The 110,220-nt window shown below is 47.4% G+C and overlaps 9 protein-coding genes across 21 annotated transcripts; 4 read left to right on the forward strand and 5 right to left on the reverse strand.

Annotated features, from left to right (window-relative positions):
• The first annotated feature begins 18,502 nt into the window (after positions 1-18,502).
• On the forward strand, positions 18,503-20,542 carry Gp1ba (glycoprotein Ib platelet subunit alpha). The gene has a single exon (XM_026380744.2). It carries the CDS (start codon positions 18,503-18,505, stop codon positions 20,540-20,542), a length of 2,040 nt encoding a protein of 679 aa, XP_026236529.2.
• A 1,689-nt stretch (positions 20,543-22,231) lies between these two features.
• Positions 22,232-25,142, reverse strand: Slc25a11 (solute carrier family 25 member 11). The gene is made up of 8 exons (XM_026380712.2): positions 24,878-25,142; positions 24,129-24,281; positions 23,840-24,046; positions 23,575-23,665; positions 23,401-23,491; positions 23,219-23,318; positions 22,972-23,023; positions 22,232-22,836 (listed from the first exon to the last, which is right to left on the reverse strand). The coding sequence occupies exons 1-8, from the start codon at positions 24,970-24,972 to the stop codon at positions 22,681-22,683; spliced, it is 945 nt and encodes a 314-aa protein (XP_026236497.2). The 5' UTR covers positions 24,973-25,142; the 3' UTR covers positions 22,232-22,680.
• A 199-nt stretch (positions 25,143-25,341) lies between these two features.
• On the forward strand, positions 25,342-29,426 carry Rnf167 (ring finger protein 167). Its single transcript, XM_026380713.2, has 10 exons — positions 25,342-25,423; positions 25,562-26,055; positions 26,137-26,217; positions 26,988-27,113; positions 27,222-27,309; positions 27,495-27,585; positions 27,790-27,895; positions 28,060-28,153; positions 28,768-28,848; positions 28,935-29,426. Exons 2-10 carry the CDS (start codon positions 25,972-25,974, stop codon positions 29,237-29,239), a joined length of 1,056 nt encoding a protein of 351 aa, XP_026236498.2. The 5' UTR covers positions 25,342-25,423; positions 25,562-25,971; the 3' UTR covers positions 29,240-29,426.
• A 621-nt stretch (positions 29,427-30,047) lies between these two features.
• Pfn1 (profilin 1) lies at positions 30,048-34,567 on the reverse strand. Its single transcript, XM_026380697.2, has 3 exons — positions 32,769-34,567; positions 31,172-31,364; positions 30,048-30,392 (listed from the first exon to the last, which is right to left on the reverse strand). Exons 1-3 carry the CDS (start codon positions 32,898-32,900, stop codon positions 30,295-30,297), a joined length of 423 nt encoding a protein of 140 aa, XP_026236482.2. The 5' UTR covers positions 32,901-34,567; the 3' UTR covers positions 30,048-30,294.
• A 1,087-nt stretch (positions 34,568-35,654) lies between these two features.
• On the forward strand, positions 35,655-41,804 carry Eno3 (enolase 3). The gene is made up of 12 exons (XM_026380694.2): positions 35,655-35,763; positions 36,382-36,468; positions 36,744-36,839; positions 36,995-37,053; positions 37,219-37,288; positions 37,686-37,819; positions 39,359-39,581; positions 39,695-39,892; positions 40,318-40,519; positions 41,265-41,373; positions 41,511-41,569; positions 41,653-41,804. Exons 2-12 carry the CDS (start codon positions 36,384-36,386, stop codon positions 41,720-41,722), a joined length of 1,305 nt encoding a protein of 434 aa, XP_026236479.1. The 5' UTR covers positions 35,655-35,763; positions 36,382-36,383; the 3' UTR covers positions 41,723-41,804.
• Positions 41,805-42,742: 938 nt separating this feature from the next.
• Spag7 (sperm associated antigen 7) lies at positions 42,743-48,409 on the reverse strand. Its single transcript, XM_026380727.2, has 7 exons — positions 48,212-48,409; positions 44,411-44,478; positions 43,994-44,082; positions 43,783-43,867; positions 43,566-43,655; positions 43,266-43,422; positions 42,743-43,166 (listed from the first exon to the last, which is right to left on the reverse strand). The coding sequence occupies exons 1-7, from the start codon at positions 48,294-48,296 to the stop codon at positions 43,057-43,059; spliced, it is 684 nt and encodes a 227-aa protein (XP_026236512.1). The 5' UTR covers positions 48,297-48,409; the 3' UTR covers positions 42,743-43,056.
• A 617-nt stretch (positions 48,410-49,026) lies between these two features.
• On the reverse strand, positions 49,027-65,085 carry Camta2 (calmodulin binding transcription activator 2). Of its 5 annotated transcripts, none has more exons than XM_026380725.2 (22): positions 64,999-65,085; positions 63,598-63,692; positions 63,287-63,390; positions 62,169-62,236; positions 61,951-62,086; positions 61,291-61,377; positions 60,892-61,045; positions 60,232-60,366; positions 58,618-59,558; positions 57,691-57,817; positions 56,010-56,144; positions 54,142-54,257; positions 53,267-53,451; positions 52,864-52,942; positions 52,479-52,701; positions 51,970-52,274; positions 50,736-50,923; positions 50,301-50,484; positions 50,049-50,120; positions 49,595-49,764; positions 49,370-49,444; positions 49,027-49,282 (listed from the first exon to the last, which is right to left on the reverse strand). In XM_026380725.2, the coding sequence occupies exons 2-22, from the start codon at positions 63,626-63,628 to the stop codon at positions 49,219-49,221; spliced, it is 3,579 nt and encodes a 1,192-aa protein (XP_026236510.1). In that variant the 5' UTR covers positions 63,629-63,692; positions 64,999-65,085; the 3' UTR covers positions 49,027-49,218. The 5 variants fall into 5 exon arrangements, with proteins under 5 accessions (XP_026236510.1, XP_026236508.1, XP_026236507.1 ...); XM_026380723.2 differs by having other exon boundaries at positions 61,291-61,362; positions 63,598-63,687; positions 64,999-65,048; XM_026380722.2 differs by having other exon boundaries at positions 49,370-49,441; positions 63,598-63,687; positions 64,999-65,048.
• Positions 65,086-65,510: 425 nt separating this feature from the next.
• On the reverse strand, positions 65,511-76,242 carry Inca1 (inhibitor of CDK, cyclin A1 interacting protein 1). 9 transcript variants are annotated; one of them, XM_077800791.1, is made up of 9 exons: positions 76,039-76,053; positions 74,003-74,085; positions 73,309-73,378; positions 72,494-72,577; positions 67,597-67,710; positions 67,337-67,376; positions 66,887-67,080; positions 66,273-66,438; positions 65,511-65,943 (listed from the first exon to the last, which is right to left on the reverse strand). In XM_077800791.1, exons 3-9 carry the CDS (start codon positions 73,317-73,319, stop codon positions 65,800-65,802), a joined length of 753 nt encoding a protein of 250 aa, XP_077656917.1. In that variant the 5' UTR covers positions 73,320-73,378; positions 74,003-74,085; positions 76,039-76,053; the 3' UTR covers positions 65,511-65,799. The 9 variants fall into 9 exon arrangements, with proteins under 9 accessions (XP_077656917.1, XP_077656916.1, XP_077656918.1 ...); XM_077800790.1 differs by lacking the exon at positions 76,039-76,053 and adding an exon at positions 74,670-75,101; XM_077800792.1 differs by lacking the exons at positions 74,003-74,085; positions 76,039-76,053 and adding an exon at positions 75,735-75,880.
• Positions 75,165-99,476, forward strand: Kif1c (kinesin family member 1C). The gene is made up of 23 exons (XM_026380730.2): positions 75,165-75,343; positions 77,054-77,173; positions 77,409-77,541; positions 77,962-78,038; positions 78,410-78,589; positions 79,226-79,291; positions 79,654-79,832; positions 79,921-80,032; positions 80,441-80,518; positions 80,676-80,741; positions 80,828-80,903; positions 81,360-81,438; positions 81,638-81,783; positions 83,110-83,279; positions 83,431-83,510; positions 83,636-83,711; positions 89,663-89,742; positions 90,980-91,074; positions 93,830-93,913; positions 94,321-94,507; positions 94,635-94,707; positions 95,831-96,445; positions 98,260-99,476. Exons 3-23 carry the CDS (start codon positions 77,436-77,438, stop codon positions 98,944-98,946), a joined length of 3,312 nt encoding a protein of 1,103 aa, XP_026236515.1. The 5' UTR covers positions 75,165-75,343; positions 77,054-77,173; positions 77,409-77,435; the 3' UTR covers positions 98,947-99,476.
• The last annotated feature ends 10,744 nt before the right edge of the window (positions 99,477-110,220 follow it).

Genomic DNA, 110,220 nt, shown 5'->3' on the forward strand with positions numbered 1-110,220 from the left:
ATCATAGATGTGACAGTCCTAAATGAAATACATATCAGCCAAATCCCAAACTTTATTGAGAAATTATCTAATTTGACTTAGTTGAGTTTCTATAAATGGAGAGATACTCATTAGATGGGTGAATTTAATAATATAAAGATGTCTGTCTCCCTAAAATAATTCATAAGTTAAAATTTTCATGACTTGACAAACTTATTTTAAAATATATCTGGATATGGAGGTACATGCCTATAACCCCAATGAGTCAGGAGGCTGAGACAGGAGGATAACAAGTTTGAGGGCAGCCTCAGCAATTTAGTAAGACCCTGTCTCAAATAAAAATAAAAAGGTTGGGGGTATAGGTCAGTGGTAGAGCACCCCTGAGTCCAATCCTCAGAACCAATAGAAAAAGATAGTGGGTGGTGGGTGGGGCGTCATCTTTTTAGATATATATATTTGTTTGTTTGTTTTTGGTCCTGGGGATTGAATCCATGGGTGCGTAACCACTGAGCCACATCCCTAGTCCTTTTTATATTTTATTTAGAGACAGGGTCTCATTAAGTTGCTGAGGCTAATTTTGAACCAGCCTCCTTCCTCAGTCTCCCAAACCACTGGGATTACAGGAATATGCCACCACACCTGGCCATCTTTCTAGATATTAAAATATACCCCAAAATACCAAAAAAATCCATGTCAAACAAACAACAACAAAAATAAGCCAACAAAATAATGTTTAGTAAGGGACAAAATCAGGAAACTGAACAAAGAACATAGCAATAACCCACCCACAAACGGAAGGTGCACATAGCATAAGGCAGCAAGCCATCAATGGGGAAATGTCAGATTAGCAGGTAGAGTGAGCATCTGCCTCACTCTACGGAGAAAAAGGCAATAAAGCTGCATCCCTACCTCACACTATATACAAAAGTAAACTCCCGATGAATTTAACATGAAAGACTTTAACATGAAAGGTAAAACTTAAATCTAACAGATGAGAATGTAGAGTCTTTTGTGAGTTTGGATAGGGTTTTCTTAAACTGTCAAAACCATAATCCATAAAAGAAAACATTGATCAGTTTGAATACATTTCAATTAAGAATTTCTACTAAACCAAGGACAGAACCTTTCCCAATACTTAGAGACAGGGTCTCATTAAGTTGCTGAGGCTAACTTTGAACCATCCTCCTGACTCAGTCTCCCAAGCCACTGGGATTACAGGAGTGTGAGACGGCACCCGGCCACACCTGTTGTCTGCCTACTCTGCTCACATTTATTCATTGATTCAAGGAATACTTATTAAGCTCCATGCCAGGTACTGGAGCATTGCACAAGGCACACAACCATCAGCACAATTCTTGCAGAAGCACGTGGGCACTGTTGAGCAAGGGAGCAGGGGAGCTCATTCTCCAAGAGGCATCTTTTTGGGGCTCGGGCTATGGCTCAGTGGTAGAGTCCTTACCCAGTATGGGTGATGCCCTGGGTTTGATCCCCAGCCCTGCAGAAAAGGGGAAAAAATAGTGTCATCTTTTTAACAAATGTAGAGGTGGTATTTTGGCAGACTCATTGTAAAGAGTATAATAAAGACTTTAGAGGAAGCATATAAAAATGAGACATGAGGCACAAAGAAAGAAGCACAAGGAGGCACTTATTTTATGTTTTCAATCCTTCCTCAATTCAAGGAGGAGCTTCTCCCCCTTAGAGCATGGACTGGACTTTTTTTTCTTTTTTCTCTTTTATACCTCCCAACCCCCACCTTCCCCCCCCCCCACCCTCACTCTCCACCTTGGGAAAAAGGAAAAAAGGTTTTTTTGCTTTGTTAGCAAATAAGAAACACAGGGGACTCCTGTACCAGAGCCTGGATTTTTTTGAAGTATTTTTTTTTAGTTGTTAATGGATCTTTATTTCACTTATTGATATGAATCAGTGCCTCACACACTCTAGGCAAGTGCTCTGCCACTGAGTCACAATCCCAGCCCATGGACTGGAGTTTTGAGAGCCTACTGTCCCAGAAACAGACTTTAAAACAAAGTTTCTTAACAGCTTTGGCAGGATGTTGTAGGAGCTTATAATACAGTGACTAATCTGGTCCACAGAGATCAAAGTGCAATTGACCCAGAGCTAGATCCACCAATGCACAGAAAGCCCTGTTGACAGAATATCCATGTTGAGAGTTCAAGAGACCCCAGGTGGGGGCTGGGGTTGTGGCTAAGTGGCAGAGTGCTTGCCTAGCATGTGTGAGGCACTAGGTTCTGTTCTCAGCACTGCATATAAATAAATAAAATAAAGATCCACAACAACTAAAAAAATATTTTTTTTAAAAAAAGAGACCCAAGGTAGATTCCAGGTCACAGGCTTTTCCAGGCAAACACAGGATAAAAACCTTCCATTCCACCTACAGATACTCCTTATTCTGACTCAGGATTAGTTCCACAAAACCTGCTTATTTTTTTTTTTTTAAACACGGGGACTCTTTTAAAGAAAGGAGGTCTCTCACTATGTTACCCAAACTGACCTCAAACTCCTGGGCTCAAGTGATTCTCCTTCCCCAGCCTACTGAATGCTGGGTCTCTAGGTGGATGTTACTGCATCCAACTGAACCTGAACTTCACCTCTGTCTGGCCAAAAAAAAAAAAAAAAGAGGCAGCACCGTCCCCTTTCCCTATCAGAGCAGTGCCAGAAAAAGCTATAAGAAAGGCTTAAATAAAATCCAGAATCTCATAATATAAGACATCCAGGCTTCCAACGGAGAATCTTTTGTCATACCAAGAATCAGAAAGATTTAGATTGAATAAAAATATCAATAGATGCTAATACCCAGAGGACAGAATTTAGAATTATCTGAAAAATAGCTTAGCTGGGTGTGGTAGCACACACCTATAATCCCAGAAATTCAGGAGACTGAGGCAGGAGCATCAAAAGTTCAAAGTCAGCCTCAGCAACCCTAAGCAACTCAGCAAGACCCTGTCTCTAGATAAAATATAAAAAAGGACTGGGGATGTGGCTCAGTGGTTAAGGCCCCTGAGTTCAATACCCCTCTACCCCTGCTTTTAAAAAAGTTTAAAGCAGCATGATAACAATGCTTTAACAAGAAATTATGGGGAAAAAAAAAGAAATTATGGGGGCTGAGGATGTAATATACTGGGTTCTATTCCCAGCATCCAAACAAACAACAACAACAACAACAAAAAAAAAAAAAAAACAGAAAAAGAAAATTATTAGCATACTTAAAACAAATGAAAAACATATATAAAACCACAGCAAAGAAACAGAAGATATAAAGAAGAACTAAATGGAAAATTCAGAGCTGAAAAATATAATAACTGAGATTAATGCTCAGTGACTGGGCTCAGCCACAGAAGAGAGGCAACAGACAAAAAGAATCAATGAACTGCAAGATACAACAATAGACATCACCCAGTCTGAACATCAGAGAGAAAACAGACTTAAAAACAAAAAAATCCTCAGGGACTGTGGGATGATAACAAAAGATCTGCCATTTGGGGTAGATTGGAAACAGAGAATCAAGGGTGGGAGCTGAAAAAGTAATCCAGGGAATAATAGCTAAAACTCTATACATGCAAATAACTGTGCAAACTCAAACAGGATGAACCCAAAGAAACCTAGGCCAAGACATACCATAGTTATATTTTTTAAAATTAAAAAAATCTTAAAAGTGGCCAGAATTTTTTTTAAAAAGCACCCACCTATAAGGGGAAAACCATTTCTTTCTTTCTTTTTTTTTTTTTTTTGTTCTGGGGATTGAACCCAGAGGCACTTTACCCTTTACTACTGAGCTCACCCCCAGCTCTTTTAATTCCTTGAAACAGGATCTAAGTTGCTCAGGGTCTCACTAAATTGTTGAGGCTGGCCTGGAACTTGGGATCCCCCTGCCTCAGGCTCCTGAGTCACTGGGACTACTGGTGTGAGCCACCACACCCAACTAAGACATATTAAAGTTATATATTTTTTAAAGCTAAAAATCTTAAAAGCATGCAAGAGGAAGAAAAAAGGCATCTTGGGCTGGGGTTGTGGCTCAGTAGTAGAGCACTTACCTCACATGTGTGAGGTACTGCATTCCATCCTCAGTACTACATAAATATAAATAAAGATATTGTTTCCATCTACAACTAAAAACATCTTTTTAAAAAAAGATGAGAAAACCAATTTGAGTGACAGTGAATTTCTCACTAGAGAAACCATGGAGGCCAAAGGGAGTGGCACAATATTTTTCACATACTGCAAGAAAAGAACTATAAACGCAGAATCCTATACCCAACAAAAATACTCTCAAGAAATGAACAAAAATATCAAGACAGCTTCAAATGAATGAAAACTAAGAGACCAACAGACCTAACCTTGAAAGAAAGAAAGAAAGAAAGAAAGAAAGAAAGAAAGAAAGAAAGAAAGAAAGAAAGAAAGAAAGAAAGAAAGAAAGGAAGGAAGGAAGGAAATGGTAAAAGAAGGAATATTAGAACATCAGTAAGAGCTGGGCATAGTGGCATATGGCCTAAAATCCCAGCTACTCTGAAGGCTGAGGCAGGGGACACAAGTTCCATGCCAGCCTTGACAATAGCAAGACCCTATCTCAAAATAAAATTTTTTAAAAGGCTGGGTATTTTTTTAAAAAAACAGGAAGAAATGGGCTTGGGGAAGTAACTCAGTGGTAAAGTACTTGGTTAGCACATATGAGGCCATAGGTATAATCCCTACTACTGAAGAGAAAAAACAATCAGGAAGGAAGAACAAATTAAACAGAAATATGATAAATACAATAAGCTTTTCGTCAGTTTTTGAAATCATGTTTGATGGTAGAAATAAAACTGATAAAGTTTTCTGATGTACCTAAAGGATACATTTAAGACAATTATAAATGGAAAAGGATAAAGGAATATAAAGGGAGTAAAGTTTTTTTTTTTTTATTTTTTTTTAATTGTAGATGGGTATAACTTGTTTTGTTTATTTATTTTTTTATATGATGCTGAGGATCAAACCCAATGCTTCATATGCCAGGTAAGCGCTCTACCACTGAGCCACAACCCCAACCCGTGGGAATAAAGTTTCTCAACATCAATTGAACTAGTAATATGGCAACTCAGAGGGGCTGTGATAAGTTATTTATGTATAATATAATATCCAGAGCAGCCACTAAACATGTTATACAAATGGATACATTTTTTAAAATGGCGTAAAGACCATTGGGGACATTGCTCAGTGGTAGATTGTCTAGCACATAGGAAGCTCTGGGTTCCCTCCCCAGCACTGGAGAAAAAAGAAAAGAAACAATGAACAAATAAAACTGAATTCTAAGAAATGTTTGCATAACCCACAAGAAAGCAGGAAAAAGAAAAGAGAGGGCCAGTGGGTGGGGCTCAGTGGTATAGCACTCTCCTAGCATTTGTGAAGCCCTGTTTTGTTTTGTTTTTTCCCAGCAGTGGAAAAAAAAGCTAGAAGAAGGCAGAGAAGTAGAAAACAAAGATAACAAACAGAAAACAAAGAAAAGAAATCAAAACCTATCAATAATTGGATTAAGTATAAATGTGTCTAACCCATCAATGAAAAAACAGATATTGACACAATGAATTAAGACTCGTGACCCTGGGTTGGAGCTATATCTCAGTGGCAGAGTGTATGCCTTGCACAAGTAAGGCCCTAGGTTCAATCCTCAGTACCCACCCCCTCCTAAAAAAGTCTATGACCCAATATATGGTGTTTTCAAGAAAAATCACTTCAAAAATAACAAAATAGGCAGGTTGAAAGTAAGAGGATTGAAAAAAGACATAGCTGAGCAGAGTGGCACACACCTGTAATCCTAAAGGCTCGAGAGGCTGAGGCAAGTAAATCGTGAGTTCAAAGCCAGCCTCAGCAACTGAGCAAGGCCCTGAGCAACTCAGCAAGACCCTGTCTCTAGATAAAATATTTTTTAAAAGGGTTGGGGATGTGGCTCAGTGGTTAGGGGCTCCTGGGTTCAATTCCTGATGGAAGGAAGGAAGGAAGGAAGGAAGGAAGGAAGGAAGGAAGGAAGGAAGGAAGGAAGGAAGAAAGGGAGGGAAGAAAGTAAGGAAGGAAGGCATCTGGGTTGGTTCCATAATTTAACTATTGTGAATTGTGCTGCTATAAACATTGATGTGGTTGTGTCCCTGTAGTATGCTGTTTTTAAGTCCTTTGGGTATAAACCGAGGAGTGGGATAGCTGGGTCAACCACCCTCATACTGGTGGTTCCATTCCCAGTTTTCCAAGGAATCTCCTTACTGCTTTGCGTATTGGCTGCACCAATTTGCAGTCCCACCAGCAATGTATGAGTGTACCTTTTCCCCCACATCCTCACCAACACTTATTGTTGTTTGTCTTCATAATAGCTGCCATTCTGACTGGAGTGAGATGAAATCTTAGAGTAGTTTTTTTTTTTTTTTTTTTAATAATAATGTTTCGTTTCTTTAATTTACAAAGTTGTAAACCTAAAGTTCTTGCACAGTTTTTAAGAACAATTTGCAAAATATCATTTCTATCTAGCAGCCTGGCAACCTGACAACGTTAAGTGTCTGACAGTCACTTTCACAGACCTTTGTTCGGCGCTGGCTGTGTTCTGAAGCAGCTGACAAGCTCGCGGTAGAGGGGGGATCTGTTGGAAGCCCTGGGACCGAAGGGGCACTTGGGAAGACCAAGTCCAGCGCAGGTGAAATCAACTCTGACTCCTGTTTCTCAGCTCGGTTTAAACTGGAGTCACGAGTCTGCACTCCTAGGAGCCAAATCCTCCGCAGCATTCAAATATGCCAAATGGTTTTTGTTCCTGTTGTTGTTTGTTAGTTTTTATGCTAGAGGCTGAGCCCAGGGGTGCTTCTACCACTGAGCCACACCCACAGTCCTTTTATTTTATTTAGAGACAGGGCCCCACTAAGTTGGTCTTAAACTTGTGATCCTCCTGCCTCAGCCTGAGTCCTGGGTACAGGAGTGTGCCACTGCATCTGCATACAGAGCCTTTTAAAAGACTCCATTCATGGGCTGGGGATGTGGCTCAAGCAGTAGCGCGCTCGCCAGGCATGGGTCAGGCCCAGGTTCGATCCTCAGCACCATATATAAACAAAGATGTTGTGTCTACCGAAAACTAAAGAATAAAATAAATATTAAAAATTCTCTCTCTCAAAAAAAAATAAAAAGAAGACTCCATTCACAACTGAAATCTTAAGAGTAGTTTTGATTTGCATTTCTCTGATTACTAGAAATGTTGAACATTTTTTCATATGTTTATTGAGTGATTATATATCCTCTTCTGATAAGTGTCTGTTCAGGTCCTTGGCCCATTTGTTGATTGGGTTATTTGGGGTTTTTTGGTGTTAAGACTTTTGAGTGCTTTATATATCCTAGAGATTAGTGCTCTATCTGATGTGCTTGTGAAAAAGATTTGCTCCAATTCTATAGTCTCTCTATTCACCTCACTGATTGTTTCTTTTACTGAGAAGAAGCTTTTTAGTCTGAATCCATTCATTTATTGATTCTTGGTTTTAATTCTTGCGCTATAGGAGTCTTATTAAGGAAGTTGGGGCCTAATCCAACATGATGGAGATTTGGGCCTACTTTTTCTTCCATTAGGCACAAGGTCTCTGGTTTAATTCCTAGGTCATTGATCCACTTTGAGTTAAGTTTTGTGCATGATGAGAGAGACACACAATGGAACATTACTCAGCATTAAAAGAGAATAAAATCATGGCATTTGCAGGTAAATGGATGGAGTTGGAGAATTTACTTAATGCTAAGTAAAGTAAGCTAATCCCAAAAAAACAAAGGCCAAATGTTTTCTTTGATATGAGGATGCTGACTCATAATGGTGATGGGGGCGGGGGAGCATGGGAGGAATGGAGGAACTTTAGATAGGGAAAGAGGAGGGAGGGTAAGGAAGAGGGCAAGGGGGTAGGAATGATGGTGGAATGAGTGAGACATCATTACCCTAAGTACATGTATGAAAACACGAATGGTGTGAAAATACTGTGTGAACAATCAGTGACTTGAAAATTGTGCTCTATATATGTAATATGAAATGAATTGCATTCTGCCATCATGTATAAAAATTAGAATAAATAAGTGATTTAAGAAAAATTAAAAAAGAAATAAAGACACAATAAGGGGCTAAGGGTGTGGCTTGGTGCTAGAGCACTTGCTCAGCATGTGCAAGGCCCTGGGTTTGAACCACAGCACCAAAAATAGAAGTAAGATATAGCCAGCAACTATTAATCAAAGGGAAGGAGAAGGAGCTAGGCTAATATCACATTAAGTGAACTTCAAAGAAAATTACCAAATTATCAGAGAGAGACATTATATAATAAAAGGGTCAATCTGCTAAGAAGATAATAATCCTAAATATGTAAGCACCAGACAGAGATGTAAACATGCAAAGGTCAAATTCATAGAACTGAAACACACAAGTATAGTTGGAAACTTCAACACCATTCCAACAAAAATTGGTAGAAAAATTAGAAGAAAGTCAAGAAGGATATATAAGAACTCAATAATATCATCAACATCAACCAACAGGACCTAAGTGACATATATAGAACACTGCACTCTACAACAGCAGAATGCTCTTTTCATGTGCCTACAGAAAAACAAGAATATAGTGGAACTTGCTCAACTTGATAAAGAATATCTACAAAACTCCTACAAGCTAATATACTTAATGATGAAAGACAGAATGCTTTTCCCATAAGATCAGGAACCAGGCATGAGTGTCTGCTCTCACCATTCTTATGCAGCTTAAAAGTCTTAGCCTGCACAAGAAGCAAGAAAAGTATATGTACATTGGAAGGGAAAAAAGTAAAACAGTTCTTATTTGCAAATTAATAATTATCTACATAATATACCCCAAGGAATCTACAAGAAACTCCTAGAACTAATAAGTGAGTTCAGCAAGGATGCAAGTACAAGGTAAACATATAAAAATCAATTATATTTTTTGTATACCAGCAATGAATATATGGACACCAAAATTTAAAAAAATGTAATATCATTTACAATAGTTAAAAAGACAGAAGGAAAGAGGGGCTAAGGGTGTACTTCTTCTAGAATGCTTGCCAAGCAGGCACAAGGCCTTGGATCTGATCCCCAATACAAAAAAAAGAAAGAGGGGCAGGGGAGGGAGAGAGGAAAAGGAAGGAAGGAAGGAGAGAAGGAGGGAAGGAAGGAAGGAAGGAAGGAAGAAGGAGAAGAAAAAGAAAAATAGGCTTAGGTATAAATTTAAAAATACATGTATAAGGCCTATATGCTGAAAATTATACAATATTAATGAAAGAAATCAAAGAAGACTTTGATGGATAAAACAAACCATGTTCATAAATCATAAAACTCAATAGAAGCTGAGTGCAGTGGCACTTACCTGTAATTACAGCAACTTAGGAGACTGAGACAAAAGGATTGCAAATTTGAGGCCAACTTCTTGCTAAAAATTGGCAAGAGCTTGACTCAAAATAAAAAATAAAAATGGCTTGGGATGTAGCTCAATAGTAAAGTGTCCCTGGGTTCAATCTCCAGTTAAAAAACCAACAAACAAACAATAAAAAGCCAATTCTCTTCAAGTTGACATACTAAGATTTAACACAATTTCTATCAAAATTCTAATAAAATTTTTTTTGGTAGTGTGGATTGAAACTTAGCTACATGCCTCTCCCTTTTTAAAGTTTTATTTTGAGACAAGATCTCACTAAATTGCAAAGGCCTCAACTTGGCCTCAGATTGCAATCTTCCTGCCTTAACTTCCTGAATTGCTAAGATTACAGGAGTGCACCACAGCATTAAGCCCTAAGACTTTTGTAGATTCAGACAAGATTATTTTAATTTTGATATGAAAAAAGCAGACACTAGAATAACTAGAATATTTTTTGTTTTTGTTTTTTTTTTGGGGGGGTACTGGGGATTGAACACAGGGGCACTCGACCACTGTGCCACATCCCCAGCCCTATTTTTTAATATTTTATTTAGAGAAAAGGGTCTACTCTGAGTTGTCGCTTTTTGCTGAGGCTGGCTTTGAACTCACAATCTTCCTGTCTCAGCCTCCCGAGTTGCTGAAATTACAGGCATGAGCCACAGAACCTGGTACTAGAACAGTTTTTTGTTGTTGTTGTTTTGTTTTTTTAAGTTGTATATGTACTCAATGCCTTTATTTGTTTTTATGTGGTGCTAGGATCGAACTCAGTGCCTCACACTTGTGAAGAAAAAGAAGAAAATGGTAGAAATCAGTTGACCCAATTTTAAAACTTTTAATACAGCTAGAGTAATCAAGACTGTGTAGAATTAGAGGAATAGATCAATAGATCATAGATCAATAGAACTAGATGGAAAACCCAGAAATAGACCCAACTGACTTTTTTTTTTTTTCTCTCCAAATACTGGGGAGTGAATACAGTAGCATTTTACTACTGACTCACATCTTCAGCTCTTTTATTTTTTATTTTGACATAGGGTCTAAATTGCCAAGGCTGGCTTTGAACTTGTGATCCATCTGTCTCAACCTCCCAAATAGCTGAAATTATACCTGTACACCACACCTATTTCTTTTCTTTCTTTCTTTCGGTTTGTTTTTTTTTTTTTTTTTTTTTTTTGAGACTGAGTCTCACTATGTCGCCCAGAGCTCGAATGATCCTCTTGCTTCAGCCTCCAGGTGCCTGGGATATGTGTGCCACAACAGCCTGAAATCAACTGACATTATTTTCAGGGAGGTACCAGGGATTGAACCCATACGCACTCTACCACTGAGCTACATCCCCAGTCCTTTTTAAATTTTGAGATAGGTGTTAGGTCGGTGGTGGTGACTTGGTGGCAACTTAGAACAAAGCAGCCCGCTCAGGAAAGGAACATCGATCAGGTGCTGGCGGAAACGCCTGTCAATCAGCGAGATCTCCTGACCAATGCCTGTCAATCAGCAGGACCCCCTGGCCAATCCTGGAGTTCAGCCAATGATAGACCCAACCTGATCTTTTCTTAAAATTGGGAGCCATCTCACCACAAAGCCATGAAAAGATAATTTCGGCTTTACTATAAATTACTGCAAATTCTGAACCTGCTTGGAATGCCTGCCCGTGCCTTGAACTCACTCATGCCTGGCTCTCTGACCAGATAGCAGCCCTCTCTGAAACTTTAGTGACACCTCATAAATATTGGCCTTCCCTGGCCAGACAACGACCCTCTCTGAGGCCCTTATGGTCCTCATAAATTCTGATGTTGGGGACAGCAAAAAATGTAAACTACCATTAGTGTGATGCTTGTCAGAGTTCTGTTCTCTGTAACCCCCCTTTGTGTAACTTTCTGGGCTATAAAACTGGGCTGCAGGAAAGCTGGGGGGCTGTCTTGTTCCTGCAGTTTTGGGAGGGAGAGGCAGCCCGGCCTGTCGAAATAATAAGCTTGCTTTAATTTGATTTTAATTGGAGTCAGTGGTCTTTTCTTGCGTCCTGGTCTAACACCAACTCCCCTGACCAACTCCAATGGGACAAGGGACCCTAAAAAAACCTTTTTCTTTCCCAAGCCCTTCCTTTCCTGCTGTAAGCCCCATAAAAGTCCAGTCAGGTCAAGTTTCTCCTCAGATCCTTCTCCTGTCTACTCTGTCTGTCTGATCAAGTTCCACCTGGGAGTGACATCTCAATAAAGCTCCGTTGGCAGCATTTTAAAATCCGCCTCCTTTGATCGCTGCCTGCCTCGCCTGATCTGACAATTAAATTGCTTATTCTGGCCCCAAACTTAAGATCCTCCTGTCTCAGTCTCCGGAGTCACTGGGATTATAGGAATGCACCACTGTGCCCAGCATTTTTTGTTTGTTTTCACAGTTCTGATGATTGAACTCAGGGCCTACCACATTCTAGGCAAATGCTGTACCCCTGAGCTAAATCCCCAACCGTTTTCATTTATTTTGAGAAAGGAACTTGCTAAATTGCTCTGACTGGCCTCAAATTTGTGATCCTCCTGCCTTAGCCTCCCAAGTAACTGGTATTCCAAGTTGTGTAACACCAGGCCAAGCTCAAGTCAACTGTTTATTGATGAAGGTACAGAAGCAATTCAACGGGGAAAAGGTAGTCTTTGTAACAAGTGATATACCAATTGAACAAAATTTTAAAAAAGCAAAATTAGGGGCTGGGGATGTGGCTCAAGCGGTAGCGCGCTCGCCTGGCATGTGTGCAGCCCAGGTTCGATCCTCAGCACCACTTACCAACAAAGATGTTGTGTCCACCAAGAACTAAAAAAAAATAAATATTAAAAATTCTCTCTCTCTCTCTCTCTCTCTCTCTCTCTCTCTCTCTCTCTCCCCTCTCACTCTCTCTTTAAAAAAAATAAAAATAAAAAAATTTAAAAAAAAAATTGGGGGGTACCAGGGATTGAACTCAATGCTGCTTAACCATTGAGCCATATTCCTACCCCCACCTTTTTAAAAAATTTTTTACTCGTTAATGGACACAATACCTTTATTTATTTGTTTTTATTTTTATGTGGTGCTGGGGATCGAACCCAGTTCCTCATGTACATTAGGCAAGCGCTCTACCACTGAGCCACAACCCTGGTCCCCCACCCCTCTTTTTTATGTTTTATTTTGAGACAGGATCTCACTAGGTTGCTTAGGGCCCTGCTAAGTTTCTGAGACTGGCCTTGAACTTGCAATCTTGCTCCCTCAGCCTCCTGAGCCACTGGGATTACAGGTATATGCCATCACACCCAGCAAAAATTTTTTTAAAAAAACTTGATTTTAAAAGTAATATATAAAATGATAAAATTAAGAGCTGGGCTCACTAGCACATGCTATAATCCAAGCAGCTTGGGAGGCTGAGACAGAAGGATTGAAGTTTGAGGCCAGCCTCAGCAACTCAGCAAGGCCTAAGCAAATCAGTGAGACCCTGTCTCAAAAAAAAAAAAAAAATGGCTGGAGATGTGGTTCAGTGGTAAAGCCACTGTTAAATCAGGGGCACTTTACTACTGAGTCACATCTGCAGCCCTTTTTATTTTATTTTATTTTATTTTATTTTATTTTATTTATAGACAGGGTCTAACTGAGTTGTTTAGGACCTTGCTGAGTTGCTGAAGCTGGTTTTGAACTTGCGCGCTCGCGCGCACGCACACACACACACACACACACACACCCCTAAAGAAAAACAGTGAAGAAAATTTAGGTAGAGTTCTTAGAGTTTACACCAAAAACAAACCCAATACATAAAAGAAAAATTGATAAATTTGATTCAGTCAAAATGTAAGACTTTTGCTCTACAAAAAAATGGTAAGAAGATGAAAAGATAAATTACAGGACTGGGAGAAAATAATTCACAAAACCACACACCCAGTAAAGAAATAGTATCTAGAGTATATAAAGAATACCCAGGATGTGAGGACCACCTGGCTGCAACATCTATCACTCCATTGATAGCCAGGGTTGATTCAACTGATCTGCCTGGCAAGGTGAGTGTCACTTTCCTCCTTCACCACTCAACATATGTCCCTCCCGACATTTCATCCTTCCTCAAAGAGGACAACCTTCCCCAATAGAGGAGGACCATTTGGTCAAGAGTATATAAGTAGCTGCACTCCCCTGCTAGAACCTCCAAACAAGCTTTCAAGAATGTCCAAAATGCTGAGCACAGTGGTGCATGCATGTAATCCCAGTAACTCAGGAGGCTGAGGCAGAAGTAGTACAAGTTCAAAGCCAGCCTCAGCAACTTACCAAGGCCCTAAGAAACTTAGTGAGACCCTATCTCTATAAATAAAATATTTTAAAAAGGGTTGGGGATGTGGTTCAGTGGTTAGGCACCCCTAGGTTCAATCTCCAGTACCCCCCCCCCAAAAAAATGTTCAAAGTAACAGTAAAAATAACAAGCCAACCAGAACATGGGCAAAAGACATGAAGACACACTGTACTGATGAAAATATACAGAGAACAATATGTAGGTGAAAAATATTCAACATCATTATCCATTAAATGTAGACAATTCCAAAGGCCGGCAAGGATACAGAGAAACTGGATCACCCATATGTTGCTATGAGATTGTAAAATGTTACATCCACTCTGGGAAACAGTTGGCCAGTTTCTTAAAGTGAACATGCAATGAACATGACCCAGCAATTGTGGCCAGCCAGGTAGAAGTGAGCTGTGATAACTGGAATCTGACAGTGCTGCTGGCAGTCCTGCCAGCAGACGTGGCCTACCCTCGCCTGACAAGAAGAAAAGATGAAAATTTTGAAAACATGTAATGTAATTTAGGACATTGACATCTGAAGAAAGTAAAACATAGGATCAGTGTAGTAGGTGTCAAAGCATTTGAATCTCCCTTTGATGTTTGAAAAATTCTTCAACTTTAGAATCTTTGGAAATTAGAACATGTTTCCTATTTCAGAAACTAAAAATGCCAGATATTTGCCTTCCCAGACTCCCTTGCAACATGGAGTCTGCAAAGTCACATGGAATGCAACATGGAGTTAACAGGCACATGACCAATCAAATTCACACCCAGACTTGAATTAGAAGCTATTGTCACAAAGAAATAGGGATTGTGTGCGACTCTCTCTCTGCAGCAGGGGAGGTAGTGATGACTGAGTTTCTGGCTCAGCAGCTGGGGGCAACACAAACTTCAGTGGCCTGGTCTTGCAGCAGAAGCAGAGTTATGCTCACCAGACTGGTTCTGCAGCCTGATTCTGGGCACTATTCTTGGCGGCATAGCTTCATGTCTGGTCTCCAGCTCAGAAGTCTGTGAATGTTTTTTGTTGTTGATTATTTTTGTTTTTGAGACAGGGTCTCACTATATTGCCCAAGCTAACCTAGAACTCCTTGGCTCAAGCAATTCTGCAGCCTCAGTCACCCAAGTAGCTGGGTTACAGGTGTGTGCCACCATATCTGGATTAACCAATGTATTTTTTGTTCTTATTTACATGTCTGTTTGTTTGTTTACTTATTTCCTATTTCAGAAGCTAAAAATGCCAGATATTTGCCTTCCCAGACTCCCTTGCAACATGGAGTCTTCAAAGTCACATGGAGTACAACATGGAGTTAACAGGCACATGACTGTGTGTGTGCTTTACTACCAGGAGTGTTTTATCACCAAGCCACATACCCAGCCCTTTTTTATTTTGAAATAGAGTCTCGCTAAGTTGCTTAGGACCTCACTGAATTGCTCAGGCTGACTTCTAACTTATGATCCTTCTGCCTCAGCCTCCTGAGTCACTGGGATTACAGGCATGTGCCTCGGTGCTCCAGTTCTAATGTATGTGTGTGTGGGTTTTATTTTTTTGTTTTTTGTGGTGCTAGGGATTGAACCCAGGGCCTTGTGCATGCAAGGCAAGCACTCTACCAACTGAGCTATATCCCCAGCCTCCAATGTGTTTTTAACTCCAATTCATTTTCAGTCTAAATTAGCTAGAATGTTTTCTGTTGCTTACAATGGAAAATTCTGATACCAACGCAGTAAAAATCACCAGCCTCAGGGTTCTTAGTCAAGTTTCTTTCTATATGATCTTCCACTTCACTTCCTGATACTAATCTGATATTAACTGCATCATTTTCTCCACATTTCCAAACCTTTTTTGGCAGGGTACCAGGGACTGAACCCACGGGCACTTAACCACTGAGCTATATTCTTAGCACTTTTTATATTTTGAGACAGGGTCTTGCTAAGTTGTTTAGGGCATCACTAAGTTGCTGAGGCTGGCCTCGAACTTGTGATCCTCCTGCTCAGCCTCCCGAGTCGCTGTACTACCACAACCAGCTTCCCAATAATTTTTGCAGTTGAAAAACTATAAAAATAGTAAATCTATGAATGAATTGAATCTTGCTTAAGTGTCTATTCCTTGTCCAGTAACCAGTGGTAAGCAAATAGGGGGCAAATTCATGTGAGTTTTGCATGGAATTCCTTCTGGGAATCAGTCAATAAGGTATTTCTTAGAAGTGTCAGTGGCTCAGCAGACTTGGTACTGGCTCTTTGAAACAGACACCTAACCTGGTCTTGGAAATCAGAGAAGACTTTCCAAAGGAAAAAATTCTAAGTTGAAACTTTTGAAAAAGTAAGACTTAGGCAGAAGGGGGTAAAGAGTAAGGGGAAATTCAGGCCCACAGGAAAGAGAATAATCAAGAGAGTGTACAGGGGCCTGGGTTGTGGCTCAGTGGTAGAGTACTTGCCTAGCATGTGTAGAGCACTTCCCAAAATTATTGGGAAGCTGGGCATGGTGGTGCAGCAACTCAGAAGGCTGAGCAAGAGGATCACACTGGGTTTGATTCTCAGCACCACATATAAATAAATAAATGAAATAAAGGTCCATCAACAACTAAAAAAACGATATTAAAAGAAAGAGAGCATACAGCCAGGTGCAGTGGTACATGCCTGTAATCCCAGCAATTCAGGAGGCTGAGGCAGGAGGATTGCAAGTTTGAGGCCATCTTCAGTAACTTAGTAAGGCCCTAAGCAATTTAGCAAGACCCTGTCTCTAAATCACAAATAAAAAGGGTTGGGGGATGTGGTACAGTGGTTAAGCACCAGTAGGGTCAATCCCCAGTACAGAGAGAGAGAGAGAGAGAGAGAGAGAGAGAGAGAGAGAGAGAGAGAAGTAGTAAAAGATGAGTCCAGACAGGTAGGCAAAGTACAGATCTTGCAGGATTCTGAAGGCCATGTAAGGGGCTTTAGATTTCTCCTAAAAGCAATAAGGAGCCATTGGTGAGTTTAAGCAATGGGAAGAGATGAGTAGACTGCAGTTCAGAAAGACCACTCTGGTGGAGAATGGAGAGAAGGGAAATTAAAAAATTGGGAGACCAAGTAGGAGGCTACTGCAGGGAAGCAATTAGAGAGAAGACAGTGCTTTGGAGTTGAGGGGATAGAGAGTAGATTTGAAAGAGACTAGAGATAGATCAGAAGGAATTGGTGATAGGTTGGACATAAGGATTAAGGAAGGAAATAAGTAGGGATGGGCATCAGGGATTTTGTTTTTCAAAACTGATTGAATGGCTAGGTGAATGAATGGATGTTGGTATGGTTTGCCAGGTTGAACAACATAGAAGAAGCTTTTTGAATGATATGAGCTCAATTTAGAACATATTATTTTTGTGCTTGTGGTACACCCAAGGAGAGAAGTCCAAAAGGCATTGGGAAACTGGGCACAGTGGCACACACCTGTTATCCCAGCAACTCAGGAAGGTGAGACAGGAGGATTGCAAGTTCAACTATAGCCTCAGCAATTTAACAAGGCCCTCAGCATCTTAGTGAGACCCTGTCTCAAAAATTTAAAAGGGAAGTGGATGTAGCTCAGTGGCAAAGCACCCTGGTATTACATTCCCAGTATATTAATGAAAGCCCCAAAGGCATTAAGATATATATGTTTGGATCTCAGATGAGGGGTCTGGACTAGAGATATAGATTTGAGAGTCACTGAAGGTAGAGGTGGTGGTTGCAGGTAAGGAAATTAATGAAGATGACCCCAGTTACTTATGGAGTGTAAGAAATGAAAAGAACCTAAGAAAAAATTCTGGGGATAGGTTCACTGTTCAGGAAAGGCAGAAGAGGAGGAATCCACAAAAGAGAACAAAAAGGACCAACCAGGTAGGTAAGAGGAAAACCAAGAAAATTGGTATCACTTGCATGTAGGCCAATGGAGAGTCCTAAGCATGGAGTAGCCATGGGCAGATAGGCTACAAAAATCAAATAAGATCATAATGAAGCCAGGAACAGTAGTTCACACCTGTAATCCCAGCAATCTGGGAGGTTGAGGCAGGAGGATCACAAGTTTGAGGTCATCCTGGACAACATTGAGATTCTGTCTCAAAAAAAATTATAATGGAGAAGTTTCCAATGAATGTAGAGGAAGGAGGGCACTAGTGACCTTGGCAAGAACCAAGTCAATGGAATAAGTTGGGGGAGAAGTAGTTTGGGGAGAGAGAAGGCAGAGGGAGGTGAGGAAGGAAAAAATTAAAATTAGGCAACTCTAAAAAAAGTCACACAACTCTAATCATGTAGCTGTGAACGGAAGGAAAGAGTGGTATCTGGAGAGGTTTTTAAAAGCTGGACAAGGATAGTGGTTAGAAGAGTCCACCCCGGATCTTCCCAGTGTGGAATGAAAGAAGGAGAGAGTAGATCCTAAAGAAGGGCTTGGGGAGTTGTGGAGGGAGGCGATAAGGACTTGTGTTCAGAAGGGAGATTGTTCCCTGGGTCACAGGAGACCCTATCAGTCTGGCATTTCCTCCCCATCCTCATCCCTTTCCTGCCCCTGGCCTGACTCTCACTGGAGCTGGAAGACAGAAGGACGGAGTCACACCCTGGAAGAAGCTCTGTGTCTTTGGAGGTGTTTCTGTATGACTGTAAGTTGGGGTTTGGGGAGAAGGAGGGTCTATCAAATGGGTAAGAACCAAGGACATGAAGCTAGTAGTTTAGGCTTTAGGGGCAAGATTAGGAGAAGGGAGTGGAAGGTATGGAAACTGGGTTTCAGGGAGGGATTCTGGGAGCTACAAGTGTGAAGGTCCAGGACCTGAGTATATGATGCCAGAGGCTGGTGAGATGTTCACTCAAACTCCCATTGTCTACAGGTCCCCATGTCTCTCCTCCTCTTGTTGCTCCTGCTGCCAAGCCCCTTATACTCCCATTCCATCTGTGACATCTCCAAACCGGCCAGCCAACTGGAAGTGAACTGTGAAAAACGGAACCTGACAGTGCTGCCTGCAGACTTGCCAGCAGACACAGCCATCCTTCACCTGAGTGAGAACCTCCTGGTTACCTTCTCCACTGCATCCCTGGTGCCTCTCACTCACCTTACTCAGCTGTATCTGGATACAAATCAGCTGAGCAGCCTGCAGACAGATGGAATATTGCCACTTCTGGAGACACTGGATATATCTCACAATAAATTGAAAAGCCTGCCATTCCTAGGGCAGGCATTGCCTGCACTCACTACCCTGGACGTTTCCTTCAACCAGTTGGCCTCATTGTCTCCTGGTGCACTGAATAGCCTAAGCAAACTTCAGGAACTCTACCTGCAACACAACAAGCTGAAGACTCTGCCCCCTGGGCTCCTGGAAACCACCACCCAGCTACAGAAGCTCAATCTTGCCAACAATATGCTCAATGAACTACCCCCTGGCCTCCTGAATGGGTTGGAGGAGCTTGACACCCTCTACCTCCAAGCAAACTGGCTATCCACGATACCAAAGGGCTTCTTTGGGAAACTCCTCCTTTCTTTTGTTTTTCTCCATAGCAATATCTGGCATTGTGACTGTGAGATTCTCTATTTCCGTCACTGGCTGGAGAAAAACCCCAACAACGTCTACGTATGGAAGGAGGGTATGGATGTCAAAGCCATGACCTCCAATGTGACCAGTGTGCAATGTAGCAATTTGAACAAAATACCTATCTATAACTATGCAGGGGAAAATTGCCCCTCTATTGGTGATGTGGATGACTATGATGACTATGATGAGACTGACATGATAGAAACCACAAGGACTATGGCCAAATTCTCTACCAACACCAAAGCCCATACAACCCACTGGGACCTACTCTACTCCAAATCTACCGCTTCTCTGACTCAAATGCCCTCTTTGCCTCCAACTGAAGAATTCACCAAGAGACAGACCATATTCCTACATAGACAGATCCCAGATTCCTCCACATTCCCAACAGCCATAGAATCTACCACATTATCCAAAAGTCTAAAACCTACTAGTGAACCCATCACAACCCTGACCACACCAAACTCAATCAAGCCAGAACCCCCAACTACCCCAGAGCCCACCACAACCCAGACCTCCCTGGAGGTCACCACAATCCTGACCTCCACAGAGCCCACCACAGCCCTGACCTCCCCACAGCCTACCACAGCCTTGACCTCCCCGGAGACCACCACAACCCTAATTATGTCAATACCCCCAATCTCAATCACCCCAGAGCCTATCACAGCCCTGACCTCCCTGGAGGCCACCACAACCCTGACTTCCCCAGTGGCCACTACAGCCCTGACCTCTCCAGAGCTTACCACAGCCTTGACCTCCCCAGAGGCTACCATAACCCTAACCATGTCAGTACCCCCAACCTCAATCACTGCAGAGCCCACCACAATCTTGACCACCACAGAATACACCTCATTCCCTACTAATTCAGGCTCCCTCACAATCTTTCGTGAATCTGAAATGGTCTCAGCAGCTCCAGGGAATTTTGATAGCGCCAGGAATTACCCTTTTCTCAGCCCTGACATTTGCTGCTTTCTCCCCTTGGGCTTCTACATCTTGGGTCTCCTCTGGCTCCTGATTGCCTCTGTGGTCCTTATCCTACTGCTGACCTGGGTCTGGCATATGAAACCACATGCCCTGGACTCTGACCAGTCTGCTGCCCTGGCCACAGCCATAGAAACCACATATCTGGAGGTGCAGAGGGGAAGGCAAGTGACTGTGCCTCGGGCCTGGCTGCTCTTCCTTCAAGGATCACTCCCCACTTTCCGTTCTAGCCTCTTTCTGTGGGTACGGGCTAACGGTCGCATAGGGCCTCTGATATCAGGACGGCGGCCCTCAGCCTTGAGTCAGGGTCGTGGTCAGGACTTGCTGGGAACAGTGAGCATTAGGTATGCTGGCCACAGCCTCTGAAGGTGGGTGGTTCAGGGGACCTTGAGTGTCTGATGGTCTCTCCTATTGGAATTTGGCTGAGGGTAAGGCCCACAGCATCACAGGGAGGACTTAATTACTGTTCCTTTATTTGAAGCCTCCTCTTCATATCCAGACATTCAACTCCAGACTGTACAAATCAAGAGGGGTAGTGAGATGATGAAGTTGTGAGGGTCACAGAACCAAGCTCCCTGGGTTAATGGGGTGTTGTCAGGCCACATGGTTAGCTTGGGGAAATGTAAGGAAAAGCAGATAAACAGAATACTGCATGGCTCCTACAGGCATCCTTACATAGAAGAAAATTTGTGAAGATTTATCAAGATGAGAGCACTGATTATCTCTGAGTATCATAAATATGGATCCCCCCTCTGCTTAGTGTTTTATACTTCTCAACCATCATTGTACGTTATTTGTAGAATAAAAAAATAAAATAAAAAAAGAAAATGTAGTTTCTTTTGGAACCAAAGTGGTTGAGGGGCTTGTTAAAATAATTCCCAAGGTCTCAACTTCCCCCACCCTGGTCCCAACTACTTATCCAACAAACCTTCAGTCACAGCTGGCACTTTCTCTACTGCAGGAGTGGCCACCCACCAGCCACCTCAAGCAGAAACTCCAGAACAGAATAGTCAAGTCGCCCTGGAGTTGAGGGACACTGCTGAAGCCTAGCCACTGGTAGCCTGCAACCCTCGGGGCAAAAGGGGTTATCTGCTTACTACTGCAGCCTCAGAAATAGTTGGTAGGGAGGGTGCTTAACCATCGGGCCACATCCCCAGCTTTATTTATTTATTTATTTATTGAGACAGGACCTCGCTAAGTTGCAAACTTGGCAATCCTTCATCAGCCCCTGGAACTGCTGGGATAACAGATGCAGCAGCACACTACTGTACCCGGTTCCTGTCATTTCCTTGCTGGACTTGAAGTGCCTTAAGGACAAGATCCAGTCTTTAAGTGTCTCAAAGTAGCCACAATGCTCCAGGACACGGTGTGCATGGTGGGTAAGAAGGGAGGCAGCAGCTAAGGTGTCAGGATGCCGAGTTTCATTTCTTGTTCCATTGGCAAGGCTCTGCCAAGGGGACAGCTCTCACCTGCTGTCTGCCCATCCCAAGGCCTGGCACACAGCCTAGCACTTCTCCCAGTATGACCTTCCCATGCCCCTTTATGTTCCAAGAGATTTGTAGGCTCCTTGAAAGCAAGGCCTAGCAACCACAATTCTCAATAAGTGGATGAGGCAGTCACTCTCCTCAACCAGAGCTGGTCTCTGGCCAAAATCCTTTTTAAACTTTGGATCAGCTCTATTGTCCAACCCCACAATCCCTGCCCCCTAGCCCTCACCCCAATTCACAAAAATATGATTTTTTAGCCCCTCCCTCTTAAGGCTACAAAAGCAGTCACCAGATCCCAGAGGCTTTTCCTAGGGATTAATGTGAGATGATTTATGCATCTGCTGCATTCCTGAGCAAGCAGCTGGGAAGCAACATACAAGGCCTGGAGTTTGGGTTTCTGCCCTATGTTACTATACCATAACTGACCTACACAGCATTTGCATAAAACCTGCAGATGCCTTGTCTTTAATAGTTTTTCTTAAAAACTCCAGTTCCTGTTCTCCAGGGGTATCAACTTCTTTGTCCAGACTCCTCCCCTGTTCATCCCCACAACTCTCCAGATTTGGGGGTGGTGTCATCAATCCAATTTATTAAGTCCTCAGTGAGGGGAGGAAGGGCCACAGCCTCCCACTGCAGACCTTTCCACCATCTTGATAGCTTCTTCTTTCTTCTGTCTCCTCTGCTCTGCCTTGGTTTCCCCACAGAAGGGGGATTTTCTACTGTCCTCTGTGTCCTAAAACTAACACCTAAGGGAAATCTAGAAATCTTCGAGTTTCCCAGTTCCCCCAAGGAACAGCCACTGACAGAGTGGTCATAAGAATTAGGCCAGGCAGGGCAAACTGGAGCAGAGGGTAGAACAGATCAAAGTCCTTTAACACAAGGAGGAAACCAAACTGTGGAGGGGAAATAAATAGAGGGGCCCAGAGCAGCAGAGTCCAGGCTCCCTGGGATGCAGTGACTGTAAGAACAATGGATGACTGGGAGCCCCGGCACATTGGCTCCAGGTATCCTGCCCCCTCAGCCACTGAGGAAGAGATGTTTGTAGGCCTTGTTCATCTGCTCCAAGAAGATGAAGGTGAGGACAGTGTGGGGACCCAGGCGGGCATAGTATGGCGTGAAGCCCTTCCATAGGCTGAAGAATCCCTCATAGCGAACAACCTTTATCAGCACATCCTAGACAGAAAGACAGACACGCAGGGTAACAGAGCTAGGACGTGGACTTGGGACCCTGTCCCCTACCCAGCTACTGTCATAACCCTCCCAGGGCATCTGACACTATGACTCAAGCCCCCAGTCCTGCTTTCTCACCAGCCCATTCTTGTATTCTGGCTTCCCATCAATCATTCTCATGTTCTGGATCCTGAAAGAAAGGAAGCAGAGATGGGGGATGTAACTCAGTAGTAGAGCACTTGTCTAGCATGCACAAGGCCCTGGGTTAAAACCCCAGTACTGTGGGGGTGGGGAGAGAGAGAGAGAGACAGAGGAGAGAAGCAAGGGCATAAGAGACAGAAAGGGGGGCCTCCAACACCTATCCAAGCCAGGCCTGCACACTTACCGGGTCTTGACAATGTCCACGGGCATAGAGGCGGCAGTGGTAACAAGGCCACTGATCATACTGGCACAAAAGTGGCATAGGATATTGTCAGAGAAGTAGCCTGGAGAGTAAAGCAGGAGGTGATAGTCAGTTTGGAGCAATCTGGCCAGGCTGGGAGTTAAGGGCCCAGATCTGGTTCTTACCTGAGTCCAGTAAGAACTGCTTAGATTGGGAATAGGAGGCAAGCTGGGCAGCATTGACAACAACAGCCCGAGCCATGGTAGGAATACAGCCCTGAAAGTGGGAGAGTGAAGGAAGAGTCAGAAATACTAGGGACCAGAACCTACAAGCCCTAAGTCTCCAGAGACTTTCCTCACCCGCCACAGAGTGGGGACTCCCTCTTCCCGGGCAATTCGAATCAGGGCATTAAACACGTTTTTATAGCCACGACGTTGATCAGCTGGAAGCCTGGAGAAAGAGTAGGGAGAGCCCAAGATCAGGACAGTCCACACTGCCCACATGAGCAAAAAATGGGAGCAAGAGTACGTAAACATTCTGCTCTAGGTCTGGGTTTAAAAAACTGGTACTTTCATTCCAGATTCCAAGAATGGGACTTGAGTTGGGTTCAGTCCTGTAACTCACCGACCATCAGCAGTCATACGGATAAGAGCCACCTCAGCTGGTGTTCCCACAAAGGCACCAGTTGCACCTGCAGTCATGCCAATCAGGGCCTTCAGCAGAAAACCAGGGGGTGTACCATCAGCCCCAGTCAGGCGCTCAAAAAGCACGGTATAAATGCCAAGGCGAGTAGTGGTGTAGGTGGCCTGTCGCAGGAGACCAGCTGACAGACTGAGGAGCAAAGGGGTCAGCGCATCAGGAAAAGATCTAGACCTGCCAACCCATACCCTTCTCCCCAGTCTGAGGCCAGTACCCAGTGTAAATGCCCTTCAACCCTTCTGCCTTCAGGATGCTGGTGAGAGCATGGAAGCTGGTTTTGTACTCTCTTGTTTTGGCCCCTTCTCCGCTCAGTTGCATCCGGTTCTTCACTAGGTCCAGGGGTTGAACAAAAACTGTAGCTCCCATCCTGGGGGAAGGCAGGAGTGTAATTAAGGGTCAGGAGTTCCAGATCTACTAATGCCTACTGGAGCCTGGTGGCAAGAAGTTACAAAGGTCAGGGCCTGTCATGTGAGTAAGGACTCAGGAGGCTGTTGGACATGTTGGGCATGTAAGAGCAATGTGTCTGGAAATTATAGGTGTCCAGCAGGAGCCATGCAATGAAAGTGGTCCAGGCAGCTCCATGCGAGTCAAGCAATGAGGGGACGAAATGCAGTTCGACCCAGGGAAGGGAGGAGGGGGACATCCATGATCTGGGACTCCAAGCAGTCCTTCAGGGAATCACTTAATGACCTGGAACCCCATTCAGCTAGGCAGAGCCAAGCAGTAAGCTAGGAAACTCAGGTGGCTTGGCAAAGGTCGTGCAATGACCCCGCATGCAGTCCATTAGGGGTCCTGCAATGGGTGAAAAGATCTTGGCAGCCCATAAAAGACCTCACAAACCACTGGTGAGCACGCTGACCCCGTGCTGGCTCAGTTCACTGTAAAAGACCCAGAGAGAAACCGGGCCCAGTCCTTGCGCCCGTCCCTTCCTCCTCCTTTCCCATCCGTGGGGCCTGAGCTTACCCGGCCAGGCCCCCAAACAGGAACTTGACGGACTTAGGGGAGGTACGGGGCTTCCCGTCCATCCCGCCGGCCCCGGGGCTCGCCGTCGCCGCCATCGTCACTGAATGGCCCTCAGCTCCGGGTCCCGTGCGCGCGCGCGGCCCCGCTCGCGCCCAAGGTGACACCGAGCGCGCAACAGGGCGAGGGCGCGCGCACGCCCCTCTGGCTCTCAAGTCCAGCACCAGCACCAGCTGGAAGCCGGCGCTGGCGCAGACGTTCAGCGCAAAGGCGGCCGGGAGTAAGGCGGAGATGAAGGGGGAGCTTGAGGGATGCGTGCGGGAAGGGGTGTGGCTATTTTAGGAAACCAGATTATAGGCGCAGCTTTCACCGAATTAGAATCGCGGGAAACTGGAGAGGAATTTGTTTGGAAGTCTCGCGAGAGCGAGTCAGGCTAGCCAGAGTACGGAGGTCTCTCGCGATAAAGAAAGATTTCAGTGGCGGGGCGGAGGTGGGTGGTCACTCTCGCGAGACTTGCAGGTACGTCGGCGGCTGCCCGAGGGATGAGAGGTTTGTAAACAGGGCAACACAAGGGGGGTTTACGGGCACTAAAAGGAACCGATTAGATCGTCTTCTAGGATTTGGTGTTCCCTGTATCTACTCAGGCATTCTTTCCATCCCTAACTTTTCCTTTAACTGGCCTTTTAGGACCGGAAGTCCTTCATCTTGAGCATCCAGTGTTGGAAGCGGCCTTTCTTTACCGGAAGTCCTTTTCCGAGGGACAGGAAGAAGGCCCACCTGGCCGGAAGTCTCACCTCCTTGAGCTCCCCCGCCCTTCTAGAAGTGTTTCTGTCACCTGTGCTTACTTCTGGTCCCTTTATCCGTTTTATCTCTATACCAAAAAAGGATACATTTTGTATCTTCCTTAACTCCACTAAACGAGTTGGATAGCTCACTCCCCGAGTCGGGGTTCTTTCCCCGGCGACCCCATGTAGCTGAGAAGTGGGACCTGGGGGTGGTTGGACCCCTGGGATCCTGAAGGGGTTAGGAGGGCGCAGAAATACGCTCTGCCCCTTCTACAAGGACGCGACTTCCTCAACCTTTCTTCGCCCGCTGCCATGCACTCTGTGGCCTTCCCGCTTCCTGTGGTTGTGGCTACTGTGTTGTGGGGAGCAACCCCCATTCGGGGGCTCATTCGAGCGGTGAGTCCGAGGGTCGGGTGGGGGAAGGGCGCTGAGGGGACAGATTGCAGGCTGAGGAACATGGGCTTTTTTTGTCCACAGACTTCGGAGCACAATGCCAGCATGGACTTTGCAGACCTCCCAGCTCTGTTTGGGGCCACTCTGAGTCAAGAGGGACTCCAGGTGACTTTCTTTCCATTTTTCTATATTCCCATATCTTGTCCTGGGTGGGGGTTGAGGAACCATGCCCTTGGTGAAGCTGGAGGTAGGAAGAGTCAGGAACTAATTTCATGTATGCATCTGGTGTGGAATCCAGAATCTGGAGGTTGAAGGCTGAGTGCCTATCCATGGAACTCGAGCTTATGAGGGAGACTGAAAGTGGACTAAGATGAAAAACAGGAGGAAGTGGCACTTATCAATAGGATCTCTGGAGCCAGCTATTGGTTGTATAGACATGGACAAGCTAATCATCTGAGGCTTAATTTATTTTAAGGTAAAATAGGATAATAGAAGTTACCCTAAGGGTACGGTGAGAAAGCAGTTCTGTGGTACTTCATGGCAAAACTGCAAGAACTTGGGCAATAGATATCAGTAGTTGTGTGAAATGCATAATTGGAAATTTGTAGGCAGGCAAATGTGTTATGTGTACATAAAGTTTAGTTAGTGGGGAACTGGAAAGCAGAATAGAATTAGGTTGCAGAATGGGGTACAGACTAGCCCATCTAAGAAATGAAGAGGGAAAATGAGGTCTTGAAAAGAGATGTGGTTTGTTTTAATTGCATCTTTTGAAGGATAAAAAGATGTAGGCTTCTGGCTTGGGTGGGATGCTCAGACCCCAGGGATGAGAAGGAAGTGAGAGAGAATATGTAGCATGCCAGGGCCAATCTACTTGGGAGCTCTGTGGGAAGCAGAACCTAGGGAGAAGTCCAACTGTTTTTGCTTCTGTGTCCCAGGGGTTCCTTGTGGAGGCTCACCCAGAAAATGCCTGCAGCCCCATTGCCCCACCACCCTCAGCCCCGGTCAACGGGTCAGTCTTTATTGCACTGCTTCGAAGATTCGACTGCAACTTTGACCTCAAGGTTGCTGAATGTGGAGTGGGATCTGGGAAGCTGAGGGTAAAAAACAAGAGAGCCAGGAACAATGGCAAGGTCCATGATGCTTTCTTATCTTCTGCCTTGTCTTTGTAGGTCCTAAATGCTCAGAAGGCTGGGTATGGTGCAGCTGTGGTACACAATGTGAATTCCAATGAACTGTTGAACATGGTGTGGAATAGTGGTAAGTTTGGAGAATGTGGAGAACTAATTTTTCAATAGAACTCAGACTTAAGAGATAGTGGGAGGGCTGAAGGCTTAGGGAAAAGAAGCCAATCCTTTGGGTGGGATGGGGCAAATGCCAAGGCTCCCAAAGTATTTATTAGAGTGGAAGGTCGAGTTCCCAGTGTAACACCCTGATCCCTGCAGAGGAAATCCAGCAGCAGATATGGATCCCATCTGTGTTTATTGGGGAGAGGAGCGCCAAGTACCTGCGTGCCCTCTTTGTCTACGAGAAAGGGTAGGACATGTGCCTCCTTCCTTCAGCAGTTCCATGCCAACCTGGAGCCCAGTCCAGGTCTCACTGCCCCAACCACTCACCCTTAGGTTCTTTCTCCCCTGCCCATTCCTTTCCCCAATTTGGGTATAGTTCAGAGCCAGTTACCCAGTCTATCCTTTGTTCATTTGCTTTTCTTGCTTCTGAGACTGATCTTCCTTTCCTCAGGGCTCAGGTGCTTCTTGTTCCAGATAATAGCTTCCCCTTGGGCTATTACCTTATTCCTTTCACTGGGATTGTAGGACTGCTGGTTTTGGCTATGGGAGCACTAATGGTGAGTACCTCAGAATTTGAAAGGAATAGCTGTTTTGTTTTTTTTTTTTTTTTAGTTGTAGGTGAACATAATACCTACAAGCTCTCTACCACTGAGCTACAACCCCAGCCCCCACTGTTCAGTTTGTTCCATAAGCCTGATCCATCCACTCCCCTTTCCCCCAGATAGTTCGTTGTATCCAGCACCGGAAAAGGCTCCAGCGGAATCGACTTACCAAAGAGCAACTGAAACAGATTCCTACCCATGACTATCAGAAGGGTGAGGATATAGGGGAGGGAAGGGCCTTGCCCATAGCTTACTTGGTTTCTGAAGGAGTTAGATACCAGTAGATAAGGGGTACAAAGATGGCAGTAAGAAGGTGCCAACCTGAGATGTTATCCTCTTTACTGCCAAATATGATGAAGACAGGAGAGGGAAGTAAGAGCATGAAATGGAAACCATAGAGGACTAAAGTGGAATAGGTGGAAACATGGAATGACATACCTTAACAAGTAAGAGGAAGTGAGGGCAGAGAATGTAAAGTGGTGAGGATTCAGTCAGAAGAAACTGGTAGGGTTGAGTATTAAGGCCTTAGAGCCCTCAGTGCCCATATAAGGCTATAGCAGAAGTCCTGCCCGTTTCTACTCCTCCCACTCCATCTCTCCACCCTCATATCACCTCCCCCTAAACCCACTTCCTGTCTCTGTGCTTATCCCCTCCACCCCAAAAGCTTTTGTTCTACCCTGGCCTTTATTCTGCTTAGCTCTTCCACTGTCTGTAGAATTAGGGAACACTTTTTTGAAGAGCTTAGATCTACCACAGGCCTTCAAGAGTTCTTGTGAGCCCAGTTCAGAATGGCTTAGTTAAGGACTAGATTCCTTTTTCTACTTCAGGAGACCAGTATGATGTCTGTGCCATTTGCCTGGATGAATATGAAGATGGGGACAAGCTTCGGGTACTCCCCTGTGCCCATGGTAAGGCCCTCACTGCCTGTGTGCAAAGCCCCCACCACTACTACCAAGGCACCAGGTAGGGTACCTCAACTCATTCCTCTCCATAGCCTATCACAGCCGCTGTGTGGACCCCTGGCTCACTCAGACCCGCAAGACCTGCCCCATCTGCAAGCAGCCTGTTCATCGGGGTCCTGGGGACGAGGAAGAGGAAGAGACTCGGCGGCATGAAGAAGGGGATGAGGAGGGGGAGCCAAGGGACCACCCTGCCTCAGAACGGACCCCACTCCTGGGTTCTAGCCCCACTCTTCCTACTTCTTTTGGCTCCCTAGCTCCAGCCCCCCTTGTTTTTCCTGGACCCTCAACAGATCCCCCACCTTCTCCTTCCTCCTCCTCCTCCGCCATACTTGTCTAATACTTCCCTAACACTTGGCATTTCTGGTGACCTATTTGCACAGGCCCTCTTCCTCCAGTCTTCTAAATTCTGATAAGGGAGAAACCTAGGCTGGAAATGGCCCCATCCTTCTGAGGGGTTGTGTATTGGGGAGGGTCAGAGGGGATTTGGGTCTTCACATGGGTTAATAAAATTGTTTTTGTGGACTAAGAAAGGGGAAGGTCATTTTCACTCAGGTTAATCTTTTTTCCCACCCTGAGGTGCTAGGGATTGAATCCAGGGCTTTGTGCTTGCTAGGTAAGCACTCTTATCAGCCCCCATACAGGTTAATTTTTTATGCTTTTTTTCTGCTATAAAGGGACAGGGGAACATTGGAACAGACTAACCTGTAGTCATGGGGACAGCCCCAACAAGCATTTGCTGTGACTCAGAGGGGGGAGCCCCACCTACATAAGAGGATGACTCAACTAACTGGCCTTGCCTTGCCCTGCAGGCTTGGACCCATTCTCTGGTCTGAATGGCTTTATTCCATTATCTACCAATTCAACTAGCATGCGCTTGAGGACCTAGGCCTGGAAATACCACTGTGGAGAAGACAGGCCACCTGGAGAGGTATACCTGAGGCAGGTAGAAAGGCCTGGACATGGGGGTATAAAGAGCAGAAAGCTCAAATACCTGGACTTAATAGTGCCTCAATCCTGTTCCCAACCCTGAGCAAGGTTCAAGTAGGCAGGTCACAGTGCTTGTCCCCTCTTCTGATACCTAAACTCAAATCATACAGCATCTTGTTAGTAGAATCTTTTTTATTCAGAAAAAAACAAAACCAAAAAAAAAAAAAAAAAATCCAAAACACAAAAAAAATGAGAAAAATTTTTTTCCAACCACACACAGGAGGAGTATGGGTAAGGGGGAGGTATCTTTCCATCCAGCCCCGGCCCCGGCCCCAGCCCCAGCCCGTGGTTTTGGCAGCAATAAGGGATATGGGGTAATGGCCCAAAAAATAAAAATGGTGTCTGTGTATGGGAAGGAGGGGGTGCAAAAGCTGTGGGGAGTGGTGAGGGAAGGGACAGAAGAGGTCAGTACTGGGCACGCCGCAGGTGGGAAGCCATTTCATAACATTTCTTGTTGATCAAACCACCGTGGACACCTTCTTTGCCCATCAGCAGGACTAGCGCTGGAGGAAAGAGAGAGGAGGCTAAGGCTAGGACCCAGGTGTCACAATTCCACCCCCTCTGCCAGCTGTTCAGCAGCTGTCCAGCCCTGGGGGCTGTAACCCAACCTCATCCCTCCCAACCCCCCACACACAGGCAGGCTGTCAGTCAACCTGAAACAATAGGGCTTTTCAAAGGAGAAAAATCAAGCTTAAAGGCTAGAGAGGAACAAACTAAAATTTAGGGGTCAAAGCTCAAGACTCTAGGCTCCTGTGTTCAGGCCAGAAGTGACTAAGGAAGAGCTGAAAAGATCAGAACTAAATGCTGGCTTAGGACCCAAACAATCTACCTACTCCAATAAAACGAGTTTCCACTTTAAAAAAGCTCAAGGCAAGAAAGAACTAAAAAGGTAACATAGGCAGTGGCATATGCCTGTGATCCCAGCAATTTGGGAGGCTGAGGCAGGAGGATTGCAAGTTTGAGGCCAGCCTGGGCAACTTAGCAACACTGTCTCAAAGTCAAGAGAACTTGGGATGCAACTGAGTGGTAAAGCACCCCAGGGTCCAATCCTCAGTACAGAAAGAAAAAAAAAAGGCAATGAAGTTCAACTTCTTCATAAGATGAGGAACTGAGACAGAACTGGAACTAGAGGGACTATCCAGGCTTCTAGCAGACAGGGAGTAGAACACTGGTTGGACCCTCTTCAAAATAAAGTCACACAGAAAAAGTCCCCAAGATGAATGGAAAGAGGTACATTAAGTATATCTCAGATGTAGAGGAAGGATAAAATAGAGAAACTCACTCTTGGCAGTCATGGTGACAGTGACATTGAAGGTGGGGGCTCCACCGGTGCTCTTGGTACGAAGATCCATGGTAAATTCCCCATCCTGCAGCAGTGAGTCCCGGATCACAGAACATTTCTGGCCCCCAAGTGTCAGCCCATTCACGAAAAAACTTGACCGGTCTTTGCCAACCAGGACACCAACCTCAGCTGGCTAGAAGAGGAATTGAGCACCCATGAAGATAATGCACCAAGTTCTTCACTTTGTTCTCTAGAAACCTACCTCCTCCTACTGCTTTGGGAACTATACCTTGGTCAATGAAATCAGAAATTTAGTACTGTGGAAAGTTGTTTCAGAAAAAGAGCATGATCCTCAAATCCTCTAAATGGGACCAGGGATGAAGGGATAACATATTCCTCTGGAGAAGCAGATCTCAGTGTTTTCATATGGAAAGTAAATTCAGGAAATATAAGGGGACCAAAAGCCAGTAAGGAAAGTGGGGAACCTTTGGATGCTCAGAACTCTCCTTCAGGAAAAGCAGAAGCGGAGAGGGGAAGGGAAGGGGCGGGCAAAGCAAGAGAAAGCAACTTTGCCCTTATTTGGTCAAAGGTTCTGCAGATGTTAGGAACCCGGACGCCTGGGTCTCCAAATAACCTAAGAGTCTAGATCCAGGTATCTATGTCTCAAGATGAGGAAACAGATTCTGGGGGCTTTCCGGGAAGTAGGAAAAGTTTTGAAGGGGGTGGTTAAACAGAACTGGCAAGCTCAACTCTCGGGTCTAGATACCCCAGGGAACCTTTCTCCTCCTCCCCCTTAAACCCCAAACTCCTATATCCGGTCCCCTCCCGCCCGGAAATCCCCTTCCCCGCCTTTCGAACTTCCGCTACCCCTCCCCACTTCCGGGCAGTGTGGCCAAGACGTAGTGATGGTGGAAACAGCAGTAGTCATCCCTTATTCCTTGACTTATACCACCTCAGAACTTCTCATAAAGTTCCCCTGCCATAGGCCCCGCCGGATGGCGGGAAGGGAGGACGAGGGGACTTCCGGGATTGGGCCTCATAGGAAGGTTGAGGCCAACGTGCCGAATTGGGGGTGTGTGTGGCGGCCTCGCCCTCTCTAACGGGATTGGGAGGGGCAAGGAACCCACGGAGGACAAGCATGGGCCGAAGGCCATGCGCCAGGTCTCCCACCCGCATAATGGGAAACAATGGCGAAGGAGACATGAGTTCACAGTCTGAAAAAGTCAGGGGGTCTCCAAGTCCCGTCTCAATCACAATCCCCGGTTAAAATTGCAGCGCGTGCCCGCCCCGCCCTATAAGAGGCGGAAGTGGGCCGCCGCACCGGGCGGCGCGCCCCTCCCCGCCCTGTGTGCCCCGGATGTAACGCCCCGTCGCATAAAACGGGGCGCCGAATGGGATGGGCGCCGCCGCCAGGGGCGTAGGACTGGGGGGCACTGAGGGACCTGTTCACGTGCAGCCGCCATTCGCGCCGCTTCCAGGGAAGGCACCGGGTCACGGCCTTTCGCTGCTCTTCCTAGACCGCGCCCGCCCCCACCCAAGTCCCTTCCTCAGGATCCAAGGCCAGTCAGTGTCCCGAACCGCGCAAGCCTCGCAGTACCGTAATGTTGACGAAGGTTTTCCCGGGGACGGCGGCCCAGACGGAGGGCGAGTCCTTGTAGCCCACGATGGCCGCGTCCTGACAGGTCCCGTCCGCCATGAGGTTGTCGATGTAGGCGTTCCACCCGGCCATGGCGCTGCTGCTGGGACTGCTCTCGGCGCTGCTGCTGGGGCCGCGGGCTGGGCTCGGGCTGCCTCGGACTGGCGGGCGGGGGAAGGCGGAGAGCTCGGGGCACGCGCTACCGTCCGGACCGCAGCTCTGCTAGCTGTGCAGCAGCCCTCGCACCGCCACTTCCTGCTCCTCCCCCCCCCCCTGGATTTTTATTTGCAAAGGGCGGTAGGGGCGGGGCCTGCTCCCCATTCTCTCCCTCCCCCCGTCTGCCCAGATACCGAACTTTGCAAATGCAATTTTAAAAATCCCTCCCCCTATTGCAAAATTTGCAGAGTTCGATGGAAAGCTATGAAAATGGCTGGGGGTGGGGGGTGGCGGGGGAAAGGATAAGATTAGGTCTTGCCCCAGTCGGCATTGAATACAAACTAGACTTTGGTATAGGGGAAAGGGGTGAGCCAGAGAACGTAAAAGAGAAAGGAGGAATAATTAGCAAAATGCAAATTGAGCAAATTAAAGCGAGTTCGGGGAACCCAGGGTTAAACAGAACGACTCCTCCTTCCCCCACCTCCGCCGGAGGGAAGGAACGGCGGGCGGCGGCGGCGCGTGCGCCCGCGCCTGCGCCGGGGCAGGGAGGAATGGCGCGTGGGGCAGTTGGGGCTGGCGGCCGGCTGCGCGGGCGCGCGCCGGGCCAGACGGATAGGGACCTTCTTGGGAAGGAAGGCGGGCGGGCGGGGTACGTGTCTCCCGCCAGGCGGAAGGGGCGGGAGCGCAGGCGTGCGCGCTGCCACCTCTCCACTCTTAATATTACTTATTTAAGCAATATGCGAGCTAGAAGGAATTTGACAAAATACCAGGCCGTTTTCAGAAGGGCTGAAAGTGCCCACCTGGGACACTTGTCCCCAGCACAGGTAGGTCTCATTCGAGAGCATCCCACTCCAGGGGATTATCCCTTCCCTGGGTCGGCTCAGCCCAGGGCCTCGCCCCAAGTCCCAGCCCTGCCCGTCCCTGAGCCAGCGGTTCAGGTCACTGGCCGTGCCCCTTGGTCCGTCTCTGCCTAGGTCACTGAGTGCGGGTGCCCGCGGGACCAGACGGTAGGGACTAATTTTTCAAAGCGGAAGAATACTAAAGTTCCAAGGATGGCAACTTTTTTCACTAAGACGAAAATCCCTTCTACTTGGGGCATATTGGGTTATTCTTTTACAATAAAACTTATGCCAAAAAGTACTTGTGTGCGATCAGTTGCTCGCCGCCAAACGTGAAGGAGATGCTGATGGCTTCGGCGACTTAGCCCATCCAAACCCTCGCTGCTGAGGGGCTTGGCCGCTTCGGCGACTTAGCCCATCCAAAACCCTCGCCGCTGAGGGGCTTGGCCGCTTCCGGTCCCTTGGGGAGGGGCGCCGAGGACCCTCGGCGCGCCTCCGGAGCGGGACAAGGGTCCGTTTCTCTCTTTCAGGGCGGACTGCGGTCCCCTAGCATCCATCTCGAATCTCTGGATTCTGACGACCCCCGAACTTGTGTTCCTCGACAGCCGCGTGGCTGAGTCACTGACGGGCTAGGGCGGGGCAGCGCTCCGGCACGTGGCGGCCCTCCCCGCCCGCCATCTCCCGAACTCTGACCCGCGCACCTTCCACCCCAGGGTGGAAAAATCCCGGAGGGAGTGGCCCGAGATAAGCGGGGAGGGACAAGATGGGAGATGGGGGGTAGGTAAGGTTCCTGGGGTGGGGGCGGGGAGGCTGACCCCGCGGGGCAGGCAGGGCAGGGAGGAGAGCTCTGGAGAGGGCTGCCGAGGTGAGTCACCCGGACCCAGCCGATCGGGCGCCGGCGGGTGTGGCCTCTCAGTTGGAGCAAGGCGCCCAGTGATTCGCGCCGCCGACCAACCCCGGCTGCTGGAAAACTTGGGGCAGACCCCACATTCCCCCGATACCCGGCAAGGCGGAGTTACCAAGTGCAGAGACTAACTTCCTGTAGTGCTGCAAGCAGTCTGTAGGACCGGCCCCAGGCGTCCAGATGCTTACAAAGAGCCACCCCCTTCTCCCGTTCATTCATTTCTTTCACTCCTGATTTAACACCATTCATTGAAGGGGCCTCGCGTTGAAGCACTCATAGTCTATATGAAAAGGGGTTCCTGACCGACAAGATCCGCACTGGACAACAAATGCTGTCCCAGCACTATCAGTGGGGCGCCGGGCCAGCTCTCAGGGCCAGTCTAAATTCGTCTACCGGCCTCCTTCTTTACCCCCCCCCCCTTCGCTGGCCAGGAGAGAGTTAGGATGGGGTGGCGCCTTATGAAGACCCTAAAAGGTGAGGCGTTCTCGCCTTGTGTGTGAGTGGGGGGTTTCCACTTAAGACCTTGCCCACCATCTCCAGTCCCTTCCCCCTGCTGTGGGCGGAGTCCCGCTGAATGAGCTGAGCTCCTGTGAATGTCAATCCTGCAGCCCCTCGTCCAGGCCCCCTCCCCAGCCCTGCAGGGTTCAGGTTACCCCTGGCCTTTCCTAAAGGGCACTAGTTTCTCTTTAACCTTTGCAAAAGGGGAATATAATCCTGGGGACAAGAGAGACCCCCCAGTCTGAATCCCCTCCTTTGCACCTCTCAAGGGGTGGAATTAAAAATAGGAACTTTATTGGGGGACACAGAGAACGGGAAGGGTAGTCATTAATCTTTGGGAAGGGGGCAGGTTCCGAGGGCCAAAGGCTGCTTTAGGCAGTAGTGGGCACTTGGCTGCCAGCCTAGTGTGGAGGAGGGAAGATGGAGTGAGAGAGGCGGGGCTGGCTGGGGGACAGGGTGGCAGGGGATAAATGCCCAGCCTGAGAGGGGGTGAGCTGACACTGTCCCAGCTGCCATCTAACTTGGAGCTCCATCCAAAGCCCCAAGGAAGACATCCCAGGTCTGGTGAAACTTACAGCTCCAGGGTGTGGAGATGCGGGTGGTTCCCCTTTAGAGAAAGTGGGGGAAATTTCATCTCTTTTTCTCTTGGGACTGGGGAGAGCTTGAAAGAGAGTGGTGGGGCAGTATGGCACAAACACTGGAGTATCCAAGGATATGGAGAAAGGAAGCTGTGAAGAGAGTAGGGATGAATAGAGAAGTGTGTTTAAGAGTTGGAGCCAGGTAGAGAATTTGGGGCCTGCCAGGATTTGGGAGCAGAAAAATAAGAATAATAGAGGAAAACTCCAGTTTCACTAGGAAGTCATGGAGAACAGATTACTTGAGAAGAAGAAGGAAGGAGAGACACAAGTGCAGCTTTGGGGGGAGGTGGGGGCTCAGGGAGTGGTGCAATCTGAGGAGTTACAAGGCAGAGGCCCCTGAATTCTTGGGATGGGAAGGTGCAATAGGAGCTGTTCTGAGTGGGGGAGGGGGCTGTGCCTGTATCTCTGGTCTGTGACCTTTTTATGGGGTATTTTTAGCTCCAGCACCTGCCTTCTTGGGGTGGGGAAGACTCTTAAAGGGCAAGGGATTTCTGGTTCCCCAAGGGATCAACTGCCCACACTCACCTCTTTTTGCGCAGCCATGGCCATGCAGAAAATCTTTGCCCGGGAAATCCTGGACTCCAGGGGTAACCCCACGGTGGAGGTGGACCTGTACACTGCCAAGGGTAACACAGGCCCATCGAATTGATTTGCTTCTGAAGATTCCAACCGCATGTGCCCTTTGTCTCCCAGCTCCATACTACAACCCGTTCTTTCTCTGGGGTCCCCTTTCCCAGACTTTTCCCCAGGCCCTCTTTTTCCAATTTGGCCCTGGAGCTGGGAGAAGAGGGAGTCTCTCACAATGTCTCCTCTCCCTGGACTCAGGGAAGAGAACTCAGCCCTTTGTGGTGGGTGAGAGGGTGGGTGGAACTCTGTGATCTTCCAATCCCTCTTGCCTCAGGTCGATTCCGAGCAGCTGTGCCCAGCGGAGCTTCTACAGGTATCTATGAAGCTCTGGAACTGAGAGATGGAGACAAATCACGATATCTAGGGAAAGGTAAGCTAAGGCCTACGCAAGAACCTGTGTGGGTATTTTTAGGACATGGGCACACAGGGATAGAGGACTGGAACCCAAAATCCTTAAGAAGATGGGGTACATGGGAAGCGCTCTGATTGACTTAGAATTCTGAACCCCCTCCTTCGGCCCTTTAGGAGTACTAAAGGCTGTGGAGCACATCAATAAGACTCTGGGTCCTGCTCTGCTGGAAAAGGCAAGTTTTGAAGCCAGCTCCCCCTTCCCTCCTGTCTGTGCTCCTGAGCCTCACCCAGGCAGCTCCTCTCCCCCAAATATTTTCATTTGTCCTTCCTTCTGCACATACACTGACTCCTGAAAAAATCTGACCTCTGTCCTCTCCTCCTCAAACCTGTCTTTCCAGAAATTAAGTGTTGTGGATCAAGAAAAAATTGACAAATTTATGATTGAGCTGGATGGGACTGAGAATAAGTGTGAGTGAAAGGCCAGAGGTGGGGAAGGAATGGGGTGTGAGAGGGGTGGACAGACCCCAGAGGCTGAGGTCTGGCTGGGGCTCTTTCTGCATCCCATATTCTGGGGTACACCAGAGCTGGATGGCTTTTTTATTCATTCCACAGGCATTTCCTGAGGTCTGTCCTCTGCCAAGCCTGGGCTGGTTGTGGACAGATGCGAAGCTGACACATCCCCCTGGGGTGGGGACTCTCAGAGCTCCTTCAGGCCACTGGGGAGAGATCTGTTAACAAACTTTAAATGCTCAGCGGTTTGGAGCTTTAGATTCTCTCTGGGATGACCAAAGGGGATGTTCAAGGAAATAATGCCAAACCCTGCAGGGAAAGCTCTCATCCTTCTTTCCCACTTTCTTCCTTTCAGCCAAATTTGGGGCCAATGCCATCCTGGGCGTGTCCTTGGCCGTGTGTAAGGCTGGAGCAGCCGAGAAGGGCGTCCCGCTTTACCGACACATCGCAGATCTCGCAGGGAACCCTGACCTCGTACTCCCAGTGCCTGTGAGTGTGGTAGCTACTGCCAAATCCCAGGTTGTCAGAACTGCCCCCACCCAAGGAGGGGTACTTAAGCAGCCTTTGGAAAATCTACCTTTCGGGATCCTGCTCCAAAGAAGTGGTTTCCTGAAATCCAAACTCCTCAGCTGCGCTAGCGCTCTAGCCCCTCCTTTCCCACAATCCAAACATTCCCTAAGCCCCTCTGCTTCCTTTCCTGGCTGTGTAACCTGGTTCCTTCACATTCCAATCCCAGGCTCCATAACTCTGACCTCATTTTACCCTTGCTCCTCCAGCCCCCATTAGATAGAGAGCTTCTTCATGGCAAGGAACTTGGCATTTTCTTTGTATCTCTCAAGTCCTTATTAAACCAATGCCCTCTTAATGGAAACCCTTTGAATTTAATCTCAATAATGATGTTACCATTTACTGTTACTTATTAGGAAGATTGTATAAGAGTATGGACTCCAGAGAGGAACCTGGCTTTGCATATTTATTAGTTGTATGATTTTAGGCAAATTATTTAACCTCTCTATGCCTCAGTTTCCTCATCTATAAAGTGGAAAGTAATAGTAGTACCCAGCTAATAGAGGTGTTTTGAGAATTCATGTAAATAAGGTTTTGAGTTAATTTATGTAAAGCTCTTAGAACAGTGCCATGAAAGTTTCAGCTATTTAGCCAACTACTCAGGAGACTGAGGTAGGAGAATCAAAAGTTTGGGGCCAGTTTGGTCAACATAGTGAGACCCTGTCTCAAAAATAAAAATAGCTGGGGATGTAGCTCAGTGATAGAGCATTTGTTTAGCATGTGCAAGGCCCCAGTTTCAGTCCCAAGAGGGGTGAAATAAAGAGTATTCACTCTTATATATCAGAAACACATTAAGAATTTTATATTCAATTTCTCTAATTTTTAGGAAAAGATCCTAGAGGGCCAGGCATGGTGGCATACACCTATAATCCCTGTTACACGGGTGGCTGAGGCAGGAGGATCATCAGGGCCTGGTCAATTTAGTAAGACATCATCTCTGAAATAAAAAGGGCTGAGGATGTGGCTCATTGGTGGAGCACTTGCCTAATATTCACTAGTTTGAACCCAAGGGTTCAATCCCCAATAATACCAAAAAAGAAAAAAAAAAAGAAAGAAAAAAAAATATCCTAAAGGGAAATTAGTGTTATCCCCATTTTTTAGAAAGGAGGGGGAACAGCTCTGATGCCGGGCATGGTGGCACAGGCCTATAATCCCAAGGGCTTGGGAGACTGAGGCAGGAGGATCAGGATTTCAAAGCCAGCTTTAGCTAAAGCAAGGTGCTAAGCAACTCTGTCTCTAAATAAAATACAACATGCCGCTGGGGTTGTGGCTCAGTGGTCGAGTGCCCCTGAGTTCAATCCCTGGTACCAAAAAAAGAAAAAAAAAAAAAGGCTCTAAGGAGGAAAATTACTCATTCTAGACAATTCAGCTAGTAAGTAGGGAAGCCAGTGTTCAATCTTGAATACCCAGCCCAGCTTGATCCCTCATGCCCCAGGTCTGAGTACCCTCTCCACATCTCAGGCCTTCAATGTGATCAATGGAGGCTCCCATGCTGGAAACAAGCTGGCCATGCAGGAGTTCATGATTCTGCCTGTGGGAGCCAGTTCTTTCAAGGAAGCCATGCGCATTGGTGCCGAGGTCTACCACCACCTCAAGGGGGTCATCAAGTCCAAGTACGGGAAAGATGCCACCAATGTGGGGGACGAGGGCGGCTTCGCACCCAACATCCTGGAGAACAATGAGGGTAGGTGCTGAGCACCCTGGGGTACAAAACCCCTGGATTCCTGGGGAAGGGGAGGAAAGGGTTCAGAGACAAAGGGCACTGGAATCTCAGGTCTTCTCTTGCTCCCCTCTCAGCCCTGGAGCTGCTGAAGACAGCCATTCAGGCAGCTGGTTATCCAGACAAGGTGGTGATTGGCATGGATGTGGCGGCATCTGAATTCTATCGCAATGGGAAGTATGACCTTGACTTCAAGTCACCTGATGACCCTGCCCGGCACATCACAGGGGAGAAGCTTGGAGAACTTTACAAGAGCTTCATCAAAAACTATCCTGGTGAGCCAGGCGCCGTGTGCACCCCTATAATCCTGGCTACTTGGGAGGTTGAGGCAAGAGGATTGAATGCTTAAGGCTAGGGCAACCCTTGTTGGGTCCTGTGGGAACTCAGTCTCTTTTCTTCTCACTTGAATAGATCCTATTCTTATGCTCAAAAAGAAAGAAAAAACAAGTTCAAGGGCAATTTAGCAAGACCCTGTCCCAAAATTTTAAAAACTATAAAAGATTGGGGATGTATCTCAGTGGAATTCGAGGTGTTCCCATGGTCTGCCCAAGTCCCCTGCAGTTGTCTAATGCCCTGCTTTGCCATGACTCAGATCCTTCCAATCCTTATCTCCAGGTCAGTCCCAATCTAGATTCTGTTACCTGTCATCTCCCCATGAGGTGAATTCTGACTAACTCTGACTGCCCTCTACCCTCACTAGTGGTCTCCATTGAGGACCCCTTTGACCAGGATGACTGGGCCACGTGGACCTCATTCCTCTCTGGGGTGAACATCCAGATCGTAGGGGATGACCTGACGGTCACCAACCCCAAGAGGATTGCCCAGGCCGTTGAGAAGAAGGCCTGCAACTGCCTGCTGCTGAAGGTCAACCAGATCGGCTCAGTGACTGAATCCATCCAGGCGTAAGTGCCTCCTGACTCTGGGGCTCATCATGGCCACCCTCTAGCTCGGCCCACTGTATCAAGTCCTGATCATTAATCCAAGTCTTCCTTTCCCTAGCATCTGACCCACCCACACCATTTTCTTTTCTTTTTTCTTTTTTTTTTTTTTTTTTTGTGGTACTGGTGATGGAACCCAGGGCCTTGCACATGCTAGGCAAGTGCTCCACCACTGAGCTACATCCTCACCTCATCCATACCTTCTTTTTAATTTTATTCTCGGGATTGAACCCAGGAGTGCTTAACCATTGAGCGACAAATTTTTTATTTTGAGGCCAGCTCAAAGTTGCATAGAGACTCACCAAGTTACTGAGACTGGCCTTGAACTTATGATCTTCCTGCCTCAACCTCCTGGGCCACTAGAATTACAGGCGTGTGCCATTACCCACCCAGCTTCACCCATACCTTCTTGTCTTCAAGGCTTTAACTAACAGTTGGCTTGACCCCACTTTACTGCTCTGGCCCTGCCTTGTTCCTCATCCCCAGCCTATCCATTCTTGTCTCCAAAGTTCTGTTCTCTCTAGGAGCATCTCAGGAACCCCAAGTCAAGATCAGAAATCTCTTCTCTCCTACTTCCCAAAGAATTTAGTCACTGTCTTCTCTGCAACATGCCCACTACCAAAAGCAGAAGGGAAAAGCCCTACATAGCCCCTAGCTTTCCCACTGAGGAGGTCACACAAGACCTCACTAAATATCCTCCTCTATTCAGCTGCAAACTGGCTCAGTCTAACGGCTGGGGGGTAATGGTGAGCCACCGTTCTGGGGAGACTGAAGACACATTCATTGCTGATCTCGTGGTGGGCCTCTGCACAGGACAGGTATTCAGGATTTGACCAAGTGTTCTTGGGGTTCTCTGCCTGCCCCTGAATTGCATGCTACCAAAGGCTGTTCCCTTGGGGCCAAGCTTAACCTCTCCAACCTCACCCAACCTTCCAAATCCTACTTGCTATCCCAGATCAAGACTGGTGCCCCTTGCCGCTCAGAACGTCTGGCCAAATACAACCAACTCATGAGGTACAGCTGGGATAGTGGCCTGGACATTGGGGAGCTGGGGGCTACTAGGTGGGAAGGTGGCAGCTCTGACTTTTGTGTTATAGGATTGAGGAGGCTCTTGGGGACAAAGCTGTCTTTGCTGGACGAAAGTTCCGTAATCCAAAGGCCAAGTGAGAAGCTGGAGGCCCAAGGAACCCACTGGACAGACCCAGGCCTCCAAGCCCTTTCCCATGAAATAAACACTGGTGCCAAAGTAGATCATAGTGTGTGTGTTTGTGGGAGGGAAAAAGGAGATGCTTTGAGCTGGGAAAGAAAGGAGGTGGACAGGTTGGGGGAGGGAAGGGAGGCAGAGAATAGATGTGTAACCTGCTAAGACAGGAGGAAGTGAGGCCCTCCAGAGGAAGCTGGGTGGATCTAGAACAGAGAAGTTCACACTTTGGAAGGAAGCTGGGGAAAGCCAGTCCCTTATGTGAAATGCAGCTCAAGAGGTGCTGATGTAGCAAGGAATCAGCTCTAGGAGAAGGGGTAGGAGTGGACAGAGCAGCACTGAAGGTCTTGCCACCACTGTGAGGGGGCAGCTGGGGTAGGCCTGTCATTGAGCTGCATTAAATGGCCTGAGATTATACTGTGGAGAAAAGACCACAGCCATACTGCTTTGTGAGGATGAGTGGTAATGAGAGCAGCTGCCACTTCAGGGCTTACAAGGCTATGGAAGCACATGCTTGTAATCTCAGCTTCTTGGGAGGCTGAGGCAGGAGGATTGTAAGTTCAAGGCTAGCCTTGGCAGCTTAGCAAGACTCTGTCTTAAAATAAAATTAAAAAGGCTGGAGGAGTCACTTAGTGATAGAGCACTCCTGAGTTCAATCCCCAGTATGAAAAAATAAAATTCTGGAAGTATTCTCGGTAATTATATCAATTTACATAATCCTGCCAGACAGTTATCATATTATCCCATTTTTATGGGTGAGGAAAATGAGGCACATAAAGTTAAAAAAAAATCCCTTACCCCAAATTGCAGAGTTAGCAGTTGGCAGGCCATTTGGCTCCAGCAATCGTGCTCTCAACAATAGTGCCAATAGTTGGCCACCTTTGACTTTCACCAACAGAAACTGTATCCTGTGTACTGAAATTGTTTCTCCTCTTCTTTGCAGTAGCTCTAGGACCCACTTTTTTATGTATAAACAAACCAGGACATTGGGTCAAAAAGTGTTTATTGAATGTAAAGTAACCCCAGCCCCATGGGGAAGGAAGTTCCAAGAAGAACAAAGAATAATACAGATTAAATACCCACCTACACATTCACACTCTTCTTTCACACAAACACACACACCACATACATATCCAAGCTCCAACAGTGACACATCGAACACCTGCTTCCCCCCAGCCTGAGTGACAGCTGGCAGGAGGCGGTTAGGAGGTGGGGCTCCAGGATGGGTCCTAATAGCAGCAGCCTTGTCCCTCCCTGCCTCCTGTCCTGCCCAGAGGTCAAAGGATGCTGGGTGGGGAGCCTAGGAGGTAGTTGGCAACTCTTCCCCACTCTGCCGCAGACGCTTCTTGGCTCGGATCTCATTCATGGCCTCTTCAATGGAGCGTGTGTCCCTCTTGTTGGCCACAGGCACTGGGGGAGGACGGGAAGGTGGACAGAACATCAGCCTCCACTCCCCCTCCCATCCTGTGCTCTGCTCCCCAGGTTTCCCCTAGCCCCACTATGGCTCACCACAGCCATAGGCCTTGTTGGCTTGTAGCATGTGGGCCGCATCCTTGGCTGCTCCTTTGCCAATGAGGTGGCTATACTTGTCCTTGTAGTCACTGGCAGGGCTCACCACTGCAGGTCCCTGTTGGGCTGCCTCTTCCTCCTGCTGCTGAGCCAGTTCCTAGGGGCACAAAGGTGGGGCACCGGTGCTGGGTGCTCAGGAGGCTGACCCTGACCCTGACCCTGACCCTGACCCCTTCCAGGTGAGGCTAATGGGCTGCAGGGCTTCAGGCTAATGGACTACAGCTGCCAGGCACAGCTCACCTTCAGCTTCCGTTTCTCCTCTGCCTTCTGGGGGTCCCACTCCTCTCCATGACGGTAGGAGTCCAGCTCTTCATCTGAGGGTGCAAACTCCTAGGGAAGAAGAGAATAATGGAGTCAGGAGTCCATACAATGTTTAAAATCTCATGCCTCTCCCCCAGGTATTGGGGGAACAGGCTGAAAAGGGAAGAGATGAGAGTGAGAAGCTCAGGCCTTTTACCTTTTTGAAGATCATGACATAGCGACAGTCATTGTCTTCCCCAAAGGAGAAGGATGTCAGGCCAGCCACTTCCACTACATCATGTCTGGGAAGGGATGGCACAAGACAAAGACTGTTGAGTCATAAGGGAGCCTAGTGTTCTCCTCTGGAGGGATCCCCCTTGACCCTTATGCTCCCCATTTCCTGCCTCCCACAAACCAGTCACACTCACAGGATGCTCCTCTCTATCTTGTTCATAGGCTCAAACTTTTTCTTGATCTGCCCACTGTCTTGGATGAAATCTGACACCTCTTTCTCCATCTTGGGAGAAGGAAAGGGAAGAAGATATGAGAGATGGTTCCACCCAAATATCCCTTTCCCCAGTTGGGCCAGTGGCCTTTCATTGCCTCCCCACACCTTCCCCAGCCTTCATGCCACTGGCTTTTAGGCTTGAGACTTTGTTTTTTTTTAAATGGTGCTGGGGATTGAACCCCTGACCTTGTGCATGCGAGGAAAGCACTCTACCAACTGAGCTATATCCCCAACCCATCTTGAGACATTTTCAATGTAACTGAGCCCTCAACTTTTTAACTCTAACTTATTCGAAATCCTTCTAGAGGCTGCCTTTGATCTCTCCAGTTGTTCTCACCCTTTTACGAAACTCCACTTTCTGTTGTTTCTCTTGCTCTTGTAGTTTCTTCAGGCGGGCAGCCTGCTCTGGGGGTGAGAAATGGCAGCATGAGGCCAGGGCTAGAAGCATGAGTGGGGAGTGTGTCAGGCTTCAAAGAAAGTCCAGTGGGAGGTGGATTATTGTTTATTCACCAAGTATTTACTGATGTTTATTATATACCTGGCACTGTGCAAAGGCCCTGGGATACCAAGACGATTCAAACACAATTTTGCCCTTTAAGAGCTCACAGTTTAGTAGATCTGACAGGGACCAGAATCATGTTTAATCTCATTTACCAACCTTACTGGAAAACCAATGAACATTTGTTTAATGCCCACAGTGTAAGGCACCTGGGGAGGCAAGGTGACTAAGCCCCTGGCCTCTGATTTTATTATCTCATTGTCTCATGGGAAAGGGGAAATGATTTAACTTTCTATATTTTGTAAGTACTCTCCACTTCCCACTTCTACAGATAGGACAAAGCTGAAATGGCTCATCTAACACTCTTCTCCTTTGGGGATATAGGTGTTCAAAGTATAACTGGAACAGAACTTCCACCCTGGAGTCTTATTAAACTCTCCTCCCTTTCCTCAGATCCTGCCTTTACATGAGATCCCTTGTGCCCCGGAGGAGTGGGTACTTGTGTGTGTGCACAGCGCTGGGGATCAAACCTAGGGTCTTTAGCACACTAAACATAAACTCTACCACTAAGTGACATCCCCAGCCCCAAGGGGGTTACCTTCCTAACCTGGGCCCTTATTCTTCTCTTCCCCCACTATGTGATTTTATTGCCTGAGATTTGAACACATATCCCTTCTTCCTCCTGCTCTTCAGACTGAAATATCATACCCTCACCTCTCTCTTGCCATTTCAAATCCTTAAGGTCCATTTCTTCCACAGGATATGAATTCCCACCTCCAGCTGCAACAAACCTTTTTTCATTCTTCTAATCATTCTGTGCCTTTGCACCTGTTGTTCCGTATGCTTGGAATACTTTTCCTCCTCTTGCAAACATTGATATCCACCATGAGTCAGAGGTACTTCTTCTACCAAGCATATTTGGTTCAGATACTCACTAAACTGAAAACTAACATACTATAACGTATTATTTGCTTGCCTTTCCTCCCAGACTATGAGCTCCTGGAGGGCAAGGACCCTGTTAATCTTCTGTCTAGTTATCTTCCAGGCCCCACACCTAACAGCCTCGAAGCTCTCATCCCTCTGACCTTATTGGTCATCAGTAACCATCCTATCTTGGTTACTGCTTTTTTTTCTATCTGGTTTTCCAGTCTTCTCTGCATCTGGGGAAGTGGTATAAGATTAAAGTTAAGAACATAGGTTTAATCTCTGCAAAAATGTAAGGATGCACACTAAAGAGAAGCCTCATGAATATAAAGAGTATGGAAAGCCTTAGGTGGCCCTCATCTTTTCAAAGCCACGTAAGAATGCACACTGGATAAATGCCCTATGAACGTATATAATATTCAAAAGCTTTTAGTTATCAGTTTTTGTAGAACATGTAAGAGCACACACCAGAAATTCAATAACTATATAAAAAATAAGGGGGAAACCCCTCGCTAATTATTTTTTTGGTACTTAGGATTGAACCCAGGATGCTTAACCATTGAGCCACATCCCCAGCCCTTTTAAAAAAAGATTTTTAAATACACACACACACACACACACATATACAGTATGTTATATATAAATATATTATACATAATATATATATTTTAGTTGTAGATGGACAAAGTATCTTTTATTTATTATTTTATGTGGTACTGAGGATCAAACTGGTGCCTCACATGTGTGAGCAAGTGCTCCACCACTGAGCCACAACCCCAGCACCCCCAGCTCTTTTTAAAAATATTTTCTTTAGAGACAGGGTCTCCCTGAGTTGCTAAGAGACCCTGAGTGCCTCACTAATCTGCTGAGGCGGCCTTTGAACTAGAGATCCTCCTGCCTCAGCCTCCTGAATTGTTGTGACTCAGGCAAGCAATCCTGCGCAGGGCCTTGTTGATTCTTTTTTTGTGCTGGGGATTGAACTCAGGGGGCACTGACCATTGAGCCATATCCCTAGCCCTATTTCTACTTTATTGAGAGACAGAGTCTCTCTGAGTTGCTTAGCTTCTTGCTTTTGCTGAGGCTGGCTTTGAACTCCCGATCCTCCTGTATCAGCCTCCTGAGCCGCTGGGATTACAGACTGTTAATTGATTTTTAATGCTCCAGAAAATTCACTACACGGAAGAATACCACACATTATATAAAATACAACAGTCATATAGAATAGTCTTTTGTCAATATCTCAGGCTTAAAAGGGATCCATAGATAATGCACATAAAATTTTTAAATAATAAAAGACCAGAGGTTAAAAGTCATTCCTGGGCTTGAAACTCTGTAACTTACTAATCAAGTGATCTCAGGCAAGTGACTAAACTGATTTTTCCTAGTGTATCAACTGCAGTTAGTGATCATCCAGTCATCCTGAGCATTAAATAATTCCAATTCCTCCTTCCCTATGTGCTCCTTGCCTTTGAGAGCTTTCAAATACACTTATTCTCTGTTAACACTCTACTCTTACCTCGTTTACTGAATCTATTCTTCAAACCTTGGCTGCAGACAAGATTAGGACCTCCAAATATAAATATGTAGTTTTTCTCAAATACATATAAAAAGTATATATTTTTTCAAAGCACTTATTCAATGCATTATTAAAGTTCTTTGTGACCATTTCAATTAAATGAGCGTCTCAGACGGAACTGCGCGCTCCTTGAGGAACATCCCTAGCAGGCGTTCAGTAAATAAGGGGCAATATTTAGATATAGGGGACCCTAGAGCACTTTGGAGGCGTTCTGCTTGCCCTGCGTCCTTGGGGCAGACGGGGATCTGGTGGCCAGGACCCAGCTCGTTCAGTCAGGGCCCCCAGAGTTGGAGCTGGTGTCCTCTCCAAGGCGGGCTTTCCGCTAGGCTACTTAACAAGCTGCAGCACAAGCAACCCTGGGGAGGCCTCTACTAACCCACAGGGCCGCGCCCTAGGCTGGCTGCCGAACTTGAGGCCGCCTGCTGGGAAGCTACTCCGAAAGCACAGGCGGGGAGACTATGGCCAATCGGACCCACCGGGGCATTCTCATTCCTCCAATCAACATCACGATCCCCCTGGGCAGCTCGGGAATTTAACGCTGCAGTTGGGAAAAGGATTATTGGACAGACAGAAGGTACTGGGTTAAAATAAGAAGGAGGAGCATCGGGACGCAAAGGACCTAGCAGCCAATGGGAGGTGCTGAGGATGGGGTGGGTCAAGAAGATCCAACAACATTCAGGAGGTAGAGCTTTAAGTTGAGATAGCTAATAGCAGTGAAAGGATTGTAGATGAACATGTCCTGAATCCAATCAGAATGGACTTGCGGGTGGGTGGGGTCGGGAAACGCAGCACGCCATCCCCCAATCGAAAAAGGAACGAATGAGGAAGGATTGGAAGCGTTCTGCCAATCAGAACTCGCCAGCAGCGGACAGGCGGGCGTATTGGCCAATTGGAAACAAGGACTGAGGAAGGCCAGGGCAAAGAAAAGGAGGCAGGAGGCTGGAGCCAGGTTTTAGGTAGCCAATCATCATCCGCTAAGGACAGCGGGCGGGCCGGCAGCCCTTTTAGGGACTCTGAGGGTCTCAAAAGGGGCCTGTGAGGGGTCTTGCGGGGTTCAGGAGGCGGCATCGTCCAAATAAGGAAGACTGCAGTCCCGAGAACCGAGCGAAGAAAGGCAGTTGTGAATTTGGGATCCTCACCTCGGGCCTTGCGCCGAGTCTCCTGGTCACCGAGGCTGGGTGGCTTCTCCATGGAGCTCAGGATGGAGCCCAGTAGGTCCGCCATCTTGGGAGTGACTGAGAGGGGGCGGTGCGTCTTAAAGGGAAGGGCGAAATGCCTTTAAGGCCGGAAACACGTCGGAGGCGAAAAAAGTACGCGCCCGCTCCGCTGAGGCACTGATCCGAGGCTTGCCGCACGCGTGGCACCTCCCCCTCCGTTGGCGAGGCCCCTTCCCGGATCCCCGCAGATAGAGGCCAGAGACTGGCTGGTGCAGCGATGTTTAATGGCAATTTGTATAAACCAAGCCCATGCACAAGTAGAAAGTGCTCGTGGAGTCGGCGGGAGGCCCCTGCCGCACAGACCTCCCCGCGCCTTAAATAGATTTTTCACTATACTCTGTATGTTACAGTATGTACAAGCCCCCTCCCCTCGGGGGCGGGGGCGGGACTCCGCAATGCGTTCCTATGTACATCCCCTCCCCTTTGGCCCGGAGGTGGGTGGCCAGAGTCGGGGTGACTGGGTAAGACAGGGCCAGGAAGGGAGAAAACAGACGCAAACATGCGGAGTCGGGATGGGGCTTCGACTAGCCCCGAAACACTAGGGCGCGCGCAGCGAAGGCAAAGGTGGGGACCCAGGCTTATACATTCAGAGACGCGTCGAACAAATAAATAAGGCAAGTCAGGAAGAGGGGAGTTGGGTGCAGGCAGGGAGAGAGCTGTGGAAAAGGGGCAGGCAGGGCTCCGCAAGTCACAGCTGATGATGCAGGTATGTGGGGCGAGGTTTTTCTGGAGTCAGGGACCAAAAGAGGAGGGAGGAAGGGCGAGGTGTAGGAATTCGGGCTGGGAAGAGGAGGGGAGAGGCCCACGAAAGGTTCGAACAAAGATGAAAGGGAAAGCTGCCGACAGGGGATTCCCCCTGCCCCAGAAAGCCCTCTCCAAGTTAAGACTGCCAGAAGCGTCCCCAGGGTGGTGAGGCGGCTGTGGAGAGGTCAGGTGGCCAGTCCTGGCTGGGGAAGCCCTTCCAGCTCCTGGTTCTGCTTCAGTTCCCTCATCCTGCAGAGAGATGAGGAAGGAGTCAGAGGAGCCTGGTGAGTCAGAGGAGGTGGAAGGGTACAATCCAGTGAGGGAAAGAATCAATACCTGTGTCGGCAACGCCGGAGGAATCTCATAATTTTACGGGCTGCCTGGTCCTGCTTCTTTGTGAGAAAGGAGCTTCTGGTAGAATTAAGAGGAGGAGAGTTCATGGAATACCCAAGCATCCCATATCCTCTGCCCCTTAGGAACCCCAGCAGGGAAGGGCAGATGAGGAATAGGAGTGAGCATAGACAAAGCTGGTAGCAGAGGGTTTCAGGGCCAGGGCCATACTTGTTACGCGCTGGCATGGGGCCTGAGGGCCGGCGACGGTAGGAGCGGTAGTGCTGCTGGATGAGTACAGCAGCTCTGCGGCTCTGCTGAAATCGCTTCTGTTCATAGTAGCTTCGGAACTTGCTCTGGATCAGGATGGCTGCCTGGGTCATCTTCTTATAGAGTGCAAACTACAAGGGTGGGGAGGAGGGATGGGCTGAAATGAAAAGTCAAAGACCTAAATCCCTAAAGGTCACCCCAAAGTTAGGTTGATGCAGGTCTCTCTCTAACCCCACATCACAAAAAAAGACTGAATCACAAACAACTCTCACCCAGATCTCATGCCTAATACCTTAAGAGCAATCCAAGTCAGCTTGTGGAGAGAGAAGGGGAGTTAGGGCCCTGGCAGCATTCTGGGTGCTCTGGGCTGGAATGGGTGTGGGCTGGTAGTGTGCTTTCAAGAAAAAGGTCTCACCTGCTTGTACTTCCTATAACAGCGCTGGATCACAGCTGCTGCTACCTCCTGCTGCTCCTTCAGCCGCCGGCCCTGAGGGGAGAGGGTCTTAATATCTCCCTACCTGCTTAACAGACACTGGGCCTATTCTCCACTCTTCCAGGGTCCTCTGACTCTTCATCCTATCTGAGGGCTGTCTGGATCACTGCTCTTTCTCCAAAAGCCTTCGGAGCCCAGTCTCAATATTGCGTAATTTATCCCGAGACCCCTGACCTTGTACTTTCGGAATGCCGTCTGGATGACTCGGGCTGCCTCATACAGTTCCCGCTGCTCATGATCTGATAGTGTCAGCAGGGCAAAATCACTTTCCATCTTGCCACTGGTAGATGCAGAGAGAAACTCTGCCCAGGAAGGTGCTGGAGGGATAGCCAGGCGGCCTCGCTCAAAGGACAGTTCACTGTGGGAGATAAGAAGGAATGTCAAGGAGCATCTGAAATCCCTGTTGTCCCACTGAGAGGTGGCTGTGAAGGAAGATCCCCAGCAACGGGAGAGAGTGGCTTCCAAGCACATCATTCAATTCAGTTTCCTTTCCAAATGGCCTAGGGCCTCAACCAGAATGGAGCTTTGGCTGTAGGGAAGCTGTGCTTTTTTCCCTTCCTCCCATCTTTCTTTGAAGAAGAATCTGGAGATTTTGTCCTAGCTGATCACCTGGGAGGGGCTGAGCTGGGGAAGTGGTCCACATTCTCCAGGTAGCTGGCCAGCCAGGACATGGTCTCACTGAGCCCCACGGCCCCTGTCCGCTCCCTGCCAGCCTCGGGTAGCCCCACAAAGTCCTCTCGTTTAATCCGTTCTGGTGTGGCTTCAATGATCTGCTTGGCTAGTGAGATCATGTCCACCTAAATAAAGGGAGAAGCTGCATGAGCCATGAGAGGCCCCAACTTCCAGATGTCCTTACCCTGTCAAAGCTGTCACCTCAGTCTGCTCCTTGTCTGGTTCCTTCTCAACATCAGATACTGAGTCCTCAGGGAATGCTCTCCTGCTCTTTTCTTCATTAGCCACCGTTCTAGATTCATTAATTCTTGCTAGCTTCCCCTTGAGGGTTCAGCTTTTTGTGCTGAGATGTGGAGAACATAGAATAAGAGGACATACTCCAAAAGGGGATTCAGGAGTTGAGCAAATGCTATCCTTCTAACTGTCCCACCTGGACCTGCCTAATGCCAGCCAACAGCATATCCTCCCCATGGGTTTGGCTATGCTTGCACCCCAATCCTTTCAGCTCTCTGAGAACCACTCAGTTTTTGCTGACCACATGACACTTTAGTGAATGGCTCCAGCCTGGCCTTTGCTCCAGCCCTAAAGCCTGTAGCACTTCCTGTTGACCAGATTCCATGTAGCCCACACTGTGGAGTTCTCAAGTTTTTTTGTACTTAGAGACTGCTACCTAATTATTCAGCCTCTCTAAAGCAAGTATGTCCACAGATTCTAGTAGAGGAATATGTGGTTACATTTGAAGATTCATTTTTTTTTCTTATTCATTCCACCAGACTGTCTTAGCTTTTACCATGTGCAAGTCTTCTTCCCATTTTAGACCACACTGTCAAGTACCTACATCTTGTCTGTTTATACAGTTCCCCAGCTGCCTACCATCTCTGTGGTACTTCAAGAATCCTGTCCTTTTATGATCAACAGGTAACTCTACAACACAGCTGTAAGATATTCCTCAGATTTCTTAACCTCTGCTGACTATTGACTGCTGAGTTACAGGATCTGAAAGGAGTGGAGCAAAGGGGTTACTTTGCCTGTCCCAAAATGAGAATAAATGGCCTTTCTTCCCAAACTGAAGTCAGACACTGATTCTACTTCATGAAATTGTCTTGCTTTACTCCATCTCTGCACCCCACTCCACTTTTAACCCTCCTAATTCCATCAGCATAAACAGTACCGGGATCACATCCACAGCAGGTGAGCTGTCGGTGTCCTCTGGAGCAGCCCCATCATCTGGGGCTGGTGGGAGGACAGGAGGGGAGGGTGGGGACCCTTTGGAGTTGGTAGCTTCAAAGTCCATGAGGAGTAGGGGTGCCTCTGGGGCATCAGAGGAGAGTTGGCTTGGGACCATCTCCTCCATAGTAATCTCAGAGGCTGACATAGGAGCAGGGGGAGGACTGCCATCCGGGGCACTAGAGTAGGCGGATGTGATGGAGAAAGTGCCATCTGATAGCTCCGAGGGTGAGGAGACGCTGCTCAGACCTGTGAGGTGAGGGAAGAGGGCGAGGGCAGCAGGAGCTACAGGCCATCCCTCAAGTCTCCTACCCTCCCTCCCCTGGCTGTTCTTGCTCCTGTTATCTCCCCATCCCTGCCTCTTTCTCTCCCAGTTTATCTTCTGCCCTTTGGCTTTTCCCTGGCCTATCCTAACCATACCCCTCACTCAAAAAGATCAGGGGCAGCCCTCACCAGTGTCTGAGCTGGAGGAAGGCGGTGACAGGGCAAGTGAGGGTTCAATTGAAGCTTCCTGTCTCTGCAGTTCCTCAAGGCAGCGGGCAAGGCGTACGTGACCCCGGGAGTGAGCCACAGTCAGGGGTAGACGGCCCAGAGAATCAGGAATGCTCAGTGCCTGACGGTTCCAACGGAAAAGAAGCACAGCAGCTTCCAGGTGTCCCAGGGCACAAGCCCACATCTGAGGAGAGGGAGGTGGAGGTGAGGCCTGGGTTCTTCCCCAGGAGGTTAGGTCCTCACACTCTGGCCTGCCCCTTTCTCTGCATTGCTCAAATAATTTTCCCTCTGAAGCACCATTCCATTGCATATTGCTCTGAAGGCTCGCAGGAGCCGGCATCCTTACCAGAGGGGTGCAAGAGAAATGATCCACGTTGAGCGGGTCAACCTCTTGTTCTAAGTCCAAGCTTCCAGTCTCCACACTCCTGGAGAGTTTGAGAGAAGGACAGCAGAGCCCAGTCAGAGAAAAGGGGGAAAAGTCCAGAACATCAGAAATAAAGGGACAGGAAAGTGAGCTCTAGAAGCACTAAGGCCAGTGAGATGAGGCAGAAAGAGACTAGTAAATTTAAGGAAGCCAAAGGTTCATAAGTCAAACGTTATCAAAAGTATCCCAAATGCCAGTCCTCTTCCAGCCCTGTTCTTTCCCATAGAGACCCCTGCTTCTCCTTTGCAGGGGTGTTCCAGATCCTCATCCCCTGGCACCTTCTGACCCAATGACTGTCCAGCCCCCTCCCTGCTGCCCTGCTCACCGCCACTGGCTCAGGGTCTCAATGAGGCGCGCATAGCCCTGAGCAGCAGCCAGGTGCAGAAGACTCATGCCCCGGAAGGGGCTTCCATGGGTCAGACGTTCAGGACCTCTCCAGGTAGAGCGTGGGATCATGTTTTCTACCAAGATGACCACCCGTGCCTCAAATCCAGGCCCTTGGCCTTCATCCTGTAGTACACATACCCATATGCAAATATTTTTGCATCTGGTCTCCTGGCTTATTCCCCTAGCTTCTAACCCTGCTCCTTCCCCACACTTCCTATTCTAGGTAGCCATCACCCAGATCTGTGATATGTGATAGCCCATGGTTCTTTCCAGTTTGAATTCCTATGTGGCCTCAGTATCCTCCATTTCCACAGCCCATTTGCTCTAACAACTCTGGAAGCCAGGCTTTACACACTCTTGCCCATATTGTACCTTTACAGCAGCTCAGATTTGTGCCATCCCCACATGGCTTCTCTCCTTAGGAGCCAGAGTCTTCTCAGCCTTTCCCTAGCCCTCTTCCTTTAGAGATTTGGGACCCTCAGAGCTCTGAGCCCCAATTCTTCTGACCCCCTCCCCCACCTGCTCCTTTACCTCCACCCTTCTTCAGACCAGAAATAGTCTGAAGCCTGTCATGCCAAGAGGGTGCCCAGAATAGCCACTCTTGCCATGGGATGGGGGTGGGAGTAGGGTGATGTCAGAGAGAGGGAGGAAGACTGGCTGAGGAAGCTGGGGACAGGCAAGTGAGGACAGGCATCTGCTACAGCCATTTTCTTTAGTGGACCCTCCTCCCTTTCCCCACTGTAGACCCACCATCTGGGGATGGTGGGAGGACAGGAGGGGAGGGTGGGGACCCTCCTGTCCTCATGGAAGTACCTGAATTGGAAGAGCCTCAGGACCCTGACAAGGTGCTTGCCCGGCTGCTGCAATCTCTGCCATACGCTTCTCCATCTGCTCCAACCGCTCCAGGATGGACATCCGGAACTGGTTGTCTGTGGGAATGGGATGGGAGGCTAACTGGGTAGGGTCTAGGTGTTGCCCAGAATACCATATTTGGACCTGCTCCTAAGTTTAGGGGTGAAGATATAGAACCCTGTTCTTTCCCTCCAAACAATAACCCCTTTACTCAGTCTTCTAAATAAAGCCCACCAGGACTCAGTCCTTAAACTAGGGCTCTTAATCCCACCCATGGACTAGAACCAGATTCCAAGATTTGAATTAAGGTTGGTTCCTTTTAGACAATGGTGATAGGAATTCCCCAGCAGCCATCCAACCCCCAACTGTCCTAAATCACACATGGCATGCCCTCTACTAGCCTTTTCCTAAGCAGAATATTCCCCCAGTTCTTGCCCCAGACACTACCTTTGTCTCCCATGCTGGAGCTGAAAGACTCGAGGATCCCAACTCTCTGTTAACCACTCCCCAAAAGAACTCAGGGACTGTGATTTGAAAAGCACCACCCTCTCCTCCCAGCCCCCCACAGCTGTCCACAAAGAGGTGGGGAGTGGAGTGACAGAGAGGGATAGCCATGTCCATTTCTCCTCCCCCTCCAACCCCTACACATATGCACACACATAAACACATACACAATCTAAGCTTTATCTGAACCCCTCCCGAGATCAAATAAAGACTGAGAAAGGATCTGAATCAAGGGAAAGCAGGCACAGAAACAAGGTGAAGGCTGGGCATGTTCTAAGATGCTGGCATAGAAGAGAATGAATATACAGAGGTGACGGTAAGAGGAAAGTAGAGAATGATGAACAAAAACCCAAGTAGGATAGAGAAAAGAGCAGGAAAGCTAAACAAGGTGAAAGTAAAGAGAGAAAGGACAAAAGAGCAGGGGAAGCATTAGCCAAGCAATAAGGAAGGAAGACAGAGGCAAGGTCAGATGCTGGTTTCAGAAGAAATGGCTAGATCCCAAGGTAGGCAAACTTGAGTCACATACAGGCAACTCAGTACATACAAACTTGGGTTTTGTGACAAGACTGGCTCCAAGAGAGACAAGGCTCAGGATATGACTTAGTGGTACAGCACTTGCCTAGCATACTCAAGGCCCTGAGTATAATCCCCAGCACTATACCCTCCCTCGGGGGGAAAAAAAAAAAAAAGGCTGAGGACCAAAGCCTCAGAAGTAGTGATGGCAGCAAGAACTGAAAGAAATCAACAGGTAACAACAGAAACAATAGGAAGAGACAAAAAAAGCAAACCTCTCGGGAGCAGCCAGGGCAGTCAGAAAGTTCTCAAAACATCCAAAGAACGAAACAATAAAAGTAAAAATGGTTCCAGACTTCATTACACCTACATACACTATATAGGAGTACATTTGTGCTTCTGTGTGTTTATATAAGAAACCACATCACAATATTAGTAGTGGATATCACTAAGCAGTAATATTTTTTTTCCACTTTATGCTTTTCTGTAATTTCCTATAATGAATGTGTATCTTTAAAATCAGAGAGGAAAAATAGAAATTTAAGTCTATATATACTCATGTACAATGCCTATATATTGCTCTAGACCCTGTCCCCAGCCCCTTGTCCTTCCTTCCATCTTTAGGGATGGCAAGTACTGGGTAAGAAATGGGATAAAGAAGATTCTGTGACTTATAGGGAAGAGGAGGTGAGGGCACTTTGCTGCCACATTCAGAAATGATTGAAGAAACATGGCCCCCTCAGGGGTCTAGAACATGTCACGCTCAAAGGTTGTGGGAACTGACACTTGGGGTCAGAGGATTTAGTACTCACCATCCAGTGACAACCAGTCAAGCTGTGTACTAGGCAGAGACAGGAATCTGCGGGCTCGATATTCAAAGAGCACAGAAGCAGAAAGGGGGCCCTCCCGTCCTGCCACCTGCAAAGATACCAGCCCCACCTCGTGGGCTGGGGAGTACAGGGTCAGCGAAAAGGCCTCCTTCCCTGGCTCCTCAGACCATGTTGGAGCCACTGCCATCATCCCATATCTATCTCCCCCACTCCCCCACTATGAGCCAAGAGGCCTCTGGCTTCAATGAGTAGCCTTGTCACTGAGAGGGGAGAACTTAATACCTACTATGGACCAGAGAACTGTGGGATTCTAGGCCCTGGAGTTAAGGACATTTGTTACTCAGCAACAAAGTCTGGAAGCTGAGAGTCAAAGAGATCTATAGGGCTGGAGGTATAGCTCAATGGTAGAGCACTTACCTAGAATGTACAAGGCCCTGGGTTCCATCCCCAGAAAACACACACACAAAAAGACATCTATACTTGTGAACAACCTGATGAGGGTTAAACCCCTTAGTCCCCAAAACCAGAGCCCAGAAGTTATGAGTCTGTTACTGAGATAGGTGAAGCTGGCTATTTAGCAACAGTGTTCAATGAGAGCTGTGTCCCAGGATCTCAACCTATGGCCCTAAGGATGAAGCCACCAGGTCTTATTCCCAAGACCAGGGGCAGAGACTTTTTCTTCAAGTTCCTACCTTCACTGGTCTCATCTCCTTTCCTTCTATGCATAGTTGAGTGGGGCTGTTAATTGGGAGGAGAGGTGGTGGGGGGGGGAGTGCTGCGGAGTGATATTGGCCAAATTATATTGTTATAGTATGTGCATGTATGAATATATAACAACATATCCCAACATTATGTATAGCTATAATGTATCAGTAAAAAATATGGGGGGAAAAAAGATTGGGTAAGAGTACCTTCACAGATAATAAAGCTTGATCAACCTGCCACCCTGGTGGTCCTTGGGGTCCCACAAGAAGACCAACTGTTAAATGTAGGGTCAGGGCAAGAGTGGTGGCAAAAGGGCAGAGAAGTCAGTCTAGACCCATGCTATCTAGTAGAACTTTATGCAGTGAAGAAAAATATTCAGTATCTGCTCTATCCCATAAGTTAGCACCAACTATGTATGGCTGTTGAACACCTGAAATATGGTCAGTGCAACTGGGGAAATGAAGTTAAATCTGATTTTAATTAAATGGACACATGAGGCTAATGACTACCATACTAGACAATGAAGGTCTAGAAACCAATGTCCTTTACTCCTAGGACTGGTCGGAGGAGACCACTATCTCTCCTTTCTTATTCTCCCTGGATTAAGGTTGGAGACCGTGATTCCAACAAATTCAGAAAGGCTGGACAGACATTAGTGATCCCTTTGGTCAAATGCCTGACCTTACAAGAGGGGAGGCCAAGAATCCAATAAAGGAGTAGAATTATCTAAGGTCACTGGTTAGCTGAAGAGTAAATTTCTTGGACCGGACCTAGATTTTCCAATACCCAAGCCATGCTCTTTACTTGCTGGGGGAGCTTGGTGCCCAGCCTCAGGACTGGATAGGTCTTTGTCTTCTCAAAACAATCTAGTTGTTTCCAGTACTTCTTAGAAGCCTGGAAGTCCTAATCTGTCCTAACTATCCATATGTCTGTTCCCTACTATTCCCAGTCCCCATACCAGGACAGTAGCAGCGTAAGACACCAGGCTGGACAAGTGAGGCTGGCACTGCGATGTGATCAAAGACACAGGAGTAATGCTCGGCGGCCTCCGTCCAAGGACCTGTGATGAGCACCTTGACCCCACCCTGCAGACAGAAGGCAGACAGCCATGTGACTGAAGTTGGGTGTTCACTTATTCATTAATTTATTTAAATCCTTAGGGAATATATACTATCTGGAAGGGCCTATGCTTGCTAGAGACTGACAGGACATAGTGGAGCAAGATCAACCAGTCTGTCCCTCATCTCACCTTTACTGCTAAGTGGTTACATGGTCTCTACCAGAATTTTCTGAATCTGCCAGAATCAGGGGAACTCAGGGCCTGCGCAAGGCTACCAGATAACTATTATCATGAAGAAGTTCTGTTCTTAGGCTAATTCATCCCATCGTAGTTCCTCCTTTCCCTCACAGAAACAGCATAAAGCAGAACTGCTGAAGATGATCTTTCAGCTGCCCAGTCTGCAGTCAAATCTCCACTTATATTTTCTCCTCTGTGATGAACAGCTCCAGTTTCCTCCCCCTGACTGTAGTCACCAAGGGAATGAAGGTCCCTGGGGGATTCTCAAAACCATGTTAACATACGGAAGGGAAGGAAGGGGGACACAGTGGATGAGAACTATAGAAATAGAAGAGAAGCTACACTCTGTAAACATGGAGGTCAGAAAGAAAACCAAGAAGCCATAAAGGCATCTGGGGTGTAGCTCAGTGGTAAAGCTTGCTTAGCATTCATGAGGCCCTGATTTTAATCCCCAGCAACATATGGGGGGAAAAAGAAGCCATGAAAGCCAAGGGAAGCTAGATTATAGATTGTAGGGTAAGGGTTAATACAATTTGTTCAGGGAAATTGGAAAACAAATGGAGAAGGGAAAATAAGCCTGAGACTCACCTCTGGATATGACCATTCTGGGGAGAAGTCTGTGATGGTGCTAAGAACAGGAGAGAGCTGTGGAGTTGGGGCAGGGATGCTTGGAGCTTCATCGCTGATGAGTTCTCCCATAAGGTCTGGGAATGATGAAAGACTGAAGGGCTCCAATTCACTGGCCCCACCAGGTCCTCCAAATAAGGCCTCCCCTCTTGCTACCCTGCCGGATGGCTCTGAGGGGGCAGGTGAGGATGGGGATGAAGGAGGGGGTGAAGGTACAGGTGGGGCAGCCCCCTGGCTCTTGAGCTCCTCTCCACTATCATCATCTTGGATGAAGAAGCAGTTTCCTCTTCTCCCACTTGTTCCAGACTGTGGAGGGGGTGCCCGAGCAGCTGCCTGGGGCTCCAGGGCAGCAGCAGGCTCTAGGGCAGGACAAGGGGTACGGGCAGCCTCTGCTTCAGGGAAGTCTGGGTTCACCCCCTGTCCCCCTCCATATGTCTGGCCCCTTTGAGGGCTGTTGAGAAAACGATCAGGGTCAAAGGCAGGGCTGGGAGGAGCTGGTAGGGCAGCGGGCTCAGAGCCTACAACCACAGCCAAGCTCACAGACGGCCTACGCTCAGTCTGGTGAGCCAAGTGCCTGGTGGCTGTCAAGCCCCCTGCACGCTGTTCCAGTCCTGTCAGGAGGAGGATGGCAGTACCTCCTCTTGATGAACTCCCTCTAGAGGTGGGAGGGCTAGGTCTGATTTCTAGGGGTTCTGCAAAGCCTGATGAGGAAGAGGAGGAGGAAGAAGAAGATGGGGAGGCATGTGCCTTGGGGAGCTCTGAGGGAAGTGGGGCTATCAGTGGAGGAGGCTCAGGGGGTTGGGACTGGGGGATAGAGGTCAGGGTTAAAGGTCGGGGCTCCACTTTGGGAGAGATGATGCGATGTTTCGTACTGCTGCATTTGTGGGTAAGGCTCCCAGAACCTGGAAGGGAGAGGGGTGGGGAAGAGAGAAGGAATAAGATCCTTCTGCAGTCTTCCCTTTCTGGAAGCCCTTAGAACATATTTCTTGGGGGCTGGGGCTGTAGCCCAGTGGCAGAGCACTTGCCTAGCATATGTGAGGCACTGGTTTTGTTCCTTAGCACCACATAAAAATAAACAAATAAAACAAAGGCATTCTGTCCATATATAACTTTTTTTAAAAAAGTATTTCTTGGGACATCCTTGTACACTAGATGTGCAATACTGATTTCAGCCACTAGGAGGCATCAGAAACGAACACCCCTCCCCCCTCCTTTCCCTTCAAAATAAAACCAACCAGAGGAACACTGCAGGGGAAGACACAGGGCTTGGAGAAATAGCCCAGAGCAGATGATAAAGGCATAGAAAAGGACAAAAGAACATAACTAAGAAGGGTCAATTAGGAACAAAGGTAAGGTCAGGTGTAACTGATAGTATTGGGTGAGGTTGAGGTAACAAGCTGACAGGACTATAAACTACAAGGACTAGGGCTAGTGTTGCCCAGATGGGAAGGCATCTGCTCATCTGCCCCATCTTTCTGAAGATGCACAAGACTTGCAAATCAGCATGCAAATCTGATCAAGACAAATATACAGTAGTGGAGCTAGGTGGAGAACTTCAGGGTCAGGGTAGCTTACCAAGGCCCCCACTGCAGAGACAGGCATGGGTTCGGGGTGCAGGCTTGGTTGGGTGTGTGTCCAAGATTTGCTGCACCAGCTGTTCCACAGAGAACTCTTCTGTCCCATTCCCGCAGCTCCACTTGATGCCATGAACTACAGGAGAATTGGTGGAAGTATGTAGAACCCCCAAAGTACCTTTTATTTTGGTACCAGGGATTGAACCCAGGGGCACTTAATCATAGAGTCACATCTCTAGTCTTTTTTATTTTTTCATTTGAGACAGGGTCTTGCTAAGTTGCTTAGGGCCTGGCTAAGTTGCTGAGACTGGCTTTGAACTTGTGATCCTCCTGCCTCAGCCTCCCCCAGCTCTTGGGATCACTGACATGTGCCACCACACCTGGCTTTCAAACTACCTTGATTGTTCCTTCAAGCACCTGACATGCTAAATGGAGGCCAGAAACCAAGACTGCTCAGACATATAGTCACAGCTGACCTTCATTTCTTTCTCCGTATTCCACGCTTCACACTGCACAGGAATTCTAGCATCCCCACAGGAAAACACCTTCCTAGCCTGGAGGGAAATGGTCACCCACAGGCTTCTGGGTACAGAATCACAGCACCTTTGGGAGGACTCATTTCCACTTCCCCTTGGAGTTCTATCCTTGCCCTACTCCTTACACATGGGCTTCAGCTGTCCCAAAAGCTCCTCCCGGGACCACTTCAGCCACTCTCGCCGGTCGCTGCTGATGGAACAAAAGATGGGGCTGCAGCCCTTTCCACAATCCTCGAGGGCTGGGACGTTCAGGTAGTGCACAAGGACGATGTCAGGGTTCTGAGAGCGAAAGGGCACACACAGAGAGTCATGGAGTCTTGAGGTTCAGGGGCTCAGCTTCCTAATTCTTGCTTTCTTCCTGGGTACCCTCCTAACTCACCCCCAACTTCTGGCTCTCTCTATCCCCAATCCCCATCTCTTCTTCCTACACTGAACCTACTCATCCTCCCACTTCATCCTTTTAGATCTCTCCATCCCTCAAAGAGCTAAGCAGAGTCTAGCTCCTCAAGCTCTTTCATTCTTACCTGGAGCAGCCAATAGCAGCGCCGATGGAATGTGGGGACGATGGAAGAGTGAACGTAGCAGCCATAGAGACACTGCCAGGAGACAGGCTGGGGTGGGGGGAGGGCTAGTCTGCTCCCCAACTCTTCCTCTGTTCAGTCCCTTTGCAGGAATCCCAATCTTTCCACCAGTTCCTCTTTAACCCTCTCCCCACCCCCATCTATCCCCCACCCCTTTCAAATCCCAGGAGCCCCAAGTCATAGATGAGGGATGAAGAGAAGGTAACAGTGGGGCTGGGGCCTTACAATGAGGGCCAGATTTGAGATATGGGACTATCCAGAAATCCAAGGGCAAAGCAAGAATGCATCTGAGAGGAGGAGCAATGATTTGGGAAGAGAAACCTGTGCTTAGAGCATCACTGCTTGGATCCCTGTGGGAAATGCAAGAGAAGCCAGGAGACTGGTATCAGTGTACTAAGGCCTGGAGAGTTGGGTCATGGAGGGACATGGGAAGCAGAGAGTAGGCTAAGCGATCAGCCAGCTGATCCAAAGTGAGCAAGAAGGGAAGAGTGACTAGAAGGGGCAGAGGTGGACAATGTCCTCCAAGCCCTGGTAGGGCTGGAGCCCAGCTAAGAGTGGAGGACGGTGGGAAAGGACAAATGATTAGATGCCTAATGCTCTTACCTCCATGCCCTGGACCTTCAGCTTCATGTGGTCCTCTCGGGTGGTTTTCCCATCCTTTCGCTTCTTCCAGAGGTAACCATCCTTCCGGTATTTCACCTTCTTGCGGTTGTAGAGGATGATGGAGCCATTTTGAGGTCTGGGAAGAGAAGGGTTCATCTCAAGTTCTGTGAGCAGAAATCAGGATTCCTGCCATATCTCACCTTTGAGAACTTTCTCACCTTGTCTTTGGGGCACAGGATAGCCACTCATCATGCTTCTCAAAGGTGATCAGGTAGGATGCAATCTCCTGTGATAGAGGAGGTACTCAGGTGGATGTTTGCTACATGGAAAGATCTCTTGGTCATTACCTCAGGGTCTCAGTCTCTGCTGAGCTGTGGCAGCTGGACTTCTAAGTATCTGGACCCAGGAAGGTTCCTCTGCCCTCCTAAGAATCCTGGGTTCCATCTCAGAGAAAATCTAACATTGTCTCCTCTACCTCCCAAGTAGAGCCTATATCTTGGGGCCAGGATCAAGTTCATCATCATTCTTCATACTGTATATTATTTTACTTTCTCAAAATCCCATTTTGTGCACCCTTCCCTAAGAAAAAATTTCAATTAGTTTGACACTACCAAGAATTCCAGATTCTTTAACTTGACTTCAAGGTTTTCCCAACAAGGATCCAAACCATCATTGTCACTATTTACCCATTTTCCACCTACCATTCCTGCCAGATGAGTCCCTTGATTTCTCCCTGATAATACCTTTAATAGTCACCTCCTGGAAGTTAGTACCCTATGACCTTGGAGTACTATGTGTTCAGTCTCCATGTCTCGAAATTCCAGTCATCCTATAAGCTTCCCAGATGCTCCATGAAGCCCTGCTGACCCCTAAAGGTTCTATGTATTACACATAGAGCCTTCATATATATCCTTTTACTGACAGTTCTAACATCAAGCTGTTATTACTACTGACCATCAACTGCATATGAGGCACTAAGTATGTAGGATACAGAAAATGTGTAACACAAGGATTATGTCTTCCAAAAAAGAAACTCCAAGTAGTATTATCAGTTTCCTCATCAGTAACATGGGAGTAAAAATATGAAAAACCACAGGCCAAGTGTTTAGCATGGTGCCCAGTGTGTAAGAAATAATAGATGGTGGCTGTTGCTTTTACTCAGACGGATATGCCAAGGAGCAGTGGGCTCCTTCAAGATCTATGTCTATACCTCTCCTATGATTCTAAAACAGTGCTCTGTACTGAAAAGTGTGCACAGACCCCGAAAGACCCCACTCACCCTCCTCTAGCCTGCTAGGCCTTGCTAGGCCCTAATCCCCCAGGTTCCCCAGAAAACCTCATTTGTATTCCACCGCAGCCGCTCTGGAGGCAGCAGCGGGCAGCGAGGAAGACACTCCAGCAGCTTCTTGGGGAGGAAGATCTTCAAGTGGTGGCTGTTCTCTAGAGGGAACCAGAAGGAAGGGTTTGGTGTGCTGCTCTAGCATTCCTGTGAGAGGCACCCCAGGGGTAAAGGGTCAAAGGCAACCCAGAGTATCAGGAAAAACTGCAACCAGGACAAGAAAGAAGGGAATCTAGGAAGCACAGGGCCTCCATGAGTAGGAAGAACATAAGGGTGGGCCAAACTGGGAACCTGGTTTGTGAACTCACCAGCAATCTCGGTGGTATCCTTGGTATTCATGGTGAGGGCTCCAGGGGGCAAGGTCACCCCCGGCCTGAGGGGCCGGGGGGAGGGGGAGTCTGTGCTGGGAAAGGAGAAACAAGATTATGATGAAGCCCCCACATTAATCCAGGATGAGAAGCATGAGGTGGGGGAGGTAACAGAGAACTGGGTCATGATGTCTGGGAAAGATGAAAAAGAGAGGAAGGCACTGGACTATATGGTATGACAGTACAGCCAGAAAATGGAAGTAAAGGGGAACCCATACATGGGGCCAGGAACCAATATGAGTGGGGAAACAACAATGTTCCAGAAGAAACAGGGTTGGGGTGGGTAGGGTAGAAGGCTAGCCAGGCTAGGGCCTCAGAGGCCCTACAGCTTGGGCTCTTGCAGCCACTAGGACTACTGGGGGGTTAGGTTCTGGGGGCAGGGACTCAGGGCATCTGGTCCTTGGAGGATGGGTAGGCAAGATAGTTCAGATGAGGGCAGGAGATCTAAGTCCGGGTGGAGAAATAGGCCTTAGAGGACACACCCTTAGTTTCTTCTCTATTTGATTTTCCCAAGAAGGGCAGATAACTGACCTACTCTCTCTCCTCCAGGTTGAGCAGGGCTTGATAGAATCTGAATCTGGTAGATGCTGGATCCCGCTTCCCACCCTGGGGACAACCGCCCTGAGGCTGACAGCCCTCTCCATTCTCCTGCACCCCTCTTCCCAAATGCCTCGGCCTCCCCTTGGCTTCCAGGCCTACCCTAGCCCTTCTACAGCTCTGGCTCCAGTCTAAGCCCCCGCCCGCCTAGGGGAACAGATGGAAGCTGAAGGAGGCTCTCAGCACGGGCTCTGCCAGGTGTCCAGGGATGGAGAGGGGGAGGAGGCCTATCGAAACCCGGCTATGTGCAGTGAAGCTGGAGTAGGGACTCCGCCCCAGGGCACAGGTGTGCAGTCCGGGTTAGGCAACCTGCCAGGTGCAGAGCGGGATTTGGGCTGCGGGCCCCGGGGCTGTCCTGGAATCTGACGCCCGGCGCTCAGGGCTGCCCCTATGGAGGTACAGGGGGTCCCAGGAGAATGTCTGAGGTGGGAGGGTCCCGCCTGCACACCGGGATGTTCTGGAGAAGCCGCGGAGCACAGTCTGCGAGCGCGCGGGGAGCGAAGGGCAGTGCAGGTGCCCGGTGCGGGGTTCTCCGGGACTGTCCCCAGCACACGCAGGTCCGCGGAGGGGCCCTGCGCGGAGCTGCGCCCCCTGGCGCGGGGGAGGAGGACGGAAGCAGGGAAGTGGGGGCGAACAGGGAGGGGTAGGACGGTGGTCCCGACGCGGTGCTCCATGTCGGGACCGGGTAGAGCTGCGCCCCCTGTCGCGGGGGTGGAGAGGCGGGCGAGAGGCCCTGGCTCTTACCTCCCGGGGTCCCGCGGGTGACGGCGGCAGCGGCCATTCTACCCCACACCAACCCCCCCCAAGCGCCGGCTGACAGCAGCGTCCGACGTCACTGCGCACGGGGCGGGGCTTCCCAATTAAGGGAATGGGGTCGGGAAGGGAACCTAGGGTCAACGCACGTGGGTTTCTGGGTGGGGCGCTGGGCGGAGGGACTCGGCTTCCATGGCCTTAGAGCCTGCCGAGAGACAGTCTGCTAGTCTGTAACTAGCAAGAGCCTAAAGGGGCAGTGGCGCCAAAGGACTGGAAAATTGGTTCCCGAGGCGGAAGCGACTCTTGGTTTGGGAAGATCCGGTGGAAGCTGGAACCCCAGGGGCTGTTGAGAAATTCTGGACGGGACAGGACTATTTTAGCCCCCGGAAGACTTCTTTATTTTGGGGACACGGACCGACTTCATTTTTGAGAAGCTGAAATGAACCCCCCTTCCTCATTAATCTCTCCTTCACTGCCTTGCAGAGAGAAAGACAACTCCAAGCTCCACTCACTTGCTCTTTAATAACCGAACAGAGAAGAACACAAAGCCAGGGGAAGGCCTAGGGGAAAACCTGGCTTGGGAGTTCCCGAAAGAGGGGTAGTTGAGATGGAAGCCCATTGAGATGGAAGCCCAAGGGGGCTGTGAATGCCTATTCTGGAGGATGGGACCAACAGCTGGAGAGGTTAAGGAAAGAGAAATGGCTCCATGCCAGCAATGGCGTGATTCTATTGATGGAACTGTTCTTGAGTTCCTGAAGTAGCACCAGCATCTTGGGCACAGATGGTTTCTCTTTACTCCTCAGACTCCAACTCCATGCCCCAGGAATTGTACACGGGGTTCCTTCTGGCTGTGACAGTGCTGTAGGACGTAGAGCTCAGCCTTCTGGAGGCACAACCGCCTTCCTGGCTCCAGGGACTCCAGGGAGACCAAAGCAGCTGGAGATGAGAAGTTGAAAAAAAGAATGAAAGAACCGCACATCGGATCTCTTTCCAAATTTCCTAGGCCCCAAACCCAGACACCCCCAAGTCACCTACTTTATTTTTTATTTTTAATATATTTATTTATTTTTGTATGTGGTGCCGAGGATTGAACCCAGTGCCTCACATGCGAGGCAAGTGCTCAACCACTGAGCTACAACCCCAGCCCCCTACTTTATTTTTGTACTTCTCAAATATAGCTATCCAACCTGGCTTTTGCTATTTCTTCATGCAAGACCAAGGAACCACATCACTCTTCATGTCATCAAGCTCCTCTCTACCCATACCTGGTCCCTTCCAGGAGTGACAAAATGGTTCTCTTCCTGTGGATAGGTTGCCTTCTCCTCTTCCAGATCAGGATATTCAGTAGTGCTGGGGAATCCACAGCCTTCTTCGCCAAGCACAAGAGGCTCAGATGCTGCCCCAGAGTTGCCCCACTGGGCCTTCTTCAGTCTGTGGAAATTTTAGGCTTAGGAGAGAGGTGCCTAGAGGCCAGGCTTCCAGCTCTCCACCCTTCACCTTTCTCTTCTGAAGTACTTCCTACTGGGACTCCAGGATGTTGCCATTTGACCTCCAACTTACCATTGTCAGTTTTCTACTCCCCCCAAATTGCAGTATTTTCAGTCTAGGAACCCAGAGCTACTCTTTGCTCCCCCTAGTTCTATGGCATACTCTCTTGTCTTCAGTGATCCAGTTTCTACTCCTTCCAATTTAGGTGGCTAGTCCTCCATCCCTCATTTCTCTCTACACTATAGAAATTCTGTTTCAATTGTTCCAATCCCACAGCTCTTTTCCAAACAAGGTCCAATTCCCTGAAAGCACTCAACTTCTTTCTTAGCTGAAACTATCTTGCCCCCAAACCCTACTCGGTTCCCAGAGCCCACATTTCAGGCCTCCTTACTCATCCATGGTTCTCTGGCGCTTTCTCAGGTCCTCCAGGTGATAAGAGACAGCCCTTACCCGGGCTGGGATGCTCCCAGGTCCCTGCTTCATTCCCTCCAAATGTGATCTTCTTCTCTTTCTTCTGCAAAGCATCTCAGGGGGTGGGAGTCCCTCAAGAGGGTACAGGCCAGGCTGAGAGTAGCCACTATTTCTCTGTGCCAGAGAATGAAAAAAGGAGCTAGAAGGCAGAACTAGGTCTCAGTGGGAACTTGGACTGAACTAGGGAATCAGGGGTCTTGGGAAGCTCAGTTCTTAGAAAACATGGTGCTTGATTCACAGAAAGGAAGGTCTGGACAGGGAACTGTTCAGTTGGGAAACACTGAGGGGATGGGTAAAAGAATAGCTGGGGACAGGAAGGCAATGAGTATAATTTTAACAGAGAATTGTGGAAGGTCAGAGTTTGTCATACCAGCATGGGTGGAATATACTGTTCCTCTGTCCAGGTGGGGCTGCAAAACACAAAAAAGGGGTTAAGGTCAGAAGGGACACCTCCAACCACACTGCTTCTCTGATGACCTCTCCCAACTAACTCTCTGGCATTAGGAGCTACAATGTCCATCAGCCAATGAAGAATTAATCTTTAGACCTGGGCTGTAAGGATTTATGGTAGTTAAAATTGTACAGCCTCACCTTCCCACTTCTAGTTGGTCTCCGTTTTCTCTTACTCACCTGGGCCTTTGGCAAAGATTCTCCCAGAAGACATTTCCATAACGCTGGGATGTTGATGTGAGGCTCTGGGAAGGGAGGCTCGGGGGTGGAGATCGGCTGACCACTCTGGAACACCTGAGGTAAGGACATGGTAAACTCACATCTGGCTCTTACCTTATAGCATCTACTCACTATAGGATTCAGTGGCACATTTTTCCATGGGACCATACTGTTGCCCAGGTTCCCTCAGGTCATGTCCTCTCTTTCTACTTAGCTGAGGAAGATGGGTGAGGACTTCAATTTGAGTGGAGATTAGAGCTGGGGTGAAGGAGGAGATGAGCTATTTTTGGAAACTCATATCACTAAATCTCAAGCTTCTATAATTCATAGCCAAAGAATGTAATATTTAGTAAGCAGGGTTGTTAAAGGTTGTTAAAGAGGAAGATCCTGGTTACTCAGGTGACTTAACAGGCAGGTTTCCTTTAAGTCAATGCAAGCCTCCAGGAGAGAGAACCTCTGTTTATCCCTACTTTCACCTATCTCCAAAGGAATAATAATATCCTTGCAGATAGGGAGGGGTGTACAGAGCTGTTTAAGAATAGTGCTCTCAATCCACAGAGAGAAAAATGAAGCAGGAGGCATCATAAGACCTTAAATTATACTTCAGAGCTATAGTAACAAAAATAGCATATATTGGTGACCAAAACAGACATGTTGACCAACAGTACAGAATAGAAGACACAAAGACAAACCCACATAATTATCTCATACTAGACAAAGGTGCCATAAACATACATTGGAGAAAAGATAACTTTTTCAATAAATGGTGCTGAGAAAACTGGAAATCCATATGTAACAAAATGAAATTAGATACTAGGGTAAAGTGGTAAGTGCTTACCTAGCATGTGTGAGGCACTGGGTTTGATCTTCAGCACCACATAAAAATAAAGGTGTCACAGGCCAGCCATAGACTGTGTAGGTAAGTGTGAGCATTTGAGCACACGAGTGGACTGGACTGCTCTGTCTGGGCTGTGCATGTTTGTGTCCTTTTCACTCCCTCTGCCTTTTGATCCCACACAGCACCTGAGATGATCCACGAAGGTAGACTCAACCCCCTGAAACCTAACCCCTTGTCTCATTGGGGTGGAACTTTCTTGGAGTGTCTTCTCCTCAATAAAAGGGCTTCAGACATGCTTCTCCCTCTTTCTTGCCTGTCTTGCCCCCCTTGTAGGAGCTGTGGTTGAGGAGCTGTCACTGAACCCAAAGAAAAAGGTACTTTCTGTGACTGTTGTCTTTTATTTAGTTAGCCCAAATTCACCTGGAGTGACCCTGACTGATTTAGTAGTGTGATGTGGCATAAAGGTAGTTAAAAAAAAACAAGAAACTGACAAGGGCTGGGGTTGTAGCTCAGTGATAGAGCACTTGCCCAGCACATGGAGGCACTGGGTTTGATCCTCAGTACCACATAAAAAGAAATAAATAAAATAAAGGTTAAATTCTTTAAGTAAAATGATATTAGACCCTATCTCTCATACTTTATAAAACTCACTCAAGGACCTAGGCATTAGACCAGAGATCCTGTGCCTACCAGAAGACAAAGTAGGCCCAAATCTCCATCATGTTAGCTTAGGAACCACATTTCTCAACAAGACTCCTAAAGCACACGAAGAAGAATCAATAAATGGGATGGTATCAAACTAAAAAGCTTCTTCACACCAAAGGAAACAACCAAGAACATGAGCCTACAGAATGGGGGAAAATCTTTGCCTCCTGCACCTCAGATACAGCATTAATCTCCAGGATATATAAAGAACTCAAAAACTTAATACCAAAACAAAACAAAAACACACAAATGGGCAAAGGAACTGAACAGATACTTCATATGAGAACAAATACATGTAGCCAACAAATATCTGAAAAAATGTTCAATATCATTACTAATTAGAGAAATGCAAATTAAAACTCCACTGGGATTTCATTTCATTCCAGTCAGAATGGTAATTATCAGAATGGTAATTATCAAGAGTATAAGTAACAACAACAACTAAAAAAAGAATACAAGTAACAATAAATGTTGGCGAGGATGTGGGGGAAAAGGAACACTCATATACTGCTGGTGGGACTGCAAATTGGTGTAAACACTCTGGAAAGCAGTATGGAGATTCCTCAGAAAACTTGGAATGGAATCGCCATTTGACCCAGTTATCGCTCTCCTTAGCATATACACAAAGGACTTAAAGTCAGCTCAATTCACAACAGCTAAGCTACGAAACTAACCTAGATGCTCTTCAACAGATAAATGGATAAAGAAAATTTGATATGTACACAATACAATATTACTCAGCTATAAAGAAAAATGAAATTATGGGCATATGCTGGTAATGGATGGAACTGGAGACTATCATGTTAAATGAAATAAACCAATCCCCAAAAAACAAAGGCCAAATGTTCTCTCTGATATGTGAATGCTGACTCACACACAATAGGTGTTGGGAGCGGGGAGTAGGGGTTCGCCAGATTGAACAGGGAGGAGTGGGAGGAAGGGAGGGGAGATGAGAATGGGAAAGACTATGGAGTGAATCGGACATAACTTTCCCATGTTCATATATGACTACACAATCAGTATAACTCTACATCATGTACAACCACAAAAATGGGAAGTTATACTCCATGTATGGATGATATGTCAAAATACATTCTACTATCATATATAACTAAAAAGAATAAATAAAAAATGTAAAAAAAAAAAAAAAAAGGAATAGTGCTTTCTACTTCCAAAACCTCCAGATTGAATGATGATAGCCCTTCTGATCTTTATTAAATGTCCTGCCAGGCATGGTGGTACATGCTTGTAATCTCAACAGCTCAGGAGGCAGGAGGATTGAAAGTTCAAAGCCAGTCTCAGCAATTTAGCAGAGGCCCTGAGCAACTTAGCAAGATTCTATCTCAAAATAAAAAACAATAAAAAGGACCGGGGATGTGACTCAGTGGTTAAGTACCCCTGAGTCCAATCCCTGGTACCCCCAAAAAAAGTAATATAATGATATAATGTCTTGGAGGTTAGGCCCTTTAGGTGTCTTTTATATTTGCATCTCCATCTCTCCTTAGGTGATCGCACCCAGTCTCATGACTAAATACCATCAATGTGCTGATGATTCCCAAATCTATTTTTCCAACCCTGGTTCATCCCTGGGTTCTACTCAACATCACCCAATAGCCCCCAGCCTTATCCACCTTGCTAAAAGACATTCCAAATGTCCTGTTACTAGGGCCAAAGACCTAGTATATGTTTTCCCTTACCTTACAATCCTTTGGCAAGTTCTATGAGTTCTATATCTGAAATATACCTGAATTTGACCACTCTCCACCATATCCATTCCACTGCTATATTCCAGATCATCTTCTCCTGAACTATTGCAACGGTTTTCTCCTTTTCTTCTCCCTGCTTCCATTTTCATCCCCCCACAATCTATTTTGCACAGAGCAATGAGAGTAATCTTTTAAAATATGACCATGTGAAGTAATACAAGCTTTAAGATATATTTAAAATAAACTGGGAAGGTGGGGGTAAATGGGTATGAAAAGATTATCTTTATAATGATAATTATTGAAAATAACTGAAAAGGGCACATCAGTTCATGATACTATTTTCTATGGTTCTATATTTGAAATTTTCCAGGGCTGGGGATGTGGCTCAGCGGTAGCGCGCTCGCCTGGCATGCGTGTGGCCCGGGTTCGATCCTCAGCACCACATACAAACAAAGATGTTGTGTCCGCCGAGAACTAAAAAATAAATGTTAAAAATTCTCTCTCTCTCTCTCTCTCTCTCTCTCTCTCTCTCTCTCTCTCCTCTCTCTCACTCTCTCTTTAAAAAAAAATAAAATAAAATAAAATTAAAAAAAAAAAAAAGAAAAAAAGAAATTTTCCATAATAAAAAGCTGAAGAAAAAACTCTGCTTAGACATACTTTTTGCTTACCTCAATTTTTTTTTTTTTTTTGTGTGTGTGTCTGATGCTGGGGATTAAACTCTACAACTGAGCCACATCTTCAGCCTTTGATTACTATTGGCTTTAGAATAAAATTCAAACTCTTTTCTATAGTGTACAACATTCCAAATTATCTGGCCTCTGACTGGTGATTCTGATCTTACTCTACTCTTCCCTTGATTATTAAGTTCAGTTACATTGGCCTGCTTCCTGTTCCTAGAACACACAAAGCTTTTTTCCTTCTTGGGGGCTTTTCTTAACCTACTACCCCCCCCTGCCCCAATTCTTCTCTAGACTAGCTCCCTGTTACTTTTCAGATCTCAATTCAAGTTCAACTCCCTACAATCACACTTTCTAACCTTGTATCCCCCAAGACCTGCTATTTTCCCTTATATTCCACTTATGTTTTATTTTTTTTTCATGATACTCAACATTAGCTGAAATTATATTTGTTTATATATTATGTCTTCCCTACCCTAGAATGTAAGCTCTCTGAGTGAAGTACCTATAGGTAATTGTTGAATCCCCAGTGCCTAATACAGAATATTGTAAAGTTTAAAAGCCTTCTGTTGAGCTGGGTTTGGTGGTGCATGCCTGAAATCCCTGTGACTCAGGTGGCTGAGGTAGGAAGATCACAAGTACAAAACCAGATTTGATACCCCTGTGTCAAAAAGTAAAAAGGACTGGAAGTAAAGTTCAGTGACAGAGCACCCCTGGGTTTAATCCCCAGTAACACCAAATAAATAAATAAATAAATAAATAAATAAATAAAATCTATCCGTTGAATAAATCAATGAACCATCAATTCCCAAGCCCAGACACAAAGCTGAGCTTCCTGTTCCTTATATCCCTATCATTGCAGAGAAGAATCTAGGCATGCAATCTTCCCTCCATCCCACTTTCATCCCCCACACCCAGCAGGGAGGACTCACTTGGCAAAGGGGATGAGATTGTCTCCATCTGCCTGTACCTGCATGACTGGACTGGTGGGTACCTGGACTGTTTCCTTCTTGGTGCTAGGAGGATAATGGAAAATGAAACATTTTCTCAGGGCTGTAGGGATGAGACCAGCAGCAGATTTAGAGATTTATAAGAGAATGTGTGGACCCTGAAAACAGACAGCTTAAAAGGTATTTTTAGGGTTAGGGATGGAGCTCAGTAATAAGTGCTTGCTTAGCATGCACTAAGTCCTGAGTTCAATCCCCAGGACTGGGGGTGCAGTGGAGAAAAGATATTCCCAAGTCTGGACTATTAATTAAACATACAGGTTGAAGATGGTAAGTACAGGAAGGATAGATGTGGTAAAAGGGAAAAGAAATTTCTTAAGCTAAATATATTAAGTAAGTAAAATTTACAGATGGCAGTTAAGGGCCTTGCCAGGTAATATGGGATAATTCAATGAAAAAGGATGATAAGGGGAGATTGGATGGGCAGAGGCATTGGGGGTAGTAGGCACAGAACTGGTGGTTAAGGATAGTTAGAGAAATAACAGAATTTGAAGGCTGGTAAATGAATCAGGTATGAGTGTGGTAAGTGGAAGTGTGGACAGAGTGATACATTGGGGACAGAAATGGAGGGGCAGTTACGAATGTCTTTGTGCAAATAGGTGAACAGGGAGGTCAGTTGCACAGAGCCATATTTAGGGGCAGTCAAAGATGACCTGAGAGCCAGTTGGGGTGGGTAGAAAAGGTAGTTAAGAATACTAAATGAGAGAGTTGGAGATGTGGCTCAGAGGTGGAACACTCACCTAGAAAGCATGAGGCATTGGGTTCAATCCTCAGCACCACATAAATGTAAAATATTGTGTCTTCCTATAGCTAAAAAAATTTAAAAAAAGAACACTAAATGAGGGTTGGAATTGTGGGTCAGTGGTAGAGTGCTTGCTTAGCACCTGTGAGGCACTGGATTGAACCTCAGAACCACATAAAAATAAATAAACAAAACATCTACAACTAAAAACAAACAAACAAACAAAAAAAAAAACCCGAAAAAATTAAATGAGCACTAGGAATATAGCTTAATGGTTAAACTCTTGCCTAGCATGCCAGAGGCCCTGGGATCCATCCCCAGAACTGGGAGGATGGGGTTGGGGTAGAGATGGGAAAGAAACCTAGATGAGAGAGAAAAATGCATATGGGTTGCACACAAAAACAGAAAAAGCCAATTGGAAACTGTTGGAGCTGAACAAGTATTTATCCAAGAATAAATAGGGATGCGTCAAGAAAAAAGTTACTTGAGGTTAAAAAAAAAAATGAGGTGGCTGATAGGATAGAGTGGGGCTGAAAGAGCAGGTGGGATTTAAATGGAATATCCTGGGACAGACCTAGTGGCAGCTGGGAGCTGAGAGCATTCTGAGGGGGATTTAAACCTTATGTGGGGTCGCCTATCAGGGACAGGACGGGGCTTAATAAAGTCAGACAGAGCAGGTTAGTGGTACACACCTGTAATTCCAGCTAGTTAGAAGGCTGAAACAGGATGATGGCAAGTTCAAGGCCAGCCTGGGCAAGTTAGCCAGACCCTGTCTCTAAACAAAAAATACAAAGGGCTGGGGATGTAGCTTTGTGGAAGAGCACCCCTGGGTTCAATCATCAGTACTGGGTCAGGAGTGGGAGTGAGGGTGGGAGTGGGCAAAAAGGATCCCTCAACCGTTGACCCAGGGATAGGCAAGGCCTTGGAGGGCAAGCCAAGACTGAGAGGGTGGATGAGGACCTGAGGAGTCAGGAGCCAGTCTGGTAGTAGAGTAGCCACTACCTCCCTGAAGGGAAAGACTTGAGGCCTGAGGGGCCACCGAGACCCCAGGTAGGTGCACTGGGTCTTGGCTGGACCTTTGGGCGCAGCTAGGCCGGAAGGCATAATTGGGGGGTCCTAAAGAATCCCTCTGGCCCTGAGGTGGTGGGCCCCTGCTTGAGGGGCAGTCTCGGCCTGAAGTAGACAGGCTGAGTCAGCAGAGGTTGTTTGTCTGGGCGGGCAGCTGCAGCTCCAGAGGGCACCACGACCTGAAGGGGCTGCTTGGGCCTGAGGCGGGGGACCCGGGACGGCGAACTTGGGGACCAGGAGAAAACACTGGGTGGCTGGGCCGCCGAGGGCGTCCGCGCTTGGCCACAGCACCTGAGGAAGATAAGCTGAGAATTCTAGAACTACAGGCTGAACGCGGAGGACGGCGGACTCCGGGATCCAGGCCTAGGGAGGTGTCCGCGCGCAAGGCGCGTTTGGGGGCGGGGCATAGACTGAACCGCCTCCCGGGGAGGAGCCTGCTATGTGGCTCCGCCCCCCAGGCGCGCCCCCGCCCCTCCGGGAGCGCCTCCGACGCGGCGACGTGCGCGGGTCCGGGGCCTGGGTCCCCTGTAGGGTCCGCCTCCACCTTTCCCGGCTCCTCGGGAGCCCGTAATTTCCAAAGTTCGAAGTCCGGCTAGCCCTTCTGTGTCCGTAATTCGGTTCTCAGGTCCCCGCCCGGGGGGGCTCACAGTCCGGGAGCATTGCCCCTTTAACAAGGGTAGCCGGGTGGCTCCTGGCCTCTTCTCGGGACAGCGTGCGCGCGCCCGCCCGTCCCCCGCCCCTGGCTCCCGCCCCAGCTCGCGCTGCCCGGGCGGGCGCCGGCCGCTGGCGCCGCTACTGCTGCCGCCCCCGGGGCGCAAGTCCGCCGCCCGCCGCCCGGGGACCCGGCGAGGGGCGGGGGCAGCCCCGAGTCGGTCCCGAATCTTCCCTGCTCCCATCTCACGCTTCCCGGAAAGTTTGTCCCTTTGCACTCCGCTTGACTGCTCCCGGAGCCCCGCCGCGACGAGGTGAGAGGTGGGGGTGGGGGGAAGGGAAGGGACGCCCGCGGAGGAATGTGCCGGGCTGGGGGGCGGGGAGCCGGGGTCCCGTTTGCACTGCCCGGCCGGCCCCGGCACAGCTCGAGAGCTGCGATCATGTGCTATTTGTCCCGCTGAGGCGCAGAGAGGTGCCAGGCCCCGGGCAGCCGTAGGTTAGCTGGACAGCAGGACAGGGTCTGCATGATTGCTCCGAGAGGCCCGGCGGGGGCCTGTAGGAGAACTGCGGAGTAGGCAAGGTGCAGGTGGCCCGAAGCCCCCTTTCGGGTCAGTCGGCCCCACCCCAGCCGCCGGCTCCTCCCTGTATCCCCTGTGCCCTTAAAGCGACACCCGCAGACCCTGTACCTAGTCCCTATTCTTTTACCCCGCTGTCGTCTAGCCGTGACATCCCATTCTCTGCTCTTTTAGCGGCAATAGCGTCACCCTTGCATGTCTTCAGCAGTGTCCTTCCCTCCCTTGGTCAGGGTCTAGGGGGTCAGGGCTGTTCTTCCTGAGCCAGCCTCTGTGATTTAGGCTACTCCCTTCCTGTCCTGGGACAGACCAACCCCTCACCCTTCCCATGCTCTACCCAGAAAGGCTAGTGAGGTAAGGCCCGGCATGACAGAGGTTTGAGGTCCTTTGGGGCCACAAATTGGGGCCCAGCAAAGATCCCTTTCCATAATCCTCACCCTTCTGTCCGTGGGCGTGGGCTACTCAGCCTCTCCTCCCAGGGCGTGGGCACCCGATCACCCACATTCCTGGGCTCCAGCCTGGCACCTTCCCCAGTGGATGCCTTAGCACTAGCTCCAGGCTGGGGTTAGGATCAGCCTGCTTCTTCACATTCTCCCTCCTTCAAGGAGGTTCCCAGTGTCCTCTCCTTCAAAGACACAGGTATTCTAGGTCCTCCAGCGATGGAGCCTTGGGGGTTGGTATGATGGATACAGGATGACTCCACCCTCCCCTGCCCATTGTCCTGGATCCTGAGGAGGAAGTGCTGGGGGCTGGGCAAGGGGTTTGGGGCTCACAAGGCAGGTCCTGTGGAGCCTGAGTCCCAGGCTGTACCTCCAGCCCTTGGACTTTGCCCCTCAGCAATAATCTTTACCTCATATTTAGAAGTGGTGGGCTCTAGGTGGCAACTTTCTACTTCTTCCTTGCTGACCCTGAAGGGGAATTATTGGTTAGATTTTCTGTTCTCTCATCTTTCCTGTAGTTTGTTCCTTGAGCCCACTCCCTGCTATTGACCGTCTCTGGGTTTGATATTCCTGTATCTCTTCCTTTCCTCCTCCCATTCTTTCCTCCATAGCATGACCTCAGTCTTGCCTTTTGTTTTATTTTTCTGGTTTTCTTGGTGTCTGTGACTTTATGTTCCTCTTCTCCCCCTTCCCGCTGTCCTCAGTGTCTCTGCCCATGTGTCCCTCTCTGAATTGCCCTCTGTCCAGCTCCTCCCTCTCTCTCTTTCCCTCCCTCCCTCCCTCCCTCCCTCCCTCTCTCTCTTTCCTTCCTCTATCTGAGCATTCAGTATACTTGTGAGTGACTGAGGAATAAAAATATCACGGTCCCTGCCCTTGGATTCACATTGCATTCAGCTACTCCAGAGGGGCAGTCTCCTTACCTTTCCTAATACCCCTTGCCCTTTAAATGAAGAACCCCATACAGACCTCTGGAGCCATAGGTGCCCCCTAACCACTCTTCTCCCACAACCAGGGTTTTCCCACAATTCCTGCTGGTGTGGCCAGGCCCAGAGTATAGGATGGGGCTCTCCTTACGAGGGCCCGTGGCAGCCAGAACTGATACAGCACCCCTGGTCTGGGGCCACGACGCCAGGTAACTGGGGTTATGGCCCAAGTCTCTGCAAGCTGGGATAAGGCTGGGCAGAGAAGCAGGAATACCTTTGGGAGCTCCTCAAGACCTTGACATTTGGGAGAAAGATCAGGGAACAGGAACTGGATCCTTAAGGGGCTGAGGAGCTGGGGAAGGGAGTGGAGAAATGGTTTTGAAGCTGGGAGGCAATATCTCAATCTTCCTGGTGGTTCTGATCACCCCTTTCTCTGTCCTCCAGCTGAGGAGGGCAAGAGTGTCTGGAGCTATGGCTGGTGCCTCGGTGAAAGTGGCAGTGAGGGTTCGACCCTTCAATGCCCGTGAGACCAGCCAGGATGCCAAGTGTGTGGTCAGCATGCAGGGTAACACCACCTGTGAGTGAGTCCCAGGGGCCTGGCTGGGCACAAGTGGGGAAGGCCAGGCCCACCATATAGGCCAGTCCTGCTGGGCCCAACCAGAAGGAGGGCTGTGCTGGGCACAGAGCAGGTGCGAGTTAGTTGTAAGGGCGGGGGTTGGGGCAGGCTAGCCTTTCCATGTTCCTGTCCCTGGGAGGGGGAATGTTGGCTGGGAGCCCTCCATTACCCAATCCAGAGAGGCAGCTCAGTGGGGGCGGGTCCTAGGAAGCCAAAATTAGCTTTGGTGACTGAAGGGGGTGGGGAGTGTTAAAGGGGAGAGATGAGCAAGGGCAGAGGTGGGGTGGGATGCTTGGATCCCAGGGATTTGCATGGAAGTATGCAGAGTTTGGGAGGACCTGATTTTGACTTTCCTTCCTTTGCCCTCCCTTGCCCCCTCAGCCATCATCAATCCCAAACAGAGCAAGGATGCCCCCAAAAGCTTCACCTTTGACTACTCTTACTGGTCACACACTTCGGTGAGATTGCTAAGCCAAGGGAAGAGCTCAACCATCCGGTTGACAGGGGCTTAGGTTCTGGGAGGGGCCATTGTTGGGAAACAGGGACACTGGGAGATTGGTTGGGACTGGATTGGGAAGGGGAGGACCCCTGGGTGGGGGCGGGTAAGACCCTTAGGTTTTGATTAGGACCAGGAGGGGGGAGTAGAATCTCTTGGGATAATTAGGACCCATAGGGGCTTGATAGGATCTTTAGGATTGATGATGGAGCAGGGGTGTCCAGGACCTTTGGGAAGTTATTAGTGATAAAGGGCAAGACTCTCAGGCTATAGGCACAAAGGACAAAGTTATTCAGTGCTTCTACTGTCTTTCTCTGGCCCCCTTTCACCTAGGCTGAGGACCCCCAGTTTGCATCTCAGCAGCAGGTGTATCGGGACATTGGGGAAGAGATGCTACTCCATGCCTTTGAAGGCTACAACGTGTGCATCTTTGCCTATGGACAGACTGGGGCTGGGAAGTCCTATACCATGATGGGGCGTCAGGAGCCAGGGCAGCAGGGCATCGTGCCTCAGGTATGTGCTTGGGACCTGGCTGGGCATTCAGGGCAGGAGCATCTTTAGCTGCCCCATAGGGGAGGAAGGATTATGCAGTAGAGATCTGGTTCTCCAAGGTCGTTAGTGGTAGGGCATGTAATCGAGCAACTTGGGCACTTTGGAGAAGGGGTCTTTTTCTCCTTCCAGAAACATTGAGGCTCTATGATAAGAGCCAAGGCCCTAGTGTCAGAGCCTTGGGTTTCGACTTTACCACTTGGCTGTTGTTTTACTTTGTTTCATAATTATCTGTGAACACAGTTCTCCTCTGGGCTTCTGTACTATAGACAAAGTATTTACTATAGAAAGATCTAGATTTGGGTATTTGAGAGTTGGCCATAATTCTCCCTGGCCATGTAGCACAGTGGCCTTGTACCCAGAGTCAGCAGCAGGACTGCTGGGTTTGGGTACTGGATCACTGAATATTAGCCTGTGACCCTGGGCAAGTGTGAACCTCTCACAGGTTGTTTCCCTATCTGTAAAATGGGAATGACCCTGCCTTCAGGACTTTGGGAAAAGTTGAAAGGAGTTAGCTGGAACAGGGCCTGGCCTGGGGCTGGGCACTGCAGGTGTGCCATGAACAGGAACTTCTCTATGCTTCTTTGTGTCCCACTCCAGCTCTGTGAGGACCTCTTCTCTCGTGTTAATGAGAACCAGAGCTCTCAGCTCTCCTATTCTGTGGAGGTAAGCCCAAGTCTTGGTGGGAGGTAGGGAAGGGGCTTGCTGCTTCGGGCAAGAAGACAGGAAAACAGCATTTAATATGGAGGCCATCTCTGGGGTCAGCCTGGGATATAATTCTGGCTCTGCTGGTTATTAACTGTGCCTTTGAGGAATGATTTCAGCCTTTAGTTCCTTAGTGTGTATTTGAGTGAAATGCTAATGATTGGGACTCACCTAGGGTTGGTGGGTGGCCCAGTGAGCTAGCATATGCAGAATCTTATCCCTGTCTGGTATACATGAGGTATGGTTACCTATGTCCTGTGCTGTGTTAGGTTTCACTGGCAGTGTTTCTGCTGGCTTCCTCCTTATTTGTGTCTCCTACTCAGGTGAGCTATATGGAGATTTATTGCGAGCGGGTACGTGACCTTTTGAATCCCAAGAGTCGGGGCTCTCTGAGAGTCCGGGAGCACCCCATCCTGGGCCCCTACGTGCAGGACCTGTCTAAACTGGCTGTGACCTCCTATGCAGATATTGCTGACCTCATGGACTGCGGAAATAAGGCACGGTAAGGCAGGCTGACAGAGTGGAGGGGAAGGGAGCCAGGTTTGGAAAGAAGAGGGGCAGGACCTGTGACTACTCTTCTTATTCCCTAGGACTGTGGCTGCCACCAACATGAATGAGACCAGCAGCCGTTCCCATGCTGTCTTCACCATTGTCTTCACACAGCGCAGCCATGACCAACTTACTGGGCTAGACTCAGAGAAGGTAGGGACTTCCCCACAATGGTGACAGGGATATAATGGAAAGGGACTGGGCTTTCCCTCCTCACACATGCTGGATTATGCCTCTTGGGATTTCCATAGCCCTCTGTACCATTCCACCAGAATCAGATCAGTGCATCTTGTTTGCTTGTTTTTCCTTGTTAGACTCCTCAGGGCAGGGCTGTGATCCCACTGTGTCCCTTGTCCTGGTATACAGTGGGCAAGTGAATAAGTAAACAAATGAATGAGTAACCAGCTCCTCCTTGTTGTCTTCCTGTATTCTGTTTTCTCCAATCCTTTTCCTTTGCCCCCCTCCTGGCTTTCTCCAGCCCTTGCTAATTACCCAGACCCCCTTGATTTGCTTTTCTCACCCCCATCCGCCTCACCTCCTGCCTCTTTCCTCTGACCCCAGGTCAGTAAGATCAGTTTGGTGGACCTTGCTGGGAGCGAGCGAGCTGACTCCTCAGGGGCCCGGGGCATGCGCCTGAAGGTAAGGCTCTTCAGAAGGATGGATGGGGGCAGTTTGGAGGGCCATGTTGGGAGATTGTTGATCATAACCTAGGACCCTCACTAGGGAGTGGGAGAAAGGGAAATAGATCCCATTAGGAGAGGAAGATTTCATCTCTACATTGCTCATCCTTTTCCAGGAAGGTGCCAACATCAATAAGTCTTTGACTACTCTAGGGAAGGTGATCTCAGCCCTTGCAGATATGGTGAGACATGGGGTTGGAAGAGAAGGGGATGGGAAGGGGCATAGGGAGTGGCCCACTCTGACTGCCTTCTCCTTCCCATCCCCCAGCAATCAAAGAAGCGGAAGTCAGATTTTATACCTTACCGGGATTCAGTGCTTACCTGGCTACTCAAGGAGAATTTGGGTGAGGGTCTCCTCTCTCGCAACTCTGCTACTATTCCCACGAACTTCTTTGATATAGCTAACAGATTCTCTTGCCACCCCTAGAATCCACATCTAGTCAGCATAGTTTTACTCCCCCCCCCCACCTAGGGAATATCCTTTGAAGGCTTAACCCTTCCTACCAAGTCAAGGACCTACTGACCTGCCTACAGATGATCCCTCTCTGACCCCATACCCACTGCTGCCTTCACTTCCCTCCCATGGACCTATGACTGTCTCATAGACATCTGATGTTTCCCTGACCTCACCCCTTCTCACAGCTACCAGGTTTCATGATTGGCTGCACAGCTCTTAGTTTCACTTTATCTCAGACAGTGACTCCATCAGACCCCTGCCTGAGCACTGAGGATCCCTCACCCAACCTGATTTTCCTAAGGACCCGGCTCAGTTAAAGCTTTTCTGTCCTCTCCATTCATAGGTGGGAATTCACGCACAGCAATGATTGCAGCCCTGAGTCCCGCTGACATCAATTATGAGGAGACTCTCAGCACCCTCAGGTGGGGCTTCTGGCTCTGTCAGGGATGGGGCAGTGTATAGAAAGCACCAGGACCTCAGGGGCTGGTCACTCAGGATCCTTCCCATTAGGCAGGATGAGCCCTCAGTCTTCCCACAGGCCTGGGAGAGCGGGATACAGGCTGCCAGCTGGGGATTCCTGTACCTGCCTTCACCAGTCTCCATCTTCCCTCCTTGCCCCAGGTATGCTGACCGTACCAAGCAAATCCGCTGCAATGCTGTCATTAATGAGGACCCTAATGCCCGGCTGATCCGAGAGCTGCAAGAGGAGGTGGCCAGGCTTCGGGAACTGCTGATGGCACAGGGGCTGTCAGCCTCTGCTCTGGGAGGTAGGGGCTCCAGGCAAGGAGCAGCTCAGAGACACTTTCTGGCCCACGCATTCTCTCCACCCACCATGAAGCCCTTTGCATATTCAGAGAGGCACATGTTTCTTCCAGTGTTACAGAGCTGAAGGGGACTGATTCTCCAGAGGAGTCAGGATTTGGAAAGTCTTTGGCAGGCTTCTGGATAATGACAGTTCGGGAATAAACGGCCAGTTCTGAATTTATGGCTCATACAGTGAATTGTTAAGAAGTGTTCTGAGTCCTTGCCTTGATAGAAGTTCTTGTTAAATATCATGGTTTTAGTTGACCATAAGCTTAACAGTCAACAACAGAATGGATTCTGAAATGCACTGATCTTTCTCACTGATAAGAAATAGTATCCATGTTGGGTGTGGTGGCATAGGCCTGTAATGCCAGCTACTAGGGAGGCAAAGGCAGGAGGATCACAAGTTCAAGGCCAGCCTGGGCAACTTAGTGAGACCTTGTCTCAAAAATAAAAAGTACTGAGGATATAGATCTGTGAAAAGAGTGCCCCTAGGTTCAATCCCAGTATCAGAAAAAGAAAAGAAAGGAAAAGCATCTGTGTTATAGGATGCTAATCCATGTTAGCTGAATCAAGTATGGATACTCTGCATTCAGTCTTAGAGTCCATCCCACTGAGGATATCAGGGTGCTGAGAGCCATAGTTGGGGGATTAAGGATGTTCTTGGGAAAAGAAGAATAAGGTAGATTGATGTTCACCTTCAGCATTTGATGGGTTATCTCCCAGAAGAAAAAGCAGCGTACTCTCTTATTCTAGAGGACAGAGCTAGAAACAGTGAGTACACATGACATGCTGAGAACTTTCTGATCATGAAAGTCATCAATAATATAAAGGGGGCTGGAGTTATGGCTCAGTGGTAGAGCGCTTGCCTAGCATGCGTGAGTCACTGGGTTCAATCCTCAGCAGCGTATAAAAATAAATAAATAAAGGGATTGTGTCCAAAAACTAAAAAATATATTTTAAAAAAATGGAAAGAAATGGCTGTTTTGTTCGGTAATGGGGCTCTCCATCCATGGGTTAGAAACAGAGGTTGGATGCTTATTTGTCAAGGCTTCTTAGGAGAACTGCCTGCCTGGTGGGAAGTTTCCCAGATAACTTCTTAAGTCCTTTCTGAAGCTTATGGCCTTTTATAGTCTCTAATCAATTCCATCTTTATTTAATCACTTTTTTTTTTTTTGAGACAGTGTTTCACTGTGTTGCCCAGGCTGGTCTCAAACTCCTGGCCTCTGCCTCCCAAGTAGCTGGGGCTATAGAGCTTAGCCTTGTTCGTTTACCTTTCTCCCTTCCAGGCCTAAAAGTGGAAGAGGGGAGTCCCGGAGGTGCTCTGCCAGCCGTATCATCTCCCCCTGCCCCAGCTTCACCCTCCTCTCCTCCTGCACATAACGGGGAGCTGGAGCCCTCATTTTCTCCCAGTGCTGAGCCCCAGATTGGGCCCGAGGAGGCCATGGAGAGGCTGCAGGTGAGAAGCTTGAGCTGGCAAGGGATGGGAGTCTGGGAGCTGCTGGAAATTAACTTCCTGAAGAAGAAGAAGGAATCCCAGGAACACCATGTTCCCTAGGGTGGATATTTGTCCCCACTGTCCTTATCCCTGCTCACCCTTGTTCTCTTAGGAGACAGAGAAGATTATTGCTGAGCTGAATGAGACATGGGAGGAAAAGCTTCGTAAGACAGAAGCCTTGAGGATGGAGAGGTGTGAGGGGCTGAGGCTGGAGGTGGCAGCAGCAACTGTCGTGGGAGGGGGAGGAGGTCAGGCCCTATAGGGAAGGTCCAAGCTAGTGAGGATAAGAATGGCATTTGCCTCTCCTTTGCCCACAGAGAAGCATTGCTGGCTGAGATGGGCGTGGCCGTCCGGGAGGATGGGGGAACTGTGGGTGTCTTCTCTCCAAAGAAGGTATGTAAGAGATCGGGTGAGGAGGCCTATGCAGCTCCCTAGATGCTAGAAAAAAGGGTTGGGGTAGAAGGATGGGAATTCTAAGATCTGTTCCTCTGAAATTTCTGACTTGTCCCTTCCTCATCTGTGTTTCCTCTCCTTCTACCACCTGTCTATGTTGTCCCACCATCTGTGCCTTCTCCTTCATCCATTGGACAATCAGCTAGAGTTTAGTGTTTAGTAAGTGCCTGCCACCAAGGAGTCAGGCCCACAGAAGGATGACTGGGTTCCTGTTGTCAAGGGATTGCAAGAGCAGCTTAGAATCTAGGTCTTCACATGTGTTTTTGTGAGTTCCTGCACAGAAGTTATCTTGGAGTCATGAGAAACTGCTCATAGTAGTTAACCTTGGGAGAAAGGGAGAACCTGGAGGTTGCTTTGGATAGGGACTTCAAAGCTTTAAATGTTTTTTTTATCATTTGTATTTTGTACCCTATGCATGTGCTTCCAACTCAGAAAAATTTACTAAAATTATGGTTTTGAAAGGATAACTTGGGAAAGCAAGACTAAGGCAGGGAGAGGAAGAGTGAGCACTATTCTGTGGAACAGTGATTGTCCATGCATCAGGCTTAGTCATAGGTGGAGGCATCAGAGTGGCCTGGAAATACAGCAGCTAGATCCCTGGAGAAGCTGGTTTGAAAAGTGGAGCCTGAAAGGTGGACAGGACTTGGGGGGGATAGGGAGGAATAGAGACAATGTGAGGCTAAGCAAACTTGGGGTACATGTGGGATTGGGTGGGTGGGACCTGCAGGTACCTGACATGTGCCTGCCAAGTTGTAGGTACTTTGCTGAGAGGAAGGAAGAAGCAGGATGGGAGTAGTTGGACTTCATTGGGAGCAGAAATGATATTCAAAATACTTAACCAGCTAACACTGGGACTCACTAGTCAGAATGGATGCTGGCGTGGCACAGCCCTACTGGTACATACCAATAAAGGGGTGATGCAAAGGCCAATTTGAGCAGAGCAGGAACTTCCAGTCCCACCAGGGAACTAGCCAAGCCTGTCTGGTCCATGGTGCAAAGCAGACTGATTAGGTTGTAAGTCCAAACATTGCTGCAGACCGGACAGGGTCACTGGGTTCTTCTGTCAGGAAGAGGTGGTGGGTTACTGGAAAGATTGCTCACTTTATTTTGTAAGGTCAGATCCATCTGGAAAACTGAGCAAGCAGGGATCATTGAACCATTGTTCTGAAAAAAGAAGAGGACTTTGCTTTGTCTGGCCCAATTTGCAGCGAAGGAATGAGAGAACTGTGTGTGTATAATTAAGAGTGGCAGGCCAGGCTGAGAGGCCTGGTCCATGGCTGGGTACCCAAGGCTTTGGAGTCCTTCTGAGGGAGCAGACCGTGGGGGCCCAGTGACATCTTGGGCATGGTGGCTACAGATGGTTCTCAGTGTGGCTTCCAGTCATCTTTGGATGCTTATATATGGGGCACTTCCATCCAGTTGCAGTGATGGAGAATTAGCAAAGGAGTGGGGAAACTGAAGAGGAGTACATTTCCTCCCCTGGGTGGAAGTAAGTGGTGTGGGGCGTGCTCAAAATTGCTTAGGGATGCCATCTACTATAGCTCTGAGATCAAAACTGGAGTTCTTGATTGTTGGTATGGGGATTTAACCACTTTACCACTGAGCTACGTTCCCAGCCCTTTCTTATTTTTTATTTTGAGACCGGGCATCTCATTAAATTGCTTAGGGCTTCACTAAGTTTCTGAGGCTGGTCTGGAACTCCCAATCCTCCTGCCTCAGCCTCTGACTCACTGGAATGACAGGCATGCGCTGTTGCACCTGGCTGCCTGTTTGTTTTTAATTGTTTTGGTAAAGAGAGAACATTCAAAGTACTAAGAGGTTTATGTGGTGAAAAGTAAGTCCTTTCCACCCTCAAGTTCCCCTCCCAGAAGCAACCTCCACTATCGGTTTCTAACATACTTTTCTAGAGGTAGTTATGCATGTACAGTCATGTGTTATATATAATTATATTCATGTGTACACACACAGCCTCTCTTTATAATAGTAGTGGTTGCATACCTTATTATTTTTATTTTAAAGGTTACTTTGCTTTTTTCATGGTGTCAGATTATTCCATCCTGTAGATGAAATATGATTTAGCCACCTTCCTCCTTATGGACATTTCGTTGTTTCCCCTGTTCTTTGTTTCTACGAACAATGCTACAATGGGTGATTTTTTTTTTTTTTAAGAGAGAGAGAGAATTTTTTTAATATTTATTTTTTAGTTCTCGGTGGACACAACATCTTTGTTTGTATGTGGTGCTGAGGATCGAACCCCGGCCGCACGCATGCCAGGCGAGCGCGCTACCACTTGAGCCACATCCCCAGCCCCCAGTGAGTGATTTTTGGGGATGGGTACTGGAGATTGAACTCAGGGGCACTTGACCATTGAGCCACATCCCCAGCTCTGTTTTGTATTTTATTTAGAGATAGGGTCTCACTGAGTCCTTAGTGCCTCGCTTTTGTTGAGGCTTTGAACTCAGAATCCTCCTGTCTTAGCCTCCTAAGCAACTGGGATTACAGGCATGCACCACTACACCCAGCTTACAATGAATGATTTTATAAAGAGGTGTTGTCTGCCTAAACAGATTCTTATAAGTGAAGATTTGGTGTTTTCCCGGCATGTCTGAGGTCCTGGGTTCAAACCCTACTACCAAAAAAAAAAAAAAAAAAAAAAGAAGAAGAAAAGTGATTTATATTGCTAAAGTGCCCTCTAAAAATTAGAACCATGATAATTTATACTCGTAAGAACAACAGAGGCCCGTTTTTTCCCTCTCTACTACATTTTTTTTTTTTTCTTGGTACTAGGGATTGAGCCCAGGGGCAATATCCCCAGCCCTATTTATTTTTGAGATAGGGTCTCTGTAAATTGCCCAGACTGGCCTTGGACTTGGAGTACTCCTACTTCAGCCTCCTGAATAGCTGAGCTTATACATGTGCACCCCCTGCCTGGCTCCCTTAGCCTTTTTAACATCTAAGATTTATCAAACTTTTTTTTTTTTTTAACTGGAATTTAATCCAGGAGTGCATTATCACAGAGCCACATCCCCAGCCCTTTTTATTTTTGATTTTGAGACAGGGTCTATTGAATTGCTTAGAGTCCTGCTAAGTTGCTGAGTCTGGCTTTGAACTTGTGATCCTTCCGCCTCTGCCTTCTGAATTACTGAGATTACAGGCAGGTGCCACCATCATCAGACTTTTTGATCTTTGTCAGTGTGATTGGTGAAAAGGTGTCTTGGGGTAGTTCACATTTGCATTTTTTCTCAGAATAGTGAAGATGAATGTATTCTCATTTGTTACTGTGGTGCCAGAGGTCAAATGCAGGGCCTCATACATGCTAGGCAAGTGCTTCATTACTGACTTATATCCCCAGCCCAACTCATGTTTAAAAGGCACATGTGTTTCAGAGGGAGAGCTGTTAGACTCACCGGGGAAATAGGTTTGGTGGGAGTATCTCCAATCTTGTGAAGGAAGGGTGGAGAATTGAGTCCTGGGGAAAAGCAACAGTTTGTCTTGGAGAGGACCAGGACGCTTAGGGAAAGCCTGCTCTTGCTGGGACCCCTACTGTCAGGCCTAACTTCTTTTTTAATCAGTTATTTTTAAACCTGGCTTAGTGCTTCCTTCACAGGGGCCATAGCTAGAGGGGAGGGGAGAGGACCAAACTCAATTCTTCACCCCAGCCTGGGCCTGATTGGCTCAGTGCTTATCTGTGCTTGACATTCTAGGCTCCCAGATAAGGTTTCATTTAAACAAAGAGTTCCAGGGCTGAACAGAAATTGAAAGCATTGCCCCAAATCATGTCACCTCTCTCCAGGGATAGATCCTTTCTGCTTCCAGATCCAATCAGTGTTTGCCAGTCCCAGAACAGGCCTGACATTGCAATATAGGGATGGTAGTGTCCCTTAGGCAAGGTATGGCAGCAGCAATCCTGGGGTCCCTTGGGAGGGGCAGACATGGATACCCATCATATCAACCATGGACACATCCCCGAGTACCCCCTAGGGGGCAGGGTGAGTTCCAAAGAAATCTGGGCCTCCACTCCTGGTTGTTTTGCCTCAATACACTATGCTTTTCTGCTTCTACAGAATGCTTTTTTTGTTGTTGTTGTTTATTTTTAGGTGGATCTGAAGATTTAACCCAATGCCTCACACGTGCTAGGCAAGTGCTCTGCCACTGAGCTACAACCCCCAGCCCTGCTTCCATGTTTTTGTTAGAATGTTTTTCCATGGAACATTCTCCCCTCTGCATGTCTGGGCCCACCTGAGGGTCAGACTAGATCCCATGTTGCCTTTGCCATGAAGTGCTCTGATCCCCCTGAACCCCTATAGTTCTGTACTTCATTCCTCTCTGTATGGAAGTCCCTTCCAGAATATGGGGGCACTTCCTTCCCTGGGAAGGAAGGAAAGTAAGAATAAATGAACAAACTATGCAAGGTCATGATGTCAGAAACTCTTCTATAAGGCATCCATTTTCCCCCCTTGTAATGAGTGGTGTTTCCATGCTACACCTTATCTCCCAAAGTTGACTGATTTCCTTACTGACAGAACAGCAGAGTGTGTGTTTGATTCATTTGTGTCTCCATTCTGTACCTCACCATGGTGAGGTAGAAATCCTACCGTGAATCCTTGTAGGTTGGAGGCAAGGGATCTTGTATTTGGTCAGAAGACCTAGGAAAGTTTCATGGAGAAGTGGCATTTGCAGCAGAATAAGTGGCATTTGCAACACAATAGAAGTAAATGATTTTGACAGATGAGGTAAGGGTAGGTGGGAAGGAGGGAGATTGTTCCCCTTGGGAACTCAAGCAGGGCTCTAGTCAGGAGGGCATGGGGCACCAGCTGGAGAGGTTTTGGTAGAAAATTAATGATGTGGCCTCATTGTGGTGCAGGCAGGAAGCTGGGAGACCCACTAAGAGGGCACAAAATCAGACATATCTGAAGCAGGATTGTGCCAGAGAGTGGACAGTTGTGGGCCGAGGCTGCAGCCATAGAGAGCAGGACTTCTGGCTTGCAACCAGTGGCAGAGTGGGTGTGGAGGGAACAAGACCTGTGTGCTCCCCAGAATTTCATGCCTGGTGAGGGTGGGGTGTCATAAACATATCAGGAAAAGGTGCTTTGCAGGAAAGGAATGGGTTGGGTTTTCAGCATAATGATCAGCTAGGTAGTTGGGATGAGTTTAGTCACAGAGGCGTTAGGCAGGAACAGTATCAAGCAGTTACTGTGGTGAGTGACCCTGGCCTGAGGTGAGTAGGTCCAGAGAGGGCTGGTGGCTGGGGAAGCTGGGGACTCTGCCATGAGAAATGGAAAGTGTTTTATTGATTGATTGGTACTGGGGATGCAGTCCAGGATCTTCACACATACTAGGCAAGTGTTCTACCACTGAGCTATACCCCAGCCTAACATTTTATTAAATTATAAAAGTAATCTATGCTCACAAGACATTTGATATGAAATGAAAGGTGGAATGTACCAATTTCCTCACCCAATTTCTTCTCTTATTCTTCAGAAGTTGCAAGATAGATTTTAAGGAAAGAAATTAAGGGGGTGGCAGAATATAGGGCAGAGAGGACAGTGCAGGTTGGCTCCAAGCCTTCCTGTTGGGGAGCCTGGTGGGCTGGGGCACCTCCTAAAAGATAGGACCTTGGGAGAGGTTACTGACATGAGAAGGGTGGGTGGTGGGGTTGGTTTTTGTATGTGAGGAGAGGGTGGTTATTATAAGAAGTGGAAACCATAGAATCAAAAATGCTCCTCAGGGCAGAAAGGAGGGTGGGAGCACTCTTCAAGAGTGAGAGCAGCGTGAGCAGCAGGCAATGTGAGAACCTGGAGTTATGTTTACTCATGTGAGCTCCTCTCTTTATGACCATCCTGGCTGGTTCTCATGAGTCTTCTCCTGATCATTCACTTCTACATCCTTAGACTCCCCACCTGGTGAACCTGAATGAAGACCCGCTGATGTCTGAATGTCTGCTCTACCACATCAAAGATGGCATCACCAGGTAGCATGTACCCAGCAGCCTGTGGGGTGGCTTCTCTTTTTTGGGTGTGGTTATAAAGTATGACTGGCTGGCTGGCTAGCTTGCTTTCTTCAGTTTTGGGGATTAAATTTTAGGGATGTGCTACCACTGAGCTATGCCCCCAGCCCTATTATTATTATTATTATTTTTTTTTGGTGGGGGGGACTGGGGTGCTTAACCACTAAGCTACATCCTGAGCACTTTTGTTTTTTATTTTGAGACAAGGTCTTGCTAAGTTGGTTAGGGCTTCGATAAATTTTGAGGCTGCTTTTGAACTCTTGATCCTTTTGCCTCAGACTTCCAAGTTACTTGGGATTCCAGACTTGAGCCACCATGCTCAGCCTTTTTTATTTTTTGAGACAGGTTCTCACTAAATTAACCATGCTGACCTCAAACTTGCAATTCTCCTGTCTCAGCCTCCCAAGTAACTGGGATTACAGTTGTACATCATATCTGGCACGATTTCCTTTCTTAGTGGTCACTGGAATCAGTCAGTGTCTGTAGTCAAATGCTGTACTCCTGAGCTATACCCACAACCCCAGATCTATGGACATGTGCCCCCACAGTCCTGGTTGCTCTCCCAATGTCACCTCCCTTCTCTCTTCCTCTTTCTTTTTGGTTTGTTTGTTTTGTTTTCTTTTTTTGTGGTACTAGGGATTAAATCCACGGCTTCACACACTAGGCAAGCATTCTACCACTGAGCTACACTCCCAGCCCTCTCTCAGCTTCTTGACAAGTTGCTGAGAGCACCTGTTCGGTGGCCATCCTCTATCCCCCAATTTGGTGAGGGCAAGATGTTTCTTGAAACCAAACTGATCCAGCACTTCTGGGGATGGCTTCTGATGGCTCATGGTCAGGGGGTGGTACCCACATGGCAAACTCAGAGGTTGAGGGCTGGTAGCTTCACTGGCTAATGCTAATGAAACCCTGGGGCTTAGTGCCTCCTGTGGTTAAAGAGAGTGAGCGTTCCGTTCCCCTGTCCTTCCCAGTGAAGGTATTTGTGGCTATCCTGGGTGAGCCTTGTGGGTAGAGAATTTGGGGTAAATAGCCCTAAATGTGGGTAGGAGGTTTATGACTGAGGGTGTTTATCCAGTCCAGCCTTGCTTCCTTGTCTGTAAAATGGGAATAATTATGCTTGGCTTATCGAGTTGGAGGAATTGGAGTTTGGGAGGCAGATGTCTGGAACATGCTCAGAAAATGTTGGCCCTTGCTTCCCCAGGGTCGGCCAGGTAGATGTGGACATCAAACTGACAGGACAGTTCATTCGGGAACAACACTGTCTGTTCCGGAGCATCCCTCAGCAGGATGGAGAAGGTAATGATTGGTGTGAGGGGTTGAAAATAGAGTGACCAGAAAAGAATAGAGACAGATTCTATCTTCCATCCCACACAGAGGCCTGGGTCTGGCACTGGGGAGTGCAGCCATGTAGAGGGGGAAATATATTCTTATACTCTGGGCTCTGAGCTCATAGGTAAGTAGTGAGGGTACCAAGCCTTTGGCTCTGTGTATGGTCAGGGAGCATCAAGGATTCGAGTAGAAATAGAACACTGCAGTGTGCCAGAGAGTGGGATATGCTCCTATCCTTAATTTTTTAGCCTCAAATAGCACCCTGGTCATTATATATAAACACCCATCTTCATCTTAATGGAATATCTGAATTTATCTCTGTGAGAAACCCAAATTTTTCAAGCTATGATGATGAAGTTTTCTGAGGTTAAGGGGTTCATGTGCCTCTGTGGTTTCAAAACTTTTGGAGACTTTAGCTCTTAATGTGGCCATAAAGCTTTCAGGAATCACAGGTTCCAAGGGTGAAGGTAGAAGCCAGTCTGATGTCAATAAAAGAATTCTCATGCAATTTAAGGTATATATTTTTAATGGTAGTGGGAATCAAATGCAAGGTCTCATGCATGCTGAGCAAGCATCTACAACTAATCCCCAGCCCCATCACACATTTTAGAAAGAAGTGGCTGGGTGTGGTGGCACACACCTGAGGTCCTGGCTGCTCAGGAGGCTGAAGCAGAAGGATTGCTTCAGCTCAGGAGTTTGGGGCCAGCCTGGACAACAATGAGACTTCATCTCAAAAGAGTAGAAAAGACACTTATAACATAGGTGTGTCTCTGTTCAGAGTTACAGTTTAGTTCAGGGTCTGGTTAGCTTAGTCATTGTGGTCTGATTCAAGCCCCCCAGTGGCAGCAGATGCTTCTAGCATTTTGGTTGAAAATCTTGAATCAGTTAAGTTCAGTGAGTTATTGCTGAGTTCCTGTTCTGCGGTTCCCTCCAGCCTTGTGCCAGGAAAGATTTTAAAGCCTTACGAAGCCCTCAGGGCCAGCCCACTATCCAGGAGCTCTCAGGGTGTTTGGGAGAAGACAGACATGGGCAACAGTGTTAAATAAATCACAGTAAAAGCAGTCAATGTGTATGTGCCCCAAAGGGGGGAACTATAAAGGTTGAGTCTGTACAGACTTGACTGGAGACAGGCAGAGAATATGGGCAGCATAGACATATAATTATTGCTCACTGACCATCTACTTGTGCCTGTGCATTTTCTCACATAGTTCAATGGTGCCTGAACAGGGGTTCTCAGGTTAGATAATTTGCCCAAGACCGCACAACTAGAAAATGGCAGAACTCCAACTGTAGGGTGGCAGGCTCCAGGAACTATGCTGTGAGCTGTGCTCGGGGCTGCCAGATTGTTGTGGGTACAAGGACAGGGAGGAGGCTGCCCTGACCCACTGACCCTGTGTTCTATCTACAATACCTACCCTGTCCTTTAGAGGGGACTTCAGATTATCTGTTTTTAAAAATTATTAGAATTAATAATTAATTAAATGATTTTAAGTTTTCTTGTTTATTGTTTATATCTTACGAGTCAAAGGTAAGCTCTGTGATGGCAGGGCTTTTTGCTTTTTACCTCTTTATTAGGTTCTAGGATCTAATAAAATAGTGCTTGAGTAGGGGTGCAATATATGTGTAAAATCAGTGAATGTATTTTGGGGCATGGTAGGAAATAAGGAATAAAGGTGGGATAAACTGTCACCCCTTATAGCTGCTGGCATCCTGTTCTCTCATGGCTGTTCCCAGATGCATAGTGCTGCCCTCAGCTGTCTCTCTCCCAGTCCTCCTCCTCTCTGTTATTTCTGCCCATTGAGATTTTAGTCCCCCTCTGAGCATTGATTGACTCAGAAGTCGCCACTTTCACATAATCCTTTCCAGGCCTCTTTCCCTAACCCAAGTTTCTTCTCTGCTCTGTTTGCCCTCTCTGTATCAAAGTCCCCAATATCTGCTTGATGTTATGATTCATTACATGTTTGTGTAAATAATAATAAAAAGTCATGTTTATGTATTATTTTATGGTTTATTTGAGTCACTCTATAAATAAAGACTTAATTATCCCACTTTATAGATGATCCCAGAAATTACATGACTTTCTCAGAGTGCCTGGCTAAGGAGTCACAGAGCTTTAGTCTTTGGGATATGGGGATCCCTTGGTAATGGTCACTGTAGCTTCTTGAGGACAGAGCTGCCACATGCATTTTTGTGTCTCCAGCAAGCATCAGGCTTAGTGATTTGTACCATGGATCACCGTGATATGACTTTTATCTTGTCATATGTCAGCTGTGGCTTGAGAAGATTAGTCAGGTGGCAGTTTGCAGGATGCATCAGACAGATGGGTTCGAGCCTACTGGAAGAATTCAGGCCTGGCCAGGGATAAGTGTTAAAGGGAAAGGTAGGAATAGACATCTGAAAGGCAGAAGTGAAAGGGCCTTTGCCCAGTTACGCATGAGAAATGAAGCCTTTTGAGAATTATGGGTTTTCTATGCTGCTGCTGGGAGGATGGTGGTGGGTGAGTAGGGAGCCACTGCAGAGATTTCTGGTTAGGGCTCTAACCCTCCTTCTGCTCTTCCTTTCCCGTGCTGCCTGCCACCAGAGGGGCCATGGCACCCCCCACAGGTACTGGGGGTGGGACTGGTGGTGCATGTGTTTTGGGGGGTAAAGCAAAGTGGGAATCTGTGACCATAACCCACTCTTGCCTGGGTCTAATCTTTACCCTTCCTCTCTGCTCACTCAGTGGTGGTCACACTGGAGCCTTGTGAAGGAGCTGAGACATACGTCAATGGGAAGCTTGTGACAGAACCACTGGTGCTGAAATCAGGTAGAAAATGTGTCCCAGAGTGAGGGTCTGGGATGTGGCCATATGTAGGAAGTCCCAGTGCAGGGCTTTCTGAGTACATCATAGGGTGTAAGACCCTGAAATAAATCAATAACAATGTAGGTGTATGAAGAAGGAGCTAGAAAGCAAAGAATCAAGGAGTCAAGTCTTGATTTCTTGCTGTCCCAGCTCCCCCTGTCCCTGTTCCTTTTGGCTGATCCCTATCCCTATGGGGGAGTTCCTGGGACCAACCAGGAGAATGCCAGCTTAGATTTCCCTCTCAGCCTGGGGGTGATGAAACAGAGGGTATCATGGCCCTTGGGAAATGACAGCAAAGGAGCTCTATGCTGTGAACATGGGGATGGGTTTGCTGCTGTAGAGGAGTCACTTTCCTCTCTTCTCATCTCTAGGAAATAGGATTGTGATGGGCAAGAACCATGTCTTCCGCTTCAATCACCCGGAGCAGGCCCGGTTAGAACGCGAACGAGGGGTCCCCCCACCCCCAGGACCACCCTCTGAGCCTGTTGACTGGAACTTTGCCCAGAAGGAACTGCTAGAGCAACAAGGCATTGATATCAAACTGGAGATGGAGAAGAGGTACGTGGGGGTCTTCCATGTGTCCTTCCAGGCCCCAGGCTCCCAGCATCCTCCTGTTGTCGGGCATCCCACTGAAGTAGCTCCAGAGCCCCCCACAACTCTGCCTTCCCACTCTGCTCAATCCCAGGCTTCAGGATCTGGAGAACCAGTATAGAAAAGAAAAGGAAGAGGCTGACCTTCTGCTGGAACAGCAGCGACTGGTAAGAACAGAGTAGAGGCACACAGAGCCTGGGGAGGGCTGGCAAGCAGATGAGCAGGGAGGCCACTGTCACCTCAGTTGACTTCACTTTGAATATCCTCTGAACCAGAGTGGGAAGTGGGGTGGGGTGAGAGGTAGAAGTGGTTTGTTTAGGAGGAAAGTTAGCAGAGATGTGATCAGGGAGGAAAATGTTATATGCAGGGAATTTAAGTTACTGTCATTTACATAAGATTTATCTTCTCTCTCTCTTTTTTTTTTTTTTTTTTTTTTTTTTTGTGGTGCTGGAGATCAAACCCAGGGCCTCACACATGCTAGGCAAACACTTGACCATAATATTTTTCTTTTTTTTAGGTACTAGGATTGAACCCAGGGGTGCTTTACCACTGAGCCACATCCCCAGCCCTTTTTATATTTTATTTAGAGACAGGGTCTCACTGAGTTGCTTAGAGCCTTGCTAAGTTGCTGAGGCTGGCTTTGAACCCACAATCATCCTGTCTCAGCCTCCTGAGCTGCTGGGATCACAGACACGTGCCACCACACCCAGCCATATTTTCTTTTAAATGACTTTTAAGCCTTATCCCAAGTAGTCATTTGCTGTATAATGTTTTTCATTGATAGACCACATATAAGAAGATAGTTTCATAAAACTATTTCACCAATTTGTAGTGCCTTCATTTGTGTCATTACACTCTATGATGTGCTTATAATGACAAAACCACCTACTGGTGCATTTCTCAGAATGTGTTCCTGTGGTTAAGCTGTGCCTAACTATAAATACACAAAATTCCAGACTCAATTAACTACCGCTAATACTTAGCCAGTTGCTGTTCTAAATGTTTAATCCTTAAAACTCACTTGTAAGGTAGACACCGTCATCATCTCTGCTGTTTAGACCAGCAACAACTAGTTAAGCAGTTCATAAGAGAGATGGAGAAGAGGTATATGGGGGTCTTCCATGTGTCCTTCCAGGCCCCAGGCTCCCAGCATCCTCCTGTCCTCCGTAAAAGGCAGAGTAGGACTTGAGTACATGCATTGCTGAGGAGGTGTGTCCTGTGTCTTTGGGACCAGGGTGGCCTCTGGGATATCCTTAGCTCTCTCCCTGTCTTTTCTCTCTCTGGCCCCAGTATGCAGACTCTGACAGTGGGGATGACTCTGACAAGCGCTCCTGTGAAGAGAGCTGGCGGCTGATCTCCTCCTTGCGGGAGCAGCTGCCCCCCACCACAGTCCAGACCATCGTCAAGCGCTGTGGCCTGCCCAGCAGTGGCAAACGCAGGGCCCCTCGTAGGGTTTATCAGATCCCCCAGCGGCGGAGGCTGCAAGGCAAAGACCCCCGCTGGGCCACCATGGCTGACCTGAAGATGCAAGCAGTCAAAGAGATCTGCTATGAGGTGGCCTTGGCCGACTTCCGCCATGGGCGGGCTGAGATTGAGGCCCTGGCCGCCCTCAAGATGAGGGAACTGTGTCGCACCTATGGAAAGCCAGAGGGGCCTGGAGATGCCTGGAGGGCTGTGGCCCGGGATGTCTGGGACACAGTGGGCGAGGAGGAATCTGGAGGAAATGGCAGTGGCGGTGGGGAAGAGGGAGCCCGCGGGGCGGAGGTGGAGGACCTCCGGGCTCACATAGACAAGCTGACCGGGATTCTGCAGGAGGTGAAGCTGCAGAACAGCAGCAAGGACCGCGAGCTACAGGCCCTGCGGGACCGCATGCTCCGCATGGAGAGGGTCATCCCCCTGACCCAGGTAGGGAGGCTCTGGTGAGCTTTCTTCCTTCTCCCTTCATTTAGCTCTTCCCTTTAAGAACCTGTATCTCCCACCTTAGATCCCAACCTCCTTCCTCTCTGTGTTTGGAAAAAAAGCTTATTGAAATTTAACAGTCTTTCTCAGTGGAATTTAGGAATCCTATGCCTCAAAATCACCAGGCTGCTCACAAAAAATGCAGATTTCTGGGTTCCACCAGGCCTACTGAATCTACATATTTGGGGATGAACCTGTATTTGTAATAAGCTCCCCAAGTGTTTCTGAAGTGCAATTAAAGTTTGAGAATCACCAATGCAAAGTACACAGTTGTTAAGTTGCAGCTTGAAGACTTGGTGTGCTTACATTCTCATAACCTCCCTCTCCCTCCTGGTTGGCTGTTTACTCTAGTGTGTCTGTGCTCCATGCTTTTTGTGTGTCATCAGGCTTACTCCTCACAATTGCCTTGAGTGGTAGTGTTATCCCCTGTCCCTGCTTTGCATGTGTATACTCAACCCTGCTGTCTGCCAGGTCTTGTGCCAGTCACTGGGATTACTTAAACCACACTCCCCCCCACCCCCAGTACTGGGGATTGAACCCAGGAACTCTCTACCACTGAGTTATACATCCCCAGTCTTTTTTATTATTATTATTTATTTATTTTAGTTGTTGATGGACCTTTATTTTTTATTTATATGTGGTGCGGAGAATCGAACCCAGCATCTCACACATTTGAAGCAAGTGCTCTACCACTGAGCCACAATCCCAGCTCACACCCCCAGTCTTTTTTAATTATTTGCTTTTTGAGACAGTCTCACTAAGTTACTTAGGTGCCCTCTAACTGTGATCATTCTGCATTAGCCTCCCAAGTAGCTGGGGTTACAGGTCTGAGCCACTGTGCCCAGCTGACATGTCAACTTCTGCTCTGTTCTAGCTTCCTGTCCAAGGAGAGACCAGTCAGTCAGTTGTAGTCAGGGCTCAAGGTTTACGAAGGCTTCCTTCTCTAGCAGTTTCTGCTCCTCTCCTCTTGTTCCACTCGATCCCTACCAGCTTCCACAGCTTGTTTTTTAACTGTTTGATACACTCCAGCCTCAAGGCCTTCACACCTGCTCTTCCTTATACCAAGGTGTTTCCCCAAAGACAACTATAGCTTGCTTCTCACTTTTTCAGAGTTTCACTGAAATGATGACATCCATTTATTACTGTAGCCACACCTGCCTGACTTCCTATCCTCCTCCTCTGCTCTATTTTGTGTGTGGGGTGTGTGTGTGTGTGTGTGTACACCAGGGATTGAACTCAGGGGTACTTGAGCCACATCCCTAGCCCTATTTTGTATTTTATTTAGAGACAGGGTCTCAAATTTTTAGTGCTTCGCTTTTGGTGAGGCTGACTTTGAACTCATGATCCTCCTGCCTCAGCCTCCTGAGCCTCTAGGATTACAGGTGTGCGCCACTGTGCCTAGCTGCTCTATACTTCATCTGTAATATAACTGACAATTATTTTAACATCCCTAGGTATGTTATTACTGGTGTCATTGTACAGATGACTGAGTCTCAAAAAAACTGAGGCAGAGATTACAAGGCAAAGATCTGACCACACAGCAAGGAAGTGGCAGACCCAGAATTGAGCTCAGACAATCTGGCTGTTGGGCCTGTGCTCATAAACCACAACCTTCTAGCTTTTCTTATCTTCAGGCTCTTCTCTGGATCTTCAATATCTGGTCACTCCAGTTCTTTCTAATTTACTGTCTGAAACCCACACATCCTCGGGATTCAGCTCTTCTCACATCCCTTCTCCTTTCTCACCCCCACCCACTCCAGGATCATGAGGATGAGAATGAAGAAGCCAGTGAGGTCTCCTGGGCCCCACCTGAAGGATCAAATGCAGTAGAGGAGGCAGCGCCCAGTGACCGCTCACCTTCCGGCCGTCCCCCTTCACCACCCTTGTCCAGCTGGGAGCGGGTGTCACGGCTGATGGAGGAGGATCCTGCCTTCCGTCGTGGCCGCCTTCGCTGGCTCAAGCAGGAGCAGCTGCGCCTGCAGGGACTTCAGGGCTCTGGGGGCCGGGGAGGGGGGCTGCGCAGACCCCCAGCCCGCTTTGTGCCCCCTCACGACTGCAAGCTGCGTTTCCCCTTCAAGAGCAACCCCCAGCACCGGGAATCCTGGCCAGGGATGGGAAGTGGGGAGGCCCCAGCTCCACCCCAACCCCCTGAGGAGGTCACTCCCCCACCCCCAGCCACCCCTGCCCGCAGACCTCCAAGTCCCCGCAGGTCCCACCGTCCCCGCAGGAACTCCCTGGATGGAGGGGGCCGATCCCGGGGAGGGGGTTCCACACAGCAAGAACCCCAGCACTTCCAGCCCAAAAAGCACAATTATTATCCCCAGCAGCCCCAACCTTACCCAGCCCAGCGGCCCCCAGGGCCCCGTTACCCACCGTACACTACTCCCCCGCGAATGAGACGGCAGCGTTCAGCCCCTGACCTCAAGGAGAGTGGGGCAGCCGTGTGAGTCCCACACACTGGGCAGAGAGGGTCTGGCCAGGCCCTTGCTGGGAGAAGGGAAGATGCAGGAATCACTGCTTCCCCAGAAGCCCTCGGGCAGGGAGGCCCAGAGAGGACAGAGAAGGTCCGAGTAGGTGTTGTAGGATGTGGGGTGACTGAGCTGGAGGCTGAGAGAAGGAAGAGGGCACGGAGTTGCCAGGAGCAAACCAAAGTGAAGGAAGAGCAAATAGGAAGCTGCCTTGGGGCCACCCCTTGGAGGGGGAGTCCCACAAACGCTGCTATGGGGGGGTGGGGGTGGGGCTGCATAGCCAGTGTTTGACTTTCTTTTTGAGTGGGTGCAAAGTGGGGAGAGGCGCGTTCTCTTCCCCAGTCCTTGTCTGTCTGTCTGTGGTGGGTTTCTGTTTCCAGGAGGGTGTGGTGGGATCATAAGTCATTCCCCTCCCCTTCCAGGCCTCCTGCTATATTTGGGGGACCTGTTTGGTTTGGCTGGAGTCCCATGAGGATGTGGGACCCCTTAATAAAGGATAGCAAACAGAGGGTGCTGTGGCTCATTATTTGGCTTTGGGGTTATGGTAGAGGTACAGGTTGTTTTAGTAAAACTCATAGCTTTTAAGTGTCTTGGTAAATTTTTTTGTATTTATGTTTCCATGCTCTCACCGCCCTAATCAAATATGTAAGAATGTTTCCAGGGCTTGGGGTGTAGCTCTGTGGTAGAGTGCTTGCCAAATGTGTGAGGCCTTGAGTTTGATACCCCAGCACCAAAAAAAGAAAAAAGTTTTCATCTTGTTTTCATGTACTGACAACCTCATGTCTCCTGTCTTCAGGTGTTCTCTCCTACCAGCTGAGCTACATCCCCCAGTCTCCTCTTTCCAGAAAGTGCATTACCATTCTTTCTCTTATTTCATTTTTGCTTACCCAGGGTCTTCATCTCTACTCCCAGCACCGCTCTGAATGTTCTGTATAAAGTAAAGAGGGAGAATTGTGAGGGGAGGTAGAGGGACTGTAGCCTGTTGGTCCCCAACTGGCTATTGCTGATGGATTCAGAAGGATTTGGGTCGGGTGGGGAGGTCTGTGTCTTAAGTCACCTCACTTATTTGAAAGTTCTCCCAAGGAGCCCATTTCTGTTGGTAGTGTGTTGCTCAAACTTATTGCACCTACCTGTTTATTTTCATTCCAGTCTTGTTACCTGCCTCTGGCAGGATGTATTCAGCATTCCAAATAGTATTTATTTGTCTTAAGAACTGTTTTCAAGAAGAATGCCTTCTTGTTTTAAAGCTCTGGTTTGGAGAGCAAACCATGACAATGCTATCCTGTAAAGGTTTTGCAGTTTAGATTGTATCACTGCTCTGCCCTCTGCTTCCCACACTCTGGAGTCCATGTTTTCTCAGGAAAACACTTTTCTATTCACTTGAAAATTTGAGCTGCTTCTGCACAGCTTCCTGAGGTCGGTTTTGTTGTGCGCACAACCAAACCATAGATAATTCCAACTGTGGCCAAACCTGGCCTCTGGGGAAGGGTGGTATTAGCTTTGTGGTTGGTCTTTGCACCCTGCTGATGACTACCCTTAATTTTTATAACTTTGACTGTCAGGTCTTTGGGGATCTGTGACCACCACCCAAGATCTGGAATATAATGGATAGTTTGGCAGCAGTGTTTACTTGAGCATTTTATGATACAGTTAGAATAAATATTAGGAAGTGATAGTGTACAAAGTTCTCTGCAGTTCTCTGTGAACTGAGTAATACAGAGAGACCTTGGGAATCAAGATGGGAAAGATGGCAGGCTAGTCAAAAACACAATTGGATTCTTGTTCCCTAAAAACTCTTGCCTTATGTAAATATGCGTTATCTCCCTTTTTAAAAAAAAAATCCTCTTCTCCAACCTTCCAAGTCAATCTTTAAGAATGTGGATGAACTTTATTTAGATTTTATTCAGGGAAGTGCCCACTAAGATCATGTGTGCTACATGTGCCAGCATTCCGTATGCATTTCATGTAGTCAACCCTATCAACCCTATAAAGTAGATCATCTATCTCCCTTTTCACATAGGAAGACTGACGTTTGATTACATTAATAAATTGTCCAAGTATGGATGTGATTTTTTTTAAAAAAACAGGATTAAACTCAGGGATGCTTAACCACTGAGCCATATCCCCATCCTTTTTTACTTTAAGACAGGGTCTCATTGAGTTGCTTAGGGCTTTGCTAAATTGCTGAGTCTGGCCTTGTACCTGAAATAATCCTGCCTCAGCCTCCAGAGTTGCTGAGATTACAGGTGTGTGCTACTGTGCCTGGCCTGAACCCAGCTGTGTGTATGGTTCTTAAGTGGAAAAATTAGGATTCCAATCCAAGTCAATCTGACAATCCTAGACTCCATCTCACCCCCACCCATAGGCATCAGTTAATACCCTTCCTTCTAGAAATCATGTAGTCTTCTCACATTAGTTCCTCTTAGGTATGTCACAAGCCTGCCTCTAGTTTCTGGTCTCTCCCCAGTTACCCTGAAAAGAAGTGAAAACCACTATTTTGTGAGCCTCCTCAGGAATCATGAGAAAATCATCAAAACAATCTGCCTGTTTTCTGGCTCACTTGATTTTGGCATTTCTACAATTTCGCCCTTGGTTTCCTTGGAAATTCAGTTTGCTTTTCTTCATTTCTCTTTGGGGAGTTCTTTCCTTTGGCTAGTCATTCATTTAGCCTTTTTGTTCTGTCACCTGAGGTTTTTGTATTTTGAATACATTTGGGGCCTTCAATATGGTTTTTTCCCCAACAACTTTTTAAAATATACTTTTCTATATTCACAGCTTCTAATTTTGGTTTGACTTGAAATTGTTCTTTTCCCTTTTCAAGATTTAGTGTCTGCAGCTACCTGATGCCATTTTGCTTCAGTTGAATCATGGATGGATTTTCAGCATTCCCAAGGGTCCACCAATCCTGACAAATCACAGCTTCTGCTTGTATCATCATTCTATCCCTTCACATGGAGTCTTTGGAACTTTGGGTATCACAGGGGACCTTTTTCCTTTGACAGTATGATTGTAGGCTCTCCCTATATCCCTGGCACCCTGTGCTGCCTAATTAACATCTCTGGCTACTTGATTAAGGGTATCTTAGTGTTCACATTCCAGGCCAAAGACCTGCAGCCTCTGCCTTAATATACACATTCTCACCAGGCACAGGGGGCACATGCCTGTAATCCCAATGGCTCAGGAGGCTGAGGCAGGAGGATCATGAGTTCAAAGCCAGCCTCAGCAAAAGCAAGGCTCTAAGCAACTTAATGAGACCCTATCTCTAAATAAAATACAAAATAGGGCTGGTGATATGGCACAGTTGTTCAGTGCCCTGAGTTCAATCATCAGTACCAAAAGAAAAAGAAAATACACATTATCACTCCTACGACCCACTACTATCTCAAACAAATGTCAAGAGGAGACTATGGCATCATCTGGATGGGATGACTCAACTAAAGATCTGGTCACCAGATGTGAGTTGTAGAAACTGCTTCTCTCATCCCTTAACAATTGCATAGTTGTCTGAACTCACATTAACCTGCAGTATCCCTCACCAATGAGGATTTCCACCCCAACTTGAGTTCCTTCCCTCTCTTGCCCTCCCTCATCCTTTAATCCCTGGAGAAGGAATATGTTTTCAGATACCTGGAAAAGTCTTGCCTTGAACACCTATAGCTTCTAGACTAGTTGGTTTCTTGCCTGATAAATCAAACATGGGGACTGGTCTGAAGAATTCTAATGCCAACAAGCTGTAATGTTAGGGAGTGATGCTTGCTGGGTCACAGTGAGCCTCCTCTACAATCTATTAAGTTTTTCTACAAATGACTGTGTAAACTTCAGAGTTCTTGTAGAGCTTTCTCATCTAGACAGAAGTGGCTCTCTTTTCTCTAGGTCCAGGATCCCAACCCTAACAGGTTAGGCTGTAATCAGAACTTCTGGAGTACACAGACCTGGGCTCCTGTCTCCTCACTAATTACCTGTGCTACTCTGGGTAAATCATCTATTCTGAACCTGTTTCTCTATCAAATAGGTCTAATAACTCAAAGGAACTCTTGGGAAGATGTGATAATATGTGTGGAGGGTCTAGCACACATTAGGAGCTCAAAGTGGGTGTCCTTCCCCTTTCCTTGCTCTGTTCTTGGAAAATTAGAGAGGTGCTGTAAAAACGAGGTCAGGTCCTAAAGGATGTCAAAACTCCTCTTCAAAGACCAGTATCCCATCATCCCATTCAGAACGTCTCCCAAAGTCCTATTGTTCCATTGTAGTCCGCTAGGGGGAGAAAAGACACTGGTTCCCTCGAAGGCCGCCTTCGCTTGTGCGTGCACAGAGCCTAAAAAGGTTCTGACCGGGCGGCCTGGTGTGCCCAGGAGTTTTCCAGGGGCGGGGCGGGAGTGAGGGCGCGTGCGCACAAGGCCTGGCGTGATGTTACGCCTGGCTGGGGTTGTGTTTTGCGCCTGGCTGGAGCTGGGAATGAGGCTGGGGCGTTTGAGGTGGAGAGGGACAGAGGCGTCTAGCCGGGATTTTTTCCTTCCGGACTATCTTTCATCTTCACTTAGAAGGGACGAGCTGACTCCCTTCAGAATTAGTATTTCTTCTCTTTTGTGGATGCTTTTGGGCACCAAAGAAGAAGAGAAGGAACGTTCATTGTGCAGCTTATGCCACGCTTAGGAAGGGGAGTGGATCGATCTTAGGGAAACGGTGTCCCCTTACTAGGAGAGGTTTTGGTTTGGGGTTTGCTTTGTTTGAAATCCAACAAATACACTGGGTTGTAGTGGCGCAATTATGTAATACCAGGGACTCAGGAGACTGAGGCAGGAGGAGGGTCACAAGTTCGAGGCCAGCCTCTGCAATTTAATGAGGCCCAAAGCAACTTAACGAAACCCTGTCTCAAAAATAAAAAATAAAAATAAAAAGGGCTGGAATATAGCACAGTGGTAAGTGCCCCTGGGTTTTCAATCCCCAGCCTCCACCCCCCCCCAAAAAAAATTCAGAAGAGTAGAAGAAAATTGAAGTAATCTGTATGTCCACCCCTCCCCCCAAGTATCCATTGCTATGTTCTGAAAATGGATTCTAAAATGTTAGTTCAACAAGTATTATTGAACCCAATTTATACCAAACACTGTTTAGTTGGGAGGACTCTACAGAGGGGAAAAATGATGATCAGGAAACAGAATTTTTAGGACAACCACAGAAAAGAGAAGATGTGTATGTAAAAAGGCATTACAATCTGTATTCAAATAGAATTGCACCTTAGAGACTATGTGTAATGAAAAAAAATTAGTCTGATTTTTCTTAATTCATAATTTTTTTCTTATAAGGTTTTCTTTTTTTTTTTTTTTAATGCTGGGGATAGAACTTGGGGGCCTTGAGTGTGCTAGACAAGTGCTGTCACTCAGCTGTATACACAACCCCCTTCATTAGATTCTAAAATCACAAAATAACGCCTGTTAGATACATACAAGGTTGTAAACACTACCAGAATTTTAATACTCATGAGAAAAATGATGCCCAGAAAAGTGACTTGCCTAGTACCCAGTAGGGTAGGATGGGAATCTGGTCCCTGATCTCAGGTTTCCAAGCTGGTTACTCTTTCTGTTGTATCACAACAGCTAATGTGGCTCAGGTTTAAGTGATGTTTTATTCTTGTTCATCTGCTTATTGTCCACTTCAGGGATTGCTCTGGCCCACTACCTGTTTTTGTATGGCCTATGAGCTAAGAATGGTTTTTACATTTTTGAATGGTTGGGGCAAAGCAAAATCATAACAATATTTTGCAACAACTGAAAATTTTATGAAATTCAAATTTCAGAGTCCATAAATAGAGTTGCATTGGAACACACTGATGCCTGTTGATATACATGTTGCATGTGTATTATGACTGCTTTCTTGCTGCAAAGGCAAAAGTGAATGGTTATGCCCTTAACCTCATGGCCCTTGAATTAAAAAAATATTTACTAACTGCCATTTACTGAAAAACTGCTGATCCCTGGTCTACCTCCCTCACTAGGATGTGAGCTTGCTGAGAGGAGATACGTTGTCTATTTTGCTACCTACCCTATTCTCTTTGATCATTCAACCACACAGTAGATGCTCAAATAGTTCAAAAAAAGAACCAATACAACCCTAAAATTTGTACTTATTTTAAAAAAATACAAAGGGCTCGGGTTGTAGCTCAGTGGTAGAATAGTTTCCTAACGTGTGAAGCCTGGATTCAAGTCTCAGCACCATATATAAAATAAAGGTACACTGACAACTAAAAAAATATTTAAAAAAACACAAAGGGCTGGGATTGTAGGCGATGTTGATGTACAGCCGGTCTGGCCCTACTGCTGAGGGGAAAAGTTAAACCAGAAAGGGCTGTGGTCACATTTAGGTCCTTACAATAATACCAGGCAATGGTGTTCTAATACTTTGAGAGGATTAGAATGAAAAAAGACTATCCAACACGTTTTTATGTTTATGTGCCAGGCACTCTCCTAAGTATTTTTAAAAATGGTAACAAACTTAATCCTCTTAACAATCAATGGAATGGCTACTATTATTGTTGTTCCATTTATGCAAGAGGAAACAGAGGCATATAAGGATTGAGTGACTTGCTTAAACTTCTTCAGGAAGTAAGTAGAGCCTTGGATTGAGTCTTGGCAATGACCTGACTCCAGGGTCCATGACCTTAATGTAGGATATTCCTCATCCATATGCCAGAAGCTCCTGCCCTATTTCCAATTCCTGATCAGTTATGGACAACTTAGGGACACAGTTTCCTATGTCTTAGGGGCTTTGCAAAAACTAGTCAAGTGCAGGTGCTTCTCTTGGAGAGAGTTTGAGACAAGAGACCACTGTATCTTTGGCAATGGAGCTCTGTCACTGAAGAAGGCTAGGAAAGCTACAGCAAGCGAGGAGAGACCCAGGGGAAGGGAGTCATGGAGCAGGCTGTGAATAGTTATTGTTAGAAGTGCATTCAGAGCGGTTGTGATTCGTAAGGATTATAAAAGCTCCTTATTTGTGGAGCCCACTGAGGGATGGATACTTGAAGGAGAAAGTGGAAGAATGTTACTTAATGATGAAGAAAGAATATTATGGGGCATTGCTATGTTCCAAGATTAAATTCGTTCATATGTGTAGGGTAAGAGGGTTGGAAATGGGATAACAGGTCACAGTAGGTTTCAACGGGAAATGCCTCAAACCTTGGGCTTCACCTTGAATTTTCACAAAAGAGCAGGGGGTAAGGATGGGGATGGGAGATGGAAGCTAGAAATAGAGTGGAGGGTGGGGGAAAGGGAATAACCAAGTAGCTAATTTGCCAAGGTGCAGGATCCCTATGTTTCTTGGTGGATGGGTTCTCTGGGTTCCTACGCAGGGGCTAAACAGCCCTAAGACTGTCATTTGCAGTTCAACCCACCCTAACCCTGGAGCACTGAGTACTCCAGGAAATAGGTGTCCTGGGGGAAACAGCACTTCTTAAATAGGAAGTGAGGAAGTTTGGGGCCCTAAGCTTGTCCTCAATCAGCAGGTAAGAGAGGACGGCTTCTCATGGTCCTGCATAATATCCAGGGCAGGTGGGTGGGAAGGATTTTCCAAGTACCAACTCAAAAGATTTTCCACTTACTTTGATTCCCTTGCCTATTAGAAAGTATCACAATCCTAGACAATTGCTGGGAGTTTCTATTTTGAAGTTCTGGCAGCAGCTTTTAATATCCTGGTATTGAAGGGAGGGAAGGAGGGTGGGCACAACTTCTCACAACCTTGTGAAGAATTGGAGTAGCCACTTGAAGGTTCTTCACTCATGAAGTGTTGAGCAGGAGGACGTCTTGAACCTAGGAGTGTAGGACCAGCCTGTGCCACATAGCATGACCCCATTTATATATATTTCTTAGTTGTAGTTGGACACAATACTTTTATTTTGTTTATTTATTTTTATGTGGTGCTGAGGATCGAACTCAGGGCCTCGCACGTGCTAGGAGAGCACTCTACCACTGAGCCACAGCCCCAGCCCGATTGACCCCATTTCTTAGAGAAAGAACAGAAAAGAAAAAGAAACCTGGCTGTCACTGGAAGATGGACACAAAACCTTTGTTTTATTTGTTTAATTTTTATGTGGTACCAGGGATCGAACCCAGTGCCTCGTGCATGCTAGGCAAGGGCTCTACCAGTGAGCCACAACCCCAGTCCCTGATCCATTATTTCATCACACTTGTTTTTTAAAACTATGGAGAGCCTGCTGCATAGAAAGTATTTAGCTATGTGTTTCCAAAGACACGAAATCATATTTATAAATAACACTTCAGAGCCCGGGACCTCTCCTGCTCTCCTGCCTCTTTTCTGATACTCTCTCCCTCTCACCAAATTGTTTATGGTTCTTTGTGGACGCCACGCTCTTCTGTGCCTTTGTGGCTTCCTGGAAGGTTCTCTGCACCTCAGCTCCTTGGCTGGCTAGTTCCTACTCCCTCGTGAGTCTCAGCTTAGCTGCTGTACTCACGGGAGACCTTGATTCCCTCAGTCTGGGTTAAGCACCTTTTTCTTTTCATGCTTACTCAGGCACATCTCTATCACTACACATACCATGTGATAATGCAGTGATAAAGTTTGTGTTTGACATCTCCTCTTGATTTTGGACTCCTTAAGGTCAGAGAATGAACCTTCTTCACCCTTTGAATCAGACCCAGATCTTCCTCTAATGGACATTGCCGTCTAGTCAAAGACAGAAGTCATCATGAGGCTTGTGAAATGACCATATCATAGTGGTGTGATATATGCCAGAAGAGTGGTATAAATGGGAAGACCAACATGGTGATTGGCCTAAAGTTACTCAGCTTCTTGGCAGCTGGCTAGGGCCAGAAGCCCACCACCAGCTGAAGGAAGTAGCCTGGGAAGGAATCTGAAAGCAAGCCAGGCTGTAGGCTCAGACCTCAAAGCTCGAGAACATTAGAGAGGTTGTGACAAAGGTGAAGAGCCATGAAGTCATAAGCAGGCAACTGTTGTTTGGTTGGAGGCAGTTGAAGGATAGTGGAAGGAGCCTGAGACTGGCATCAGAAGAACTGGGTTCCTACTTAGTTCCACCTGAGCTCTTAGCAATTGCTTCATAATAAGAACCCAGTGGCCAACTAAGCTTCTCCCTCCTGTTATCTTTCTGTGAGCCTAGAATGACTTCTGTCCTTCCCTACCTACCTTCTGGCCAATATACTGCCCTTCTTTAAGATCTGGTTCAGACCTCACTCAGTGGTGAATACCTGTAATCCCAATGACTGGGGAGGCTGAGACAGGAGGATCTCATAAGTTCAGCTCCAGCCTGGGCAATATGAAAACCTGTCTTAAAAAGAAAGAGAAAGAAAGAGGAGAAGGGAGGAAGGAAAAGGAGAGGGAGAGAGAGTGAGGGAGAGAGAGAGAGAGAGAGAGAGAGAGAGAGAGAGAGAGAGAAAGAGAGAGACAAAGGAAGAAAGGGGAGAGAAAAACTAGAGATGTAGCATATAGTTAGGTGATAGAGCACCCCAGGATCAATCCTCAGTACAGAAAAAAAAAATATTCAGTTCTGATCCCACCCCTTTCTTTATTTCCCTCACCAGATGAGGGATGAGGGTTTCTCTTCCTCTTCCTGAATTCCCATAGAAATAATTTATTTACCTCTCTTAGGAATTTTTTTTTCAGCTTCTTATTTCTGTGGGTACCTATTAATTACACAGAATAGTGGGTTTTATTGTGATCTCTTAGGAAATGGAATCATATTCTGCTTTACTATTTACTTAGGTGCTTATCTCATTGTCCCTACCAAATTGCCTTCAATGACGTTTCCCCCACCTAGAGAGCAAAGATTGTATTTATCTGTGTAGCTCCCTTATTCACCTAACTTGTGCTCAAATATTTGTTAACTGAATGACTGACTCCCTTTTATCAGGGAAGTGCGGGTGGCCAAGGGCATGGACTCTGGGCCTCCTGTTGGCGATGTGGCGGTGATCAAGTTCCTTGAGCTTTCTGTGCCAAAGTTTCCACAACAGTAAAAGGAGATCATCAGACCTGCCTCAAGGAGGTGAGTAATTACTTAACCCTGTGCCTGGGTCCCATCGGCTCTTCCTGAAGGATGTGTCAGAGAAGGAATTGCTCCCTTCAGTATTGAGACACTGCCACATCCTGAGACCTTTTCCCTTCCTGACTTAAAGACTTCATTTCTCAAGTTTTCTCTGATTGAACCCTGGTGAGTTGTGAAATCCTCCCAGAGAGCTTTGATTGAGTTGGCTTCTCCCCCACCCCCACCCCAGGACTGGGCGTTGAACCCAGGGCCTCAAGCTGGCAATCACTTTACCACTGAGCTACATCCACGGTTCTTTTTAAAATTTACCTTGAGACAGACTCTTATTTGGTTGTCGAAGCTGGCCTGGAGCTTGTGATCCTCCTTTCTCAGCCTCCCTAGTAACTGGAATTATAGAGTGTGTTACCAAGCCCAGTATGGATTTATTTTTTTTTTCTAATACAATCTTCTGTATCATATAGATGTTCAAATTCATAATGACCAGACTGATCATGTAGACTTTATCACTTTATCTTGATATTTTTGTGATTGACTCAGCCTGTGTGTCTAAAGATGAGTTTAGATGTACTTAATGTACATATGGGTGTGGGGACACTGTTTTTCAAGAAGGAACGCCTTTAGATAGGTTCCTGATTTTCTGGGAACCACAGAGATTTTCACATTGGTCGAGTTGATCGGAGCTGAAGAGTGAAGTCATTGAGCGTTCATAATGGTCACGTGAATAAGGCAAATCAACATCTTTTAGTGAACAAAGATCATTTGCTACAACAAACTCTCAGACCAGCGTAGATTCCTGTAATAAACATTCACAGGCTCAGGTTACAAGGTACCAATTCTTAGATTTATGAAAACTCCTCCACTAAAAAAAAACATGAAAAGATCTCTGCTTATATAAAACCAAAAGAAACAGAATGCAGTTTTAGCAGGACACAATACAGAATGAACAATGATGTAACTTAAATTTTACGGCCTCTGGTATGTAAATATTTTCCAACCATATTTCTCACCCTGCTGGAAAACAAAGGCTGATGAGTAATCCAGGGCTTAGCATTCTGTAAGCATTTCAAACCTGGATAGGTGTTTGATTCATAGTTTTTGTTTGTTTGTTCATAGGTTTTTTTAAAAATACCACTGGGTGAGATGGATTTGCTTCAGATAAAAGAGATTGAGAGGCTGATGTGAGAAGAGTTTCACAGTGGGGTGAAAGGGGGAGGGAAAAGAACAGGTAATTCTGATTCTGATTGCTGCAT

The sequence above is a fragment of the Urocitellus parryii genome, chromosome 7 (assembly GCF_045843805.1).
Source record: "Urocitellus parryii isolate mUroPar1 chromosome 7, mUroPar1.hap1, whole genome shotgun sequence".
Lineage (NCBI taxonomy): Eukaryota > Metazoa > Chordata > Mammalia > Rodentia > Sciuridae > Urocitellus > Urocitellus parryii.

What these genes read in the sequence shown, in the direction of transcription:
- Kif1c (XM_026380730.2), top strand. Translation starts at nt 77,436, where the DNA reads ATGGCTGGTGCCTCGGTGAAAGTGGCAGTGAGGGTTCGACCCTTCAAT. An exon ending in GAGACTCTCAGCACCCTCAG is followed by an intron (nt 81,439 to 81,637) that starts GTGGGGCTTCTG and finishes TCCTTGCCCCAG; the next exon opens with GTATGCTGACCGTACCAAGC. An exon ending in GTCAGCCTCTGCTCTGGGAG is followed by an intron (nt 81,784 to 83,109) that starts GTAGGGGCTCCA and finishes TCTCCCTTCCAG; the next exon opens with GCCTAAAAGTGGAAGAGGGG.
- Rnf167 (XM_026380713.2), top strand. Translation starts at nt 25,972, where the DNA reads ATGCACTCTGTGGCCTTCCCGCTTCCTGTGGTTGTGGCTACTGTGTTG. An exon ending in TGAGTCAAGAGGGACTCCAG is followed by an intron (nt 26,218 to 26,987) that starts GTGACTTTCTTT and finishes TCTGTGTCCCAG; the next exon opens with GGGTTCCTTGTGGAGGCTCA. An exon ending in GGTACTCCCCTGTGCCCATG is followed by an intron (nt 28,849 to 28,934) that starts GTAAGGCCCTCA and finishes TCCTCTCCATAG; the next exon opens with CCTATCACAGCCGCTGTGTG.
- Inca1 (XM_077800789.1), bottom strand. Translation starts at nt 75,758, where the DNA reads ATGTCACGGCTAGACGACAGCGGG. An exon ending in CACGGCTAGACGACAGCGGG is followed by an intron (nt 74,086 to 75,734) that starts GTAAAAGAATAG and finishes TTTTTTGTTTAG; the next exon opens with AGACAGGGTCTGGCTAACTT. An exon ending in TCACTCCTGGAAGGGACCAG is followed by an intron (nt 65,944 to 66,272) that starts GTATGGGTAGAG and finishes TCTCATCTCCAG; the next exon opens with CTGCTTTGGTCTCCCTGGAG.
- Gp1ba (XM_026380744.2), top strand. Translation starts at nt 18,503, where the DNA reads ATGTCTCTCCTCCTCTTGTTGCTCCTGCTGCCAAGCCCCTTATACTCC.
- Spag7 (XM_026380727.2), bottom strand. Translation starts at nt 48,296, where the DNA reads ATGGCGGACCTACTGGGCTCCATCCTGAGCTCCATGGAGAAGCCACCC. An exon ending in AAGATAGAGAGGAGCATCCT is followed by an intron (nt 43,868 to 43,993) that starts GTGAGTGTGACT and finishes ATCCCTTCCCAG; the next exon opens with ACATGATGTAGTGGAAGTGG. An exon ending in AGGAGAAACGGAAGCTGAAG is followed by an intron (nt 43,423 to 43,565) that starts GTGAGCTGTGCC and finishes TTGTGCCCCTAG; the next exon opens with GAACTGGCTCAGCAGCAGGA.
- Eno3 (XM_026380694.2), top strand. Translation starts at nt 36,384, where the DNA reads ATGGCCATGCAGAAAATCTTTGCCCGGGAAATCCTGGACTCCAGGGGT. An exon ending in GTCCTGCTCTGCTGGAAAAG is followed by an intron (nt 37,054 to 37,218) that starts GCAAGTTTTGAA and finishes CTGTCTTTCCAG; the next exon opens with AAATTAAGTGTTGTGGATCA. An exon ending in AAATACAACCAACTCATGAG is followed by an intron (nt 41,570 to 41,652) that starts GTACAGCTGGGA and finishes TTTGTGTTATAG; the next exon opens with GATTGAGGAGGCTCTTGGGG.
- Pfn1 (XM_026380697.2), bottom strand. Translation starts at nt 32,900, where the DNA reads ATGGCCGGGTGGAACGCCTACATCGACAACCTCATGGCGGACGGGACC. An exon ending in AAACCTTCGTCAACATTACG is followed by an intron (nt 31,365 to 32,768) that starts GTACTGCGAGGC and finishes TTCCTCTTCTAG; the next exon opens with CCAGCTGAGGTTGGTGTCCT. An exon ending in TGTCACCATGACTGCCAAGA is followed by an intron (nt 30,393 to 31,171) that starts GTGAGTTTCTCT and finishes TCTTTCCTCCAG; the next exon opens with CGCTAGTCCTGCTGATGGGC.
- Slc25a11 (XM_026380712.2), bottom strand. Translation starts at nt 24,972, where the DNA reads ATGGCGGCGACGGCGAGCCCCGGGGCCGGCGGGATGGACGGGAAGCCC. An exon ending in CTGTTTGGGGGCCTGGCCGG is followed by an intron (nt 24,282 to 24,877) that starts GTAAGCTCAGGC and finishes GCCTTCCCCCAG; the next exon opens with GATGGGAGCTACAGTTTTTG. An exon ending in TTGAAGGGCATTTACACTGG is followed by an intron (nt 24,047 to 24,128) that starts GTACTGGCCTCA and finishes TTTGCTCCTCAG; the next exon opens with TCTGTCAGCTGGTCTCCTGC.
- Camta2 (XM_026380721.2), bottom strand. Translation starts at nt 65,035, where the DNA reads ATGGCCGCTGCCGCCGTCACCCGCGGGACCCCGGGAG. An exon ending in CTGCTGTGGATGTGATCCCG is followed by an intron (nt 50,924 to 51,969) that starts GTACTGTTTATG and finishes CCCTTTATTTAG; the next exon opens with GTGGACATGATCTCACTAGC. An exon ending in CTCCGGCGTTGCCGACACAG is followed by an intron (nt 49,283 to 49,369) that starts GTATTGATTCTT and finishes ATCTCTCTGCAG; the next exon opens with GATGAGGGAACTGAAGCAGA.